The sequence below is a fragment of the Papio anubis genome, chromosome 4 (assembly GCF_008728515.1).
Source record: "Papio anubis isolate 15944 chromosome 4, Panubis1.0, whole genome shotgun sequence".
In the NCBI taxonomy this organism is placed as follows: domain Eukaryota; kingdom Metazoa; phylum Chordata; class Mammalia; order Primates; family Cercopithecidae; genus Papio; species Papio anubis.
The window spans coordinates 144123912-144242317 of record NC_044979.1 but is presented as its reverse complement, the minus strand read 5'-3'; the positions used below and the strand labels follow the sequence as shown (position 1 = coordinate 144242317).

Below are 118406 nucleotides of genomic sequence, written 5' to 3'. Positions count from 1 at the left end.
AGCAGAAGGGAGACCACACCCCAGCAGCAGCGGCGAGCAGGCCTGTGCCTCCACGCCCAGCCCCGGCCAGCGCGACTGCTTTCGTTTGCAACACGGTGAGAACCGGAGGACGGGATGCTCCAGCAGTTGGGTGGCTCCGAGGTCCCTGAGGAAGCCCCTCCTGCACTTCTATTAAGACGGCCAGTGGCGCCTGGATCTTTTGTCATCAAGCGGCATTGAGCCAGAGCTGTGTAACGCCGAGCCCAGCTCGAGGAGGAAAGAGGATTCCTTCCGTGTGTCTTGGAGATGCGAAGTACATCCCTGTAAAGGTCAGCTGTCAGTTTTGCTGGCCGCTCCGGCGCTGGCTGTCCTGTTGGGGAAACAGCAACAGATTCGACACAGAGCTCCGGAAGAGCCTGAGGAGTAGTGGGTCTTGGAAGTCGCCCATCCTCTGTGTCACAGCATCTCACCAGCAAAGCAGCCTCCACCCGGGCCCTGGCGGGAGAGCCACAGAGGGACCCAGGCGCCTGGAAGGCGTCTGAGGGAGGTGGCTGGGCAGGTGTCTCCCTGGAGAAGAAGGGAGAATGCTTTTCAAAGTGATTCCGAGGCAGTGCGGGAGGACATGCGTGCTGTGCGGCGGAGTGGGGTCGCCCGTGGCCCCATCAGAGTCCCCGTCCCCCAGGACAAGTGCAGGACCTCTGTGGGCCCCCTCCTTCCACCTAGATAGAGAAAACCCCCGTTCAGTTTCCTTCTCCCATTCTGTTGTTTTTCTAAGCCCCCCAAAATGAGTCGTTTCTATGGCACTAACCTTTCCATGAGAAATAAGCTCTTTGTGGAAGTCCATACCTGTGGCCCTGGGTGAGGTTTCAGAGGAATGGGGGCGGGATGAACACAGCCGGCCATCCTGGGTACAGTTCCATCCGTGGAGGGTGAGAGATTGCGCCCCGTACCACACTGAAGCCTCCTGCTGTTGTCTGTGGGCCTTTTCTTTCCGTGGTGCCTGGTGTGTGCGTGCAAGGCTGAGAGAACGGGGTGTGGTGGTTGGAGATGGCTCCCTGACACCAGTGCCTGTGTGGCCTGAGCTGGCACCCTCCTGGGAGCGTCCGTCACAGAGGGCCTCTGTGACCACCTGCTGCTACTCTCTCCTCCATGGTGACTGTGTGCCCCCAGGGCTGCACGTGGCCACCCTCATGGGGGAGCTCTGTTTGCTTCTGGGCCACTGCGGTTGGCCTCCTCGTGCAAGCTGATGTCTGCAGGGAGCGCCGCGTGCCGGGATTGCACCACGTGTTGGTCACACAGTGAGGTTGCCTCTTGGCCTGGTCCGCTCAGGCTGGCTCTGACCCACTTGCTTTCCTGGTTTTTGAGATGGAGCACATTCTTCCTGTTAGCGGTAGCGTTCTCTGATTTTACTGCTTCAGTGCCAAGGGCGTGGAAAGGGAGTGGTGGATGGAGCCGGAAGGTGGCGAGCACAGGATCCCTGGGCTGCGTTCTGCCGCTTGGGAGTCCTCACTGTCTGGCTTCTGCAGGGACTGCAAAGAGGGATGAAGGGACGTGGTCCTAGGGGTCGGCTCAGACTCAGAGCAGGGCAGGGAGAGGAGGCCTGGGTCCTGGATCCACTGCTCTGGGCTCATAACCATGAGATTTTGAAAGAGTTTTTGGTCATCTGAGCAGGTACCATGCCTGGCTCATGCTGGAGCTTGTCTTGGAACCAGTAGCCAGAGGCCCAGGAAGGGACAGGGCCCAAAAGGGCTGCACATTCCGGCCACAAAGTCCTCCCGGTGTACCCTGAGCCAGCTCAGTGAGCGCCTCCCAGCCAGGCGCTTTTGCAGAAGCAAGAGCATAGGCCAGGAGGATCTGGAGAGCCTCAGCCCCCAGCCTGGGCGCCTTGGGACCCTGAGCTGTGTCTGGTTGACCCAAGAACCTTCTCTGGGTTCTCCAGGGTGAGCTGACCCTAGCAACGTGCAGAAATGTGGGGAGAAAAGTAGCTTGATTCCAGCCCCGTTGTGGGGTCACTGCAGAGGCAGAGACTGAGGGCCTGCTCTCTGGTCACCAGGGGCTGGGGGCACAGTCCACAGCGGATGAAAACAATAGGTCACAGTGGTGGCTTTGGGAAGGGCCCCTCCTGCTTTGCCCTGTTCGGAAAGGGGCTCCCTGAGAGCCCCTGGGCTCGGTAACCCGCTTCTCTCTTCTGCTTCCTGCTGGATAATTGCCAGGTTTACCAAATACAAGAAAACACCCACTTTGGCTAGGAGGTAAGTCCCAAAAAACAACGTCTTAAGTGGTTGAGCACAGGCATCCACTGAGGCCATCTGGTGGCCCCTGGGAAGTGGGGAAGCAGGGCCTGAGCGTCCCCCAGCTGCTACAGCAGCAGCTGGCTCAGGGCACCCTCTCCCGTGCCAGCTTCTGCCACCAGCCCAGTGTCCACGGAGCTGTAGGGCTGGAGGAGGTCAGGGAGACCTGGCTGTCAAGGGCATGGTGCCCGGTGTCCCGGTGTGTGCCCGTCCTCAGCCACTTGTGTCTTTCTTTCCACGTGGAAGTTCTCCCGGTGACACCTGCCCTCCGTTGAGGGTGGAATCTGTCACTCATGCCTTTGAGGGACCCAGATAGACTGTCCCTCTTCTGCTTTCTTTACATTCCTAAAAACCTCAACGTTAATCCCTCACCAATCGGGCGGAGTATGGCCTCACAGCTCTGCAGCGCCCCAGCCTTCTCCCACTGGCTTCACGCTAGAGGGCGCCACGTGCTCTGGGTGAAATGAGACGCTGGTGTCAGGTCCCCATGCAGAGACCCTCAAGGCAGCCCTAGGAAGACACTGGGGGGGGGGGGGGGGGGGGGACCATGACCAGGCAGGTGGAGCCATGTGTGTCTCACACCTGCCGCCCCTCAGTTTCCTTCCCGAGGTCTGGTGTGTTCTCTTTGGGATTTGCTGTTTATTTGTATTTCCTTTTTCTTTGATTTAAGAACCATGCCAAGTGAAAAAGGTGGGAATGAATTTCTGAGTTGCTGAGGGTTCCCTGATCCTAGGTACTGCGCTCTGTGCTTCTCGAGCAGGGAGGGGATGGATTTGGTGGAGTTGGGCCAGGCCGGGGGCTTCACCCTGCCCCCTCCAGACTGCCGGAGCCCCAAGAAGTTTTGAGTCCAGCTGGGCCTCGCCGCCCGCCCCGCCACCCGCTCCTGGGTCTGTTTACTGGTTTAAGATCAGAGGCATCATTCAGCGAATGCTCTTGTGCTCTCTACATAAAGAGGGCCCTCCCTGGAACACTCCAAGGGAGCTGGGACTCTCCAAAAAGCCCCCACTAAGGGCTCCCTCTGTCTCTCGAGAGAAATTCCTTTGGGCGAATCAGCGAGTTCAGGAGGAGGAGGCAGCTTTTCCTTGGCTTTGAAATCAGTGTTAGAGACAAAGAACAGACCTCAGTGGAAAAATGAAAACGTAACTGAACATGGGGAAGCGTCGGAGAAGAAAGGATTTTCCCCTTCGCTTTCAGAGCCGGCGGGAGTGCAGGTCTGTTTTGCTTCAGAAGCCTCACATTCTGCTTTGCCTTTGAGTGACTTCATGCGGGATGAGGAACTGTAGAGCTCTCTAGAGCGGATGCCCCAAGTCCATCCTGGGCTCCTCCTCACCCCTCTGAGAAAGCCCCCTAAAAAAGGCTTTAGAATCACCAGCGTGCCGCCTCATGTTTCAGGGCGGAATCGCACGCTCCTCACGCTGGAATAAGTTACAAAACATGATTGTAAGGCTGTTTGCAAATGCAGAGCCCCAGAATGCTGGATGGAGACCTCCTTGGCCCTGCGGGCGGCCTGGCTGCAGTAGGTCTGCTGTAAGGGGCGACCACGGGGACTGCGTCACACTCCTGATGACAACGTGTTTACCCACAGCCTCGCCTCGAGCCTCCTTGACTTTACCGCTGCCTCGAAGCAATATTACTTAATAAGGATACTTTACATTGCTCACATGTGCTGCTATGAAGACAGGATTAATCTTTAGACAGGACTCAGCTCCGGAGGTTCCCGGGTAATGTATTTTGGCTCTTGGAAGTGAGGGTAGAATTGAGAATATAACAAATGGTCTCTTGCCCGGTTCTGTCCCTTATTTTTAGATTGTTTTCCTGCATCTTACAATTTTCTTTTCCTTTCTCCAGGCCTGTTTTTCAGTGCTCAGGACACAGTTTTCATCACATACTTACTGTTTTGTTGCTGGGTTTGATGCAAGCCCTTTGCAATTCACATTGTCTTTTAATACGAAAAGCTGCTACATTTGGTGACCAGAGGGAGGGTTTGGAATCTGTGCTTTGCAGGGGATCTCGGTGGGTACCGCGGCCCCTTGCAGGGTGGGGAGCTGGGTCCGTGCCTCGAGAGGGGGGCCCTTTCCCACGCCACGCGGCTTGAATTCTGTCAGAGTTGAATCTGTGGAAAGGATTGTCCCGTTGGAGCTGCTGCATCCTTTCCTCTGTCCTCCCTGTCTCCCAAACCCCGAAGTCACAGCTGCTTGCAAAAATGGGATTTTGGGGATCCAACCACACACATTTCCCTCTGAACTGAAATTTTAAAAATAGACCCATTTCAGTGACTTCTTTAAGGAAAATAGTTTCACTCTTGGGTTGCCTTGTGAGCCCACAGGCGTGGGACCCTGTCTCTGCTGGGCTTTTCCGGCCCCATCCCAGCTCCTCCTTCTCAGGCAGAGGCTGCAGCCCTCAGCTCTGCTGCTGGATGGAGCATTCGAGAACCCCCTCCTGGAAGGCAGACAGGGTGGAGGGCCCAGAGCCAGCCCTGCCATGCGTCATGACCAGTGGTGCTACCTGGGGGTGTGAAGCTGGGCTGGCTTTTCCTGGAGGTGGGTGAGAAGTCTGTCTGGGCAAAACAATCAGAAGGCCATGAGAGAAAGGGGAGTGGGGAGAGTGGTGAGGAGGATTCATCTGTGACTGATGAACCTCGTCGTGCCTGTCTGTCCCATCCAAGTCTGTGCCAGCTGCTGGAGGTCAGACTCCTGCCCTGAGAAACAGCCCAGTCCTTGGAGAATGAAACCCTGAGGGTCAGTGCGCTGAGGCCTTCCCTCGGGGCCAGCCATTCCCGGGAGGCCTGAGTGTGACCCAGAAGCTCTGCGGGTCGCCAAGACTGGCATTTTCCTTGTATTTTTGTGCAGGGCTGAAGTGAGCATTCCTCCTTTGAAAGTGAGCCTTTGGGGTTTTTTTGTTTCTTTTACTCATCCTAATGGCTGGTTATGGCTGCTCAGAGTATCAGAGAATATTACTAAGAGGGCAGTCAGTTTATTTTTAGGCATCTTTCTTTCTGTCCAGGGAGAAACCCCTCGGAAGAATCTTAGTCACTCTTTGCACCTGCCCTGTCATTCTCGCCATGGGGAAAATGCGTTGAAAAGAGAAATACGGGGACCAGGGAGAAGCCGTGAACGTATTTATTGGCTTTGGTGAAGCAGCTGAACACTGGCTGCAGAGGACCCCCAGCCCCAACCCCGCTCCAGGCCCCAGTGACCCAGCTTCGTCTTAGGTTCCATCCTCCAGATTTCAGTCAACCAGAGGCTGCCAGAGGTGACTGAAGAGGTCTCCAAGTCACTCTGTCACCTTCTTTTTTTTTGAGATGGAGTCTCGCTCTATCACCCAGGCTAGAGTGCAGTGGCCCCATCTCGGCTCACTGCAAGCTCCGCCTCCCGGGTTCACGCCATTCTCCCGCCTCAGCCTCCCAAGTAGCTGGGATTACAAGCACCTGCCACCACGCCTGGCTAATTTTTGTATTTCTAATAGAGGTGGGAATTTCACCATGTTGGCCAGGCTGGTCTTGAACTCCTGACCTCAGGTGATCCACCTCAACCTCCCAAAGTGCTGGGATTACAGGCGTCAGCCACCGTGCCTGGCCTCTGTCACTTTTTTTGCTCCTTACCCAGTTTTTGTTTTGTTTTGTTTTGTTTTTTCCGAGAGTGAGACTACAATGGGAAGACTCCTAGTTGGTTATTCTTTATCTCAGATTCTTTTTTCTGGAATCGTTTGCTCATTTGAGTCGGTGGTTTGCCCTGTGTCAGACACAGCGAAAAGAGTGCAGGGAGGCTGGGGCCAGGGGAAGCGAAGCGGCTTCCATCCGGGCTGACAGCCAAGAATCGTTCTCCTCCCTTTGGCGACAGGACCTGCCCCTCCGAGTCTACAGTTAAAAGCAGCTTCTAGAACCGACCCCTAAGTTTCCAGATGTATTGGCCAAGCTGAAATGAGGTCTGTGACTCTGAATTAGATGGTTTTTTTTGTTTTTTTTTGTTTTTTCCTGCATGAAGTTCATAGGCCTGGATGTTAAATTGTGTCTGTGGCCTCTAAATCTCCAGGTTAACTGGTCCAGATTTTTTTTCTTTTAATCAATAACAATGGGGATTTAAAATCAAATATTTGGCCAGGTGCGGTGGCTCAAGCCTGTAATCCCAGCACTTTGGGAGGCCGAGGTGGGCGGATCACCTGAGGAGTTTGAGACCAGCCTGGCCAACATGGTGAAATCCTGTCTCTACTGAAAATACAAAAAAATTAGCCAGACGTGGGGGTGGGTGCCTATAATCCCAGCTACCAGAGAGGCTGAGGCACGAGAATCGCTTGAACCTGGGAGTTGGAGGTTGCAGTGAGCGGAGATCATGCCACTGCACTCCAGCCTGGGCAACACAGGGAGACTCTGTCTCAAAAATAAAAATCAAATCAAATATTTTCAGTTTGGTCCTTCTCTTCTTTCTTTCAAGAAAGGCTTTTTGGATACCTACAATACCTTCATGTATGTGGCTTGATTTCGGTTTCAGGAGAAGTGGGGGCAGGAGGAGAGACTACACCTGTTTTCCAGAGTCTGTCCTGAGATGTCACTGAGTCCAGACACTTGAGCTGCACGTGCCCTGCAGATGACAAAGGCTGGCAGCTCAGCACACGTGCGGGAGGGGTTAAAGCCAATACTGAGTTTTTGTTGTTGTTTTAATCTGAACAATTATTCTCCTGTAAAAATAATTTGGGAGGGGCGGGTGTTGTTCGGGGTGTGTGTGTGTGTATGTGTGTATGTAAGTGTGTTATCTTTTTTTTTTTTTCTTACAGTGGCTGCCTGTCTAAAGTATTTTTCACAACATGTTTGATAATCAGTGCTTTAAAAAGCAGTGGTATCCTATAAAGTGGAAATGTCAGTTCTAGAGCATTGGATGTGAAGTTCCGGTCGTGTCACCTTGCGTGTCCCGCCCTGGAGGAGTGAAGGTGGGCGCCCCGGTGGGGGTGTGGCTGCACCCCAGCACCGGGAGGGGGCACGCATGACACCAGAGGAAGGAACAGCCCCACCCATGTCAACAGCAGGCGGCCTGTGTTTTCATTTCAAATGGGATACAGTATTTTTTTAATAAGGAGCCATACTTTTTTTTAAGAGTTTGAGATCTGAATGTGATTTCTAATTGTATCAGACGTTAATGTTTTAAAGCTATAACAAAGTTTAAAATTTCTACTTTTTGTTTTTCATTTATTTTAACTGTTCTTTTATCTATTAAATTGTTGTATGTGGATGGGGAAGTTTTGTTTCTCCTCTTAGCATTTGTTTCTATAACCAGAAATAAAATTCTATATTAAAGAAATGATCCTGAGGCTCCGGCATGGTCCTTGTACACAGGTGGCTGCTGAAGGCGGTGGACAGACAGACGGCCTGGACACACAGGCTCCTGGCCCCTTGGACACACGGGCTCCGGACGCCCTGGACACATGGGCACCTGGTTCCCTGCTCCGGAGGCTGAAGGGCAGCTGCTGCTAAGGGAAGTTGCCCATAGGTCCTTGGTATCCTGTTCCTGGCTCACACAGGAGATGCTTCTGCAGGTGCCTGTGGCTCCTGGACTCGGTGACCACCCACCGAGAGTGTTCTCAGCGAGGAGGTTTGCAGCTCCAGGAATGTGAAGACGTGTGTCTCCCCTCAGACATGGCAAAGGCAGAAACCAGCTGAGCCAACCCCCGCTCCTGGCACATGCCCAAAGCCTGGCTGGGGGGCACTTGCAGGTACTTGTCACTGCGCCAGTGGCTCCTGGGCAACTGTGGGTCCCTCCTGCTGGCCCTTGGCTAGATGAGAATTTCTACCCGTGTACAAGATGGGTAGAAATGTATATGGGGAGAAGTTCTCCCAGGCCTTGCTTATTGTAGGTGTGGGGCCTGGGGCGTGGGGATGGCATTGACTTTGGAACTACACAGACCTGGGTTCAAGTTCCTACTGTGTCCTCACCAGCTGTGGGACTTCAGCCTGCAATGCGCTGCACGTCTTCATGTGCCGCACAGGCACCCCCACCCCACAGGCCTGGCGCCCTGAAGCTCAGCTGCGATACAATCAGCCTCTGTCTCTTCTGAGAGTTCCCCCAGACTTATGAGACCCTTGGGTGTGCCTGTGTGACGACTTCCGACGGGAGACTTAACAGCGGTGCGTGCTTGTCACACATCTATCTTCTGTCAAGGTTCTGTAGTGTTTGCGTGTGACTCACTCAGCTGAATAACTTGCATTTTTGCGATTGTACAGTTGCCCGCAGTTGCAGCTAAAGTTTGACTGCTTCTCTGTGTTCCTTCCAGTTACTCCATTTCCATTGTAAGAATCTAATATAACTTTAACAGATTAGTTCTAGTTTAGGATGTCAGCCCAGGCTGGGCGCTTTGGCTCACACCTGTAATCCCAGCACTTTGGGAGGCCAAGGCAGGTGGATCATTTGAAGTCAGCAGTTCAAGACCAGCCTGGACAACATGGTAAAACACTGTCTCTACTAAAAAAAAAATACAAAAAATTAACCAGGCATGGTGGCGTGCACCTGTAATCCCAGTTACCCGGGAGGCTGAGGCACGAGAATCGCTTGAACCCAGGAGGTGGAGGTTGCAGTGAGCTGAGATCACGCCACTGCACTCCAGCGTGGGGGACAGAGCTAGACTCAGTCTCAAAAAAAAAAAAAAAAACCTATCAGCCCAACAGCAGGCATGAGTGAGAGGCGTAACCTTCCTCCAGGGAGCTGCGCTGGCTAATTATTAATTGCATCGTTTTTAAGGTGTTGTAGTTGTGTGTTTGTTTGCTTGCTTGTTTAGAGACAGGGTCTTGCTATGTTGCCCAGGCTGGTCTTGAACTGGGCTCAAGCGATCCTTCTGCCTCGACCTCCCAGTGTTTGGATTACGGGCATGAGCCACCATGTCTGGCCTTTTTTGCTTTTGATTAGGACAACCATTTTTCACTAGTGAGACCTTAAAATGACATTGGACACTAATGTAAATATTTTGTAAGAAACAAGTCAAATATTACCCCTGGTAAAATTGCCTAGGTTGTGTCTGTGTGGAGAGAGAGAGAGACAGAGATTGAGATTCCCGGCACATAGTTAGAATCTCAGTTAAACTTAGCTGCCCTATGAACCTGGGTATCTACACAACAAAGAGGGGTGCATCTCTCAGAACCCCAGAAGACATACAATTATGCACTGCAGCTCTATTCATTATTGTCAAAATCTGGAAACCAACCAAATATTAATGGATGAACAAGAAAAGCTAAGTACGGTATGATTCCATTTGCATGAAGTATAAAAAGAGGCAAAACTAATCTGGTGAGAAGAGACTAGCAGTTACTTCTGGGGGAGGGGAGTGTGCGTTGACTGGGAGGGGGCCACAGGGGGACCTCTGGGGAGCTGGAAATGGTCTAGATCTTGAATTCAAGCCATGGCAAGAGTATTTACACCACAGAAATTATCAAACACAAATCACCCCCCGACTCCCCACCGCCCATGGAGCCGAGGCTTAAGACATTTGCCAATTTACCACTGGTTTCTAGAAATGTAAAAAATCGAGTTCATTTAAGGTTTGTGCGCTTTGGTGTGGACGTTTTACCCTAGTAAATGTTAAACACTGGCAGTAGGCTTTCCATAGACTACCTGTCACCAGTTTTCCTTTGCCAGTCTTCAACCTGCAGCTCCAGGGGCACCGGCCGCACTCCACCAACTCCCATCCACTGCTCACCATCCACCAACTTCCATCTCTTCATCCTCTGCACCAGGTGCTCTCAGACATCACTGGGCGCCCTAGGGCATCTCAAAGTCATAGGTGGAGCTCCTGCAGGAAGCCCTCCCTCCCTCCTCCTTCCTTCCATCCAGGTGTCTTCTCGGGGCTTATCCCTTCAAGGTCTAACCTTGACGCACCCTATCTACGGAACACTGATTCCCACCCCCTACCCTATTCCCCAGAACCTTCAGCAGTACCTAGCACAGATAGGACTCAATCATCGCTTGTCCACTGAATGACTGACTTGGCATAAATTTCCTCATCCTTTTCTGCCCCAGACAGACACCCCACAAACATGAAGTTATCCTTGATTTTTTCCATTTTCTTCCTCCTTCCTGCAAATTCCTCAATCACAGGTCTTGCAAATCCTACCTCTAAATGGTTACTGAATCTGCCTACTTTCGGGGCAACCTCCCTTCCCTGGACCACAACTGCACCAGCCTCCTTTCTCCCTCCGGAGCTTCCCAATCCATTCTCTCCCCTGTGGCCAGAGGTCAGTTCCCCCCTGGGGTGCATTTAAGCCACAGGAAGCCCATCACTGTCCTAGGCCCGCCCCTCCCCACCCCTTGGTCTGGACACCCTCTGGGCTCATCTTAGGCCACAGTCCCCGAAGCCTTCCTCCTCCGGTTGGACCCCCGCCCAGGTCAGGCTGTGACAGCGTTTATCATGACGCTGGCGTGTTGCCCTGTGTCCCCCTGCCATCTGCAGGGTGGCAAACATCGCCAGGGCGCAGCACATCCTGGGCATCCAACACGTCTGTTAGAATGAACAGAAACTTCCCCTCTCTGAGCCTGTGGCCTCATCTGTAAAATAAAGTTCGCGAGATCCCATGAATATCGTGGAGATTGAATAAGGGATTTTTGTTTTGTTTTGTTTTAAGCAGCAGGAACAGCGGCGGGATGGGTGCTCAATAAATAGGAGCTCAAAAAATCCCCAAAACTGCCCAGAGCCGCGGCTATTCCTTGCAAACTGCCGTTCGCTGCTGGGCTCAGCCCAGAAGTGGCGGAGTTTGTGTCAGATTTTCAGGTCGTACTTAGCATAGGGACTCCCGCACCACAAAGCTGTTTACGAAACAGAAGCCAGAACTGGGGCAGTGACACTTCGGGGCCAGCGATACCCTCTCCCAAGGCCCCAGGCGCCCAATATCCGCCGGAATGGTTTCCGGGGTCGAAGGGCGCCAGCGCTGCAGAGTACCGAGGTTCCAGGGTCGCGGAACTCCGCAGCTCCCAGGCGCCGACCCGGACCCCCAGCCAGGGCACCTACGCCCCGCCCCAGGGGCTCCACGCCAAAGCTCATTGGTCGGCAACCTGTCCCTCCTGTCCATGTGATGCGGCACGTGACGCAGCCACGTAAGGCCGCTGCGCTCACGTGATGCGGTCCCGGAAGTTGCCTGGGCTGCGGTGCTGCTGCGCTGCAGCTCGTGGAGTTTCCGCGGTTCGTGCGCGCCTGGTGGCGGTCGTGGCGGTGGTGGCGGTGGTGGCGGTGGTGGCGGTGGTGGCGGCGGTGGCGGCGGTGGCGGCGGCGGCAGCGGCGCGATGTTCTCGGCAGGAGCGGAGAGTTTGCTCCACCAGGCCAGGTGCGGGGCAGCTGCGGCCCCGGTCCTCCTTCCCGCACCTCTCCCTAGGGGCACAGGGGGGTGGGTCTCACAGGGCAGGGGGGCCCGGTCGCCCGCCTTGCAGGAACCCGACTGGACCCGCCCTCGAGACTTGGGGATCGGAGGCAACACGGCGGCCAGGCGTGGGGTGAGGAGGTCGGGGAGGGTCATGGTGGGTCTCCGGAGGAGGTAACACCTGAGCAGAGTCTTGGTGAGCGAAACCAAGTGGGGTGGAATCCGGTAGACAGTTTAGTCAAAGGCTTGGCGGTGAGAACTCTGCGTCTGGCAGGAAATCGAGCATCCAGGAGCTTTCGTTGCCTCACAGTCAAGAACACAAAGTCACAGACAGCCCGGAGGGCTGCTTAGGAGTAAGGCTGTGTGCCAGGCTAGCAGCTGGAGGCCATCTGAGGGCTTTGGGGAACCGTGGGAGGGTTTTGTGACCTAGAAAGATCGCTCTTGGCACGGTATATTTGCTAGGCTGAGAAATCACCCACCAGGCTGCTTCCAGGCTGGTTCCAGGCTGTCTCTGGGCTCCCACTAACGAGTGGGTAGCCCCTTCCTCACCAGCTAGCCAGTCATGGGGGAAAACAGTGTAGGCGAGGACTGAAAAGACTCATGGTCCACCAAACAGGCAAAGACTTCATACTGCATGTTTAAAAGAAGAAAATGCTGACCGGGCGCGGTGGCTCACGCATGTAATCCCAGCGTTTTGGGAGGCCGAGGCGGGCGGATCACCTGAGGTGAGGAGTTCGAGACCAGCCTGCCTAGCATGAGGAAATCACGTCTCTAGTAAAAATACAAAATTAGCCGGGCGTGGAGGTGGGCGCCTATAATCCCAGCTACTCGGTAGGCTGAGGCAGGAGAATTGCTTGAACCCGGGAGGCGGAGGTTACAGTGAGCTGAGATCCTTCCACTGCACTCCAGCCTAGGGAACAGAGGGAAACTCTGTCTCAATTAAAAAAAAAAAAAAAAAAAAATACAATCAGAACTACAGCGCCTTGGTAAATGTAAATAAACTTGGTGAGTCTGAGGCAGAAGAATTGCATGAACCCAGGAGGCGGAGGCTGCAGTGAGCCAAGATCGTGCCACTGCACTCCAGCGTGGGTGATAGAGCAAGACTCCATGTCAAAACAAACAAGCAAACCTGGCTTCAGAGCTAGACCAATTGGTGGGAAAGATTCGGGTGGTTGAAAGTGAGTGAGGTCTTGAAGACAGGACAAAAATCTCTGATCCAAATAACCCTTAAAATTCCACTCATTAGGAAGGGGATTGGTGAATATGCAGCACCATCTCCCAGCAGCTCAACATAGGCAACCTTCCCTTCAATCCTGGACAGATACGCCATTCATGTGAATGTAGGGACTGTATGAAAATGAAAAATACTCGCATCTCAGCATGCAACATGTTCATCCCAAGGTCCATGCCAAGAGACAAGGAAAAACACTCACTGAGAACTTCATTCCCAGTCACATTCTGCTCCAGGTCATAAACTTGTGACATGAAAGACAAAATGAATAGCCCTCACTAGATATTTATTTTTATTTATTTATGTTGAGACAGTCTCCCTCTGTGGCATAGGCTGGAGTTCAATGGCGCAATCTCAGCTCACTGCAACCTCCGCCTCCCGGGTTCAAGCAATTCTCCTGCCTCAGCCTCCCAAGTAGCTGGGATTACAGGTACCCGCCACCACTCCTGGCTGATTTTTTGTAACTTCAGTAGAGATGGGGTTTTGCCACGTTGTCCAGGCTGGTCTCAAATTCCTGAACTTGGCCTCTCAAAGTGCTGGGAATACAGGCATGAGCCACCACACCCGGTCGAGCCACCACTGTTTAAATACCTGTTCCTCTGCCTCCCTGGCTCGGTGGGTAGGCGTTTTTGAGGATAGAGTGTGGTTGAATTTTCCTATGTAACATACATGAGTTCTGCAGTTGCCCTCTGTTAGGGTTTCAAGAAGGCTAGTAATCTATCAGGGCTTACCAGTTTTCACAATATACTTAAGCCTGTGATTTCTGGTGATGTTTTAAAATAAATGACTATAGTTTGAGGGTTAAGGTTTGGAGCAGACCAGGCATAGTGACTGGCCCACACCTGTAATCCGAACACTTTGGGAGGCCGAGTTAGGAGGATCGCTTGAGGCCAGGACTTTGAGACCAGCCTGGACAACATAGTGAGACCTGTCTCTACAAAACAGAATTTTTAAAAACTTAGCCAGGTGTGATAGCATGCACCCATAGTCACAGCTACTCAGGAGGCTGAGACAGGAGGATCACTTGAGCCAAGGAGGTTGAGGCTGCAGTGAGCTATGATCGTGCCACTGCACTCCAGCTCGGGTGACAGAGGGAGACCCTGTCTCCAAGGAAAGCCAAAACGATTTGGAGTGAACTTGAGTTTCTCTGTAAGTGTTTCAGAGATATGGAAAGCAAGCGTGGAAAAAGTGATCGAAGATGGCTCTGTAAGGTGAAGGATAAATGGAGAAAGCGGGAAGCGAGTAAAGGATGGGGGCATGGAGGGGTACCCATCAGGTCAGGGGTTTCCAAGAGGAAGAGCCGCAGACTGGAAGCTCAGGAGCTAGTGGGGCGTGTTTCAGGCAGAGGGTCCGTGTGAAGGGGGAGAAGCAAGAAAAACAGGACGTGGAGGCTGGAGAAGGAAGGCGGGGCCGGGGTCTTATAGGCAGCCTTAGGGTCTGTAGGAGTTTGGATTTGAAAGCAGTGGGGAGCGATTGAAGGGTTTGGGTGAGTTGGCTTTTAGAGAGAAGCTTGGGATTTGGAGAATATGCTGAAGGGAATTAAATCGGGGTGAGGGGTTCCACCTTTCTGGGAAAGATTCTCCATTTTGTGTGTGTGTGTGTGTGTGTGTACATATATATATGTATACGTACATATGTATGCATATGTATGTATGTGTACATATATATACATATATATTTATAGAGATAGAGTCTTACTCTGTCACCCAGGCTGGAGTGCAGTGGCGCAATCTCAGCTCACTGCAGCCTAATCTTCTAGCTCAAGCAGTTCTCCCACCTCAGCCTTTCAAGTAGCTGGGACTACACCATGCCCAGTGAATTTTTTTTTATTCCTTTTTTTGTTTGTTTTTGAGACAGAGTTTCGCTCTTGTTGCCCGAGCTGGGGTGCAATGGCGTGATCTCAGCTCACTACAACCTCCCGGGTTCAAGCGATTCTTCTGCCTCCGCCTCCCGAGTAGCTGGGATTACAGGTGCCCGCCACCACACCTGGCTGTTTTTTTGTATTTTTAGTAGAAACAGGGTTTCTCCATGTTGCCCAGACTGGTCTCAAACTCCTGACCTCAGGTGATCCGCCCGCCTCGTCCTCCCAAAGTGCTGGAGTTACAGGTGTGAGCCACCGTGTCTGGCCGAATTTTTTTTATTCTTTTGTAGAGATGGGGTATCACTGTTTTGCCATGGATGGTCTCAGACTTCTGGGCCCAAGTGAGCCTCCCACCTCAGCATCCCAAAGTGCTGGGATTATAGGTGGCCTGGGGAGGGCACAGCCACGTAGGGGGCCCTTCTCAGGGAGTCCCCAGAGTCCCCTGGCACGGCAGCCCCTTTGCACATTATCGGTTCTTTCTTTTAGACTGGGATAGAAACCTAAAAACAGGCTTTCATTTGGGACTGTATTCAGTATCTTACCTGTGGCTTACTAGAGAGATTTTTAAATTAAGCCAATTAGTTATTCGAGTAAAAAATTATAATGGGCTTATCTTACAATATGTCATAACATTTGTTCTTTAATATATAAGATTTTATTCTCAGGCCAAGTGCAGTGGTTCACGCCTGTAATCCCAGCACTTTGGGAGGCCGAGGTGGGCGGATCATGAGGTCAAGAGTTTGAGACCAGCCTGGCCAACATGGTGAAACCCTGTCTCTACTAAAAATGCAAAAATTAGCTGGGCATAGGCTGGGTACGGTGGCTCACGCCTGTAATCCCAGCACTTTGGAAGGCCGAGGCGGGCGGATCACGAGGTCGAGATCCAGACCATTCTGGCTAACATGGTGAAACTCTGTCTTTTCTAAAAATGCAAAAAATTAGCCGGGCGTTGTGGCCAGCACTTGTAGTCCCAGCTACTCTGGAGGCTGAGGCGGGAGAATGGCGTGAACCCAGGAGGCGGAGCTTGCAGTGAGCCGAGATCGCGCCGCTGCACTCCAGCCTGGGCAACAGAGCGAGACTCTATCTGAAAAAAAAAAAAAAATTAGCCAGGCGTGGTGGTGGGCACCTGTAATCCCAGCTACTCGGGAGGCTGAGGCAGGAGAATCGCTTGAACCCCAGAGGCAGAGGTTGCAGTGAGCCGAGATCGTGGCACTATACTCCAGCCTGGGTGACAGAGCCAGACTCCATCTCGGGGAAAGAAAAAAATGTATATATATTCTTGTTCCCATAAGCGGAAGGCTTATTGAAGACTTCTTTTGTAAAGCACCTTATTCTGGAGTAAATTTCCTACTCTTGCATGAGGCCCCTAAAAAGAATCGGTTTTAGTCCTTCCGCCCCTGGAATAGCAAAATCTAAGTGCGTGGGCCTCCGTGAGTGAGATTCGTCATACTGCGCTGCAGCGACGGCTCGCAAAATCCTGGGGTGAGAGGAACCAGCTCGGGGAATCAGCGAATTTATCTGGACAGCCGTGAGCGGTGCAGCCGTGTTCCTCCCACACACTCGGCTTCTCTTTTCTGAAGAGGGATTTTCCCTGCTCCAGGAGTTATCCTTTTTTTGGTTCTGAGCAGTGAGTGCTTCTGGGTCCTAAAGTCCTCTTCTTTGTTTAGGGAGATCCAGGACGAGGAGCTGAAGAAGTTCTGTTCCCGGATCAGTAAACTGCTGCAGGCGGAGGACTTGGGGCCGGACACCCTTGACTCCCTGCAGAGGCTCTTCCTCATCATCTCAGCCACGAAGTACAACCGGAGGTGAGTGCGGCCACGGCTCAGGTCGGCTCCTCACGCAGCGGCCCCAGGAGAACCTGGCCCGCGCCCAGCAGGTCGCTGCAGATGATCCTTGGGGGGTTGAGTCATTTGCCCACTTAAACCAGCGCTGAAGGTCCGTCCTCACGTAAAACGCTCTGTCCACCGGCCCAGGGGTTCCTGGCCAGGTGCTCTGGGGTGCGGGGTGCTCCTGCCACGGGTGTGACGTGTCACTGCCCCCCACGGGCATCTCACCTTCCAGGCTGGAGAAGACATGTGTAGACCTGCTGCAGGCCACTCTCGGCCTGGCCACGTGTCCCGAGCAGCTCCAGGTGCTTTGCGCCGCCATTCTGCGAGAGATGTCCCCCTCCGACAGCCTCAGCCTGGTCTGGGACCACACCCAGAACAGCCGGCAGCTGAACCTGGTGGCCTCCGTGCTCTTGGCCCAGGTAGCGCAGCAGTCACCACCCCAGTTGGCCGTCCTGCCCCAGGGGTCCCGGGGCCTCGGGTGCAGCCAGCAGGCCGGCCTATGTCCCCTCACGGGCACCAACATGCTACGTGGGCCTGCTGGGCTTGCGTACCCATTCCAGTCAACAGGGCATGCTCCAGCCTCAAGTGTGCCAGGCACTCAGCACCGACATGCGTCTAGAAGAAGCAGACACCTGCCGGCTCCGGCGCCCCTGCTTCCTGTCTCCCCTGTTCCGTGGGAAGCAGCCATCCGGTGCTCTCTTGAAGACTCCGTGAGGGTACAGAGCCTGGTCTGCTCTGGTGACATTCCTAGACACGTGTAAGGGTGGCATTGGTGATGCTGATAGAGCAGCAGGCTTCACTCCCCAGGCCCCATTCCAGGAGTTTTCAGACCACAGGATTTGTTGGTGTAAGCGGAGCTCAGTAGAGGTGGTGGAGTTTGGTTTCTCAGACACAGCCTTGAGAGAGTGAGTCAGGGGAGGCTGGGCCTCCAGACCTTCTTTTTGGAGTTTTGCTTTGTTTTTTAGAAACAGGGTCTCCCTCTGCTGCCCATTCTAGAGTGCCATGGCATGGTCAAAGCTCACTGCAGCCTCGACCTCTCTGACTCAAGCAATTCTCCCGCCTCAGCCTCCTGAGTGGCTGGGATTACAGGCATGCATCACCCCACCCACTAATGTTTGTATTTTTTGTAGGGTCCCACGGTCTCACTGTGTTGCCCAGGCTGGTCTCGAACTTCTGGGTAGCAGCCTTCCCTCCTCGGCCGGGAGTTTTTGCCAAGTCCATGTCCTCCCTCCCTCTGTGTGGTGAGCAGGCCTGGATGCTCGGCGTGGGGATCCAGGGGTTCACAGGCTGTCTGTGGGCATGGGTTGCCAGGGGTGCAGAGTCTGCTGGAAGGTTGCGGTGGAGCCGGGGTTTTCCCTCCGTTCCCAGCCTGCAGCGTCATGAGCCGCCTCCTGTGCTGGGGTGCAGCCTGCGGTTGCTTTAGTTCTGTGTGGGCGAGAGCTTGTGGGCCCCAGCGTACCCAGGGCGTCCTGGTTGGTGCCCAGCCCCCTCACCTCACAGAGCCCCTGCAGGCCACCTCCAGGCCTCCGAGATGACCCCGGTAATGCTGTGGTGGCTCCTCGCCTTTGGGACAAGATGACTCCGGCTCTTGTTCATTTCATCAGCCCTTTTCCTCATGCAACTCTCACTTTTTTTTAGTGGAAGGTAATCTTGCAAAACTGCTGCCAGTCACCAGCGGTGCACCCCCCGCCAGGCACATGGCCTCCCAGCCACCAGGCGCCCTCCTCCCTCCCCTGATGGCCCTGCCCCTGCGCTGGCTGTCTCTGGTGCTGCTCAGATGTTTCAGCATCTGGGTGTGTGGAGTGAGGTGGGCGGTTTAAAGACTGGGACTCCACACTGGAGGCCCCGCAGGACGGGGTGTCCTGTGGCTGTGACCAGGCCCATGGTGGCCACCATTGTGTTTTTAGCATTGAATCAGCCATGCCCCTACCCAGGCCCCCTCCAGCCTCAGCGATGCAGCTCCCAGAGAAAGAGGCTGGAGGTGGAGCAGGCACCTTGCGGCCCTGGGTGGGCCTGGGCGTGACATCCTCCCTGCCACCTGCTGGACCGGGGTATCGGGGACCGATGCTTCTCAGGAGTGTCACACAGACTTCCGAAATTGGGGGAGCTGGTCTCCGGCACAGGCCAGTACCCCAGCGCTTGCCCTGTCTGATTTGAAGGGTGATAGAAATGAGGAGGTCAGTGCTGTGGGCCAGGGCGTGCTGCGAGCACTGGAGAGCCGGCAGCCTGAGGGGCCCAGCCTCAGATACCTCCTCCCCATCATGGCCAAGGTCGTGGTCCTCAGCCCGGGCACCCTTCAGGAGGGTACGTGGGGCCCCTCCCAAGAGGCTCTTCGGGGTCTGCCTTCCCGGGTCTTTCCTTGAGGGCCCATGGTGGGTTGGGAGTGGGGAGCGAGTTGGGGGCATGGGGAGGCCCAAGGACCTGGGACGTTGTAGGATTCTGTTTTCTGAGAAAAATCGGCCAGTATTCCAATGGCCCGGGCATCCATAGGATTTAACCTCACCTCCCCATGCCACTCTACCCACTGCAGACCAGGCCACCCTGCTCAGCAAGCGGCTGGTCGACTGGCTGCGCTACGCTAGCCTCCAGCAAGGGCTCCCGCACTCCAGCAGCTTCTTCTCCACACCCAGGGCCCGGCAGGTGAGCGTGTGAGGCCGGGACTGTTCCGGAACCGTGGGGAACAGAGTCACAGACAGCCCCTTCCCGGGAGCTCCTGTGCCCACTGTGGCCAGCCCTGCCTAACAGGTCCCCGTCAGCTCCTGTGCCCACTGTGGCCAGCCCTGCCTAACAGGTCCCCATCGGCGCCTGCTATCATTCCACAGGATCCAGGACAAGCCTGCCTCTGCTGCAGGAGGCGCTTGGGTCAGGCGGTGCCGCTTGGGTCAGGCGGTGCCGCAGCCACTGACCCGCGTGGCTCCGGGGGTCTGCGCGTGGGTTCACTCCCCGGGCCGGCGGAGAGGATGTGTGATGCGCGTCTGCCTGGGGTCAAGTGGGGACGGTGTTTTTACATCACACAGGGCGGGCCGCTGCCCGGGCTCACATGCAGGCAGCTTCTCCTCCACCTCCTGAGGAGCTCGTACTAAAGGCTGGCGTTTTTCCCAGCCTCGGCCCCTCCACCCACCCCTGCCTGTCCTTCCCGCAGCCGGGCCCCATCACCGAGATGGACGGGGCGGTGGCCACAGACTTCTTCACGGTGCTCTCCACCGGCCACCGCTTCACGGAGGACCAGTGGCTGAACGTGCAGGCCTTCTCCATGCTGCGGGCATGGCTGCTGCACAGTGGCCCCGAGGGCCTGGGCACCCTGGACACAGGTGTGCTGGGGGTGGGCCAACGTCAGACAGCGGTGGGAGGCAGGCGCACTGTGGATTGGGTGCGACGGGGACACAGGCGGAGGTGGGAGGGACACAGGTGTGCCCAGGACACAGCAGAGGTCAGGGCTGGGCAGTGCAGCCTGCTGACCTGGAGCTAACCCGAGAACACTCCCTGGCCAGCACCACTGGGGCCCAGGGTCAGCACTGGGGATCCTCTGGACACCTCATGCCCCTCACGCGATGTGCAGAAGTCAGAGCCGCCGTTTAAGGCCGGCTCCCTTAAGGTTGCTGGGGTGACGCCGGTGAGCTCCTCCCAGCTGCTCTGTGGACTTGTTGGAGAAGAAGCCTCAGCTACCCTGAAGGGCGGCTGTGATGGGGAAGCTGCTGGGTGGGTGGACGTCCCAAGACAGTGACGCGTCACGTCCCCTGGGAGGGGCTGTGGCCTGTGCTCTCCTCCTGCTCTTCCAAGCAGGGCAGCGGGCATGTCCCAGCCCGGGAGCCACACATCGGCCTGCTGAGGTTCCCTCCTCCCGCAGATGACAGGTCAGAGCAGGAGGGCTCCACGCTGTCGGTGATCTCCGCCACCTCCTCCTCCGCCGGCCGCCTGCTGCCGCCCCGGGAGCGGCTTCGGGAGGTGGCCTTCGAGTACTGCCAGCGCCTCATTGAGCAGAGTAACCGACGTGAGTCCCCCGCCCAGGGCACTGGCCTCCACCTGCTCTGCAAGGTGACCTGAGGCTGCACATCTTCCCTGAGCTGCTGCTCCACAGAGCGGGATCCTGGGTGGCCGGTTTGGAGCAGGCCTGTTTTTGCTTCTGGGGTCAGCCCTGAGTGTTCTTCGGGCTCCACCCCAGCCCCCAGCCCAGCCCTGTCCTGCCTGGGCCCCTCAGCCTCAGTCCCACTCAAGTCCTCCTAGGGGCCTGTCCCACTGCTCTGCTCCTGGTCCTGCCTGGAGCTTCGAGGACACAAGCTGCCCCTCACTGGGCTGCTCCCAGGCTGAGACAGAGCCGGCTGACTTCTTCCCCTCCTTCCTAGGGGCCCTGAGGAAGGGGGACTCCGACCTGCAGAAAGCTGTAAGTGGCTGGGGATGGGGGGATGGGAGGCGGTGACTCGGCCCTTCTGATGTGGCGTGTGTCCCACAGTGCCTGGTGGAGGCTGTGCTGGTGCTGGATGTGCTGTGCCGGCAGGACCCGTCCTTCCTGTACCGAAGCTTCTCCTGCCTGAAGGCCCTGCACGGGCGGGTGCGTGGGGACCCGGCCTCTGTGCGGGTGCTGCTGCCCCTCGCCCGCTTCTTCCTGAGCCACGGTGAGCCCGGGGCGGGGTGGCGCTGACTCTCGGGGCTCTGTTCCTGCCTTTGGTTTTAGGATGGAATTTCCTCTTCCCTTTTTTTTTTTTTTTTTTTTTTTAATTGTGATTGAATAGAGACAGGGGTCTTGCTATGTTGCCCAGGCTGGTCTGGAACTCCTGGCCTCAAGCGATCCTCCTGCCTTGGCCTCCCAAAGTGCTGGGATTACAGGCATGAGCCACCGTGCCCAGCTCATATTTATTTTTTATGGATCACTGTGCTAGATGTTGGTAATTTTTAAACTTTTAAAATAGGGAAATAAACAGAAACTCTCTTTGCTGAGTCCCTAGCCTGGGAAACCCGAAAGTCTAGGAACCAGCACCTTCCAAAGAATGTGCCATAGTTTGTGTGACTCATGAGCTGACCATGTTCCTGGGTGAGGGAGACTGAGTGCCACTTCCCAAGCGTCCCGGTGTAGGATGCCTCGGAGCCCTTGGTGTCCTGGAGAGCAGGCCCAAGACTCAGGGGCCCTAACCAGCCATAGAGAAGCACGGCCAGAATGAGGTCAAGCGTGCATCCAGCAGACGTGCACCCTGACGGGCCCTGGTCTTGCAGGGGAGGCAGCTGCAGTGGACTCGGAAGCCGTCTACCAGCACCTGTTCACCAGGATCCCGTTGGAGCAGTTCCACAGCCCCATGCTGGCCTTTGAGTTCGTCCAGTTCTGCAGGGACAACCTCCACCTGTTCGGCGGGCACCTCAGCACCCTCAGATTGAGCTTCCCCAACCTCTTCAAGGTACATTTGGGCGTCCCTGGGTGCCAGGGTAGGGGCGCAAGTGCCTGGGACTCCTCCCCTCTTTCCAGCGGGGTTCAGGGTGAGTCCTGGCTGAGCATAGAGCCCTGTGAGTCCCGGGCCTGGAATGCAGGGTGCAGGGTGAGGTGGGGGTCCGGGGTGCCCATGCAGCATCACGTGAACAATGGTGCCGTCCAAGAACTCCCTTGTGGTTGTTTTGGGGAGGGGGGTAGTGCCACAAGATGGTGAGTTTGTTCTCACAGCACTGGGGCAGGGCTGCTGGCTAGTTGGATCCCTCCCCCAGGAGCCCTGCCTGGTGCCTTGGGCCCTTGGGTGCCATTTGCCTTTTTTTTTTTTTTTTTTTTTTTTTGAGATGGGGTCTTGCTCCTGTCACCCAGGCTGGAGTGCAGTGGCTCAATCTCAGCTCACTGCAACCCTAGCCTCCTGGGTTCAAGCAATTCTCCTGCCTCAGTCTCCCGAGTAGTTGAGATTACAGGCATCCACCAACATGTCCAGCTAATTTTTGGTATTTTAGTAGAGATGGGGTTTTGCCATGTTGGCCAGGCTGGTCTCGAACTCCTGACCTCAGATGATCCTCCCGCCTCGGCCTCCCAAAGTGCTAGGATTACAGGCATGAGCCACCGCACCCAGCCTGGTGCCATTTGCTTTTGAAATGTCTTTTGCAGCCTCACCTCGCTGTAAGGTCTTTTCAGCCCAGGTGGGGAATCCTTTTTCTAGAGAAAAACCAGGACAGTGGAAAATGATTGACCTGTTGGTACGAAAGTAGATACAGGCCGGGGGCGGTGGCTCATGCCTGTGATCCCAGCACCTTGGGAGGCCAAGGCAGGAGGATCTTGAGGCCAGGAATTCAAGACCAGCCTGGGCAACACAGGGAGACCTCTTCTCTACAAAAAATAAACAGCCACACATGGTGGTGTGTGCCTGTAGTCCCAGCTGCTCAGGAGGCTGAGGTGGGAGGATCACTTGAGCCTGGAGGTTGAGGCTGCAGTGAGCTATGATTGTACCACTGCACTCCAGCCTGGGCGACAGAGCAAGACCCTGTCTCAAAAAAATCAAAAGCGGGAGGAGGCAAATGTCGAAGCCCTCCTGGGGACTGCAGGTCTGGGACAGCAGTGGGGCCCTGGCCAGCTGCTCCCTCTGCCGCCCGCTCCACAGCTCCGAGCCCTGTCCAAACCCCTGTGCTGTGCCCGCAGTTCCTGGCCTGGAACAGCCCACCCCTCACCTCCGAGTTTGTGGCGCTCCTCCCGGCCCTGGTGGACGCCGGAACGGCCCTGGAGATGCTGCATGCGCTGCTGGACCTGCCCTGCTTGACGGCGGTGCTGGACCTGCAGCTCAGGTGGGCCCCTCACCCTCCGCCAGTGCTGCCTCTGCAGACAGCTGGTTCCACACACGGGGCCCCCTCCTCACTGCTCCTGACCCTACACCGGGGACCCTCCTCCCTCCTCACCAACACCTGACCAGTCCTCCCCTGCAAAGCCACCTCCAGGACAGGGCGTATCTGTCACCCTTGGCAGCCCCTGCGCCCCGGAGTTCCTCACCTGTCTTCACACACAGGCCTGAAGCCTCCTGTGTCCCCAAGCCCTTCCCAGCACCCGAGGCGCTCTGATGTTAGGGACACCTGCCATGTGTCTCCTTGATGGGGGTGCCCTGGAGGGCACGGGCCGCATTCCAGCCTGGCCTTGGGCGTCTGTCCACGCAGGTCATCGCCGGCTCCATCCGAGAGGCCCCTCTGGGACACCTCTCTCAGGGCCCCCAGCTGCCTGGAAGCCTTCCGGGACCCGAAGTTCCAGGGCCTTTTCCAATACCTGCTGCGCCCCAAGGCCAGCGGCACCACCGAGAGGTAGGGGGCCCTTGGGCCAGGGAACCACCAGGGGCTCAGAGAGCCAGGCTACAGCCACTGGGGTGGGGCTCGCTGCTGGGCCCTGGGCTGAGGCCAGGGTGCTTTGTGCCCAGACAAGGCTGCGTCCCTGACCTGGGGAGCAACTGTCATCGCCACTGCAGAGGCCTTGCTTGTGCAACACAGGTCTGCCGGGTGCGGGGCCTGCTCTCAGCTCTCTGCTGCCCACATCAACCCTTACAAGCCTGCGGGTCGGCCCTGTGGGTGCTCCATTTTGCAGATGGAGAAACTGAGCCTGAGCCCAGAAAGCAGGAGGCCTGGGACCAGCCCACAGGCCTCTTGCCCTCGGCGCACATCAGCCTTTGCCCCAGTGGCTCTACTGTCCCGGGTGTGCTGACACCAGGGTTCTCCCCAAACCCAGGGGAGCAGGAGGTCCTGAGAGGCGATGAGCGAGGATGGGAGTGGGCTCAGCTGTGCAAGAGGGAGCAGTGGCAACGTGGCCCCGGCGCCTGGCCCTTGCCTGTGGTCACCAGGTAGGGGAGCGGGCGGCTCTTATGGCTACGCCTGTGTTCTCAGGTTGGTGCCGCTCTACCAGCTGCTGCAGCCCATGGCCGGCTGCGCCCGTGTGGCCCAGTGTGCCGAGGCCGTGCCCACGCTGCTGCAGGCGTTCTTCTCAGCGGTGACCCAGGTGAGCTCGCCATCTGGGGCCCCCCATTCCCATGGGCCTCACACACAACCGAGGGGCAGGCCAGAGCCAGCACCGTGGGGTCCTCCTGAGCTCTGCAGAAGGCTCATCCCACCACACCTGCCATCCACAGCCACTCTGAGGGTCAGGGAGGCACAGGGACATGGCTGCACGGGCCACAGTCCCAGCAGGCCCCGGCCCCTGTCCCATCCCCTTCACCCCCACAGGCCCCGCCCCCTCAGTCCCATCCCTCTCCCATCCCGGGTGGCAGGAGCTTTTGACTTTGAAACGACGCAAAGAGTTTTGCTCTGTTCCCTTTGCCATTTGGTTTTGTTCGTTTCGGTTTGCGGAGCCTTTGTTCTCGAGCCGATTCTTTGATCGGTTTCTGTCTTTGTACTGATCCTTTATCTCTTTGCCTGATCTCGATCTCGATTCTTTATCCTGCCTTTGTCTCTGACGATCTCTTTCGATCTCTGTTCTTGCGACTTTGTTCGATCTCTTTTTGATCTCGTCTTTGTTCTCTTTATCCGGATTATCCTTGCCCTGCCTCTGCCCCGACATCCTTTATCCTGTGCCTTGTCCCTTGTCCGACTTTTCTTATCCTGTGGCCCCTGCCCTATCCATCCTTTTCTATCCTGCCCTGGCTCCCCTCGACCGATCCTTTATCCTGCAGGTTCTGCCTCTATCCTCATCCTTTTCATCCTTTATAGGGTTCTATCCTCATTCCTCGGATCTTTATCCCCATAGGTTTCATCCTGCCTCTATCCTCGACCTTTACCCTGTATTCTGCCTTTATCTTGACTTCATCCTCAGGTTCTTAGTTCTCTGCCTGATCCCCTTCATCCCGGAAGGCCCTGTCCCCTGTCCCAGCAGGCCCTGTCTCCCATCCCCAGGACAGGGCGAGTGAGTGGCCTGGGCGCTGGTGGCACAGCGGGGGCCGGAGCAGTTTGTCCCCCTGCTGCCCCTGATAATTTAACATCTGCATCTGAGTCCAAAATAAAGGCTCCCACAGGCTGGTACCCCGCCCTCCCCAACCGTTGCTGCTTCCCACCTCAGGGAGCTCTACAAGCCGGATGCCAGTGCAGGAGAGCCTGGGAGGTGGGCAGGCCGGCAGGGCGCTGGGCACAGGGCTGGGTGTCGCCTGGGCGCACCCTTGGCCGAGCAAGACGTGTCCCCAGCCTTGCAGAGCAGAGGAGCCGCAGAACAGAAGCAACGCCTCTGCGGGGGGCATGCAGATCTGCCCGGGGATTCCCTCCCTGTGCCCGGATGCTGCCAGCTGAGTCTCTGTGTCCCTGGGTGTTTGGGAAGGCAGTGGACAAGCAGTCTCCAGTCCCTCAACTGCCCCCCAACCCTCACCATGGCTTCTTCCCCCACCCTAGGGCTTGCAGTGGGGGTGGGGCTGAGCCTATCTCCCACTCCTTATCCCCAGGTGGCTGACGGGGCCCTGATCAACCAGCTGGCGCTGCTGCTCCTGGGCAGGAGCGACTCACTCTATCCGGCCCCGGGGTATGCAGCCCGTGTACACAGGTGGGTCCCTCCCGCGCCACCTCCCCATCCCTGGGCAGGTGCCTCCTGGACCCCTTCCCCTCCCCTTCCCCTTCCCTTTCACCTCCCCTTCCCCTTCCCTTTCACCTCCCCTTCCCCTCTCCTTGCCCTTCTCTTTCCCCTCCCCTTCCCTTCCCCTTTCCCTTCCCGTTCCCCTTCCCCTTCAGTGGCTTCAGCTCCATTCCTAGGTGGGCCCTCAGCAGCCTCAGACCCTGCCACCCCCACCCACAGCCCCATGTCCAGCCCCGGTGCTTCCTCTCTGCCTCTCAAGAACCTTCCCCTGTCCCTCCCTCTGCCGAGCCTGTCATCTTCAGGGTTGGCTCAAGTCCCTCTTCCACACCCTGTCCCCTGGGATCCTTCTCTCCAAAGGCCTGATGCACGCAGGCCCATCCTGGTTCTACTCTGAGCCCGGGCCTGAGGCCAGCGCCAGTGCCAGCCTTCTCCCCAGTGAGGAGAACAGTTCCTCTAGGGCTGGCAGTCATCTGCGTCCCCCTATCTGAGGGTGCAGCCTGCACCTGCCACTCACACGCTTCCCGGGTCCCTCCAGGCCCTTGGCCTGAAAGGGGTGGCTGGGGTGGGGATGGGGTCAGAGGTCTGTGTGGAGCAGGCGTGGGGACCGGGTGAGAGGGCTGCACGGAGTCTGCGTGGGGATGGGGTCAGAGTCTGCACAGAGCAGGCATGGAGCAGGCATGGACCCGGCTCTCTTTGCAGTGTGCTGAGCTCCCAGTTCCTGGCCCTGTGTACGTTGAAGCCCTCCCTGGTGGTGGAGCTGGCAAGAGACCTGCTGGAGTTCCTGGGCAGCGTGAACGGCCTCCGCAGCAGGGCGAGCCTCGTCACCAGTGTGGTAAGGCGGGCGCTGGCCTCCCCTGGCCGCTCCTGACCCAGGAGGCCTGGGTGGGGGCTGACCTCTGTCCCCGGGCCTAGGTGTGGGCCGTCGGCGAGTACCTATCCGTGGCCTACGATCGGAGGTGCACTGTGGAGCAGATCAACAAGTTCTTCGAAGCCCTGGAGGCCCTGCTGTTCGAGGTCACCCAGTGCCGCCCCTCTGCTGCCCTGCCCAGGTGTCCCCCCAAGGTGGTCACCGCGCTGATGACCACCCTGACGAAGCTGGCCTCCCGGAGCCAAGACCTGATCCCCAGGTGCCTGGTCGGGGAGGGAGAGAAGTCTTCGGGCTTTCCTGGGGAAGAGATGTGGCTTCTGAGGTCTTCCCGTCCAGGTGTCTTGAAATGGTGGCAGCAGCGCAGGTCCTGAGTGGGCCCTGCTGAGCTAAAGCCATTGTTGGGCGCTTCAGGGCCTGGTCCCTCCACACAGACCCCTGTCCCTGGGAGGGGAACATCTGCAGCTGACAGTAGGGACCCTCTTCCCCAGGGCCTCTCTGTTGCTGTCAAAGATGAGGACCCTGACTCAGAGTCCAGCCACCGGCTCCATGCACGGCGAGGAGGGTGCGGAAGCCATCTGCACCCGGGCCACGGAGCTGCTGACCCTGCTGAAGATGCCCAGTGTGGCCCAGTTTGTGCTCACACCCAGCACAGAGGTGTGCAGCCCCCGATACCACCGCGATGTCAACACGGCTCTGCCCCTGGCCCTGCGCACGGTCAGCCAGCTGGTGGAGAGGGAGGCCGGCCTCCTGCCGGGATGAAGGGACAGCGGCCAGGGACGCCGGTGCAGATGAAGAGGGTGAGGGAGTTCTGGGAGAGGAGGCAAGGCCCAGGGTGCGCTTGGCACCCTCAGACCCGTGGGGCTGGCCCCTGCTCACCCTCTGGGCTTTGTCTCCGAGCCTTTTTCTCCCGGGCAACGCTGAGCTGAGCTGAACTGGAGCCATGGAGCGGCTCTGATTGGCGGCTGAGGCTCTGATTGGCGGCTGAGGCTCTGATTGGCGGCTGAGGCTCTGATTGGCAGCTGAGGCCCTGTGGCCGGGCTGGGTGGAGGCTGCTCGGGCTGTTTCCTAGTCTTTGTTTTTGGACAGTTTAGGGGCAGAAAGAGCTGCAGTAAAAATAAATCTCCTTTAATAAGCGTCTGTGTGAAGAGTGCGCAGTCAGTTCCCTTACCTGCCTTGCACCCTGGGGAGAGGGCCAGGGATTGGAGGCCCTGCAGCTGCTGCCAGTCCTGGGGGCTCAGCCGAGTGCGCCGCTGCTGCTGCAGAAACCAGGTCATTTGTGCACAGCCCAGAAGGCAGTGACGGGAGTTCCCAGGGGTGGTCACTGCGCTGGGTGGTGCGCTTGGTCAGTGCCCTTTTTGATGCCCTTGAATAGCTTGAAGATGAAGGAAAGGGGCCGGGGAGGGGTGCAGGCGCTGTCGCCTGTGCAGGCTGCAGCCTCTGGCCATTCTGAGGGAAAGTCCCAGGGAGCCACCTGAGTGGAGCTCAGAGCACTGGATTCGCGCGAAGGGGAGGTGCCTGGTTGTGCGGCCCCGGCCCCGCCACCTTCCTGGGCCTTGTGCTCCTACCCGCCGGGCCATCGAGGCACAGCTGCGCCCCACGTTCCGCCCGGTGCCTGGGACGGGGTCAGCCGCCAGGGGGCGCCGCCGCCCCGCGAGCCTCGCGCCCCGCCCCCAGACTCACCCCCGGTTCTGGCTCCGCCCTCGGTCCCCGCTTTTGCTCTGGCCCCGCCCGCCTCCCTCCAGCCTCGGCCCCGCCCCGGGTCCCCCATCGCTCCGCGGCTAAGAAACCACGCGCTGAACGCGGTTGCGGGGTCCTGCCCCTCGCCTAGCCTCAGGACTACGGGGGGAGGGGGCGAGTGACGCGCAAGGGGCGGAGCAGTGGACACCGTGCGGGCACAGGAGCTCCGCAGACGCCCGGGCCGAACCCGCGGGGTCCTCACCGCCAGGTTCCAGCCCAGGAGGCGCTCGCCCGCCCCGCAGCCTGGGCCTGGGGTCGCGTTCCGAGCTCCAGGGCGAGTGGGGTCCCCCGCGGCGGAGCAGGCTGGCTCCAGGACAGCCCAGGGTCGCTGAGCTGGGGTCGCAGGAAAGGCTGGCGCTGGCAGGCGCTTCCTTCGGCAACGCTGTGTTTGTGTTTCCACGTGGAAACACAGCAGTGCACGTGTAGAACTGTGCACACCAGGGCGTGCGTGCACACGTGCATGCACGTGCGCGGGTCTCAGGATCGCTTCCCCGCGCGGTGCACGACCCAGTCTGCAGCAGGGTGTCTGGGGGCGCTGCTGGGCCCATCCTGAAACTCAGAGAGCGCGGGGCTGCCCCTAGCCTAGCCTCGGAATGAGTCTCCCACTGAATCCCCAGCTCCGCTCCTGCCCTGGGGCGGGGCTTCCCTGACCGGAAGGCGTCGGGGCTGTCCTGGCTCCCAGCTGCCAGGCATTCATGGGGCCACCGCCCAGGCCAGCTGGTGCTGAGTCCGCAGCCCATGCAACTGCGCCGAGCTTAGGACGGGGAGTGTGGTTTGCGGGGCCGTCCCACTCATCTGAGTGACAAGAAGGAGCTCATGGCCACAGGACTCGGAGGGCACGACCCCAGCCTAGGGAGGAGCGGCCTCCAGGTGGCCTCCAGGAGGCAACTGGGAAAGGGGCAAAGCTTACCAGCTCTCAATTTTTAAAAATAAACTTTGAAATTTTAGAATAGTCTCAGATTTGCAGAAAAGATGATGAAGCTTAGAAACATTATATGCTAAGTGAAAGAATCCAGACCCAAGGCCACATACTGCATGACTCATGTCAGAGGCGTGGGAACCAGAGCAACTCCATCTTGAATAGGGGTTGGGTAAAACCAGGCTGAGACCTGCGGAGCTGCATTCCCAGGATAGGCGTTCTTAGGGGATGAGACAGGAGGTCAGCGCAAGGTACAGGTTCAAGATACAGGTCCCGAAGATGCTCCTGATAAAACAGGATGCTATAGAGAAGCTGCAACCACGGTGCAGCTTCTGCACCAAGACAGCAACCACGGTGATCTCCAGTCATCCTCGCTGCTCATTAGCCGCTAATTATCATGCATTAGCATGCTAAAAGACACTCCCACCAGCGCACTGACAGTTTCTAAATGCCATGGCAACGTCAGGAAGTTATCCTATGTAGTCTAAAAAGGTGAAGGACCCTCAGTTCTGGGAAATCTTCATCCCTTTCCTAGAAAACTCATGAATAATCCACCCCTTGTTTAGCATATAATCAAGAAATAACTATAAGTATACTCAGTCTAGCAGCTTATGCTGCTGCTCTGCCTATGGAGTGGCCATTGTTCTTTTTCTTTTTTGTTTTGAGACGGAATCTTGCTCTGTCGCCCAGACTAGAGTGCAATGGCACGATCTCAGCTCACTGCACCCTCTGCCTCCCGGGTTCAAGTGATTCTCCTGCCTCAGCCTCCCAAGTAGTTGGGATTACAGGCACGTGCCACCATGCCCGGCTAATTTTTGTATTTTTAGTAGAGACGGGGTTTCACCATGTTGGCCAGGCTGGTCTCGAATTCCTGACCTCCCGCCTCGGTCTCCCAAAGTGCTGGGATTATAGGCATGAGCCACTGCACCCGGTTTTTTTGTTTCTTTACTTTCTTAATAAACTTGCTTTCACTTTATGGACTTGCCCTGAATTTTTCCTTGCTCGAGGTTCGAGAACCTTCTCTTGGGGTCTGGATCAGGACCCTTTTCTGATAACACATGAAGTATCCACAAGAGGTGTAGCCACAGAGGCAGAAAGTGGGTTCGTGGTTGCCAGGGCCTAGGGGCAGAAGGGAATGGGGAGGCATGTTTTCCCCTTGGGAAGTGACAACAATGTTTTAAAACTAGACAGTGGTGATGGTTGCATAACACTGTGAACGTGCTACTTGCCACTGAATTATAACTTTAAATAGTTAACTGTATGTGAATTTCATTTTAATTTAAAAAGTGGTGACAACTGAATATGCACCAAGCATAACTGGTATATTAATAGTAACAAGTCAATGTCAGTTTTCAGGTTTTGCTGCCGTGCAGCAGTGGGAGAAGTTGGTGGAGGTACACGGGACTCTGCTATTTTTGCAGCTTCCTTTGGATCTATAATTATGTCAAAATAAAATGCTTTTAAAACACAAAAACAGGCCGGGTGCGGTGGCTGACGCCTGTCATCCCAGCACTTTGGGAGGCCAAGGCGGGCAGATCACCTGAGGTCAGGAGTTTTGAGACTAGCCTGGCCAACCTGGTGAAACCTGGTCTCTACTAAAAATACAAAAATTAGCTGGGCGTGGTGGCGGGTGCCTGTAATCCCAGTCAGGAGGCTGAGGCAGGAGAATCACTTGAACCTGGGAGGCGGAGGTTGCAGTGAGCCGTATTGCACCATTGCACTTCAGCCTGGGTGACAAGAGTGAAGCTCCATTAAAACAAACAAACAAACCCAAAAAACAAAACACCCATAAGAAGTGTTACTTTTCAAAGTGTTGTGGATTATCTGGGGCCCAGCTGAGAAGTCGTTCTGTTCTACATAGGATCCCACTACGTGGGATCACTCGTGGGACTGCATTCGCCTGGATGCTCAGCATACAGTGGCAGCCCTCAAGAGTCCTGCACCTCAGCTGGGCGCTTCAGTGGCCAGGGGCTGGCTGGGCCTCCCGGACTTCACGGGGCCTCCCTTCGTTGGGTTGAAGCCAAGAACTTCCTTCCATGGATGCTGAGTTCCAGGAGCATGAAAACAGAAGCCAAAGGCCGTTGAGTCTGGCTTGGAAGTCCCAGAATATCACTTACGCTGCATCCTATTGTTCGGAGCAAGTCAGAAGCTCGGAGAATATTGCAGAGAAGAAGAGAGAAGCCCCTTCTCTTTGTGGGAGGAACTGTTGGTGGCCACTTTTGGAAATGCCTTGCCACTGTCTTTCCTCTGGCCACTACAGTCCACACCCCTCCCACATAAAAAATATACGCAACCCCCTTCCACTGTAAGGCATCAAATCCGAGTCCTGGGATCTGCACCAGGTCCAGAAATGCAGATGGTCCAGAGCTGTGAGACACTCTCAGCAGTGCTAACACACACGCTGTGGGAATTCTAGGAAAAGAAAGAGAACAAGGCCAGGCACGGTGGCTCATGCCTGTAATCCCAGCACTTTGGGAGGTCAAGGCGGGCAGATCACTTGATGTCAGTTCGAAATCAGCCTGGCCGGCCAACATGGTGAAACCCCGTCTCTACTAAAAATACTAAATTAAAATTAGCCAGGCGTGGTGGCGTGTGCCTGTAGTCCCAGCTACTCAGGAGACTGAGGCAGGAGAATTGCTTGAACCTGGGAAGCGGAGGTTGCAGTGAGCTGAGATCGCACCACTGCACTCCAGCCTGGGTGACAGAGCGAGACTCTGTCTCATAAAAAAATTAAATAAATATTTATATATTTATAAAAGATATGAATATATTACATATAATATATAATATACAAATTATATAAATTATTTTATATATAACATCTTAAATATATATACATACACATTATATATATATATATATATTTATCCAGTATTTTTGGAACCTGGCAGTGGTCGCCTTTTGGAGCCAGGCGCAATGGGGTGCCGCACACAGAACTGGGCCGGACGCGCTGCACCTCGCAGTAGCGCACACCAGGGGGCAGCGTGGGGCTGCACGAGGCCCAGGGCCTGGGACGGACCCAGGACACCAATTTGGGGACCCCGCGCGGACCTCTGTCCCCGTGAGGGGAGCATCTGCAACTGACTGGCCGGGACCCTCTTCCCCAGGGTCTTTCTGTTGCTATCAAAGATGACCCTGGGCCACCAGTTCCACCACAGCGAGGAGGGCGTGGAAGCCGCCCGCACCCAGTCCGCGGAGCTGCTGACCCCGCTGAAGATGCCCAACTACCCGCGCTGTCACCGCGAGGCCGGTCCTGCGCACGGTCAGCTGGCTGGTGGAGAGGGACGCCGGCCTCCTGCCCAGGTTAGGGCCGGAGGGCGAGGATTAAGGGCCTGCGGCCACCAGCCTGGTATTAGGGCCAAGCTGGTGGCTTTCTTAGGGGAGAGGAACTCGGGAGGGAGCAGGAGTCCTGGGAGAGGAGGCAGGGCCCAGGCTGGGCTTGGGAAAGGCCCGTCCACTTTCCAACCCCTGGGTGTCTAGACCTTTCTCTGGGGCCTGTGCTGAGCAGCGGGATCAGAAGCCCAGTGGCCTCTGTGCCAGGTCTGGTCTCTGCTCCAGCTGTGAGGGGCTCCTGGAGCTGCTTCCGGCAGTGCCCTGTGTCTGGGCGGGGCGGGGGCAGGGAGAATCGGTTCAGATGATCCCCTGATAACAGCAGTTGCTGCATTCCCCCGTGCCGGTGGCAGGCAGAGGCCACGGGCAGCCCCTGCAGCCCCTCCGAGCGGCCCACGCCTGCTACCCGAGATGCGACCCCAGCAGGTCACCCTCTAAGAACGGGAAAAATAGTTTATTGAATCCGTACTTCTCCATTAAAGTCTTTAAACATAAAAGCTCTGTAACAAACATCACAACGTCGCATCATCTACCATATAAATAAAACCTACACTGAGATGCATGTTATCAACAGGCGTGTCCCCAAGGTGAGGCTCCCCACCTGGGACCCGACTTGGTCAGTTACAAAACAGGGATGAAGGCGGGAGGAAGCCCCGTGTCACCGGGCAGGACCGGGCGCCGGGCGTGTGGGGGTGTCCTCGCAGTCCCCCTAGGGGGGTGTGCGGAAATGGATCTTCTTGGCTGTTTCCACGTCAGACTTGGCAACCAGGAACCGCATCTTCTTCCCGCCATGACGGATCAGGTCCACGGCTCTGAAATCCACGCCAGAGGTGGGGGTTGGAGAGGAGGGCACCAGGGGAGCCCCACAGGGTGCAGCCGGGCCTCTCCTGCTACCCCAGGTCCCCTACCCTGAGCAGGGCGTCTGGGAGGAAGGGTCGGGCGTGCATGCGATAGGGGTACCTCAGGTAGCCAAGGCCCAGGAGGCTGCTGCCGTTCACCTCCAGGATACGGTCCCCTAGCGACAGGCGCCCATCGGCCGCTGCAGGGCTGCCCGGGAGCAGGGTCTGGATGTAGAGCCCAGGGGCGCCCAGACGTGTGTGCTGGGGACAAGCAGAGGCCTCAGAGCTCTGCAGGCCCCTGACTCTCACTGTCCCCAGCGAGGACCCCCGCAGCCCCTCCCTTGGCACCTACAGGCCCCTGCCTGGCATCCAGCCAGGCCCACTCATGGTTTCACGTGTCCCTCCAGAAAAGCAGTGGACACCACAGTCCCCACAGGCCCAGGACAGACCCCAAAGGCTTGAGGACAGAGGCAAGAGACAGCAGGCCCAGGGGGCATGGCCATTGGATAGGCCAGGTCCTCCGTCCCAGCTGCAGGGACCACCCCACTCTCCTCCCCGAAGGCCTTCCTGTAGCCATGTGGCCACGCAAGCTGCAGCCAGGCTCGCATGAACGGCAGAAGCCAGGCAGCCTGCACGGGGGTGGGGCGGGGGTCCTGGGCCTCTCACCATCCCGTCGATCAGGCCCATCCCCAGCCCAGAGGGGCCTCGTTCCAGCTCCACGGTGAAGACGTAGCAGAAGTCCTCGGTGCTGGAGCTGCGACTGGACGGGGCTGGAGGGGACTCGTCCTCAGGGGCTGCAGAGTCTCCTGGGTGGGGGCCGGGAAAGGTGGGTGGGAGTGAGGCGCCAGGAGTCAAGATGAGGAACAGAATGTCCTGGCCTGGCTGCCTCTGCAGGAGGTTAGGGACAGGACGGCCTCCTGTGGCTCCCAGGAGACACTGTTCAGGCACAATGTGACCGGCGACCCAGACACTAGGGTCAGGGTCTGCCTGTGAACGACACCCCCACGTCCCCTGAAGGAGCACCTCAGTCCCCGCCCCTTGCAGCCCCAGGACACTGGCCCCTCTGGGGGACAGCTGTTTTCCGGCTCTGGGGCCCCAAGTGGTTCTGTGCTGCCTCCTCAGCAATCTCTGCGCTTCGTCCTCCTCCTCCCTCCACACCCAGATGTGACCATGTGCACCCCAAGGGTTCCCACCGCTGACCAGACTGGGACCCCAGGCCCTAGCCCAGCCCAGCCCAAGCACCTGCCCTGAGGGCCACCAGCTTCTGCCCTCTCCATAATGGCGATCCCGCCGCGGGGGCACTTGGGTCAGAGACGAGCTGTGCCCGAGCAGGTGGCCTGCCTGGGACCCCGCTCTGCCAAGTGGCCCCAAGCCACAGGGGACACTCTGAACTCTGCACACGCACCCAGGACACTTCACTCCTGCAGGGCACACCCAACCCCCTCACACGGGGCCAGGGCCACTTGGGCTGCCGCACCCTCAGTGCCCTCCCCAGCCTAGCCCGGCTGTGCACGCACACTCATGCACACATACACTCACAACCATGCACACACGTGCAAGCATGCCCATGCACACGTGCACTTACAGCCATGCACACACACCCATGCGCACAGATGCACACACAGTGCACACCATGCAGACACCCAGGCACACAGAGATGGACACATAAGCACATCCACGCACGCACCCATGCACACACGCACCAGCACACCCATGCACCTGTGAACACACCTATCCACACGCACAAGCACACAGGCACACACAGGCCCTGCCCCAGAGGGCTCCAGCTCCACCTCCTCCCTGAAGACCTCTGGGTTCCCCTTCAGCACATCCTCTCCACTGGCTCAGACATCCCTTCCTCCGCCTGGTGCAGGAGTGACTCTGAGCCGCTTTCTAGACCCTCTCTCTCCGAGATCACAAAGAGTATCTGCCCAAGACATGTCAGCGACTGAGCAACCGTGTGGCCCAGCTCCTGGGGGGCTGAGCTGCCCTGAGTCCTCTCCATCTGGCCCCATCCCAGGTTGCAGGTGTCTGTGGGGCAGGTACTGAAAGCCAGGACCCCAAGGGTGGAATGACCCCAGGGGACCGGCCATCATGGTGCTCTGTGGGTCTGGGGTGGGTTCCCGCTTGAGCACCAGGCAGGCCTCACCTTCCAGAGCTGCGCCCCGGAGGCCGCTGGGTCCGTTCCTCTGCCTTTCTGGGAGCACTTTCCCGCAGGGGCCGCCAGACTCTGCCCAGTCGGGGTCCCCAGGCTCAGGGCCGAGTGGAGTGCTGGGAGGCGTGAGCAAGCAGGACGAGTCCGTGTGCGGGGGGCCAGCCTGGGAGCCCCCACGGCTGGGTTGCCTTCCAGGGGGTGCCTGTGCCCAGGGAGCCCCCCTCAAGGGAAGAGTACGCTCTGGGGCAGCTTCCCGGGCTGCTGGGCCAGGGTCCCTGGAAGCCAGGGGGCAGCTCGGGGCCTCTGGATGCCCATCAGGGATCGCGTGGTGCATACCCTGGGGAGAGGAAGGGTGACAACTCAGGCAGAGGAGAGGTGGCCCGATGGGCACAGCACTTGGGCAACTGGGCAGCCTGCAGGCAGAAGGGCCGCCAGGCTGTGGGGGCAGAAGTCAGAAAAGGACTCCTGGCAGCCTGTGCAGCCTGAGACGTGCAAGAGGCAAAGGGCTTCCCCGCCATCGGTAAGCACGGCCTGCGGTGGACCAGGACTCCCGGGGTTCCCAGAGCTCTGGCCTGCTGTCCCCAGCCCAGCTCCCAGGCCCTCTCCTGTCCTCTTGCACCTAGGGGCACGCTGTCTGGGCCCCTTCCCCGGGTACCTTGGGGCACGCTGGATGGGTCCCCTCCCCGGGTACCTCGGGGCACGCTGGCTGGGCCCCCTCCCTGGATACCTCAGGGCACGCTGGCTGGGGGGCCCCACTGCCAGGGCTGCCGGGGCTGGCTCTGCTCCGCAGGCCCCACAGAAAGTGGCGGATGTACAGCAGGTGCTGGTAGATGCTGTCGTCCAGGCAGTCGGCTTCCAAGTCCACCTGGAAGCCCTCGCTGGGCAGGACGATGGGTGGGGGGTTCTCGTAGGACTCTAGGACATCCTCTGTGGGGCAGAGAGGATGCCCATGATGGCCACAGGAGAAGCTGCCTCCCTCGCCAGGCCACCCTGCCCAACGGTGTGGGAACCCAGGGGCCAGCAGATTGAGCTCTGAGTCCCCTGACCTATGGACACAGGAGGCTGGGATCCTGGCCACAGTAACTGGACCCACCCTAGGACTCATCCCTTCTGAATCCTCGCTGACCACCCGGAGTGACGTCCGAGCTGCTCAGGACTGAGAACAAGGCCTTGTAGCCAGGAACCCTCCAGCCCCACTGAGCGGCTCCGCACTGGGTCTGTCTCTGCCCCACTGGTTTCTGATGGTGTCCCCGGGTAACTGGAGCTCCCCCAGCCCCACTGAGCTGGACGCAAGCTCTCCCAGGTGCTGCCAGGGCCGGAGCCGACTGCCTCCCTGCAGGAATCACGGGACCCAAACGGCCTGTGTGCGGGCTGTTCTCTGTCCCCTGGAACGCGAGCACTTTTCAAGCGACAGAAGAGCGCGTGCGTACTGAGCTCCTAGCCCCCAGCACAGAATTCAGGCCACAGAAATGAATCAATGAGGAGGGAGGACTTAGAAGGTGTCAGGTGGAGCCAGGGGTCCTGTTCAGAGATGTTCTCCAGGCCCAGTGCCAGGTGACCGGGGGCCACGGAACGGCATCCAAGGCCCCATCGCCTCTGTGTCTCCCACCATCCTGTACTCTGTTTTGTTGATGTGTTATACATAATGCAAATGATGGAGATGTGTGTATAATCTCACATTAAAATGCACCCCTGGTGGGCGCGGTGCCTCACACCTGTAATCCCAGCACTTTCGGAGGCCCAGGCAAGCGGATCACCTGAGGTCAGGAGTTCAAGAGCAGCCTGGCCAACATGGTGAAACCTGGTCTCTACCAAAAACACAAAAATTAGCCAGGCGTGGTGGCATGCACCTATAATCCCAGCTACCTGGGAGACTGAGGCAGGAGAATCGCTTGAACCCAGGAGGCAGAGGTTGCAGTGAGCCAAGATCGCCCCACTGCACTCCAGCTTGGGTGACACAGCGAGACTCTGTCTCGATCAATCAATCAATCAATCAATAAAATGCATCGTTGGTCAGGCACGGTGGCTCACGTCTGTAATCCCAGCACTTTGGGAGGCTGAGGTGGGCGAATCACCTAGGTCAGGAGTTCGAGACCAGCCTGGCCAAGATGGTGAAACCCGTCTCTGCTCAAAATACAAAAATTAGCCAGGCGTGGTGGCAAGCACCTGTGATCCCAGCTACTCCGGAGGCAGGAGAGTCGCTTGAACCTGGGAGGCGGAGGTTGCAGTGAGCCAAGACTGCGCCACTGCACTCTAGCCTGGATGACAGAGCGAGACTCCGTCTCAAAAAAAAAATAAATTAAAAAAAGATAAAATAAAATGCACCCCTATGTATGTGTGTACACATATATATGCACACAGACCCCTCCGTATGGACACGTGTGCGTGCATGTGCACATACATGGCTCACGTGCTCAGGGATGCTTCCCCACGGCTGTGTGCTGCCGCTGCTCCCTTCCTGGGCAGCCACACAACACGGGGAGGCCCCATCCTCCGGCTCCGTGAGGGAACGAGGGGGCCTTGGACCTGAGCCTGGAGTCTGGAACTTGGGCATGGACTCTCGGCTCCTTGACTCCCCCACGGAGGAGTTCCCTGGATCCCCAGGTGGGGGAGGGGGCAGGGGGTCCTCCCAGTGGAGGCTTCTCTAGGGAGGTCCCCAGGAGAGAGGGCCCCCACACTCCACTTCAGATGGGATGAGAGCGTGCTGCCTTCAGCCTCAGGGCGAGTCTCTGGAGTCCCCAGCCCTCTCCTGCCCTGGGGCAGAGCTTACCTGACCTGAAGGCCTCAGGGCTGTCCTGGGCCCCCGGCTCCCAGGTGCTCACGGGGCCCATGGCCGAGGCCAGCTGGTAGTGAGTCAGCAGTCGGTGCAGCTGTGCTGGGCTCAGGGCGGGGAACGCGGCCCGCAGGGCTGTCCAGCTCATCTGGGTGACAAGAAGGAGCTCATGGTCACAGGTCTCTGGGTGCAGACCCCAGCCCAAGGAGGGATGGCCTCCATGGGTAGCCAGGGGTAGCCAGCTGAGGGGTCCTGTGGTCTTCACTCCCACCAGGGACCATCTGTGAGAGGGACGGTGTCACTGCAGCAGTTCACCCCTGGCACTTCCTAGGGCAGTTGCTCCAGGGAGAGGCCAGCCAGTGCCATCGGGAACCCCCTGCCCAGGGAACCCACCCCTGCCTCAAGCAAGGGCCCGCCTCACACGGCGGCCGCCAACCAGAGAAATCACTACTGGGAAATGAATAGTGAAATCAGATTCCTGCCTCCAACAGTGTAAAAGAAGTCAATCAAGTCGGCTAAAAACCTGACTGGAAGGCAGGGGCATTCATCATTTAGGTGACAGGAGGCAGGGAAAGCATTTGTTTGTTTGTTTTTTGAGACAGAGTCTCACGCTGTCACCCAGGTTGGGGTGCAGTGGCTCAATCATAGCTCACCGCAGCCTCGACCTCCCAGGATCAAGTAATCCTGCACCTCAGCCTCCTGAATAGCTGGGACCACAGGCTTGCACCATCATGTCCAGCTAGTTGTGTTTTTTTTTGGTAGAGATTTGGGTCTCACTATGTTGGTCTCAAACTTCAGGCTGGTCTCAAATTCCTGGCCTCAAGTGATCCTCCTGCCTCAGCCTCCCAAAGTGTTGGAATTGCAGGTATGAGCCACTGCGCCTGGCCCAGGAAAACATTGTAGGCAAGACAGAAAGCCTACATGTAAGGAAAGGGTGGATTCCTTCAATAAAATTAAACAGCCTCTGCGGCCCCCTGGGACCTCTGTCATCATCCTTCTGGGGTTCCCTTCCCCAGCTCCCAGCCGGTTCTTATTTTCTGGAATCCCATTTCTTCAGCTCTCTGGTTTGTCCTGTTTCTACGGAATAGATCTTCTAGTAGCTTCCCAAAAGGGGCGCATCGCAGGAAAACGGCTACCCTGCCTGCTGGAACTGTCTTCACCTCCACGCTGGACTGGTCATCTGGCTGGCACAGAACTCCAGGTCAGAGGACGTCACCATTCGGAGTCTTCAGGTGCTGCTTTGTCCTGTGACTCCTGTGCTGCTCGTCCAAAAGCATCCTGAGTGCAGATCTTCAGGATCCGCCTTGTACCGATTCTTGTCTGGAAGCCTGTGGGTTCTCTGTGCCCATCGTCCTGAAGTCCTGGGATGCTGAGTTTCCGTGCAAGCCCAGTCTTGGTAGCAGCTCCTGCCCGCTGATGTGCGGCTCTGGAAACTGCCTGCACCTGCCTTCCCCGTGCCCTCCGCACCTCTGCTGGCTCTTTCTGGACTCCCACTGTTTGGATGTTGGCCTCGCCGATGGGTCCCCTCTGTTCTCACCTTTGCTTCCTCTCTCTCTTTCTCTCCCATGTGTTTTTCTGCCCACATCCAGGGGCCTGGGCTGTGGCTACCAGATGTCCACACTGAAGGACAATCAGTGTCTCGGGCATCGTGTGGGAAGGACGAGGGCACAGCACTGGCCGCCCCCCAGCCTTGGCATGTCCTCCTCCAACACCGCCAGCCCCCACCACCACTTCAAGAAAGCCTCTGGTTTGCCCGGGGGTGGTTCTGTTTGATTGTGAGTTCCTAGAACCTTCTCTACTCCCACTTCTGTGCTTGGTCCAGGGTTGGTGTCAGAGGGGGCCAGAGGTTGGGGCCAATATATCAGCTTCAAGGGAACAGAACTCTCTTCCCTCCTCCTCCCTCTCCTCTCTCTCCCTCTGTCTCTTTCTCCCCTCCTCCTCCCTCTCCTTCTCCCCCTGCCTCTGTCTCTCTCTCCCCTCCTCCTTCCTCTCCTCTCTCTCTCTCTTCCCTCCTTCCTCCCTCTCCTTCTCCCCCACTCCATCTCTCTCCTTCCTCCTCCCTCTCCTTCTCTGTCCCCTCCCTTTCCTTTCCCTCCCTGTCTCTCTCTCCCCTCCTTCCTCCCGCTCCTTTCTCTCTCCCTCCCTGCATCTCTCTCCCCTCCCTCCTGCCTCTCCTCCTCCCTGTCCCTCCCTGTCTCTCTCCCCTCCCTCCTCCCTCTCCTCTTATTCCTCCCTGTCTCTCTCCCCTCCTCCTCCCTCTCCCTTTCTTCCTCCCTTCTCCTGCTCTCCTCCCTCTCTTTTTCTCCCTTCTTACTCCCCTGCCTACCCCCGCATCCCTCCGCCCTCTCTCTCTGCCCGCTCCTCACTCTCCACTCTAGTGGTCCGGGGAGTTTTCTTCCCACCCGCTGCACAGCTTTTTATTTCTGCTTCCACAGTTTTATTTTCCAAGACTCCTCTTATTCTCTCATGGATAGAATCTTATTATTATTTTATGGATACTATATATCTTGTCTTATTTTTATGAGGCTATAAGTGACTTTTTCACCAAGCTTCTCCCTGAATTGTCTGTTTCAGGAGTCATCAAACTAGGGCCAGCAAGGTCTATTTTTACAGGGCCCCCAAGCTAGAAATGGTTTTCACGTTTTTAAAGCCTTTGAGAAGAACAAAACAAAGAAGGAGATGAGACCGAGACAAAAGCGGCCGCAGAGCCCGAAGTCCTCGCGGCTTGGCCCTTTACAAGAAGCAGCCCGCGGCCCTGGTCTGCTCCTTCCAACGCCGCTGTCTCTCTGCGTCTCCTTTAGATGCTCTACTTAGGATGCGGGGCGCAGGGCGGGCGCTTCCCGGCCTCAGCGTGGGGAGGCCCGGCTGCTTCTGGAAGACCCTTGGCGCTGTCCCCCGCCTCCCCGGGCTGTCCCTGCAGACTCAGGCCTGACCATCTCCCACAGGGGCGCTCGGGCCGGGCTGCCGAGCTGGGTGAGAGGCTGGGGCCCCCTTTCCAGCACGAGGTTCCTGCCCTCAGCTCGGCCTAGTTTCCCCAGCCAGGAGAACTCCTGTTTTCAACGTTCTAGAAATATCCCCGCCCAGCTGAGCAGGGAGAGGCAGAGATCCTGAGAATCGCTGCTGCCTCCTTTCCGTGCACACAGAAAACCACACATCTGACACACACAGCCCAACCAGCTTCCCCCGAGGAACACGCCTGTGTACCCAGTCCCAAGAACAAGAACCAGAATGTGGGCCGGGGCAGCTCAGGAGCCCCCAGGCCCGTCCGGGGACCACGGCAGGTCCCGCCACACTTCCAGCCCTGCAGACACGCTCCTCGCACCCGACTCCTTCAGCTCCACCTGCCCTTTCAGGAGTATTTTATATCTTATCTTATTTATTTTTCTATTTAGAGACGGGGTCTTGCTCTGTCGCCCAGGCTGGGGTGCAGTGGCGTGATCTTGGCTCACTGCAAGCTCCATCTCCCGTGCTCTAAACGAGTCGTCCTGCCTCAGCCTCCCGAGTAGCTGGGAGCCTACAGGTTTTATATTTTTACACCACGCCTGGCTAATTTTTCTATTTTTAGTAGAGATGGGGTTTCACTGTGGTGGCCAGGCTGGTCTCGAACTCCTGACCTCAGGTGATCCACCCACCTCGGCCTCCCAAACTGCTGGGATTACAGGCGTCAGCCACCACGCCTGGCCTTATTTATTTTATTTTCTTTTATTATTTAAATTTATGGCAGGGTCTTACTCTGTCACCCAGGCTGGAGTGCACTGGCACGATCACAGCTCACTGCAGACCTCCCGTGCCTAAACGAGTCTCCTGCCTCAGCCTCCCGAGTAGCTGGGAGCCACAGGTGCACACCACCAGGCCTGGCTAATTTAAAAAAAGGTATGTTTGGAAAGACGATGTGGGGTGGTCTTGCTATGTCACCCAGGCTGGTCTGGAGCTCCTGAGCTCAAGTGATCCTCCTGCCTTGGCCTCCCTAAGTGCCCAGCCGACCGCTCAGGTGTGTCTGTGGCTCCTCCGAACCAGTTTACTCAGTCACGTTGCTCTGCCGTATTTCACTGTACTGAAGAGACCGCTTTATTCATCCATCATGTTGTTGATAAATAGAAGATGGGTTTTGCCCAGTCTGGGGCGGTTACAAGTGGTGCCACTGGAAGCATCCCTAAGCGGGCCGTGGCGAGGGACCCACAGAAGCATCTCCATCCGGGGAATTGCTCAATCAGAGCACACGCACTCGGTCAGCTTCGGCCGACGCTGCCAGACGGCTTTCCAAAGTGGCAAGCCTCATTTACAACCTCGCCAGGAACACCTGAGGGTTCAAACCACTGCATCTCCTCACCAGTGCCTGGCTTTCTTCCTTTCAACCATTCTGATGTGTTCGGTGTTTAAAATGCTGAGATTAGGCCGGGCGTGGTGGCTCACACCTATAATCCCAGCACTTTGGGAATCCGAGGTGGGCGGATCACCTGAGGTCGGGAGTTCGAGAACAGCCTGGTCAACATGGTGAGACTCTGTCTCTACTAAAAATACAAAAATTAGCTGAGTGTGGTGATGTGTGCCTGTAATCCCAGCTACTCAAGAGACCAAGGCAGGAGAATCGCTTGAACCCAGGAGGTGGAGGTTGCAGTGAGCTGAGATCACACCACTGCACTCCATCCAGCCTGGATGACAGAGCGAGACTCCGTCTCAACAAAAAAAAAAAAAAAAAAAAAGTAAAAAAATCTGCTGAGGTTAGTTTTTGCTTTTGTTTTTTAAGGTTAGTCAAGTGAAGCAATGGGAGTGGAGAAGAAATAAGAAAATCTGTAACTGGTTGTGATGAATTAGTTCTAAACACCAATGCACTCGGACCAGCCTGAAATGTGGAGAGTTTGGGCTGCGTTTCTCTGATGACGAATGAAATTGTCCATCTTTCATGCGTAATTCTTTCTTATAGCCCCTTTTCGGGTTTTGGCTTCAAGGTATTACTGGTGTTTTTTTTTTTTTTTTTTTTTTTTTTGAGACAGAGTCTCGCTCTGTCGCCCAGGCTGGAGTGCAGTGGCGCGATCTCGGCTCACTGTATTACTGGTGTTTTAAAGTGAGATAGGGTTTCCTCTTTTTCTACTTTCTGGTAAGAATTTGGGTACTAATGGTATTATTTCTTCTTTTTTTTTGGAGACTGAGCCTGGCTCTATCGCCCAGGCTGGAGTGCAGTGGGGTGATCTCGGCTCACTGCAAGCTCCGCGTCATTCTCCTGCCCCCTCCCGAGTAGCTGGGACTACAGGCGCCCGCCACCACGCCTGGCTAATTTTTTGGTATTTTAGTAGAGATGAGGTTTCACCATGTTAGCCAGGATGGTCTCGATTTCCTGACCTCGTGATCCGCCTGCCTCGACCTCCCAAAATGCTGGGATTACAGGCGTGAGCCACCGCGCCTGGCCTATTTCTTCTTTAATGTTTAAAATAATTCACCAGTGAAACCATCTGGGCCTTGAATCTTCTTCATGGGAAAGTGTTAATCAATTTAATTTCTTTTTTTTTTGAGACAAGGTGTCATTTCTGACATCCAGGCTGGAGTGCAGTGGCACAACCATCGCTCACTGAAGCCTCAATCTCATGGGCTCAAGGAATCCTCCTGCCTCAGCCTTCTAAGTAGCTGAAACCACAGGTATGCATCATCATGCCTGGCTACTTTTTCTGTGTGTATTTTTTGTAGAGATGGGGGTTCCACCATGTTGCCCAGGCTGGTCTTGAACTCATGGGCTCAAGGGGTCCTCCTGCCTGGGCCTCCCAAAGTGCTGGGATTACAGGTGGGAGCTACCGCACCTGGCCTTTCAGTTTCTCTAATGCATGCAGGACCATTCAGATTTTTCACTTCCTGTTGAATCAGTTTCAATAAGTAGTCTTTTTCTTATTTGTCCATTTTATCTAAGTTGTCAAATTTATCAGCAAAAAGTTGGTTATGATCTCCTCTTACTAATTTTTAATTTTTAATGCAGGAGCTGAGTGATGGCCTCCTTTTTCTGATACTAGCAATTGTGTTTTCTCCCTTATTCAACTTTCTATTTTTATTTTATTTATTTATTTATTTATTTATTTATTTATTTATTTATTTACTGAGACGAAGTCTTGCTCTATCACCTAGGATGGAGTGCAGTGGCATGATGATCCCAGCTCACTGCAGCCTCCACCTCCCAGGTTCAAGGGATTCCCTTGCCTCAGCCTCCCAAGTAGCTGAGATTACAGGCACACACCACCACACCCAGCTAATTTTTGTATTTTTAGTAGAGACGGGGTTTTGCCATGTTGGCCAGTCTGGTCTCAAACTCCTGACCTCAAATGATCCACCCGCCTCAGCTTCCCGAAGTGCTGGGATTACAGGTGTAAGCCGCTGCGCCTGGCCTCTTATTCAACTTTTCAAAGAACCAACTCCTGGCTTTATTGCTTATCTCAACCATGTTTGCTTCCTAGTTCACTGATTTTTAGCTCTCATCCGTCATTTCCTCTGCTTTCTTTGGGTTTGATTTGTCGTTCTCTTTCTTGCCTCATGATTATTCATTCTTGGCCTTCCTTGTAGTCTAATATATACATACAAGGCTATAACTTTTCCTCTTAAGACTGCTTTAACTGCAGCCTACAGGTTTGGATATTTTGTATCTTCATTGTTGCTGATGAACTTAATGCTGAGTTGAGTTTGGCAAGCTTTTGGTGAGGCTCAGACAGCCTCTGCTTGATCCTCACCCCAAGGTTCTTTTCTTCTCTCTCTCTCTCTCTTTCTTTCTTTCTTTTATAGTTGGGGTCTTCCTCTGTTGCCCAGGCTGGAGTGCAGTAGTGTGATCATAGCTCACTGAAGACTTTAATTCCTGGACTCAAATGATTCTCCTGCCTCAACCTCCCAAGTAGCTGGGACTACAGGTGTTTGCCCCATGCCTGCCTCTCACTCCAGTGATTCCACCGGGGGCCTGGTGTTTATTTCCCAGGGGGTCCTGGACTCGTCATCTCTGTCTCCTCTGCACTGTGAAGCCACCACAGATTCCACTCTTTTTTTCAACGCTTTTGGTTCCGTTTTAAAGTCTCTCTCCATCGCACTCCCTGGAGATTCAGAATGTTGGCAAGTGTCTTAGGGAAAAGCCGGCAATGCATTTCAGGCCCCTGATGTCTCTGAGCTTGCCTCTCGCCTGTGAGACGGCCAGTGCTGTGCTATTCCGGTTTCTGTTTCCCCACCAGTGGCCCCTGCCTGGACAAAGCCTAGATTCTCAGCCTCACACTGTCACCTGCTCCCAGGACAGCAAATGTCTCCAGGGAAAAGCAACAGGAACTTCAGGTCAGCTCTTTGTGGAGGCTCACCCTCTCCTCATCCTGCAGGAGCTCGCTCACGCCTTTCAACAGATGACTTTGTGTTTCTTTCCGATTGTGCGAGCTGTCCTCAGTGGAACTGCAGGCTCAGTTGCTCCCTTCTAGCCTCAGTGCTGGCCACAATGTCTATCAACTGTTCTTCTGTTTTAGCACCATCTTGACATCAGTATCCATAGGTACCTGGTGCCACCAATTCCTGAGCCTTTTGGTGGCTTCCTAGAAATTGGGTTACTTCTCAGGAGTCAGATTGCTTTTTTCTTTTTTGTAGAGATGGATCTCACTGTGTTGCCCAGGCTGGTCTGAAACCAATGGCCTCAAGTGATCTTCTCACCTCAGCCTCCCAAAGCCCTGGGAGGACAGGCATGAGCCACCGTGCCTGGCCGAGTCAGCTTTCTTCAATCTGCTAAGGCAGTTGCTCTTCACCCATCTGCTTTCTGCCTTCCAAAAGAGCACCGCTTTTGCCTCCTCTATGACTTTGTCCCCGTGGGTTTGTGGCATTAAAAAGCATTGCTTTACTTCTGTTTAGTGATACCATAGAAGCAAACTAAATTCACGTGTTCAATCTGCCACACGCAGGATCCAGACAGCCTCATTTTCCGAATTTTCTATAATAAATAAAAATGCTTCACTTTTTTTTTTTTTTTTTTTTTTTTTGAGACAGGGCCTCACTTTGTTGCTCAAGCCGGAGTGCAGTGGTATGATCTCGGCTCACTGCAACCTCCGCCTCCCCAGTTCAAGCGATTCGCCCTGTGGCCACTCTCACTATCGCCCTAAAGCATGTTCAGCATTTTCCAGGCAGGAGAGGAAACCATTGGCTATTTCCATTAATTACCTGTGACAACTATGTTGGGAAGGAGGGTGGTGAGAGGCCATCTGTGTTGGGAAGGAGGGTGGTGAGCGGCCGACTGTGTTGGGAAGGGGGTGGTGAGCGGCTGACTGTGTTGGGAAGGGGGGTGCTGAGCGGCCGACTGTGTTGGGAAGGAGGGTGGTGAGCGGCCGACTGTGTTGGGAAGGGGGGTGGTGAGTGGCCGACTGTGTTGGGAAGGGGGGTGGTGAGCGGCCGACTGTGTTGGGAAGGGGGGTGGTGAGCGGCCGACTGTGTTGGGAGGGGGGTGGTGAGCGGTGAGGGAGGTGGGGAGGGGCATGTCGGTTTCCCGTTGCCAAGCCGCGTTGTGACAAATGCCCACACGCCTGGCAGTCACGGCCACACAAGTGCACACTCTCACAGCTCTGTGGCTCCGCAGCTCAGCCGGGTTTCACAGGACTGACAGCAAGATGAAGGTCCTGGGGGAGGATCCGTCTCCCTGCTCTCCTGGTTGCTGCCAGAATTCAGTTCCTGCTGTTGTAGGACTGGGGTCCCGTTTCCAGACTGGCTGTCAGCTGGGGCCACTCCAGCTTCTAGAGGCTACCATACTCCTTGGCTCCTGGCCCCTCCTCCAGCCTCAGAGCCACATCCCCTCTTCTTCCATTTCTCTCCGATCCACCTTTTTGGACTCATCTGAGTGGACTGGGCCACCCAGATACCCAGGTCATCTCCGAATCTCAAGGTCCTTAATCGTAGTCACACGTACAGAGGCTTCTTTGCCATGTGGGGTAACACGGTCACGGGTCTCAGACATCTTTTGGGCCATTATCCTGCCTACCGCAGGTGGAGACAGCCATGGAATGGAAGCAACTTCACTAATTACCTACAGGAGCTTTGAGCTTTCCAGCCCAGAAGCCCAGGCCTGGCCCCCAGGCTTGGTTCGAGAGGCAGGGACCCACCATGTGGCCCCGCCCTCCCCGCCTCCCATGCGCCCCCCTACCTGGATGAGCTGGGCCCTGGGCGTGGCCAGCAGGTTGAGGGTGCAGGAGAGCTTCCGGAAGAAGTGCTCTCCAGCCGCCCCGAAGCCGGCGCTCCGCATCCACTCCAGGAGCTGCTGCAGGCGGGCGCAGGCCTGGACACCTCTGGGCCAGTGGAAGCAGCTCAGGGAGGGGCCTGTGGAGGGAGGGAGGGACGGAGGGAGGGTGATGCCTGGGCTGCCCTCCCCGGGGGACACAGACATGGGTCTGTCCCCAGAGCCTGCCCTTCCCGGCTCTGGGCCACTGAGGACATCGCAGCTTGATGACAGGCAGGAGACCTTCCCTCAGCTTCCAAGGCAACTGACCAGCCTCGAACCCCTCTCTGGAGCGGGGGTGTGGTGGGAGGTGAACGTAGCAGGGCAGGGTGGGCTGTGACAGCCACTGACTCCACAGAGCAGCCCCTGGCTGGGACCTTCTCCCACCCCCACACACATGTGCCGGGGGCCTGCCACCACCTGGGTCTCCCCATGCCCTGCACTGGCCCTGGCTGGGAGTGACCAGTGTTCCTGAGCCCCGCAGGTGAGGCAGGGTCTAAGGCCAGAGTCTGCGGCTGCACAGACCTGGGACAGCCAGTGATGCCCTGAACCCGTTCCCTCCCTGTCACAGGGAAGGGGCCCCATGCAGACCTCTCGGCCGTGGCTTCTCTGAAACCCTGATGGGACCTTGGCTCCTAAGGGATGCGCTATGGCAATCTGTCCCCCCCCCCTCACTCTGGCCTCCCACCCCTCAGGGACACCAGATGCTCAGGGAGCAGGAGCCCGACAAGGGCAGAGCCGCCCCCAGGAGCTGGCGTGGGAGGCGCCAGCAGCCGTCACGTCCAGGAATGTGAGCCCCCGACCCCTCAACCCCGCATGAGGCCCTCACCCCTGTCGAGGAGCTGGTTGAGGAGCAGTGTCCCGGAGAAGAAGAAGAGGTAGGCAAGCATCTGCGAGGCCACCTCGGGGTGCACCTGCAGCTGCCGCAGGAGGTCCAGGGCTGCCTGGTACACGGACACCACGCGGCGCAGCTCCTCGGGCAGTTCGGGGGCCGAACACCAGCTCTCACGGCGCTCCATCTGGAATGGTGGGCACTCCAGGAGTGCTGGGAGGCAGATGTACAGGGACTGGCAGGGGCGAGAGAACAGCAACCAGCATTTCCAGGAGTGCTGGTGGCCGACAGGGGTCCTGACCCAGCGAGCTCCCCACCCATGCACTGCTCGCAGGGACCCAGCCTTGGCGGCTTCCTACTGGACAGGCCACGGCTTTGCAAACGTCCAGTGTGGGGTGTGGGGACACAGGAGCTGCCTCCCGGGGCTGCTGGGAGCAGAGGTGGGGTGCAGGGGTATCTGCTCCTGTCGGAGGCACAGATGAACTCAGAAGGTGCACAGAGGTGGCGCCTGGGGGGATGGGCTCCGACAAAGAGGCTGGAGACACCCATGGGTAAAGACGGGAGAGCCACCACTCCCCCGAAAGTGGCTCACCACACCCCCGATGCACCCCAAGCTGACCAGGGTCACAGGGGGACCGGCGGCAGCACCTCTGGCACCCGTGGGTCCAGGGTGACAACAGGGCCACATCCCTTGCGCCCCATGCTGGAGCTTCCCCCACCTCATCCTTGACCCTTGAAACAATGGCAGGAAGGGGGTGTTCTAAGGTGAGGGGAAGAGGGAGCTGGGATGGTTCTAGGGTTTCTGTGCGACCCGAGGAGGAGGGAGCGTGGGGGTGCAGCTGGGCCTTTGCAGAACCTGCAGCCACTGCTCCCTGCTGAAGTGGAGCTTGTCACGGTCCCCTCCCTCAGCCCCCCAGAAGGCTCCTAGGAGAGCCACAGGCACAAGCTTGAGTCCCACTTCATCCCAGGAGCTGCCTGAGTGCAGAAGCAGTGCCCGTCCGTGCACCTTGGAGACGTAGTAGACGCACTGCTGGAAGGCGTACAGCACCACCTCCTCCAGCACCGCCATGGCCTCCTCGCTGGCCGTCAGCGTGCAGGAGAACAGCGACTCCTTAGAGCCTGCGGGGAGACAGCCACACAGATGGCCACAATGGGCACAGCACTCAGGAACGCAGCAACTCAGCCAGCCGCCAGCTCTGTCCCTGCCGCGGGCACTGCCCAACGCGCCCATCTGGGGTCCGGATGCCATAAACCGGCCAAGGGACTCTGGGCCCTGGCTGGGACGAGCGCAGCAAACCTGCCGCCGCCCTTACCAGGGGAGGGGAATGCTGGGGAGGGGGCAGGAGGGGCCCAGACACCCAACGTCTCAATGCCCAGCCCTGCCTAAGTGCTCATTCACTCCCACGTTCTGATAAGTTTTCTGTTACAACCAACTGCACCCAACATAGCAGGTCCTAACTCCCTCCCCACAGGTCACCTCTCACCCGCGACATGGGTCACAGGACTCTGGCAGCAGCCCCCGAGTGGCTGCCACTCCATGGAATCATAACAGTCTTTCGGGAAGAAAAAGCCCAAATCACCTATTTCGGGAGGAAAAAGCCCAAATCACCTATTTCACCCCCACTCCCGGGTGTCAGCGGGGGCGGCTGGAGCTGAGGCTGGGGGCAGCTGCCCACGGAGTGGTTCCTGCCCTCTGGGTGGGGGCTCTTGTGAAGGTGAGAGGCTCCCGACAGGGTGGAGCCTTCCTGGGGGCTTCCAGAACGTGAGGGGGCATGTGGTGGTCTCAGTGACTGGGGGTCCCATCAGCACCTGGGGAAGGGGCCAGGACCCTGCTGTCCCGCCTTTAGGTGCGTTCATTCTCTCCCGGGACTGTGGGTGGCGACCACAGCGGTGTTCCTAGTGCAGCCAGGTAGGTGGCCACAGCTCCCCTCCTCTCCCTCCTGTGGGGTCTTCTTCCAGGAGGGACAGAGGGGCCGCACCGTGGGAGCTGCCTGTCGGGGCACCTGACAGGGCTGCGTGGGTGGTGCCTGGTAAGCCAGGCCAACACTCACCCCGATGCGGGCCTCCCAGGAGCACAGGCCCCCAGCCGCCCCTCTGCCACGCAGAGTGCACGGGAGGCCGCCCACTCATGGCCAGGACAATGCTGCGCCAAGTCCCTGGACAAGCCCCTGTCACTTTCGCTCCTCTGCTCCTGGTGCTCCTCCTTCAGGGGCCTGGGGCTGCCTGGCCCCCACCCACCAAGCCTGCTCCCCAAGAACCTGTGAGATCCCCCAGTGCCTGCCCCACAGGGTCACATCTGGGACCCAGGCAGGGCAGCTGGAGGGACCCCGGGGTCCAGGGCAGTGAGGGGCTCTCAGGCTCTGCCAACCTCAACACTGTGCCCAGAAGCCTCCAGGCCTGTGGAGACACACAAGGCGGCCCGAGGGCATCCACAGCGAGTACCAGCCAAGGATATTCACAGCCACGGCAGGCGGGTCAGGAGGCTGAGCTCTGACCCGTCCACCTGTCCTGGTGCCCTGACCCCGACTGCCTCAGGCTGCCAGCTCTGAGAACCCAGCCCCACATCACTTCCTGGGCAAGGGCAGGGTGCCGGCAGGAAGAGGGAAACGGGGCGTGGGAGTGACAGGAGGAGGAGAAGGTGGCAGGGGCTGTGCTGAACGAAACCACAGAGCAGCCTCCAGCCACCTCCCAAGGGCCTGAGACTCCATTTCTTCTTTTATTTAATTTTTGGTAGAGATGGGATCTCACTATGTTGCCCAGGCTGGTCTGGAACTCCTGGGCTCAGGCAATCCACCCGCCTTGGCCTCCCAAAGTGCTGGGATTACAAGCGTGTGCCCCTGCACCTGGCCGTGAGACTCCATTTCTTTCTTTTTTCTTTTCTTTTCTTTTTTTTTTTTTTGTTTTGAGACAGAGTCTCACTCTGTCGCCCAGGCTGGAGTGCAAGGGCACAATCCCAGCTCACTGCAGCCTCTGCTTTCCAAGTTCAAGCGATTCTCCCCACTCAGCCTCCCAAGTAGCTGGGACTACAGGAGCATGCCACCATGCCCTGCTAATTTCTGTATTTTTAGTAGAGACAGGGTTTCACCATGTTGACCAGGCTGGTCTCGAACTCCTGACCTCAAGTGATCTGCCCACCTCGGCCTCCCAAAGTGCGGGCATGACAGGTGTGAGCCTGGCCCTTAGACTCCATTTCTAAATCCCCCGAGACGCGTTTCCCCGTGGTACCAGGGCTGGTGGGATTTCTGAGGATTTCCGACGCCCACAAGCCATTAAGAGGACACACCAGCCGGCTGCCCCTGCCCTGCTCCGAAACTCCACCACCCCTGAGGAAGCCGGCCCTGTCCCTAAAGAAGAAGGCGCTGAGCCTCAGCCATGAAGAGAATCCGAGACACACACGATGGTGTGAGGTGGTGCGGGAGGGGCCTGGATCAGAGCTTTGGACACAACAGTGTTTGGGGAATGACAATGGCCATGTGACTCGCTCTCCGGACGGGACAGCCCTGCTCTCCGAATTCTTCCCACAGACATTTCCTGCAGAGAGTCAGGAGGCTGACGGGGCTCTGACCCTCCGGCCCCTACTGGGGGCTATTTCCCACTCCATTCCCTGGCGCCTGCCTGGCCCTCGACACCGGGAGCCTGCGGGCGTCCCTGGGCCCCGACTCCCATCGCCGGGCCAAACACTACCCAGGCCCCTGACCAAAAATAACTTCCTCCCAAGACCAAAGGCAGCAGCTCCATCAGCCTGGAGCAATTTTTCCCATGAAGAGCAGCCAACACGGGGACCACATGGGACCCAGCTGCCTGCAGCCACCAGACCCAGGCAGCCACGAAGCCACGTGGAAAGTCAGCTGGGGACTCGCCGGGAACACGGAGCTCAAAAGTCACAGGTCCGCGAACTGACTCTTTCTGTGAGGGCCGGAACAAAAGGGGCCCCTAAGCTGGCCCCGTCCCCCGTCACACGGAAGGACCAAGTGCACTGCAACGTCAGCGAGGGTCGCCCTTGGCCAGCCGCAACCCCGGAGTTGCCTCCATCCCAGGGCCACCTGCTGGCTGTGACTCCAGCCCTAGAGGATGGCAGAGTCAGGTCTGCAGGGAGAGGCGACAGGCACTGGAGTCCCGGGAGCCCAGGAGCCCCAGGGGAGGACTGCAGCCAGGCAGATGGACGTGGGAAACTTGTGTGGAGACTTAGGGATACACAGTCGTTTACGTCACTTTCCGGGAAAAAGCCAGAGGAAAGGTCTAGCTTAGACCCAGGCCCTGTGGACAGGCAGGGGCTACCGTGTCACGTGGCGGGCAAGGGCACAGGCCAGAGGCCTGGATGCCCACTGAGGCCAGGAGGGGTTGACACTACCCCCCATATTCAAGGCAGCCCCAAATCCCAGACCGGGGAGCCCCTGGCAGGACCCCATGTCCCCTTCCCCGTGAAGGAAGGGAGAAAGAAACAGTGGGAAGGAACCGTGGCCGGCAGGAAGGAACTCAGGCAGATCCCAGCCAGCTCTGCCTCCCCCAGGAACGGGGGCCCCACCCCACAACCTCATGGCCAGGGCCGGCCCGGCCTCCTCCATGCAGCCTCAATCCAGCCTGGTCTCTGCAGCCCGGCCCCCGCCTGGAGGCTGACTGGGCCCTGACGCATTGTGGGAGCCTGTCCCACCACAGGGTCACTGCGCAGATGCCCTGGCGCCTCCCTCTCACCACCGAGAGCCCCTCCTCTCAGGAAAACTGCCCCTAAGGTGTGGGGGGCACAGCAAGGTCCCAGCGCCCCCAACACAGCCCGGCCAGGACCTTGCCTGGCCTTGTGTCCTCCGGGTTGTCTCATATGCAGTCACAGCCACAGACCCCTCCCAGGGATGGGGACACAGCTGAGTACACAGAGACCCCGCAGTGTCTGGTAGACTGAGCCCGTGGGAGCGCCCGTCCCTGCACACCGGGCCTGGGCCTCCCTAGCAGCTTGGAGACACAGCTCAGGGCAGCTCGGAATGTGCCACTCACTGACCTGGGTCCTCCAGAAGCAGGGCCACAACGCCACGGCCACTCAGGACCCTCCGGCCCTGGGCCCTCCTGACAGCCCACCCCACAGATGTGAGGGCAGTAGATGGACAGCAAGGCCATAGGGGGGCAGAACCAAGGCCGCCCACGAGAGGCTCTGGTCCCCAGTCCCCTGGGCCCACTTGTCACTGTCCTGCTGCCCCACCTGGCTCCATTCCAGGCCCCACACAGTTCTCAGCAGACACACCAGCCGAAATCCTACCCCGGCTTCCGGGCCCGGCCCCACACCACCTTCCTCACGAAGCCCCCGAGACTGCCCCGTTGGAAACCCTCTCCCTTAGTATTTTCAGAACACTTCCTACTGCATTTCAGAAATCCTGAAATGTTGGCCAGGCGTGGTGACTCACGCCTATAATCCCAGCACTTTGGGAGACTGAGGTGGGCGGATCACTTGAGGTCAGGAGTTCGAGACCAGCCTGGCCAACATGGTGAAACCCCATCTCTACCAAAAATACAAAAACTAGCCGGGAGAGGTGGCATGCTCCTGTAATCCCAGGTACTCAGGAGGCTGAGGCACGAGAATCACTTGAACCTGGGAGGAGGAGCTTGCAGTGAACCAAGATCCCACCATTGCATTCCAGCCTGGGCGACAGAGCGAGACTCCGTCTCAAAAAAAGAAAAAGAAATCCTGAAATGTGTATTTCCCACATCTTAATCTATGAAACCGGCATGATCTATAATTTCACAACGATGACTGGCAACATCTGTCCTTCTGGAACAATGGTGCATCTCAGAACGGGGGGCGGTCTCATGGCCGACACTCTCTCTACTGCCCCTTACATTTGGTTCATGGTGGATGGTGGCATCTGTCTCCCTTACTGAGTGACCTGTGTAACCCCCCGAGCCCTCCTGCAAGCAGAAGAGTGGGGTTGTGGTCAAGGGGACGCCACTGCACGGAGCACATGGGATGATGGGGACAGACTGAGCGCCAAGGCGCTGTGGGGGGAGGTGCCAGGCTGGCCCATGCCACCAGCACCAGCCTCACAGGCCGTCCCCGAGCAGCTGACACATGGCAGCCCGGGGGCTGAGGAAGCCCCGGCATGAATCCATCCCTGCTATCATGGCCAACTCGGTCCTGAGGACGGCGAGGAGGTGCCACACTCCCCTGCCTGGGGCGCCGGCGGGGGGAACGGAGGGCAGCGCCAGCCGTACCTGTGACGTCCAGCTGCTCCTCCATGCTCTGCATGTAGAGTGGGCATTTCTGCTGGATAAAGTACAGGAGCTCGATGGAATTAGACATCCAGAAAAGAATGGGCTGCAAGTCTGGAACCAGATCAGCCATGGCGCAGCCGGCCAGCGAGATGGGCTCCTGGCTACCAAGACAGAAAGACTAAGAGTTATGCGGGGACCTGACACCCAGGAGGCTGCATCTACCACTCTCTCTAAGTAAGGACGCGCGTTTTCACGGGACGCTGACAACAACTGCAACCGTCAACCTGACACTGCTGGGTGGGGACATTTAACAATACATGTACCCGCCTGGCATCTGCCCACGACACCTGACAGCCAGAGGCCCCTACAAGCCTAGCAGGGAGACAGCCGGGTGCCACAGCCATTGGTAAAAAACCTTGGTAAATAAATGCCTTGCATGTCTTCTCTTTTGGAATGAGATCATAAAGTGGCTACAAATGCTGAGACAGAATGTGTGCCAATATGTGTGCGTGCGCCTGTATGCGTGCATGGGGGTGGGGGCTGGTCCGAAGTTTTTAGAACAACAAATGTCAGTTCCATTATATTATTTAAGTTAACAAGGTAATTATCAAAGGAAATAAACAATAATAGAGCTATTTTGGGAGGTGCACAAGGCAAAATGAAATGCTACTTTATTAAAGCAGGAAGTCAGAAAATCACATGTAAAGTCCATGAATCGCAGGGTAGCAGGCAAAGCATGTGATTTGAAGACTCAGAGGCAATCGTTAGAAACCCAAATTGAGGCCAGGCATGGTGGCTCACGCCTGTAATCCCAGCACTTTGGAAGGCCAAGATGGGTGGATCACCCGAGGTCAGGAGTTCGAGACCAGCCTGGCTAACATGGTGAAACCCCGTCTCTACTAAAAATATAAACATTAGCTGGGCGTGGTGGTGGGCACCTGTAATCCCAGCTACTCGGAATGCTGAGGCAGGAGAATCGCTTGAATCCAGGAGGCCTCCCAGCAGCTGGGACTATAGGCATGCACTGCCATCCCTGGCTAATTATTAAAAAACTTTTTTTTTTTTTTTTTAAGACACAGGGTCTTACTATGTTGCCCAGGCTGCTCTTGAACTTCTAACCTTAAGCAATCCTCTTGCTTTGGATTCCTAAAGTGCTGGGATTATAGGCATGAGCCACCATGCCTGGCCCTGATTCTGTATCCATGGGGTTCGTTGTTACTCTGAGTAACAAAAGCAGAAGTAGCTCAGGCCCCTCCCTGGCCAGCCCGATGCAGGTAGGGGTGGGGTGGTGCCCTTCCCTCCCAGGCCTGCTGCCTCCTGACTCAATGCTCCCTTTTCAGGGGATGATGGCAATATCAGGGCTGCCTCCTCCCTTGGTGGCAGCCTCCGCCGTCAGGCTGGCTTCCAAGCTCAGAGCTCCCAAACCCTTTCTCCTGCATCTCTGGCACCAGCCGCAGGATGTGTCTGTCTGGTGTGACTTGACACTGCCTTCTAGTGTCCTCAGCCGGCCTCTTGGAACGTCTGAGGGGTGGATACGGCGAGGCTGTGCTGAGGTCCCCGGGTAATTCCTCGTTTAAAATGCCAACCACACGTCTTTCTCACAGGTTCCTCATCTGGTCCAGGCACCAGCTTAGCATTAAGCCACTGGACAGGCTGCCTCAGACGCCCTGGGTCCCTAGCAGCTCAGAGGACGCATTCATCCATAAGCCTCCATAATTGCAGCTGGCGGACACAAATAGCCATGTGCCCGAGTGGTGAGCAGGAAGGATCGTTTTGCAAACAGATCAAATCATGCAGATCTGACTTGGGACTGCCTGGGGTGTGAAGGGCGGCCCTGCTGCCTGGCCCGTGGCTGGCCAGGATACTCCTTGTCACCTGTGTCCTTTACTGGGGGGATTCTAAGGGGCGAGCCAGGCGGCTGCCACTCTGCTGGCCACAGGGCATGGTGCAAGCCCAGTGCCTGCCCCCAGGCCCGGGGCAGAGCCAGGCTCAAGGCTGGACAGCTGTCAGAGTGACCACCGCGCGCAGCCCCAGGTGTGTGGACCCAGCCTGGGGTCCTTCTAAAGGTGCCAAGCCCACAGGAAATGCCACCAGGACCTTAAGGCAGTCAGTGTGTGAGGGCATCTGGGAAGGGCTGAGGCCCTGTTTTCCTCCCTATTCTCTCCCCAGCTGGGCAGCCAAGCGGGGCTAGGGGAGGAAGCCCAGGCTGCGTCCCAGATTGGTGCCCCAAGTGTTGCCTGCTCTCTCTGACGTCACTTCACTTTTGTCCACAAACAATGTTGACCTCTCTCGCGTGCGCACAGCTGGGGAGGGAAGAAACTGGCCTGAGACTATCTCTCCTGTTTCTGGCGGCTAAGCAGGTCTGCTACCTGCTCATGGATCTGGCACAGCTAAAAGTCCTGCTCCTTTTTGCCCATTCTGGATACTGGCTTGAAGGACACACATGTCTGCAGATGGGCAGAGGAGCTTTTTATGCAGTTAAAGGATTCACTGGGCTCTTCGGAGACTAATTCCATCTTGTTTTCAACATTTGCTGCCCTTCTCAATTTTACCGGAACCCAGAGGGTAGACAGGCCTCTCCCGGAAAACAAGCGACCAGGCTTTGCAACTGGAGTTTCAGGATCAGACTCGGGCCAGGTCAGCGCTGAACGCTCCCACCTGCCAACCTGGGGCCACGTGAGTGGGGGCCCAGGCAATGATGAAGATCCAGCCCATTCTACCCAGACCTGTGTGGATGGAGGAGCAGGTCTGGTGGAAAAGGAAAACCCATGTTGTCCTAGAAGAGGGCAGAGGGGAAGGGCACTCGGGCAGGGACAACACAGCCCGGCAGGAGGAATGGGCGCAGCTGGCTGGGACAGTTCTAGAAGAGGGCAGGGGGAAGGGCACTCAGCAGGAACAGCACAGCCCAACAGGAGGAATGGGCGCAGTTGGCTGGGGCAGGCCGGTCAGGGCGCGGGTATCTCCTGCGGGTGAAGGGAGGCACTGGAGTCCCACTCCTGGGAACCAAGGTGACGGAAACACTCGCAGGGCCCACAAGGAGCACAGAGGCGAGAGCATAGCCGCCGGCCACGGCCTATGCATGCCTGTCGCGTCCATCAGGAGAGGACCAGGGAACGGCGCACCCCAAAAAGTGGGTCAGCCACATCCACCAACCTGGAGAGGTCGTGAGTGAGAAAGCAAGCCACAGACAGCTCAGCCAGTGCCGTCACACCCGGAAAGAAAGGAAGAAAGAAAGAAAAAAGGAAAGAGAGAGAGAGAAAGAAAAAAGCCAGGAACGGTGGCTCACAGCTGTAATCCCAGCACTTTGGGAGGCCAAGGTGGGCAGATCACAAGGTCAGGACTTCAAGACCAGCCTGGCCAACATGGTGAAACCCTGTCTCTATTAAAAATACAAAAATTGGCCGGGCGCGGTGGCTCAAGCCTGTAATCCCAGCACTTTGGGAGGCCGAGACGGGTGGATCACGAGGTCAGGAGATCGAGACCATCCTGGCTAACACGGTGAAACCCCGTCTCTATTAAGAAATACAAAAAACTAGCCGGGCGAGGTGGCGGGCGCCTGTAGTCCCAGCTACTCGGGAGGCTGAGGCCGGAGAATGGCGTGAACCCGGGAGGCGGAGCTTGCAGTGAGCTGAGATCCGGCCACTGCACTCCAGCCTGGGCGACAGAGCGAGACTCCGTCTCGTTATAAAAAAAAAAAAAAAATACAAAAATTAGCTGGGCATAGTGGTGCATTCCTGTAATCCCAGCTACTCAAGAAGCTGAGGCAGAAGAATTGCTTGAACCAGGACCCAGGAGGTGGAGGTTGCAGTGAGCCAAGATCACGCCACTGCACTCCAGCCTGGGCTACAGAGCAAGACTCTGTCTCAGAAAAAAAAAAAAAAAAAGAAAAGAAAGAAAGACAAGAAGGGAAATGAAGTGGTAAATATATTGCAGGAAACTGTTAGAAGTGCTCTTTGGGGGCCAGGTGCGGTGGCTCACATCTGTAATCCCAGCACTTTGGGAGGCTGAAGCAAGAGGATCACTTCAGTCTTGTCTCTACAAAAAATCCAAAAATTAGCCAGGGCATGGCGGTGCACACCTGTGGTCCCAACTACTCGGGAGGCTGAGGCAGGAGGATCGCTTGAGCCCAGGAGGTTGAGGCTGCAGTGAGCTCTGACTGCACCACTGCACTCCAGCCTGGGCAACAGAGTGAGACCCTGTCTCAAAAAACCGTAATTAATTAAATTAAATGAAGTAAAAACAAAGAATGATTTAAGACACAGTAGTGTTAAAAGCAAGCTGAAGCTGGAATAACGTAAGTAATAAAATGAAAGCCTGGAAGTGAGGATGGGGGTCGAAGCATCCTGAGATCTAGTGTTCCACAAAAAGATGAAGATATTAATATTTTCAGAATTACTTTGAAACTAATAAAGAAGGAAAAGGGGAATTTTAAAAAATCCAATTACGCCGAGGTAGGCAGATCACCTGAGGTCAGGAGTTCGAGACCAGCTGGCCAACATAGTGAAACCCCGTCTTTACTGAAAATACAAGAATTAGCCAGGTATGGTGGCGCGTGCCTGTAATCCCAGCTACTCGGGAGGCTGAGGCATGAGAATCGCTTGAACCCAGGGGGTAGAGGTTGCAGTGAGCTGAGATCGAGCCACTATACTCCAACCTGTGCAACAGAGCGAGACTCTGTCTCAAAAAAAAAAAAAAAAATCCAATCAGATAGGAAAGTATAAAAATTAAAGGCAAAAGGCACAGAAAACAGTGTGAAACCGATGTTAAAAATGTGGCCAAAGACATCAGGAATGGCAATAAACCTAAATAGATTCAACTTGCCCATTAACAAAGATAAGTCAGGTGAATAAACAATCGCTTTCAAAACATAAAACAAAAGGACACAGAAAGGGTGAAGGTAAACTTTCCCTGGTTCCACGTACAGGCTGGAAAAAACTGATCAGGCGAATGGGAAACCAGCGAAAAGGGATGTAGTACTCACCCCAGGGAAATAAAGATTCTAGGGCAATAAGAATCATCAGGAGAGGCTGGGAGTGTGGCTCACGCCTGTCATCCCAGCACTTTAGGAGACCAAGGTGGGCAGATTGCTTGAGGTCAGGAGTTCAAGACAAGCCTGGTCAACATGGCAAAACCCCATCTTTGCTGAAAATACAAAAATTAGCCAGGCATGGTGGCAGGCACCTGTAATCCCAGCTACTCAGGAGGCTGAGGCAGGAGAATTGCTTGAACCTGGGAGGCAGAGGCTGCAGTGACATGTGATTGCACCACTGCACTCCAGCCTGGGCGACAGAGCAAGACTGTCTCAAAAAAAAAAAAAAAAAAAAAAAACAGCGCCAGGAGCAGTGGCTTACACCTGTAGTCCTGTAATCCCAGCACTTTGGGAGGCCGAGGTGGGCGGACCACAAGGTCAGGAGATCAAGATCATCCTGGCTAACACAGTGAAACCCCATCTCTACTAAAAATACAGAAACTTAGCCAGGTGTGGTGGCGGATGCCTGTAGTCCCAGCTACTCGGGAGGCTGAGGCAGGAGAATGGCGTGAACCCAGGAGGTGGAGGTTGCAGTGAGCTGAGATCCCGCCACTGCACTCCAGCCTGGGGGACAGGGCAAGACTCCATCTCAGAAAAAGAAAAGAACAAAAAGAAATAAAAAATGAAATAAACCAATCATCACTAAAGAAAGGGATTCGGCCGACACGGGTCTCCCTCCCCGAGGACTCTGGCCCAGATGTTCTTCCAGCAAAGCTTCAGGGCCAGCCCTCACCTCATACGAACCAATCTGGAGAACTAAGAAATGGAGAAAGCTCCCCAATTCATGTTCTGTGAACCTGGTTACTCAAATCAGACAAGGACAATGCAAAAAATAAAAGAACGTAGACCGATGTTACCAATTAATTCAGATGGGAAAATCCTAATTAAAAGATCAACAGTCGGCCGGGCGCGGTGGCTCACGCCTGTAATCCCAGCACTTTGGGAGGCTGAGGCGGGCGCATCACAAGGTCAGGAGATCGAGACCATCCTGGCTAACACGGTGAAACCCCGTCTCTACTAAAAATACAAAAAATTAGCTGGATGTGGTGGCGGGCGCCTGTAGTCCCAGCTACTCGGGAGGCTGAGGCAGGAGAATGGCGTGGGCCTGGGAGGCGGAGCTTGCAGTGAGCTGTCAACATCATTAATCGTCAGGGAGATGCCAATCAAAACCACAACGAGATGCCACCTCACTCCTGTTAGAATGGCCATTATCAAAACGATGACAGATGACAGGTGTTCAAAAGGACTGCACGCTGTTGGTGGGAATATAAATTAGTACAGCCTTTACAGAAAACAGTATGGAGGCTCCTTGAAATATTAAAAATATAGACTGGGCACGGTGGCTTACGCCTGTAATCCCAACACTTTGGGAGGTTGAGGTGGGAGGCTGCTTGAGCTCAGGAGTTCCAGACCAGCCTGGGTGAACATAGTGAAATTCCATCTCTACAAAAAACACAAAAATTAGCCGGGTGTGGTGGCGCGCACCTGTAGTCCCAGCTGCTTGAAGGCTGAGGAGCAGGAATCGCTTCAGCCCAGGAGGTGGAGGCGGAGGTTGCGGCGAGCTGAGGTCGCGCCAGTGCACTCCAGCCTGGGTGACAGAATGAGACCCTGTCTCAAAAAAAGAGAAAACCTACGAATGTAGGACTCTACATTAACAGACTAAAGGGGGGAAATATGATGATCACAGATGCAGAAAATGATTTAGTCAAATTCAGTAGTCATTCACAATTTGAAACACAGAACACAAAGATTTGAGGCAAACAGGGCAAACAAAATGTTAGTAATATTAAATCCCAAATCATCATCATCATCATCATCACGTCAGTTTCAGGTGTGGGTTCACGGATGAGTGACGGAGTCTGTACTGTTCTGGGTTTCGTAAGTGATTCATTATTTTACAAAGGAAGAAGGAAAAGGCCCCCAGGCGTGCATGAGGGATGGAAACAGGGCTGTTTCTAGGCCCTAACGATGACGGTTCCGGAACGCACAGCATGAGCGCACAGCTGCAGCAGAGAGGGCCCGGCCTTCCTGTCAACGAGGAAGCTGGTTCCACCCAGAGCTGCATTTCAGACTGCAGGCCGCCCAGCAAACAGGCGCTGGGGTGGAAGGTTCCAGTCTTCCCCACACCTCAGCACTTAGGAGGATGAGGGCTGGATACACTCCCATCCCCTCCACACCCTGCCTCAACCTCAGAACTCCAGCTGTCCTGGAGCAGAGCCCCAGAGGGAGGCCACCATGCCTGTCACTGGGCCAGTCCCAACTCCCATGCAAACTTCTCCTCAGCACTGAAAGCCCACAAGATGCCAGGCGCCACTGTAGGGGCCCGGGCTTGGACCACCTCCTCGCCATGGGTCAGGCTGTCAATCACCCTTCGATGCTGTCCGGGGCCTGGCTTCTGTGGAACCCTCTCCTGTCAGGCTGGGAGGCAGAGCCTGGGTCCCTCACACAGTCCCAGATCTCACAGGCCAGGACCCACCCCAGTGCATGGCATCGGGACCTGGCTGGAGGGAGCAGGTGTTTGCCAGTGAAAGTGGAAGGCATTCAGAGCTCAGCTCTCCCTGGGCCGGGCAGTGGGGATGCTGGGGACTCCAGGTCAGTGGTCCCCAAGCTGTCCCATGCCTGTCCCTCCTACCTTTGAAAGAAGGATGGACCTAGGGTAGACATCAGCAGGCACATATGGCAATAATGGGCTTTATGGATGGACCATTTTTGGTAGGTGAGGCACTCACAAGCTTTGACTGTGTCCCCACCCAAATCTCATCTTAAACTGTAGCTCCCACAATTCCCGAGTGTTGTGGGAGGGGGCCCAGTGGGAGGTAACGGAATCATGGGGGCGGGTCTTTCCCATGCTCTTCTGATAGTGAATGAGTCCTCACAAGATCTGATGGTTTTAGAAAGGGCAGTTCCCCTGCATACGCTCTCTCATCTGCCGCCATCTAAGATGTGCCCTTGTTCCTCCTTTGCCTTCTGCCACGATTGTGAGGCCTCCCCAGCCATGTAAGTCCATTGTGAGAACTGTGAGTCCATTAAACCTGTTTCCTTTACAAATTACCCAGTCTCGGATATGTCTTTATTAGCAGTGTGAGAACAGACTAATAAAGGCACGGATGGGAATCACACAAGCCTCTGTGTACCACAGCTTGACTTAAGAGGGTGCTGCCAGCCACTCAGCCTGAGCCCCCCAGACGCATTCCCTCCCTCACTGCCTAGCATGGCCACCACCTTCCACTCTGCCTTCATCAGTGTCATCTCTCGTGTGTCTTAAACAGGATGGTTTGGCTGTGAATATCACACACGTGTGTGTGTGTGTGTGTGTGTATATGCATTTAACCGTACCACAGACACCGTGCTGGGTGCTTTTTCCCAGCATTGTCTTGGATTCAGCTGCACTGAGAGAGCAGTGGCTGAAGGTCATTCCCTGCTACCGCTGAGCCCTCTGCCCGGAGGAGTCATGTGGCGGCTTTAGCTCCTGTGCAGACACACTGCCCTCCACAAGCAGGTGTCTCTCCAGGGCCCACTCGAGAGTGGGGGTGTGGGCCACAGGGGCTGTGCGTCTGTATCAGATCCAACCGAATGGTTTCCCTAGCCCGCCAGCAGTGTCTAGGGTAGAGATAGTGCTTTCTGTGCAAACAGCCGTTGGAGAGTGGCGGTGCACTGCCCTACCTCTAACCCAGGAGCTGCGCCTTTCCCTGAAGGAGCAGGTTACTTCTAACCCAGAATCAGGGGAGAGCAAGGGAGGAGAAGGCTCAAAAGAGGGCCTCGTGCAGCCATAAAGAAAGCATGAGATCGGCCAGGCACAGTGGCTTATGCTCATAATCCCAGCACTTTGGGAGGCCGAGGCAGGGGGGATCACCTGAGGTCAGGAGTTCAAGTTCAAGACCAGCCTGACCAACATGGAGAATCCCCATCTCTACTAAAAATACAAAATTAGCAGCCGGGCGCGGTGGCTCACACTTGTAATCCCAGCACTTTGGGAGGCCAAGGAGGATGGATCACGAGGTCAGGGGATCGAGACCATCCTGGCTAACAAGGTGAAATGCCGTCTCCACTAAAAATACAAAAAAAAAAATTAGCTGGCCATGATGGCAGCCACCTGTAGTCCCAGCTACTTGGGAGGCTGAGGCAGGAGAATGGCATGAACCCAGGAGGCGGAGCTTGCAGTGAGCCGAGATCACGACACTGCACTCCAGTCTGGTCGACAGAGCAAGACTCCGCTTAAAAAAAAAAAAATTAGCTGGGCGTGGTGGTGCATGTCTGTAATCCCAGCTACTCCGGAGGCTGAGGCAGGAGAATCGCTTGAACCCGAGAGGCAGAGGTTGCAGTGAGCCGAGATCGCACTATTGCACTCCAGCCCGGGCAACAAGAGCGAAACTCCATCTCAAAAAAAAAAAAAAAAAAAAAAGCATGAGCTCTTGTCCTTTGCAGGCACATGGATGGAGCTAGAGGCTATTATGCTTAGCAAACTAACGCAGGAACAGAAAACTAAATACCCTCTCACTTACAAGTGGGAGTTAAATGATGAGAACACGTGGACACAGAGAGGGGAGCAACAGACACTGGGGACTTTCAGAGGGTGGAGGCTGGAAGGAGGGAGAGGATCAGGAAATACAACAAATGGGTACAAGGCTTAATACCTGGGTGATGAAATAATCTGTACAACAAGCCTGCATGACACAAGTTTACCTACATAACAAGCTGCACTTGTACCCCTGAACTTAAAATAAAAGTGAAAAATACATACTTAATAAAATTGTGAAGATTCTCCAAAAAAAAAAAAAAAAAAAAGCCAGGCATGGTGGCTCACGCCTGTAATCCCAGTACTTTGGGACGCCACGACAGGTGGATCACTTGAGTTCCGGAGTTCGAGACCAGCCTGGTCAACATGGTGAAACCCTGTCTCTACTGAAAATACAAAAAAAAAATTGCCGGGCATGGAGGTGCGCACCTGCAGTCCCAGCTACTCGGGAGGCTGAGGCAAGAGAATCCCTTGCACCTGGGAGGTGGAGGTTGCAGTGAGCCGAGATTGCACCATTGCACTCCAGCCTGGGGATGGAGCAAGACTCCATCTCAAACAAAACAAAACAAAAACAAACAAAAAAAAGAAGATCTCACCCATCCAGTCTTAAGGGTGCCCTGAAGCAATTTCCCAACTCAGAGCTTCCCAAGGTGATGACTAAAGAAGCAAAACAGGTCGCTGCTTGGATGGAAGGACAAAGCCTGGAGCTGACCCCAAGGCGTGGGGTGACCCCTCAGGACTTGGCTCCCCAGGGAAGTGTGAGCCCCCGGGACCTGCTGCTCAGAGACGGGCACAATAACCAGGTCATACTCACAGTTGCGCCTGCTTCTCTGCTAGTTCTTTGGTTTTCTCCTACAATTACAAAGCAGGAGAAAAAGCAAGTGAGAAAAACAGGCTAACACAGGGACACGTTCAGATACACATTATACCATCGACATGAAAACAAGCCGTGCTGCCCCAGGCATCCTGTGTGACACTATTTATTCAAGCTGTGCTGGAAAGGACATTTTCCATGTGACTTAAACATCTTCCCATTCCATTACCGACTGTGACCTACAAGTTTCCTACAATAGAGTATCTCACAACTCTCTAGCTTACATAACAACCAGCTATTTAAAAAATAGTAGAGGCTGGGCAAGGTGGCTCACGCCTGTAATCCCAGCACTTTGGGAGGCCAAGGTGGGCAGATCACTTGAGGTCAGGAGTTCGAGACTGGCCTGGACAACATGGTGAAACCCTATCTCTATTAAAAATACAAAAATAAACCGGGTATGGTGGTGTATGCTTATAATCCCAGCTATTCGGGAGGCTGAGTCAGGAGAATCGCTTGAACCTGGGAGGCGAAGGTTGTAGTGAGACGAGATCACGCCACCGCACTACAGCCTGAGTGACAGAGCGAGACTCCATCTCAGAAAAAAAAAAAAAATATTCTTGCATTAGTAGCAAGTTATTATCCAGCTAAATGTAACCGTGATGGCTGACTGCGCATAGACTCTAAGCATCTGCCTATATGTTTGGTGAGGAATGAGGACAGGGCAGTGGCAACAGAGTCACACATTTCAGGAAACAAACGCGCAAATAACATTCGCATGGGGTAGTGGGTGCGGGGGCAAGAGGTGAACTCAGGCTCGGTCTGATGTCTATAAGCTCAATTCCTGGGCCAGGCGATTCACATCTGGGAGCCTCTGTTTCAGAGCCTGTAGCCTAGGGGCAGGGTGAGCCCTGGTGTGCTGCGGGGAGTGGGCCAGCCACACAGCCAGCTCCAGGTGGCTAGGACGCAGGCTGGGACCCGGGTCCCTCAGCAAGTGGCTTACAACCCCCTGGCTTGTTTCCCTGGTACTGCAGTGACGTGGGATGCGGTATCTACATCGTGAGGGTGGTTGTGAGAAAGAAATTAAACAGCATTTGTTTTGCAAGTAAGTGCCTGGCGCAGACGAGACTCAGGAAATGACAATGATCGTGCGAAAACCTATGACTTCTGGCCAGCAAGTAACTCTCGGTCACAGCGGCCACGATGTGGACGCACACTACACAGACATCACCTGGCCCTGTGTCTGTGACTGCACGGAAGGGACAGGGGCATGCTGCAGTGGCACTCCCATCAAATCCCATGCCGGGAACCCGAGGGAACGAGGTGCAGACACCCGGATTATAACACCCACGGTGCATAGAGACGGCTCTTACTGACCTCTGGACAGGGCAGCCTGTGCTGGCTTTTACTTTTTAAAAGTCTCAGACATTTAAAATGTGGATTCCTATATGAGAAACTAATGAGGTTTCTACAGGCAAGCGGTTCCCCCTTCCCATGTCTGCCGGGGATACACAAGGCCCAGACTAGCGAGGGTTGGAGGGTCTCTGAACGAACTTGAACAACTATGAGCTGTCCTTTGGGTCCCTGGGAGCCACGTCACTGTGGGGTGGGGCCCAGCGGGGGGGCCATGACTGTGTGATGCCTATTCCAGCACTCATGGGTTCAGGGCAGTCCTGCCCACTGGCAGCCACACTGGATTCCCAGGAACATTGGCAATGCCCGTAGCCATGGATGTGTGTATGTGTGTGTGTGGCGGGGTGTGACCAGCATCAAGGGGTGGAGGCCAGGGATGCTGCTGAATCCTCTGCAATGCACAGGCCAGACCCACAGCAAGGAGCTCTCCTGCCACAGTGTCCACAGGGCTGGGGATGAGAGACGCTGGCCTGGAGGAAAGTTTGTCAACGCACAAAAGTCGAGGGGCCCTGCACCTCCAAACTCGGATCAGGGGTGGCTCCAGTGGATATCTGCTCAACCGGCCCCTGGCAGCAAGCACAAGGCACTAGCACAGACAGGGGCTTCTGGGGCTCTTGGGTAGGGGCCTGTGAGAGCTATCAATGTCACCTCGGCCTCGTGGTGCCCAGGCTCAGGGGCACCTCACTCCTGGCACGTGACAGTGCTGGGCCCAGCTGGACCCCAGAGAGGGTACAAGCCCAGAGCTCAGGAGGTGACCCTGGACCCCATGGAAGCCCCACCCTGAGAGGCAAAGTGCTGCAACTGACGCCTTGGGCTCTGGGGCTGCTTCTGGTGGCCTGTGGGGCTGGGACGCAGCGACAGGCAGGGAAGGGCCACCCTGCGCTCAGCGGCACAGCACCGTAGGGGTCAGATAGAGGCGCTCCCGCCCCCCAGCCAGGGCCAGCTCCGGGCCCCCTCCTCCCCCAGACCAGCACACGACCCAGACCACCCACCCCAGCACACTGACCCAGATAGTCTCGCGGATCAGCCTGGCTATCTTGAGCAGGAGCTGCCCAAACATGCCCGGCTCGAAGTGGGTGGCCGAGTGCTGGATGCAGAGGCACAGCAAGAAGGCGGGGGTCAGCTTGTGGTCGTCGCCGCCTGGCTCGATCAACGTCATGATCCTCTGCAGCAGCGTGTCCTCCAGGTGGGGCTCAAACTCCAGGAGCAGCTGCTGGCGCCGGGGCAGGGCGGCCTGAGTAGGGGAGGCGGCATCCCGGGCCCCAAGCGCGGCTCCGCACAGCCGGCAGCTCTGCGGCACCGCCCGGAGGCGCGCCAAGGCCCGGGCGGGCAGGGGCTGGGCCTGCGCGGGGTCCTTGAACAGCAGCAGGTAGTAGAGCCCCAGGGAGAGCAGGTCCCCGTGGTGCAGCACCACGGTCCTGCGCCCCACCTCGGAGAAGTTGACGGAGATGGGCGCCCCGGGGATGGGTTCCAGGACCAGCCTCCCCCCGGGCTGGCTGCTGTCCGGTAGCGGGTGCCGGCGAATGGTGCAGTGCAGAGGCAGGATGTCGGGGGCCGAGAGGCTGATGCTGGGCTTGCTGGAGGGGGTTCGCTGGCCCACCGTGTGCCGGTCCCGGTTGAGCACATACACCAGGCTGTCCTGAAAGAGACTCCGCTCAGGGCAGGCGCAATGCAAGCAGCACACGGGAAAAGTGGCCGGTCTTTAGTCACTGGTTGCTGAAGCCGCGTGGCTGGGATGCTGTCCCTGCAGGCTCTCCATGTCCCTGGCCATCCCCAAACCAGAGCCCCAGCAGCTCTCAGGAACCCGCCTCTCGATGTCCGGGCCCATCCCAGTGGAGGTTGGTTTCCCAGAGGAGCCCAGGGGGCACACGAGACACCCGGGAGCGACCCAGCTTTGAGACAGGGCGAGGCCAGGTCAGGGCCGGCGGGGAAACAGGCACTGGTTCTACAGACTGGACCAAGGACTTCATAACTTCCCCCAGGTCATCCCCAAAACTGTGTGGGAGCACCGCCGCCTGTGTGGGAGCACCGCCCCGAGAGAAGATGCCACCTGAGACCTGCGCACAGGAGCCCTATGGCTGTAAAGTGCTCATGGAAATGAGCAGCAAAAGAGCTGGTTGCACAGGAGGGCAGGGGGCGGGGCGAGCAGGGGCGGGGCGAGCAGGGGCGGGGCGAGCAGGGGGCAGGGAAAACAGGTGTCTGGCAGGGCAAGTGTCCCACAAGGTGAGGCGAGGCGGCCCTGCGCCTGGCATCTGCTTGGGGCGACAGCCTGCCTGCTCAGATGGAAGTGGTGAGAAACTGCTCTGGGCAGGTGGGGGTGGGGTAGGGCCGTTTCTCGGTGCCCCCTCAGAGAATGTGGCCACCAATTGGTGACTCAGCACCCCCCTCGCCTGGAGCAGGAAGCAGACTGGCCCTGGCCGCCTGCTCTGGCCACCTGCCCATGCCCTTCCCCAGAGCCAGGTGGGAGACCCAGCCTGGGAAGGCCTGAGGAGTTCTCCCTGAAAGCGCCTGGTGCTGAGGACACCCACTCTGGGGCTGGGGAAGTGAGGAGCCCCCACTGCCGCCCGCCGTGGCCTGGACAGGGAAAATGTGGATGACTCTACATCTGCCCTTGCCACCCCACTCCACAGCCTCGGCACAGACAGAGGGGCTGCAGCCACAGAGCTCGTGGCCAACTGGGATAAAGGCGGGAGGAGGCCTTGACTTCTGAGTCCCGCCTGCTGTCCCTGCAGTGGCACCGAGCAGTGAGTGTCAGGAGGGGAGGCTCACGTGCTGCTGGCTGTAGCCCTGCAGAAGGAGCAAGTGCGGGGAATGGTACAGCGAGTACCGCATGGTGTCCGGGCCGGGCTCCTCAGAGCCCTGGGTAGCAGCAGGCAGGGCGTTCACTGGGCTCAGGCTGGTCTCACTGACTGTGCGGCGCAACCGGGGCGGAGGGGAGCTCCGGGCATCCCCCAGGGCCAGGGCTGGGGTTCCCTTTGCACGACTCCGCTGCAGCCTCCGGGCCTGGGCGTTTATCCCTGGAAGAGAAGCAACGCAGGGTGAACAGTTAGAAGTCTAATAGCAACAGGGCTGGGCGCGGTGGCTCACCCCTGTAATCCCAGCACTTTGGGAGGCCGAGGTGGGGGGATCACCTCAGGTCAGGAGTTCGAGACCAGCCTAGCCAACATAGTGAAAACCCCATTTCTACTAAAAATACAAAAATTAGTTGGGCGTGGTGGTGCGCATCTGTAATCCCAGCTACTCAGGAGGCTGAGGCACCAGAATGACTTAAACTCAGGAGGCGGAGGTTGCAGTGAGCTGTGATTGCACCATTGCACTCCAGCCTGGGTGACAAGACCAAAACTCCATCCCCCGCCAAAAAAAAAATAAATAAATAAGTCTAATCTAATAGCGCCCATGTCCCAGATCCTCCTGAGCTCAAATCCCACTAAGCCACATGTCCTAATGCCTGTCACTGTTCTGTCAAAACAGGTCTGGTGGAGACTCAAGGACTCTGCCCTCTAGCCACGCCCCTTGAAAAACCAGACAATGCCTTGGCACCACCATGGCACCCGCAGGACAATCTCAGAGCCAGCAGCCTGCCTGTCAAATCCTCAGGGTGAGGGGACCACGCCTGCCTTTGGCAGCCCTGGGTCGCACGAGGCCTGCCTGACCAGCCAGCACCACGGCCCACAGGGCCTCAAACCACAAACGTTTTCCCACGGCAGCCTGGGCCTCTGCAGGGTCACCACGCCACCTCCACAGCCCTGCCCCATCCATCTGGGCACCAGGCGAAACTCCCCTGGGGGGGGTGCTCTCATGAGATGAGACAGGCTGGTCATCACCCTGCCCCCACTTTACAAGGAGGAGGTGTCACTGAGCCACATCACCCCAGCCCATGGGGCTGCCGATAGCCTCCTCCTGCAACAGCATGGCTGCCTCCTTCCCAAGGCTGCCTCTGACACCCCCAAGCCAAAGCAGCCACACACACAAACACACATGTGCATACACATGCCCACAAATACACATGCACCTACACAAAAACGCATACACACATGCACACACACTCATACACACACATAAACACACATGGGCATACACATACACGCCAACACACACATGCACACACATGCACCCACACAAAACACACATGCACACACAAACACATGTGCACACACATACACTCATGCCAACACACATGCACCCACACACATTAACACATACATGTGCACAGAAACATGCACACACAGTTCAGAGATAACACACACCCTTAGAAGAAGATGTAAAATCTCATAAATACAGACACACACTCTAAATGCATGCTCTGGGAAAGCCAGTCGGCTGCAATAGACGAAAACCGCTCACCAGTCCCCAGCTGACCTGGCGCTGTCTTTTCTGAGCCCTCTGCTGAGTTCCCTGTATGCAGCCTTTCAGGTTAAGATCCGTCCCCATCTGTGGCGGCCTTTCCTCCAGCCATTCCCAATAAAACCAAACAAAAGCCGGATGGAGGGAGGCGGCAGCTGGCCGAGGACGACCCTTACCAGCGCCAGCGGCCCCACTGTCCTTCCCAAGGCAGCCGGCAGCCTGTGCATCTGCAGCCCGCAGGGGGCTGGGGCGTGAGGGAGGCCGCCCAGCCGCAGTGCGAGGCTGCTGGGCTTGGCTGCTCATCGCCTGTGCTCCTGCCGGCTGCAGAACCCGGCCCAGCCTGGCGGGCGGCAGGTGCCCAGCAGGTGGGGCCTGGTTCCCCTACCTCGTCCCACCTGCCACTCCCACAAGCCTTATGAGCCCCACAGCTCAGCCTCATTGCACAACTGTGGGGTCAGATCCGAAAGAAGAACAAAAACAACTCCAGATGATGCTCCGGCCCCCAAGTTTTTCCCAACTCTGGGGCCGGGTTGCAGGAGGTGACCCCAGAGTGACCTTCTAGAAGTCCCAGGGCCATGGGGCAGGAAGGGTTGCTTCTCCTCCTAGAGTCCCAGGGGCTCCCAGGGGGCCTGGCCACAAATGCGGCACAGGATGTCCCAGGCCCGTGTCCCCTGGGGCTGCAGCCCCAGGCAAGTGGCTCGCAGCTGAGTATACCCTGCTCCTCCAGGCAAGGCCCCACAGCCTCCTCAGGCCCAGGGCTGGGATGTCTGCAGGTCAGAACCAATGCTGACATGCAGGGGCCACTCCCAGGGTCTCCTTCCTGGTGCTAGGTGGGCCTGCATGAGTGCAGAAGGGCCAGGCTGCCAGTTTTCAACGAGGGGCTGGAGTTGAGGCCTCTCCTCTGGGTGGCGGCGTTGTCCCTGCACCCAAGGCCACAAGCATGACAGAGCCTCCCTCTGAGTGCAGGTGTAGGGGAGGTGAAGCAGCAGCAGCAGCCAATGCCAACAATGGCACGGCTGCGGGCATGGCCAGTGTGGACAGCAACTGACCACGCCACTCTGCTCCTCAGTCCCCTGCTGTGGGACAGACAGCAGGACCCGTGCACTCGTGCACACATGCATGCACACGTGCACACGTGCATTCAGCACTGCTTGAGTTAGCAAATCCCAGAACCCACCCAATCGCCCCTCACAGGGAGCTGCCATGCATGGGAGGAGAGCTCTGCAGAGAGAAGACCGTAGCCAGCTGTGTACATGACCACAGGGTGAAAGAGCAAAGCTTCAGGTGACACGTGACATGACATAACACATGGTATGACGCGTTGGCTCAGGTTTTTTTAAAGCACCTAAAACACCGCTGTACATCGCTTATGGTTTCTATGTATTTGCATGCAAAGCTATTTTTTACTCCAAAGTCATTCAGGAGTAGGTTGTTTAATTTCCATGTAATTGTATGGTTTTGAGCAATCCTCTTAGTGCTGATTTCTATTTTTGTTGGGCTGGGGTCAGAGAGTGTGGTTGGTATAATTTCAGTGTTTTTTAATTCGCTGAGAATTCAAACAAATGTGTTTCACGGCCAAACGTGTGATCAATGTAGAGCTATTTTACAGAACAGCAAGGCACACAGTGAATTTACCACATGGTGGCTGCCCTCAGCAGGCAGCGGAGTAAGCCTAGGGGTGGTGGAAGAAATGACTTCAGTTTCACAGGATGTAGTATAGCGTCCAGTATGTAACAGAATATATGTTATATATAATTTATAATAAATATATTATCATAACTTTATATCATGGTTGACTTATTTAATTTTTAAAAACTCTAAACAAATATGATAGAAATCTTTACCTGTCCAATCTGGGAGGTGGGAACCCAGGTGTCAGGTAAATGTAACTGATGATACTTTATTTTTAAAAACTCTTTTGTTGGTTTGTTTTGAGACAGAGTCTCACTCTGTCGCCCAGGCTGGAGTAGCAGTAGCAAAATCTCGGCTCACTGGAACCTCTGCCTCCTGGGTTCGAGTGATTTTCCTGCCTCAGCCTCCCAAGTAACTGGGATTACAGGTGTGTGCCACCATGCTGGACTAATTTTTGTATCTTTAGATTAGAGACGGGGTTTCACCATCTTGGGCAGGCTGGTCTCGAACTCCTGACCTCAAGTGATCCGCCCACCTAGGCCTCCCAAAGTGCTGGAATTACAGGTGTGAGCCACCGTGCCCAGCATAAACACTTCTGTTAAAGTAAAAATCACAGAAGTTTGAAAGGCCTCTTGCTCACGTGTGGCTTTGTGACTTGGCCCTGTCCCAAGATGAGGCTGCAGGAGATGGGATCCCAGCACTCGTGTTCCCAGGGGTCTGCTGTCAGGCTTGTTGGGGGCTGATGTGGCCTCCCAAGTTCCCACACAGAGAGCTGCAATCGAGCCCTGTTTGTGCCTGACCTGATACAGCTTCGTCACCTGAGTCATCTGAGTGTGTCAGCGCTGTGCAGTCCCAGGGTGGATCTGCCTGAACTGGGACAGAAATCGCCCCCACTTGGCCTTTGGGTGGAGGGAGACAGATGTATGTGGAGAGCATCTCTCCCAATGCTGACCCCAGCCACCTTCAGAAGCATCGCATGGCGCCATCGCTAGACACACAGCGTGGAGGTTTCAAGGCCCTCAGACCTGGCAGCAAATTGCTTAGGAAGGGGAGGTCAGGGCTTTGCAATTTTAGGGACTGCCTGGTTTGGGGGTCTTATACAGGTATGTTCTTTGCCAAGAACAGGGTCAACCCAGGGGCCCCTATGCAACCGATGGGAGATTCCACCAACATGAAATAAGTTCAGTGAGAAATACATCATCAAGAAACCACTATTTCTGGCTGGGCATGGTGGCTCACACCTGTAATCCCAGCACTTTGGAAGGCCGAGGCGGGTGGATCACAAGGTCAAGAGATCAAGACCATCCTGGCTAACACAGTGAAACTTCGTCTCTACTAAAAATACAAAAATTAGCTGGGCGTGGTGGCGGGCGCCTATAGTCCCAGCTACTCCTGAGGCTGAGGCAGGAGAATCGCTTGAACCCGGGAGGCGGAGGTTGCAGTGAGCCGAGATCACGACATTGCACTCCAGTCTGGCAACAGAGGGAGACTCCGTTTCAAAACAAAACAAAATGACAACAAAAGGAAACCACTATTTCAAAACAAATGAATTCTAATAAAGCAAAATGGCAGGATGGCCGCAGCCTTTCATAACAATAATTTTAGACGGGAAGTTATTCATCTTAAATAAAGCGCCAGTCCCTGCTGTGGGTGAAGGGGACACCTCCAGGCTGCAAGCCAGAATATACCCATTCTTTCGTTGCCTACCCCACGTGAGGGACAAGACGGGCTGGCCTAGTTTTAGCCGAGGTCAGCTGTGGCCCCAACGCCCTCGTCTTCTTCAAGGATCTCTGGGAATGTTCCTGCCCTGGCGTGACTGAGTTCACTGGGAACAGAGGTGCTGTGTAGGTTTGAGGGATGTCCAGGAATCTGTATTGGTAAATGCCATCTGGAAGGTTCTAGAACACAGCAGCCAGGGAGAGGAGCCACTGCCAGAGCACTCCCCCTCCAAAGCCCTGTCCACAGCGGTTCCTTACAGGGAGCAAGGTGACACCCACAAGCACTGGGAGAGCTTGCTGGGGAGCCTCCAGTTTGATTTAGTGTCAATTTCAATCCTTCTCAGGGTAAGTGTCTGTCAGTTCCTGCAGAGAAAGCCGGCGGGGGCGGGTCTCCCCTGCTGCCCCTTGTTGATCTGCTCTGGTGGAGAGGCAGAAAAACAACCTGGCCCAGGAATAAGGCAGGGTCTGGGTAACTAGGACCTTGGTGGGTAGCCCTGTTTCACCCACAGCATCCCTCAGGGACCTGCCTGGCTCCAACCATCTGCTAATACATGGGGTCCCAGCCTCAGAAGCAAAACGTACACTTTCTGACATTTTAAGAAGATAACACAAGGCCAGGCCCAGTGGCTCACGCCTGTAATACCAGCACTTTGGAAGGCCAATGCAGGAGGATGGCTTGAGTTCAAGCCCAGGCTGAGCAACATCGCAAAGACCCTGTCTCTACAAAAAAATACAAAAATTAGCTGGGCGTGGTGGTGTGTGCCTGCAGTCCCAGCTACTTGGGAGGCTGAGGTGGTAGAATCACCAGAGCCCAGAGCCCAGGAGGTCGAGGCTGCAGTGAGCTATGATCACGCCACTGCATTCCAGCCTGGGCAATAGAGCAAGAACCTGTCTCGAAAAAAAAAAAAAAAAAAAAAAAAAAAAGACGTGACAAGGCCAGAGGTTGGAATAGCAATGCAGGCCTCCTAAGGGACCATGGTTCGCAGACAGGCCTGCCTGGCCATGAAATGTTTGCCTTTGACATGGGATGGAAGGAGTAGAAAGTGCAGGGCACCGCGGCAATGGGGAAGATGGGGATGGGACGGTCGTTGTTGACATCCTTCTTCTACTCTCACAGCAGAGGCCGTAACGAAAGGAGCGCTGAGCTCTGTGTCCCTGAAGCCCTGTTAGTGGACTTCCTCCCCAGCCTGGGCCAAGCCGAGCTGCTGAGCACAGCCTCATCTCCCAGGTGAGGCAGTCACTGCTGGAGGAAGAGGCGAGGGGACAGCATGCAGCCACGACACACGACTCTGTCTAGGCCACCCCCTCCCCTCCTCGAGAAGGCAGTGCCTAGTGACCGGCTGCTGGCAGAGAGGGTGGGGCTCTGCGTGCCGGGGGTGCACAGGGAACCTGGACAAGCAGCTGGTGACCGTCACCAGCTCCCACAGACTCTGACCAGCCCTGGAAAGAAAAACACAGGCTTTTCCTGAATGTCGCTCAGTTCCTCTATAAACTCAGCCAGCAGCTTTCACCTCCTGATCCTGTTTTCTCTTCCCTCCCCGGCTCTTGATGGTTTGGAATAATGATATATACAACTTGGAACCGTTTCTGTCACCCATCCTCACTTTCAGGCCTCAGAGATGAGGTGACTAGGACTGGAGACAGAGGGGATAATGAAACTTTCCTGGGCTGCAGAACTTGACCGCTACTGGGGAACGGGAGACGATTTTACTTATTTGCTATGTTGCCCAGGCTGGAGTGCAGTGTGGATTCACAGGCGTGGTCACCATAACGCCCTGCAGCCTCGAACATCTGGCCTCAGGGCCTCAGAATAGCTGGGACTATAGGCGCACACCCCCATGCCTGGCAAAAGACAATTTTTTTTTTTTTTTTTTGAGGAGTCTCGCTCTGTTGCCCAGGCTGGAGTGCAGTGGTGCCATCTCGGCTCACTGAAACCTCTGCCTCACGGTTTCAAGTGATTATTGTGCCTCAGCCTCCCAAGTAGCTAGGATTATAGGCGCCTGCCACACCACCCTGCCCCCGCCAGCTAATTTTTTGTATTTTTAGTACAGACGGGGTTTCGCCATGTTGGCCAGGATGGTCTTGATCTCTTGACCTCGTGATCTGCCTGCCTTGGCCTGCCAAAGTGCTGGGATTACAGGCGTGAGCCACTGCCCTTGGCCAAGAGAGGATTTTAAAGTGGCCCCTAGTAACAGCCGGGGACGCGCTGCTAAATAAACTCTGCAGTTACTGCTGCAAAACACAGAGGTCAGATGGGCCTGAAATGAGTCTTCTTTTAGCTGAAGCACCCTTTTCTAAGCTAGCAAAGGACACAGAGCCGTAAGACCATCAAGCAGTCCTTGAAGGAAAATCATTTCAAATGTACAAAAAAGAACTGCTTAGGCATAATTTGGTAAGCACCTCCCTATGCCATGGCCAGCTTGATTCTGGGCATTTTGCATCTAATTCCATTTTATTCTCATTACAGAAACCCTACAAAGGCTGGGTGCTGTGGCTCATGCCTGTAATCCCAGCCCTTTGGGAGGCCGAGGCAGGTGGATCACCTGAGGTCAGGAGTTCAAGACCAGCCTGGACAACATGGGGAAACCCGTCTCTACTAAAAATACAAAAATTAGCCAGGCATGATGGTGGGTGCCTGTAATCCCAGTTACTCGAGAGGCTGAGACAGGGGAATTGCTTGAACCCATGAGGCGGAGGTTGCAGTGAGCCAAGATCACGTCGCTGCACTCCAGCCTGGGTGACAGAGCGAGACTCCAAAAAAAAAAAAAAAAAAAAAAAGCCCTACAAAGCAACTGTGGCTAGACAGGAGCATATTAGCCTCACTTTTGGGAACCAATTCTCCCATTAGGGAAACAATTCTAGGGAGACTGTATATGTAACTTCCTCTTGCCATCAGGAACAAGACAATGATGCCTGCTGTAACCACTTCTCTTCAACTTTGTACTAGGTCCTAGTCAGTACAACAGGCGGGGAAAAATAGAGGAAAGATACAGGATTGAAAAGAAAGAAGTTGCCAGGCTCAGTGGCTCACGCCTGTAATCCTAGCACTTTGGGAGGCCGAGGCAGACAGATCATGAAGTCAAGAGATCCAGACTATCCTGACGAGCATGGTGAAACCCCATCTGTACTAAAAATACAAAAAGTTAGCTGGGCATGGTGGTAGGCACCTGTAGTCCTAGCTACTTGGGAGGCTGAGGCAGGAGGATTGCTTGAACCTGAGAGGCAGAGGTTGCAGTGAGCTGAGATCACACCACTGCACTCCAGCCTGGCAACAGAGTGAGACTCTGTCTAAAAAAAAAAAGAAAAGAAAAGAAAGAAGGAAGCAAATTCAATTATCAGTATTTTGCAGACAATGTGATTGTGTATGCAGGAAATGCAAAATAATCTATGGAAAAAATTATTACAATTAACAAGTGAAGTTAGCAAGGTGACTAGACATGGTGAATAAGCAAAATTCAGACTGTTTTGTTGTGTTTTTGAGACAGGGTTTTGCTCTGTCACCCAGGCTGGAGTGCAGTGGCACAATCACAGCTCACTGCAGCCTCTACCTACTGGGTTCAAGCAATCCTTCTGCGTCAGTCTCCCAAGTAGCTGGGACTACATGTGGACACCACCACACTCAGCTAATTTTGTATTTTTTGTAGAGACAGGGTCTCGCTATTTTGCCCAGGCTGGTCCCAAACTCCTGTGCTCAGGCATTCCTCCTACCTCAGTCTCCCAAAGTGCTGGGATTACAGGTATGAGCCACTGCACCTGGCCAGTAATATTTTTTTTTTTTTTTTTTTGAGACGGAGTCTCGCTCTGTCGCCCAGGCTGGAGTGCAGTGGCCGGATCTCAGCTCACTGCAAGCTCCGCCTCCTGGGTTCACGCCATTCTCCCGCCTCAGCCTCCCGAGTAGCTGGGACCACAGGCGCCCGCCACCTCGCCCGGCTAATTTTTTTTTGTATTTTTTAGTAGAGACGGGGTTTCACCAGTAATATTTTTAAAGATCAGAAGCAAATCATGTCAGATTCATGACCCAGGAGTCAACCACATGTGGCCCCTGAGTGCTAGGATCGAGGAAAGGGAGCGAATTAAGAAGCAAGGGGTGTCAGAATTTGACCTACATAGGAAAAAAATAAAAAATAAAAAGGAAGAAAGAAGCGAGAGGTGTCCTGTATATGAAAATTATATTTGCAGAATACTTTAGAAACCTAACCTAAAGAAAGCTAATGTAGGCTGCGCATGGTGGTTCATGCCTGTAATCCCAGTACTTTGGGAGGCTGAGGCGGGAGGATCACTTGAAGCCAGGAGTTTGGGAGCAGACTAGGTAACAGAGCCAGACCCCGAATCCACAAAAATAAAAAGATGAGCCAGATGTGGTGGGACACACCTTGTCCCAGCTACTCAGGAGATGGAGGCAGGAGTAACTATTGAACCCACGAGATGGAGGCTGCATGAGCTATGATTGTGCCACTGCACTCCAGCCTGGGTGACAGAGCAAGACCTCATAAATAAAGTCAGAAAATGAAGGCATATTCTGAGAAAACGCCAGAACCCCATCTCTAATCGATCACTAAATGAAGTAAATGAATGCATACACTAAGAAAACACCAGAATGAAAAGCACCAAAACGTTGAAAATGCTTCTCTCCAGGAGGTGAGCCAACAGGTGATTTCTACTCCTTTCTTTATACTTTCACTTATTTTCCAAATTGTCGGCAAATTAAGAGGTTCCATTTTTTTTTAGAGGGAGAAGAAATTATTATTATTTTTTTTTTACATACTCTAGGGAATTATTTCCATGATGAAACTTGGACCGCCTCATACTAATTAGAGTCTTACTCAGGGAACAACAATCGCGCTCTATGAGAAGCAACTGAAAACCTAATTAAGATAATGGGTAACTGAGGAGATAAAATGCTTAAGCCATTTGTTAGGCAGACACAGATGGAGACGGAGCTCTCCACGGCTGTGCCGAGGAGAGAGCGGCGTGGCGGAACCAAGAACTTTATCCAGCCGAAACCAGGGGCCGTAGCTAGTTATCCTGGGAAGCCTGTGAGCCCTTTTCTTCTAGCGGGTCACGGTTACCAGCGAAGCACAGTCCTGCTCACCGCATCCAGCATGGCGCTGGGCAGGCCACCAACACCGACAGCCCTGTGGAGGGCGCTGTTTCATCTCAGCCACCACTGCGTATTTGTCTCTTTTGTCCCAGAGGTACAATCTTCTTTTTTTTTGAGACGGAGTCTCGCTCTGTCGCCCGGGCTGGAGTGCTGCGGCACGATCTCAGCTCACTGCAAGCTCCGCCTCCCGGGTTCACGCCAGTCTCCTGCCTCAGCTTACCGAGTAGCTGGGACTACAGGCGCCCGCCACCACGCCCGGCTAATTTTTTTTTGTATTTTTAGTAGAGACGGGATTTCACCGTGTTAGCCAGGAATGGTCTCGATCTCCTGAGCTAAGATCGCGGTACTGCACTCCAGCCTGGGTGACAGAGTCTGAAAGAAAAAAAAATACTGACTGGACTGTGATGATGATCACACAACTTTGTAAATTTACTAAAAATTCATTCGATTGTATACTAAAAACAGGTAAATTTTAGGGTATAAAAATACCTCTTATAATAAAACTGAAAAAAAAAACTCAGCAAATACATTTCTTTACGTTATAATCCAACAGAGACAAGGAAGACGGCTCCAAGAAGCTGAAATTGATAACATATTGAATATATCTAAACATCTTAAAAGAGGGAAGACAATTAAGACTGTTAAGGGAATGTGGAAATAATAAAAAGTACCAAGGAAAAGAACGGACAAGCAAGAAGGACAATAATTAACTACAAAAAAAAAAAAAAAAGTTGGACAGGAAGGAAAAACAATCTTTGTATAGATCCATCTTTAGTTGTGAAAAGCTACACATGATCATAAAAATGCAAACCCTGATTATTAATCTAAAAAAAAACATAACTATATTGAGAAGATTGGGCAATAGGAATTGGAAATTTGGAGAGGGGGGTGGTGAAAAGACCTAAGTTCTCATTTTCCATTGAAGGAAGTCACTAGAAAATGTCTAAAATTTTTAAAAATCAAGACATAGCAGGATACATTTGTTATTTAAAGACAGGAAATTAGGCTGGGCCTGGTGGCTCACGCCTGTAATCCCAGCAATTTGGGAGGCCGAGGCAGGCAGATCACCTGAGGTCAGAAGTTTGAGACCAGCCTGACCAACGTGGAGAAACCTCATCTCTACCGAAAATACAAAATTAGCCAGGCATGGTGGCACATGCCTGTAATCCCAGCTACTTGGGAGACTGAAGCAGGAGAATCGTTTGAACCTGGGAGGCAGAGGTTGCGTTGAGCCGAGATCATGCCATTGCACTCCAGCCTGGGCAACAAGAGGGAAACTCCGTCTCAAAAAAAAAAAAAAAAAAAAAAAGATAAGGAATTAAAAGCCAAAAAGAAACAGTTCACAGTTGAAAGTGGTTGTGGGGAGTTCAATACTGGGAAGAAGGAATGGCTATGGCAGAGAACTGCTGTTTTGCTTTTAATTAGTAATGAGAAAGTATTGCTTTAACTGTGCATATATATACATAACTTTGGTGAAAATAAGTAAAAATTTTTAAGTGTACATAGTTTTCATTCTACTACAAGAATGAATGAATGAATGAATGAATGAACATTCATAGGATTAATTCCATCAACTCCTAAACACACGTGTTTATCTTCTAACATCTCTGGAACTGGAAGACATCCTGTATTCTGTGGAATGTCAGCCAGGCTGCAGCTGTGAGGTGAGAACTTGGTTGTTGTTGCCTGGGGCGAGATTCTGCAACATTTCAGTTAATTCAGGACCATCCAAAGAATGAACATACCTTCCAGCTGTTATCTGCAACAAACTTGCAGACTGAATATGCAAGTGGCTTGGAAGAACATACTAGAGATGAGACAGCAGGGGATGCCACATCACCAATCCGCTTGAGGACAAATAAAATGATACTGTGTGGGGAGTGTGGACAGGGACGGCTCTGATTTGAAAAGACTTAGACTCTAAATTCATTTCAGTCTTGCATACCTTTCTGTGTATGCACAAAACGAATACAGATCAAAATCTGTGTTGAAATAAATCTTTAGATACCATATAGCTTAAGTAAAAAATAAAAATCCTAGATAATAAGAAAGTATTATGTCCTAGTTTAATTGTCGTATTTTTTATGTTGGTTAACACTGGTGATCTTACTACTGATAACATCTTTTCTTTGGTGAAATATGGTATACGTAGGAAGGTAAGTTGCAAAATTGTTCCTAACAATCCCCAAATACACAGTGTTTCGTCTACACCAAGGAATATTCCATAACCATTAAGATGAATGCATTGGCGGTATAACACACGATGTAATTTCCAGACAGGATCTGGTATGACAAATACAGAAAACTAAGTATATGATTCCCCCATTTTTTTCTTTTCATTTTTTTCTTCATTCCTTTTACCCACACTACACAGATGATTCCATTTAAAACAAAAAACAAAAAAACAAAAATCTTTGACAAAAAGAACCCTGTAGGTATGTACATACATATGTAAGAAGTCCCCTGCAGAATAATATAAGCACAGAAAAAGCATGGAAGGTCACTATGGTAGGCAGAATTCTAAGATGGCTCCATGATCTCTGCCCTCTGGGCTCACTCTGTGATTATGCTGCATGGGAGAAGAGATTCTGCAGATATAATAGTTAAGGTTGTCTATCAGCTGACTTTGAGATATGGAGGTTATTCATTGGGCCAAACCTAATCACGTGTGCTCCTTCAAAGCCCAGAGTTCTCTCCAGCTGGTCACGGAAGAGAAGTCAGAGAGATATGAAGTGTGAGAAGTGTGTGATGCCACGGAAGTTCTCCAGGGCATCACGGGGACAACCTGACAGCAGTCACTGGGAGCTGAGAGTGGTCCCCGGCTATAAGCCAGTGAGAGAGGAGGAGAGAGATGCAGAGGCTTCAGTCCTAAAACCACAAGGAATTGAACTCTGCCAACAACTTGTGAGTCTGAAAGAAATCCCTGAGCTCCAGAGAGGAATGCAGCCCAGCCGATACCTTGAGTGCAGCTGTGTGAGACCTGGACAGAAGGTCTAGCTCCCCCATGCCCAGACTCCTGACTTGTGGAAAATGTAAGTTAAATAGTATAGTTTTAAGCTGTACTTGTAGTTGCAAGCAATAGAAAACAAGTTCAGGGCCGAGTGTGGTGGCTCATGCCTGGAATTCCAGCACTTTGGAAGGCCAAGGCGGGTGGATCATCTGAGGTCAGGAGTTCAAGACCAGTCTTGCCAACATGGCGAAACCCCATCTCTACTAAAAATACAAAAAAAAAAAAAAGTAGCCAGGCATGGTGGCACACACCCGTAATCCCAGCTACTTAGGTGGCTGAGGCAGGAGAATTGCTTGAACCTGGGAGGCGGAGGTTGCAGTGAGCCGAGATCGTGCCATTGCCTGGGTGACAAGAGCAAAACTCCGTCTCAAAAAAAAAAAAAAAAAAGAAAAGTTCAGATTTTAGTGCCAGGAAATGGGGTGCTACTGTAACAAATACCTAAAACGTGAAGGTGCTTTGGTAATCAGGCAATAGGTGGAGGCTGGAAGGACTCTGAGAAGCAGGATGGAAAAAGTCTAGATTACCTTGAACAGGCTACTAGCAAATGTGCACAGTAAAGACATTGCTTCTTTCTCAGAATAAAGTGAGAACCTTCCTAAATCACCTCAGAGAAAGGCAAAATTGCTGCAAACAGCAGAAACCTAGATGCTCACAAACCTGCCAGCAAAGGCTCAGAAGGAAGTGAGAGGCATGTTACTGGAAACTGGAGGAAGGAGGAGTCTTGTGATGTGAGGGCAGGGAGCTCACTGAAATTGTCATCCTGCAGTTGTTGGAAAGCAGAATTTGCAAATGCTGAACCTGAAGAGATGGCCAAGGAGGTTTCCAAGCAGAGTATAGAAGGTGCCCCCTGGTTTCTTCTTGCTGCTTATGGTGAGAGGCAACAGGAGAGAGAGAAATTGAAGAACTGTTCAGCAAAATAAGAACCAGGACTGGACAAGTTTGAAAATGCACAGCCTCTCCAGATGACAAGAGATGCCAAAAGTCAGAAATGGCTTCTGATGGGAGGCAGAGAGGAAAAACCAAGTGTGGGCCTGGACAACCCTTTGCTGAAACCCAGGAAGACCAAAAGGTCAGGGTACCTGGTCACATAAATGACTCAGTAGAGTAAGGGTGTTTCTCATGTATTTTTCTTAGTCAAAACAGAGCACCTCAAGGAAGTTCAAGAGCACTGTCCCTCCACCATCTCACCAGCAGCTAAAAGTAGAGAAGGGATTATCTCAGAGACATTTATGGATGTGGCTTCTGTCTAATGGAGTGAATTCTCGTGAAATCCTCATCCGGCCCACAAGTTCTTCAGAAAATTATGCCAGCAGAAACACTGCTGGCCTAGACTGAAAGGAACAGAGACACTGAAAAATGAAGGGGGTGGCTACAGACAGGAAGTAGCTGATAAACATGCTACCGTCCATGTAGAGGGAAAGATGACTCACAGGATGAAGCCAAGATCCCAGAGGGTGGCACCAACACGACAGAAGGCAGAGCTAAGAGACTATCCCCAGGCTTTGGAATGGAACAAAAGAACTTCCACTGGACTGGAATTTGCCTCACTAGAGTTCAAAAATGCTTTGGGCCAGACCAGTGGCACCTTTTTACCTTCCATTTTCTCCTATTATTTATTTATTTATTTATTTATTGAGACAGGGTCTAGCTCTGTTGCCCAGGCTGGAGTGCAGTGGCGTGTTCATAGCTCACTGCAACCTCAGACTCCTAGGTTCAAGCAATCCTCTCATCTAAGCCTCCTGAGTGCTGGGAACACAGGTGTGTGCCACCATGCCTGACTAATTTTTTATTTTTTGTAGAGATGGGGTCTTGCTATGTTGCCCAGACTGTTCTTGAACTCCTGGCCTCAAGCTATCCTCCCACCATAGCATCCCAAAATGCTTGAATTACAAGAGTGATCATTTCCCCTCTCTTCCTCTTCCTCTTCTTCTTCTTCTTCTTCTTCTCCTCCTCCTCCTCCTTTTTTTAAACACAGAGCCTCACTTTGTAGCCCAGGCTGGGGTACAATGGCATGATCTTGGCTTACTGCAATCTCCGCCTTTCAAGTGGTTCTTGTGCCTTAGCCTCCCAAGTGGCTGGGATTACAGGCATGTGCCACCACACGCTGCTAATTTTTGTATTTTTGGTAGAGATGGGGTTTCACCATGTTGGCCAGGTTGGTCTCGAACTCCTGACCTCATGTGATCCACCTGCCTCGGCCTCCCAAAGTGCTGGGATTACAGGCATGAGCCACCGTGCCCGGTCCATTTCCCTCACTTTTGAACCAGAGTGACTGTTACCCTATGCCTGTCCCACCTTTGTAAGTTGGGAGGGTCGGGGCAGATACTTGTATCTTTAGTGTCACAGGTCCACAGATGGAAAGAAATAGTGCCCCAAGAGTGGTACTTAATGGATTATACCCAGAAGCCCCATTCACACCTGATTTAGATTAAGATGATGAGATTTTAGACTTGAACTGATACTGTAATAGGATGAGACTGGGGGACCTTGAGATGGGGTGAGTGTGTTTTGCATGCGGGTGTAACTATGGGTTACTGCAGGCCAGATGGCAGACTGTGGCAACCAGAATTCTAAGATGACCCCCAGTGACCCTTGCTTTGCATAACCCGCCCTCCAACCTTGAGTATGAGTGGGAACTGTTTGTGTCATTTCATGATTATGTTTTGTTGTATGGCAAAATAGATTTTTGCAGATATGTAAATAAGTTTATTCATCAGTTCACTTTGGGTTCATCAAAAGGGAGATTATACAGGTGGGCCTCACCTAAACACATGAACTGTTTAAAAAGCAGAAAGGAAGTCAAATACTCAAAAGAATGATGGAGATTCGACATGCCACTGCTGACTTGAAGATGCTGGGGGTAGGCCGGGCGTGTTGGCTCATGCCTGTAATCCCAGCACTTTGGGAGGCTGAGGAGGGCGGATCACCTGAGGTCAGGAGTTTGAGATCAGCCTGACCAACATGGAGAAACCTCATCTTTACTAAAAATACAAAATTAGCCAGGCATAGTGGCGGGTGCTGGTAATCCTAGCTACTTGGGAGGCTGAGGCAGGAGAATCGCTTGAACCCAGGAGGCAGAGGTTGCAGTGAGCCAAGATCGTGCCACTGCACTCCAGCCTGGGCGACAGAGCGAGACTCCGTCTCAAAACAAACAAACAAAAACAAAAAGATACCACTTTGGTATTGGTTGTTTAATTATATTTCACACATATGAAAGCATTTGTAACTTAGATTAATAACAAAATGAACACCATTTCATCCACCACCCAACCTAAAAAGAATGAACTAGTTCCAGAATCACATCAACCCTCCCAAGCACATCTTCCTGCCTGTCCCCACCTCTCATCCTACCAAAGGGAATCACTTTCCTGGATTCCGTGTTTAACATGGCCTTTTTTCATTTATAGTTACACCACACATTTTTGGAACCCTAAATTATACTGCTCTACTTTGCTTATTTTGAAACCTTATATAAATGGTATCACGCTCTGTGCATTTTTCTGCAATGTGCTTTTCCCCCCAACATGATGAGACACAGCTAACATTGACGCAGGTAGCTACGGTTTAATTTTACAACTTTATGGTATTTATTGCACAAATATGCCATCATCCAGCCATTCCCTCACTGATGGATATGTGGATTGTTTGAAACTTTAGGCTATGACAAAACATTGATATAAATACTCATTTTCAAGTGCTGACTTTTCTACCACCACGAGAAATACTAGAGAAAATTATGGTATTTAAATGGCACACTGGAGGTAAACTAGAAGGTGTGTAGGGTTCTGGACACGGCTGTGGTCCCACAGACGCTGGTCACCCCAAAGACTAAGGGGATCAGTAAGATGAAGTACATCAGTGTCCCACAGCACAAGGGTGAAGACCTACGAGTAGAATAATTGGAACGCAGAGTGTGGGCCCGTCGTCAACTGTGCCAGATAAGACCAAGCTGCTTCCCAAAGGGGCCAAAACAATTTGCACCATGTTCTCACCGGCACCGTGTTCGAGTTTCCATTGCTCCTCATCCTCACTATACCTAGACACTGTTAGACTTTTATATTTTTGTTAAAAAAAAAAAAGAAAGAAAGAAAAATAAAGAAAATAGAAATACTTCTCTGGTCTTATATTGTATTTTCCTTATTATTACTGAGATTGGGCAAATTTTCACATTTATTGACCGTTCCTAGTTCCTCTTCTGTGAAATGCTTATGCATTTCTTTGGCCCACTTTTTAAAGCTGGGTTGTTGGGGATTTTATTGTTTTCATTTTTCAAGACAGAGTCTTGCTCTGTCGCTCAGGCTGGAGTGCAGTAGCGTGATCTCAGTTCACTGCAACCTCCGTCTCCTGGGTTCAAGCGATTCTCATGCCTCAGCTTCCCAAGCAGCTAGGATTACAGGTGCGCATCACCATGCTCAGCGAATTTCTGTATCTTTTGTAGAGAAAAATACAAAAGGTGGAGTTTCACCGCATTGGTCAGGCTGGAATCAAACTCCTGGCCTCAAGGGTTCTGCTCGCCGTGGCCTCCCAAAACGCTGGGTTTACGAGCATGAACCACTGCATCCAGCTTTTTTTTTTTTTTTTTAAATACAGACTCTCACCATCACCCAGGCTGGAGTGCTGTGGTGCGATCTCAGCTCACTGCAACCTTCATCTCCTGGGTTCAAGCGATTCTCCTGCATGAGCCTCTTGGGACAGACAGGTACATGCTGGGGCTACAGGTATGTGCCACCATGACCAGCTAATTTTTGTATTTTTAGTAGAGATGGTTTTTTGTCATGTTGTCATGTTGCCGAGGCTGGGCTTGAACTCCTGGCCTCAAGCGATCCACCCGCCTTGACCTCCCAGAGTGCTGGGATTACAGGCATGAGCTACTGCACCCGGCCTGTTGATCTTTAAAATAGACTTTTTCCTTTGCCATCCTTAATATATTCTGGATAGTAATGATTTGTCAGTTTTATCACAAAATCTTCTCCCAGCTTAGGGCCTGTTTTTCAGTTTTTCACTTTTCACTGTTCATTATCTGATGAAAAAAAATCTCTTAATTATACCAACCTCTTCTTTTATGACTTGAGCTTTTTTGTGTCTTCTTTATGCTATTTGTTACTTAATTTTTAACTTACTGTTCTGTGGTCAGAGAACATGTCCTATAAATCAGATACTTTGAAGTATGTTAAATATTACTTTTGATATAGCATGAGGTTAATTTTTGTACACACCCAATACTTAAGAATAATATGCATTTTCCAATTGTGGGGTGGAAGGTTCCATAACAAATGTTCACCAGATCATTGATGGCAAACAATGGCTGAGGGGGATGGGTGACAAATCCAGCCCTGGCCATCTGTTTACATATTGTCTATGACTGATTGCCCTCTACAAAGGCAGAGTTAAGTAGCTGCGACAGAGACCTGACGGCTTCACAGAGCTGAAAATATTTACTATCTGGTCCTTAATGCGAAAAGTCCACCAGCCACTACGCTGGACCGTGTTCAAAAACTGTTTCCCTTCTATTTTTATCTGCTTGATATCAGTTAATGAAAGGCTGTTTTGAAATCTTCTATGATAATGACATATTTAGCAATTTCTGTTCATCTTTGTTATTTTATGTTGAGGCTGATTTATTAGGTGTAGACAAGTTTTAAATTATTCAATGCTCCTGATGCGGTAGGTCTTCTATCATTAATGCATGGTCCTTTTGCCCTTAATAATTATTTTTGCTCTGACACCTACTTGAATGATACTGTTATTATACCACCTTCTTTTCATTAGCATGCCTTTTTCCATCCTTTTATTTTGGTTGTGTCTCTCTTAAGTAAAACAGCATACAGTTGGACTTGGTTTTCCCATGGAATCTGACTGTCTCTGCCTTTTTAAAACACGAAGTTTGGTCCATTTATTGTAGTGACAGATATATTTGGTTTCATTTCCATGACCATAGATTGTGTTTTCTTTTTACTCTATTTTTTTGTATGCTTTCCCCCTTTTTTTCCTGCCTTCTTTTGGATTCCGCTTAACTTCATTTTTTATCTTTACCGATTTGAAATTTTAACCTTTTCATGTTTCCCTAAACATTATTACATTCTAGACTGAGTAAAGTTGAAAAGTTCATCAGTGTTTCTACCCTCCTTCAGAACAATGTAAGTACATCTGAATTCATATCTTAGATTTAAATCGTACTACTGTCCAGTATTTTAGTTTCACTTTGCTTATTTGCCATTTATTTTTATTGCATTTTTAATGGAGAAATAAGTCATCTGTTTTCAAAACAGTGCTTGAATATACCAGGAGTATAGATACTATAAAACAAAGCAAACTCCACTCACTAGGTACATCACAGGAAAAATGGTCTGACATTCAACTAATAAAAATTAGAAATAAAAAGTTCCAAGGTTCCAGCTTGGTAAAACAGATACAGTTACAGGTAATGTTTAATAAACTAATTTTTTTCCCCATGTGTAAACAAAATGACCAGACTAAATTATTGCCTGGCCATTTCAACCTAACACCATAGCCATTCAAAATACAGATACTGTGCACACTTCACCCGACTTATTATTGTGGTGAAAGGGCAAAGATGTGAGAAAAAGAAATACTGTACACTAGAGATCAGAAGGTAATGGTGAAAGAAAAGTCTCTACAGCCTAAAAGGACATGACTATATTCCAACTTTAGAAAATTAATCCAGAAAGACAAGAAAGAGTTTAAGTAATTGCAGTTTAACACGAAAAGTGCAGAGTCAGAGAAGGGACAGGAGGGGTTAAAGCAAGGCTAATTGGAAAGCCTGTTAAGTTTGCTGTCTAGATTAAGAAAGATTAAACTTTCATTCATTCACATCTGTTGCCCCTCACATTTCCTAAACATAGATGCTCTACTGCTTAATTATGAGGGATCTTTTTTTTTTCAACTTAAAGTATTGCTAATCTTTTGTGGACTAAAAGAGCAGAAAGCCAATAAGATGTCAAGTGCTTGCTAGAAATTACTTTTTTATGTTTCTACATGTAAAATTTAGAGATGAATTTTGATAAATCATTTAAAAATAAAAATGTGCTTAAAATTCTTGAAGAAAATGCCTTTTTGCTTATGTGTGCAATTGGAAATTAACTTTCCTATAAGGAGGTATTCTGTGGAATGTACAAAACTTCTCATATGAAGCGATCAAATGGTCATCCAAGATCAGAAACATATCTCATAGACATTACATTTAGTAAAGTTTTGCTAAAATGTGGTGTTTCATTGTAACCAATATTTGGTGTTTGTGCCATGTGGCCACAGGATTGTCGGTTTCACATCATGGTTTAGAGAATATTATTCTTTTTTTCTTGTGAAATGACACATAAGCATACTGTGCCCATACAAGCAAAGAGAAGAGGGGGAGGCAAAAAGCTTTTTTGTTTTAGGACTAATGATTGAGGAAAAGAGAACATGGAGCTTTGTTAGCTCAAAGAAAATGTTTGATCGCTGATTACTCTCTAAAACAGTTCTATGGATGAAACCAGTGTGTCCTTTCTCCATAGTGTGCCATCAAAACCAAAGACCTACTAATGATTGTTTTGATGTCAAACACATACCTTAAAGTTGACATTTCATTTTAAAGGGTTACAGCTACCTCATAGGGACTGAGCTAGATGTACTTTTATGCTTTCTGTGAAGTATAGTACACCACTGCACAATGGTATCCAATTTTAAGATTAATAGTGAACAAACCTCTTCAGGGAAAAATAAAATTCACCAATTTGAAAAATCTAAAATTAGTTCTACTTTCTAATAAAAAATATAAAGTGCATCATCAGTATAAGGAATTCTGATACCCGTTTGTATTGCAAATTTTCCCAACAAATCATCAAACATAAATCCAGTCCAGATGTCAGTCACGGGTACAAATATAGCTGAAAGGTTTTTTTCTTTTTAAGGGCAGTAGTCCTTTGAAATAGTTAATGTAACTGTTGCTGACACATTAATAACAGTACCTCTAGCTGTCACATACTAATGTGGCCTTCTGATCAAGACTGGCCCAGTAAAGGAAGTTACCAAATAAGCCTCAATCTATTTCAAGTCATTCTCTGTACCCTTCATTCTCCTTCTTTAGTATTTGAAGATGACAGGTTGAGTTGGCAGATATTGTTCATGGACCCTTGACGTTGTTTTTAACCATTCAACCTTTTTTACTGAATTCTTGATAACAGGAACTGGATTTGCAGGGAGAATGGGGATACTGGAAAGATCTATACTGATGTTACCTGAGAGGCCAACAGAGAAGATGCTGTCTGAATTTTTCTAATGGAGTTATACTTGTCTTTGTATTGAGTTTCTCCTCTTCTGTTTTGTTTTTCTTGGTCCTTTCTTCTTTATGAGGCAAGAATATCCTCTAGGCTCCAACTATAGGATTAGATATGCTTGTTGCTGCGTTTCCTGAAGGTCTGGATGGCTTATGAGACATGTCGAAGAAACAACTCTGGCGACCATGGCCTTTGGTGATGGAGAAATGGCAGGCTGAGAGACAGCGTGAGGAATACTTTCATTTAATGCAACCCCTGAACTTTCACTGGTATTCATCTGTTGCAAGGAAATTTCAGTAGCCTGTACGTTAGCCATCGATGCTGTCATTACAGCCAGGGCAGGACTATTTCTACCCTGAGAACTGCTAATCAATGGGCCTGTCTTCATAGTGCTAGTAGATGAAGGCACAGACATGCTGTTTTCACAGCCTGCAGACAAGTCAAAGCTGCTGTCGTTCAGATCTGTCAATCTTCTACCTTCTGTTGCGTGTGCTTTCTTGTCCTGAAGCACATGATGAGGCAGCAGCTGGTGAAGCTCCTTTCTTCTTAAATGCATTGCAGTAATTTTCATACCCATCTCAAACATCTTACTATTCATTGCTTGCCTATAAACAGTATCTGTGAAAGACTGGATATCATAGGTGAGATCAATACTGAGAATTTCAGAGTTTTCTGGCTTTTTTAGCACTAACCCAATCACCCACATTGTACGAAATTCTTCCATATCAGGATTTTCTTTGGGTGCTGGAAATGACTGTGGATTCACATGTGCCAGTGTAATAAATTCATTCTTCTCCAAGCTCCCAACCAGGATTCGGATCTTTGATTCCACCAAGCCCACCCATTCTAAATGCTGTTTTTCTGTTGGTGCACTTGCCAGAAGTACAATATAATGCTTGTACTTCTGAAAGAAGCTTGGAGCTTCAAAGAGTTTGGACCACTCAGCCTTACTCAGCAAAATCTCGTGTGTGATAGCAAGTCCCTGTTTAAACTCCTCAATCATGACCATCCTGGTTGAAACAGACACGTTGTATGTGGAGTTCTGCTGTGGGTAAGCTGGTGTGATGATGGGCATAAGATGGTACCTATCACTGGGATTTACTCTTGGGTCCCATACAGGCAAATTAAGATTCCGTTCTTCAGGCTCTTTCAGTAACACTGGGTTTGGCCATTCCCATTCCGAAAATACCAAGAAGAATTTCCGCACGAGAGTTGACGCTACTGCATTTGGATAAAGCTGACAAGTTCTTGCTACCAGCATGGCCCAGGAAACACCTCCGAGGAAACCTAATATATTGGAATAGATATTGTGGCACTTGGCCCACAGTTTGATGGCTCTTAGAGTCAACCTGAAGTTGTCAATGTTTGGCACTAGATGTAAAATTTCATCGGTTACCCGGCAACCGTTAAGGCTTCTTATGCATCTAATGTCTAAATTTTTAAGCAGACTGTCATCTCTTAGGTCCAAATCTTCTGGAATAGTCTGTAGTGCTAATCTTGCAAATAAAATATCAATCTCTATCCCATCAAAACACAGTTTGATAACTGGCACAAATGCCTCCTCAACAGCCCTTAAATCTTTTACTTCCTCCTGTAGTTTCAGTTTAACATAGAATGAGGTGAAAAAGTCGCTTCGATCCACATGCCTTGGTGCAACGCACAAGGCGTCAATATCTGCACCTTTCGTATGTACTCCTAATCTGTAAGAGCCAAACGTAAAAATCTTTCCGCCAACGTTTTCAATTACAGACTGGGGAAGGCTCTTGCTTTCACTGATTTCGCGTATCCATTCCTTTACCAGATTATTTAATTTTTCCAAAACTAAAATCCTGCGCTGCAGTTCCTCTTCCTCTTCGAAGACCCCGAAGGGCCTGAGGGTTTCTATTAGCCTCTGGGTGAGAAGGCAGTCCGTCTCCTTGGGGACCGCTAGGCTGATAGGCGAGGAGATGCCATAGCACTTCGGCGGCGGCGCCTGCTGCGGTGGTCCCTGGGTTGTCACCGGAAACGGCATCATCTTTCAGCGCCCGCCCCTCCAGGGCACGTCCCCCACCACCGCGACCTTCGCGGTCGCCGCCCGGGTCATGATCCTCTGAGGCGGGAAGGGCAGGGCTTCTAGCTGCCCTGGTCCGACACCACTCCCGCTCCCGCTGCGCGCCCGCCGCTTCAGGAGCTTCTCCTCCTTCCCCTCAGTCCCAACATGGCGCCAGACCCCTCAGCGGCCGCGTTCCAGAACCTACCGTACACGCGTGGGCGCCTGCGCACCGGCCGCCAGCGCGAGGGTTCACGGGAGCCACGGCTTTCTGGGCCGAGGGCCCCCTCCCGCTGCGCGGGGGGCTCTAGATGGGGGTGGACAGGGCTCACGTTGTCTATAACCGGCCAAACTCAACCCTTCATTACCACTATTTTACATATTTGCGCAACTTTACCCATCTAATTCTTTGCTCCCCAAGTCCCCTGACACCTCAGATGTGCGTCTTTTCTGGGGCACCCTCTGCCCACTTCACCCTAGCGTGCACCCTTTGGAAGTCCAAAGACCCCTTCATAGTGGGAACCCGTTGGTGGAAAGCAGTTTCTGTCTTGTTTCTTGGGCTGTTGCTGGACGTTGGTTTAGCTGGGGTAGCATTTCGAGGTCAACATTTGTATTCTGGCCATGCTTTAAAGGCATGATTCTGCTGTCCTCTGGTTCCCATTGAGGATTCCACAGCTGCATGAACTGCTGCTTGTCTGCCTTTTCTTATGGCAGCTGTAAAAGTCTTTGTCCCTAGTGCCCTGTCTGATCCCACCACTGTGTGTCCAGGCATAGATTTCCCTTTAATAATCTTACCTAGGCCGGGCGGGGTGGCTCACTACTGTAAGCCCAGCACTTTGGGAGGCCAAGGCTGTCGGATCACCTGAGGTCAGGAGTTCGAGACCAGCCTCAACACGGAGAAACCCCGTCTCTACTAAAAATACAAAATTAGCCAGGTGTGGTGGTGCATGCCTGTAATCCCAGCTACTCAGGAGGCTGAGGCAGGAGAATTGCTTGAACTTGGGAGGTGGAGGTTGTGGTGAACTGAGATCGCGCCATTGCACTCCAGCCTGGGCAACAAGAGTGAAACTCCGTCTCAAATAAATAAATAAATAAATAAATAAAATATAATCTTACCCAGGATACACTATGATTCCCGAATCAGAAGTCATGCTTTTCATGATCTCCAAAAGCTTCTCAGGCACTTCCTCAGAATATGCTCTCCCACCTGTCTCCTGCTTCTCTTCATCTAGACACGCTGTCAACCTTCTCACTCTGTCCTCCATGTCTCTTAAGCCATGTGTCTTTCTGGGTGATGCCAGATTACCTCCAAGTCCTCTCTTCAGTTGTATTTAGTCTGCTGTTTAAGCATCATTGAAATATCCACTTAAATACTTATATTTTTATTACTAGAAACACTATTTTGTTCTTTTCCAAGCTTCTCTTCCTTGTAGATGGCATTCTGTTCTTTCATGTTTTTCCCCCACCTTTTATTTCTTTAAACGTGTTAAACATACATATTTAGTACTCTATAACTAATGATTCTAATTCCAAATGCTCTTGAGAAACCATATAGTTTGTTGTTGTCCAAGAACTCAAGAGTGGCACTCTTGTGTCTTGTAATTTTGGATTGTGAGCTCATTTCTGGTGAGGCTTGGGATGCCTGTGTAGAGGATGTGTCCTTCCAAAGAGGATTTGCTTTGTTTCCAGTAGATGTTCTTGTACACTATAGAATTACATACAGTGTAATTTCTTATCCAGGGATTATCCACAACATCTAGGTGGTGCAACTTTGAACCCCAAATACATGTGAGAGGACATGTGGTTTTCAATTCTAAGGAACAGTCTTTAGTTTTTCCCACCCAGGTCAAGAGAGAGAACTTCCTTTGCCATCTCCTTTCACCAGGTAGCAGATTTTTCCTATTCCATTTTTCACTCAATGTGTCACCCTTTGAGGATTCCAATTGTACTTGGAGGGGTCTCAATTCTAACTTCCTACCTTTTAAGGTCCCAAGAGATTTCTGTCTCTTCTTGGACAGCTGCTAAACTTAAGTTTCTCAGTTTCCAAGACTGGCAAATGCCTCTAGGGCGGTTCTAGTTTCAGAATCAGCTAAAATTCTGAGGTTTCAAGGCATCTCTCTTTTTTTCCACCCCTAGAGATTTCCTTTATTTTCCTGGGTAAGATATGCATTAAAAAAATGACTTCTTGTATTTATCCAACATTTCCAGGCACTTTACACAGAAAGATTTTCCAGGATAATTAATCCCATATATTGCCAGAAATATAAATACCTTCTTTTCAATCCATTTCAACATTGGCTTGCATGCTCAAAAACAGCTATCAGAAAGGTCTTTGGTGACCTCCATGTTGCCCAATCCATGACCCCAATGATTTTCATCTTCTTTGACCTATCGTAGCTTCATCTTGGCCTCTGCAACACCATACTCTTTATGTTGTCTTCCACATGTCTGGCCACTCCTCAGTCGAATTTGCTGATTCCTCCTCTTTTACTTGACCTCTAAATGTTGGGAGTTCCTCCAGTTTGTATTCTAAGCCCTCATTTCTCCTCACTGCATGTACATTCACTGCCTGGTTAATCTACTGATTTCCACAGCTTTAAATATCTCCTACTTACAGATTAATTCATATTTTAATCAGATTCTGTCTGAACTCCAGATCCGTATTATCTGACTGCCCATGGTTGCCACCTATATTTGAACTCCAGATCCATATTATCTGACTGCCCATGGTTACCACCTGTATTTGGATGTCTTTAACTTAACATAGTTTAAAGAGAACTGTAACTCTTCCTCCCATAGTTTGCTTCTCTCTCAGTAGTCTCCATTTTAGGAAATGGCATCTCTTTCTATCCAACTCTTGATATGAGAAACCTGGGAGTCATTCTGGACACCTCCCTCTTTTGCATTCTCAACACCCAATTCATTTACAAGTTCTGTTGATTTCACCTCCAGAATATACTTAAAATCCCTCTACTGCTTTCTACCTGTTCCCTTATAACTCTAGTGCAAGCCACCATCAACTCTCATTTCAACTTCTACAACAACCGAATTAATCTCCTATTACTGACCTTTTCAAAGTATTCTCTACCTAGGAGCCAGAGTCATCTTTTAATCCCTCCAATGATCTCCCATTATATGCAGTGTAAAATCCAAAATACATAACAAGCCAGATTGATCTTTCCCCCAACTATCTGTCTAGCCACACCTGCTGCAACTTTCCCCTTTGCACCAGTGCCTGCCTTTGCTTCATTCTCTCTCATCCCTGGATCTCCGCACAATGCTGTTCTCTCTGCCCAGAATGCTCTTCCTGCCCCACCGACTGCCCACTGCTCTCTACCTGGTTGGTGTGTTGTCATCTTTGAGACTGGCTTACATTTCACCTCTTCAGAGTGAATTTTCCTCACCCCCATTCCAAATGAGCACCTGTGCTGCTTTTTCATAGCACATAAAACAACTTGTAGTTGCAGTCACGTACATTATGACATTTTGGACAACAGGCCATATATACAATGATGGCCCTACAAGAATATAATATTGTATTTTTACTGTTTCTTTTCAGTGTGGTTTTTTTGTTGTTGTTGTTGTTCCCAAGTTTTATTCAAGAACGCTTACAAAATATTCCAGATAAATGAAATTTAATCCTTGTCTTCCTCCTCTTCTTCGTCCTGGTTAATCTGGAAGTAATGTAATTCATAACTCTTTGCTGTTAGCAACTAGGCGCAGCCCAATATTCTTCAAATATTTTTTGTTGAGATATTTCAAATACCTTTTGGAGAAAGGGACCTTGGATGTCACAGTGATCTTGCTCTTGCTCCTTTCTATGGTCACCACCCCTCCACCAAAGTTCCCAGCTTTTCCGTTCACTTTGATCCTTTCTCGCAAAAACTGCTCAAAATTGGCAGCATCCATGATTCCATCTTCTACAGGGTGGGTGCAATCAGGAGTGAACTTCAGAACCTGCTTCCTCTTCTTTTTTTTTTTTTTTTTTAAATTTGAGACGGAGTCTTGCTCTGTCGCCCAGGCTGGAGTGCAGTGGCTCGATCCCGACTCACTGCAAGTTCCACCTCCTGGGTTCACACCATTCTCCTGCCTCAGCCTCCTGAGTAGCTGAGACTATAGGCACCCGCCACCACGCCCGGCTAATTTTTTTGTATTTTTAGTAGAGACGGGGTTTCACCATGTTAGCCAGGATGGTCTCAATCTCCTGACCTCATGATCCACTCACCTCGGCCTCCCAAAGTGCTAGGATTACAGGCGCGAGCCACCACGCCCAGCCAGAACCTGCTTTTTTTTTTTTTTTGCCCCCCTTCACCACAAGGTTTTTCACAGGAGCTATGGCTGCAGCAGACGCAGAAAGGGAAGTGAATGAACTCCTTTTCTGTGTTTAGATATGTTTAGACACACAAATACTTATCATTATGTTCTAATTACCTTTAGCATTCAGTATACAGAAATATACTGTACAGGTGTGTAACCTAGGAGCAATAGGCTATGCCATACAACCTAGGTGTGTAGTAAACTATACCATCTAGGCTTGTGGAAGTCACTCTGGGATGTTCCAACAATGACAAATTGCCTAATGATGGATTTCTCAAAACATATCACCATCATTAAGTAGTGCATGACTGTACATGTTTTTTGAGTGATTATATCTGTGTATGTGTGCATGTGCATGTGTGTGTGCGTGTGTGTGTGTTTTAAGGGACAAGGTCTCCTCTGTTGCCCAGGCTGGAGTGCAGTAGTGCAATCATAGCTCACTGTAGCCTCAAACTTCTGGCCTGTCTTGTCCTCCCAAAGTGCTTGGATTACAGGCGTGAACCACTGCACCCAGCCACATCTTTGTTTTGACTGCTCACTAGACTCCTGACTCCATGAAATCATTTATTTATAAATCCATTAAATTGATGTCTTTGTTTTGTCTATTGCAACATATCCAGCCCCTAGTCAAGAGCCTAACACAGAGTAGCCAAATTTTATTTATGAATAAATGAGAACAAAAAATTATTTCTCATCCAGGTCTCTGGCAAATCAATATCTAGAAAACCTGTTTCTTGGGTCTTGACTAGATAGAGGGGCAATTTCAAATCTATACGTTGTGACCTTGGGGAAATCATTTAATTATTCATTGCACAGCTGCTCACAAAAGACAGCTACAGACTTTCTATGGCTGCATTCCTATAATACTCCATTCCACTGCAATACCTTTGGATTTGAAAGTGTCTCCAGGGGGCCGGGCGCGGTGGCTCAAGCCTGTAATCCCAGCACTTTGGGAGGCCGAGACGGGCGGATCACGAGGTCAGGAGATCGAGACCATCCTGGCTAACACGGTGAAACCCCGTCTCTACTAAAAATACAAAAAACTAGCCGGGCGAGGTGGCGGGCGCTTGTAGTCCCAGCTACTCGGGAGGCTGAGGCGGGAGAATGGCACAAACCCGGGAGGCGGAGCTTGCAGTGAGCTGAGATCCGGCCACTGCACTCCAGCCCGGGCTACAGAGCAAAGACTCCGTCTCAAAAAAAAAAGAAAGTGTCTCCAGGGGAGACTTATCCTGGGTCAGTGAGGGGTGAGGACAGCGGCACAGTCAGTGCTATGGTTTGGATGGGATTGTCCCCACTAAAACTCATGTTGAAATTTGATCCCCAAAGGGGCAGTGCTGGAGGTAGGCCTAGTAGGAGGTGTTTGGGTTGTGGGGACAGATCCCTCATGAATGGCTGGTACTGTGCTCACCGTAGTAAATGAGTTCTTGTTCTGGCAAGACCAAATCAGTTCTCACAGGAATGGATGGGTTTCCAAGAATAGTAGGCTGCTATAAAGCCAGGGCACCCCTCAGGTTTCCCTCTTTGCACTTGTCTGCTTCCCCTTTGACCTTTTCTGCCATGTGATGATGTAGCATGGAAGCCCTCACCAGAAGCCGGGGCCATGCCCTGGAACTTCCCAGCCTCTGGAACCGTGAGATAAATAAACCTCTTTTCCTTGTATACTACCAGCCACAGGTATTCTGTTGTGGTAACAAGAAATGGACTAAAGCAGTGCCTAAAGGTGTGAAGGGGCACACAGGCACAGGAGGCTTCTGAGGAAGCTGCTGTCCAGTCGTGCTCACCAGGAAATGACATGCACATATGCTCTCTAATCCAGCAGCTCCATTCCTGGAAGAATGCCTCCGAGAACTCTGCACAGGCCCTCAATAGGTTCATTGTGTCACCATTTTAGTAGGAAGAATCTGTACCCAAATTGAGTGTCTGTGCTTAAGGAAATGAATATATGGTATAGGCATATAATGGAAAACTATGCATCAGTCAAAAGCAATGAGTTGACTAGAGCACCATGGGTAGGTGTCAAAAACATAATGTGAGGCTAGGTGTGGTGGCTCATGGCTGTAATCTCAGCACTTTGGGAGGCTGAGGTGGGAGGATGACTTGAGCCCAGGAGTTTGAGACCAGCCTGGGCAACTTAGTGAGGCACTGTCTCTATTTTTTAAATAAATAAATAAATAAATAAATAAAGTAATGTGAGTTATAGTTCAATCCCACTTAGGTAAATTAAACATATACAAAATATTATTTATGTCTTAAGGATACATATGAATCCAAATATATGAAAGGTATGTTGGAATGGTATTCATTAATACACTAGAGTGGGTTCCCAAGGACGGAATGACGATGAAAAAAGAAAATGATCCTATCCATCCACCAGACCATCTGCCAAAAGATTGGAAACCAACAGCTACACAAACCACAGAGAAGCTTGTGTGGCCCTTCCTCTGCACTTACTTGCTCCCCATATTGGTGAGATGGTTGTCCTGCATTAGGCATTTGGTCATGGCTGCAGGCCAGAGAAACTAACTTTCATAACCTTGACTTTGACATCATTGGTTTCTTATTCTGGGGAAATAAACGGGTCTTTTAAATAACATATATGTATACATGTGGCAGCCTGTGGATTAGCTATCCGCAACCCTCACAACTTCTTTGCCTTGTACTAGAGGATGCAGAGCCAAAATCTTTGTCTAGCTTCCTCTGTAGCCAGAGCCAGCCGTGGGTGGCAATGGCATTAGTGAAAGCTAGCCTCCCCTACTGTGTGTGTTAGCCACACTTGTTTCACCTTCTTCCAGCTGCAAACTTGTACCAGCCTCATGTTTTCTAGTGAATGTTTTGCCATTTTCTTGCTGAACTTTAGACATGCATTACTTTATTCTAGTTATTCATCACATCAGTTTTAGATATTGCAAACATTTTCTTCTAGTATATCACCTTTTATCTAGACACTGTCCTTGGTCAAACAGAAATTTTCAATTTTGATATAGTCAAATCTATCTACTTTTTTTCCTTACATATTGCACTTTAAAAAACAAACAAACAAAAAAAAACAGGCTGGGCACGGTGGCTTATGCCTGTAATTCCAGCATTTTGGAAGGCCGAGGAAGGCAGATCACTTGAGGTCAGGAGTTCAAGACCAGCCTGACTAACATGGTGAAACCCTGCCTTTACTAAAAATACAAAAATTAGCCGGGCCTCATGGTGGCTGTCTGTGATCCCAGCTATTCAGGAGGCTGAGGCAGGAGAATAGGCTGAACCCAGGAAGTGGAGGTTGCAGTGAGCTGAGATCACCCCACTGCACTCCAGCCTGGGTGACAGAGCAAGACTCCATCTCAAAAGACAAACAAACAAACAAACAAACAAAAACAGATGAGGTCTTGCCCTTTTGCCCAGGTTGGAGTGCAGTGGCATGATCACAGCTCACTGCAGCCTTGACCTTCTGGGCTCTAGTGATCCTCCCACCTTAGCCTCCTGAGTAGCTGGGACTACAGGCCTGTGGCACCACACACAGCTAATTTTCATATATATATATTTTTTTTTGTAGAGACAGAGTCTCATTATGTTGCCCTGGCCCAACTCCTGGCCCAACTGATCCTCTCACTTCAGCCCCTCAAAGTGCTAGGATTACAGGCGTGAGCCACCATGCCCAACCAGTTTGCACTTTTTAAGCCTTCTTTATGCAATATTTCATTTGGCTATATAATTTTACCTTTGACATGTAGGTCTCTGATGCATTTGGAGGAAGGATCCAATTTCTGGGTTTTTTTTTTTCCCATATAGCTGAATCCATATATCCCAACATCATTTACAAAATTCTTTCCCCAGGATTTATGATGCATGCTATAGCCCACCCAATTCCTACAGCGTATTTGGTCTGCATCTGCACTATCTCTTCTGTTCCATTGCTTTATTTGTCTCTTCCTGTCCCTAAAACCACATAGTTTCAATCACCATGGCTTTAAGACATATCTCAAGACTAATAAGGTCAATCCCTCCCACCCTTGCTTGTGTTGTTCAAACCCATCATAGGCATTCGAGAATCTGACTCTTTCACAAAGATGGACACTCAGGCCAGGTGCAGTGACTCACACCTGAAATCCTGGCACTTTGGGAGGCTGAGGCAGGAGGACCTCCTGAGGTCTTGAACCTCAGGAGTTCAAGACCATCCTGGGCAACAAAGTGAGGCCTCATCTCTACCAAAAATAAAAATAAAATAAAGAAATAAGTAGAGTGTGCTGGCATGTGCCTGTGTTCCCAGCTTCTCAGAGGGGCTGAGCTGGGAGGATCGCTTGGGCCCAGAAGAGTGAGGCTGCAGTGAGCCACAATTGCACTACTGCACTCCAGCCTGGGCAACAGAGTATGTTCCTGTCTCAAACAACAACAACAACAACAAACAAAGATGGACGACAGCACGGCAGGGAAGGGGGTGCAGGGCGAGCTGACTTTTCTCAGTCTCTATATATCTGAAACCTCTGAAAACACTTCTGCCACTTAAACCTTCAAAACAAAAACGATACATTCTCTATGTTAGTATATTCTCTGAAACCACGAGAGACGCTGCTCAATATGATTTAAACAGATCCCCAAACATCTTTCAACCAACATTATAGGTCACTGTTGGGAACCAACAGATATTAACATTTTTTTTTTTTTTTTTTTTGAGATGAAGTCTTGCTCTGTTGCCCAGGCTGGAGTGCAGTGGCACAATCTCAGCTCACTGCAACCTCCACCCCCCAGGTTCAAGCAATTCTCCTGCCTCAGCCTCCCAAGTAGCTGGGATTACAGGTGCACACCACCATGCCTGGCTAAATTTTTTTGTATTTTTAGTAGAGACGGGGTTTCAACATATTAGCCAGGGTAGTCTCGAACTCCTGACCTAAGGCGCTCCACCCACCTTGGCCTCCCAAAGTACTGGGATTACAGGTGTGAGCCACCATGCCCAGCTATTTTGTCTTTCAAACATTTCACACCAGTGACAACATCCCTCTGTGTTTTTGGTGTTAATGCTAAACTCTGTCAGTGGCCCCTTACAGAATATAGCTGGACGTCACTCGAGTCCCCAGGGCAGGAGGGGGTGCTGCCCCTCCAGGACTCACTCAGCTGAGGGGACAACAGGGCTGTTAACAGTGCTTCTATGACCAAACTGAAGGTTATGGATTTTTTAAAAGTCTAAGCAGTAAACTGAAGGATGAAACTGGCTGTGAGCAGCTAACCATTCGACTTCATTTTCTCTTTGAATTGGAAATGCTCAAACATGTCTTTAAAGTTCAATAAGTTTTCTAGTTTTAGGCTGGTGAAAAAAGGTTTGGAGTTGTTTTGTTTTTAGCCAGACCACATACAGTGAACGTTTCCCATGGTGACTCTGTCATTGGGAATCCACTGGAAGGGAAGTCCCAGTCAAGTGGCAGTGAATTATTCCCACATAAAAAGAGGAAAAGCAATCCTTTCACGAAACTTCACTGTGCTAAGATAAGAGTTATTTTCAAGTCAGAGTCATAGCGGAAGAAAAATATTTCAAATGAAAACAACCACAAAGATGTTTGGGGACACGGGAGGACAGAACTCACAGCACCCAGTCAGCAGAGGAAGGCAGCGGCGGCTTCCCGCGTGCACACAACCGTCCCTGTGGCCCGAACACCCCTGGCTGTCATTGGGGAGGCCGAGTCCTGCTGCCTGTCCTGAGTGACAAGGCAGGACGACAAACGCAAACTGAGAGCTGGCACACAGCAACAACACAGACCTGCCACCCACCTGCCAGCTCCAACACAGCACTGGGGGCAGGAGGGCAGCCCACTGCGCCGCCGGGTGACCAGGGCTGCTCAAGCCACATCCACACGCCTGGACGGCCACACCGTCCCCACACCACCCTCCCACACGCACACACACAAAGAAAACCGACTCCACTCTGGAGTCTTGCAGACGCAGGGGAGCTGAGACCCACAGAGGGGCCTCCTCTCCTCAGGGCACCAACCCTTCCACAGGTATTTAATAAGCACCTACTGTATACCAGACATTGGATGGGCTGTTTTTCAGTCAAAAGCCCAGTGAGTGCTGGGGTGGTGTCCCCAGGCTTTGTTTAGCCTGAACCTTCTTGGGTAAACCTGGGCAGCTTTACAAATGCTCTAGGGTGCCTCTTTACAAAGGGGGTATCCAAAGCCACGGTGATGTCCCTGTTTCCAGGAACGCATGAATGCCAAGACTGCATGTCACCATCCCTGAGACTCTGGGCTTGCCAGACACCCCAGCCCCTCCGAGAGTGGCCCGGGAGAGACGAATGTCGCCAATGTGGATCAGGCCTGAGGGTCTGGGGCGGGCACTCAGCTACATGGTCCCAGTGGACAAGGGCTGGTGTGGCCAAGTCCAGGCAGCCAGGTCCAATACTGCAGCTCTCAATAGAGGGCAGGTCTGCCTCCAGGGAACAGCTGGCCAAGTCTGCAGACATCTTTGGTTGCTACAACTTGGGGGTGGGGGCACAGGAGCCAGGGACACTGCTCAATGCCCTGCAACCATGGACGCCTCGCTCAGCGAGGATGCCCCAACCTGAAATGTAATGGGAGGAAGGGAGAAAGCAAGGAAGGCCAGCCCTCTGGGGGCTGTGCGCCGGTTTAACACTCGCCCCTCCTGCAAAGGCGAACCAACCCTCCGCTCACCCTTCCCCAGCCCCTGACAAAAACCACATGGCCCTGCCATCGCCCCTCCCCAGTGCGCCTAAGTGACTGCTGTCTTATCTCGGTGACAGGACCCAGGCCCTCTCTGTGGGGCACCAGCCCTAAATACCAGCCTTCTGGGAAAGGGGGGTGAGAGCCACTTCCAGCCCGGCCACATCTTCAACACCAGCCTCCTCCTGGAAGAGACCCTCTAGGTTTTGTGACTCTGGAAATCAGGGGGAACCTGGCGGCTATGAGAAGGCAATGTTTATGGAAAACAAAACCCAAAGTGCCTGCGCGCATTTCTACAGGTGGGTAACAGCGAACTAAGTGATGACTGAACTGGCAGGAAGCGCCTGGTTGACACCTTCCCCACCAGACTCCACAGGGGAGTCTAAGCTGAGGGGCCGGGGAGAGGCCTGAGAGGCTCTGGCGAAATGCTTCCTCTGAAATGGTGCAACCCGTTAGCCCAACTCAGAACTAGTGTGACTCTGTTTTTCTTTTGAGTCAGAGTCTTGCTCTGTCGCCCAGGCTGGAGTGCAGTGGTGCGATCTCAGCTCACTGCAACCTGTCTCCCAGGTTCAAGCGATTCTTCGCCTCCCAAGTAGCTGGGATTACAGGCACGCACCATCATGCCTGGCTAATTCTTTTGTATTTTCAGTAGAGACGGGATTTCACCATGTTGGTCTGACTGGTCTCGAACTCCTGACTTCAAATGATCTGCCTGTCTTGGCCTCCCAAAGTGCTGGGATTACACACATGAGCCACCGCGCCTGGCCAAGTGCGACTCTTACCGTAGGAGCAATAACTGGAAATTATTGACAAACAGTGTTACAGTGGTGAGCAACCCGGGGCTGGACTCATTCACACACACATACATGGTCACACATGCACACACATGCACACCACACAGACACACACATGCACACCACATCACCACATGCGCAGGCCAGGGGTCCCTTCCCTTTCTTGCCACTTTTTCCAGGTGATATTGGACTGTTCTCTCACCGGGGAGCAGGGACAACCCCATGCTGGGTCCTCTGGGGAGAGAATGCAGGAGTTGAAGGGGCCCTAGCGTGCTCTGGACCTCACTGGGCCTGCCCTGCAGGGGCAGATGCCATCCCACTATCCAGCTGTCCTTCGGAAACTACACCACCCACTTCAGTAGGATTTGTTTCCCTGCAGCCCCCCACCTTCCGCCACAGTGACATGGTGATGCATGCCCCACACTGAGAGCCGCTCTCAGGACAAACAGGCACCACAGCAGCCCCATCGGTGCCCAGGGACAGGCGAGCTGCTAGAAGGTGCAGAGCTCCCCATCACTGGGGGTATGTAAGGGAGAGGACACAGTGGGTGTTAGGAAAGCCTCCCCACCACGATTCTTCTGCATCACTCCAACCTGAGGCAGGCTGGCACCCAAAGCTGCTGGACAAGCTGCTACAGTGAACAACCCCTCGGCTTCCCACCGCCTCCCCTTCTCTGGCTCTCAGTCGTTCCCCTTGGAAGGGTGAGGGAGGAATCACCTAGTGCCGGCTGCAAACTCACTCAGGGGGACACGGGACACAACAAAGGCTCGGCGCCCTCCCCATTCCGTGCCTCCAAGCCAGCAGGAGAGAACTCTCAGAGGCGGGTTCCAGGGATGTGCAGAGGCCACCTCTAACCCATGGAAAGGCCATGCAGGTGCCTCACGCGGGGAACAGTTCCGAGTGGGAGACTTTGTGTGTGTGCACACCTGTGTGGACATTTCTGTGTCCAGGTACCCAAGTGTCACCACAACAACTGAACACGCTCTTGCACGAAGGTTCTGGGTGCGGGCCCGTTTGAGGCGGGGCTGACCGGCAGCAGTGGCGTCTCTGCCAGGGTCATCCCCAGCAGAGCCTGGCTTATCCACATGGGGATTCCCCCCAGGTCTAGCCTTCCCCTAGCTCTGTGCAGAGGCTGAAAACCGTTCTGTAATGAGCGGAAGCATGTGTGCATGCCTCTACCAGCCGCTCTATCTCAAACCACCCAGCCACCTCGGTGAACCTTCTTGGCATGGCCGGGGGTCACAGGAGTCCCTGGGCCACAGCCAGAGAAAAAGGTCAGCAAGGAAGGATGAGTCCCCGAGGCTCAAGGTGCCGGTTCTGGGTAAGTAACAACCTGCTCCAGCCCAGACAAGTGCATCAGTACAGCTGGGCAGCCTGATGGACTCTCTTTGGCAAGTTTCAAAAACCGCCACCGGCTTAGACAGGCTGTGAGCAGGGGCGCTTTCGCTTGCCCTGAATAATGTAACAGGAATGATTCCAAAGGAAGTGCATGAACACCATCCTGGCTAAGATGGTGAAACCCCGCTTCTACTAAAAATACAAAAAAAATTAGCCGGGCGTGGTGGCAGGCACCTGTAGTCCCAGCTACTTAGGAGGTTGAGGCAGGAGAATGGCGTGCACTCGGGAGGCAGAGGTTGCAGTGAGCCAAGATCGTGCCACTGCACTCCAGCCTGGGCGACAGAGCGAGACTCCATTTTTAAAAAAAAAGAAGTGCGTGAACTTGGCTGGGTGTGGTGGCCTGTAATCCCAGCACTTTAGGAGGTCGAGGTGGGCAGATCACCTGAGGTCAGGAGTTTGAGACCAGCCTGACCAACATGGAGAAACCCTGTCTCCACTAAAAATACAAAAATTAGCCGGGCGTGGTGGTGCACACCTGTAATCCCAGCTACTTAGGCGGCCAAGGCAGGAGAATTGCTTGAACCTGGGAGGCGGAGGTTGCAGTAAGCCAAGATCACACCATTGCACTCCAGCCTGGGTGACAGAAAGAGACACCATCTCAAAAAAAAAAAAAAAAAAAAGAAGCCCGTGAGCCTCAGACAAGCTCCTATCTCCTGCAACATGCAGTCTGCTCCCCCGCCGCACCCCGTCCTACACCTATCCCCTGTGCAAGGAGGTGGGCCTTCCCAGGGCTCCTCCTCGCCCGGTGACACAGAACCCAATGGCCTCAGGACACACCAGGCTGACCCCCAGCCACACAGCAACAACCCTGGCCCACGTTCTGCAGCCCCAAGGTGGCCCTGTCCCACCCGATTTTTGCCCTCTGCTTGGCAGAGGCATCGCATGGTGGAAGAATGACCAAAATTCTGTGTCTGACATTGAAGACCCCCTGTTCCTGTGCAGAATACATCCCACCAAGCGCCTCTTTCCTTTCGGGTTTCCTGGTCTCACGGGAGGTCTTTTTGAATCAGGAGGGGAGGGACCCCTTCTCTGCCACTGGATCACTGTCCTTCCAAGGGACCACTGGATCGTGACACGGCAGGGTCAGGATGAAAACCAGATCCCAGAAGCGGCGACCTTTGGGTGGAGGAAGGGCCCCCAGGTGCAGGCAACTGGGGGTGCTTGTCTGAGCAGACTTTAAGAGCCATAATTAGGCCGCGCGCGGTAGCTCAAGCCTGTAATCCCAGCACTTTGGGAGGCCGAGGCAGGCGGATCACGAGGTCAGGAGATCGAGACCATCCTGGCTAACACGGTGAAACCCCATCTCTACTAAAAATACAAAAAAATTAGATGGGCATGGCGGCGGGTGCCTGTAGTCCCAGTTACTAGGGAGGCTGAGGCAGGAGAATGGCATGAACCTGGCAGGCGGAGCTTGCAGTGAGCTGAGATCGCGCCACTGCACTCCAGCCTGGGCAACAGAGCAAGACTCCGTCTCAAAAAAAAAAAAAAAAAAAAAGAGCCATAATTAAAGCAACCACACGTGACTCTTTTTATTGTTATTTTTTTGAGCCAGGGTCTCCCTCTGTTGCCTGGGCTGAAGTGCAGTGGTGTAATCCCAGCTGCAGCATCTCCCTTCGAGGCTCAAGCCATCTTCCCACGTCAGCCTCCTGAGGAGCTGGGACTACAGTACGCACCTCATTTTTTTATATTTTGTAGAGATGGGGTCTCACTATGTTACCTAGGCTGCTCTCAAACTCCTAGGCTCAAGCGATCCTCCTACCTCGGCCTCTCAAAATGTTGGGAATACAGGTGTGAGTCACTACACCTGACCAAATTTAGTTTATTTACTTATTTATTTATTTTTGAGACCGAGTTTCGTTCTTGTTGCCCAGGCTGGAGTGCAATGGCATGATCTCGGCTCACTGCAACCTTCGCCTCCCAGGTTCAAGTGATTCTCCTGCCTGAGCCTCCCGAGTAGCTGGAATTACAGGTGCCTGCCACCACACCCGGCTAATTTTTGCATTTTTAGTAGAGAGGGGGTTTCACCATGTTGGCCAGGCTGGTCTCAAACTCCTGACCTCAGGTGATCCACCCACGTTGGCCTCCCAAAGTGCTAGGATTACAGGTGTGAGCCACCACACCTGGCCAAAATTATTTTTTATGACACATATCTATTAAGATAATCAACTTCTTTCCACCAATTGAATAAATCACCAGACATGGTGGGCCCCAGGCCCCGGGGCTCTCAAGCCCTGGAGCAGGCACTCAATGCTGCCACCGCTCTTGGCACTCCTCAGACAGACAGTGATCAGCTGCCCATGGCCAGGCCCTCCTCAGGAAGGCCTCCCACCGCCCAGGCACCCACAGACCCGCGGTGCACCGAGTGCATCAGAGTCACCTCTGGAGACCGTGCAACTAGGCAGTGCCACCTAGGTTTTGGCCTGGGACGGATTCCTTGATTGTCTTTTCACTTCATTGCCCCAAAAACTCCCCGACAAGGTCGCAGGTGCTAAGGGACTTGCCGGGACCCTGTATTTAACAAGGCATGCGTGGTTGCTGTGGTCAATGAGATGACTGCTGGAGAGCTGGACAATGATCTGATCAGACAGAAGAACAGATGTGGCCTCAAATATTGCAAGAATATATCAGGAGCCTCTGAGGAACACCAGACAGCCTCCTGCCATGTAGACAAACGACGACTTCCCAGACAGCTGAGGTGAAAATGGTGAGTTCAAGAGGAAACCTTCTTTGGGAGGCCAACGTAGGAGGATCGCTTGAGGGCAGGAGTTCAAGAGCGAGACTCCTGTCTCTAAAAAAAGTAAAAAAGTAGCTGGGTATGGTGGTGCACCTATAGTCCTAGCTACTCAGGAGGCTGAGGTGGGAGGATCACTTGAGCCCAGGAGGTCAAGGCTGCAGTGAGCTCTGGTTGTGCCGCTGCACTCCAGCCTGAATGACAGAGCAAGACCCTGTCTCAGAAAACAAAAGAGGAAGCCTTCAAACACCCAGGGCATGGGCTCCAACTGCCTCCTGCAGAGCAAGCCTGCCCCATGCATCCCCTGCGCCACTCCTTCTCCCCCTCCCCTGGCTGGCCTTCTCAGCACTCAGACCCACAGCTCTTCCTGAACCTGTGGCCCTCCTCACCTGCCGTGATAGTGTCCACCTCCTTGGCTGCCAGCTCCTCCACGTCCGACCTCTTCCTCAGCTCAAACCTCCGGGATAAACCTTCTCGGGGTTTCCATAATTCCTGGATCAAGAGGGGCTTCTCACTGTCTCCAAACACCCGAAAGCACTGGGCCTGCCACCGCTGCCCGGTGTCGCCGGCTTGGCCCACCACGTCACACAGCACGTACTGGCCGGCCTGCCCGGGGTCCAGGGCGTACCGCTCCAGCGCCTCCTTCACCAGCTCACGGGCACTGGAGGTGCCGGTGGCCAGGACACTCTTGTAGTGGGTTCCTGTGCAGACACTGTCACCAAACACCTTCAGGACACCAGGGGCTGAGAGCTGGGTGGAGAGCTCGGCGGGATCGTCACTGGCGCCCAGGCTAGAGAAGGTGGAGTCCAGGTCCCGGTACTTGTAGGTCAGCGTCCGGGACAGCATGCTGGACAACAGCTGGCTCTGCCGCTTCAGTTTGCTCTTGGTGGGCGGGGACATGATGAAGTGCGTCCCATAAAACATGGTGGGCGAGGCTTCATGGATGAGGACCGGGGGCTTCAGCCAAAGGACGTGGGGAGGCCGTGGCCTGGGAGAAAAAGTGAGAGAGGTTAGCGCCAATCATCGTGAGCACCAAGAGCAAATGAGGCCACAGGCGGTGGCTCCTGCCCGTCGTCCCAGCACTTTGGAAGGCCAAGGTGGGAGGATGGCTTGAGCCCAGAAGTTCCAGATCAGTCTGGGAAACATAGTAAGACTCCAACTCTACAAGAAAACTAAAAATTAGCCAGGCATGGTGGCGTGCACTGTACCCACTGCTCTGAAGGCTGAGGCTGGAGGATGGCTTGAGCCCAGAGTTCAAGATTGCAGTGAGCTATGATCGTGCCACAGCCCTCCAGCTGGGGCAACAGAGCAAGACCCCATCTCAAAACCTGATGGACATAACAGGCCATGGGCATCCTGGCCCCACAGACCTGCCACCAGAGCACCTGAGTAGAGGATGTGGCTAGAGCCTGAAGGGCCACCAGAGACAGAGAGGACTAAAGGTCCTCTCCTTTCTTTCCAGGAGGAAAGCCTGTTTTTTGGAAAGCTCTGGAAAGAGTGGTCTGGGTCCCAGTGAACACAGGATAGGTCGCCTGCCACTGTGACCCGGGTCAGTACTAAACTCCGCAGCAGTCGACTGACACTGTCCAGGCTTGACTCACTTGTCAAGAGGAGAGGACTAAAGGGCGCTGGAGCGCCCTTCAAGGAAAGCCATTACTAGGAAGCACAATGAGGTCGCCACGGTAAGACACGCTCCACTGCAGGGCTTGGGTTTCTGGGAAGTGCTGGGCGCAGTGCCCGTGTGCAGTGAGCATCAGGGAGAGCCCCACCCGGAGCCGCCCCCAGCACCGTCACAGCCACAGAAGAGCAGTGGGCAGCCCGAGGGCAAAGCTTTGCCTCTCCGTAAACCCCGTGTCTCCTGCCCCACAGGCTGCGACGTGGGAAATGGGTCACAAACACAGTGGAACCAGGAAAACAGACGAATCGCAGCCAAGTTAACAGAATCGACCATCAGACATTCCAGGCACAAACCCCCAGAATCTACCCCTCCGGGCAAGAGACCCATCCTGGCTTGAAGGAGATGCTCCCTGGGATGGCAGCACTGAGTGGCCTCACAAGCACAGCGAGAACAAAGGGCCCTCTAGAGCTGGTGCAGGCATGGCCGGAATGCGTGCGTCCCGCCCACCACAGGCCACGGGTGCCCGGCGCTCCAGGCCACAGAGATGCAGTCTCCTGGGGAAACTGGAAAACAGCCTGGGACGCGTTGGCGTGTCATACAGTCACACTTCTAATGTCCTTAGTGTGCCCAGGGCCAGGAGTTCCAGATGGTTTCTCAGTCTCCCTCCAGAACCTCTGTGGGGGCAGGAGGGCAGAGAAAAAGGAAGGCAGGTCTCCGATTTGTAAAAGGTGAGGCTGGACCACAAGGCAGGAAAATACTGGAAAACTGCGCACACATCTCTCCATTATTCTACCCCACTTCCATGCTCATGTTCTCACCGAAGACAAAGGCGGCAGATGAGTGAGCCAGGAGGAAAGCCTGTTTTTTGGAAAGCTCTGGAAAGAGTGGTCTGGGTCCCAGTGAACACAGGATAGGTCGCCTGCCACTGTGACCCGGGTCAGTACTAAACTCCGCAGCAGTCGACTGACACTGTCCAGGCTTGACTCACTTGTCGCGCTGCGGGTACTGCAGAAGGCTTCTGGAAAAGACGGTGGCTGCCTAGGGCCAGAGAAAGCAACCAGGGAACCCCTCCAAAGAAAAGGAGCCATGCTATCCCTTAGGGAACTAAACAGTGGAACCGTCCTGGCCTCCAGAGCTGACACTGTGAACTGGCCTCTTTCTAATATCACTGAGGCATCGCTCATCTTCTCTGGAGCCTCTCACTGCCAGCCAGAGCTGTCATGGATGAGTCCTGAAATCAGATCACCATTCACTTCCTCCAGAACTAGCCCAGGTCAGCCAGCAGCTGCGCTTTCTCCGACGACCTTGAACTCTTCAGAAATACTTCCGACAGCTTCGCACACCCAAGACTGGGTTCTGAACGCAGACGTCTGCCCTGTGGGGTGGGTGGCTGGCCATTCTCCTGTTCCTACAGCCCACTGCTGACAATTCACCACGGCAAAGGCTTTCATTGTTCCTGGCTTTCTGAAGATGTGAACTTGCTGTAACAGCTGTCACGGACATCCCAGTACAGGTCATAAGCAAATGGAGCCTTGAGGTTCCATCGAGCCAGGCCATAAAGGAGTAAAGGAGCAAAGCCTTTGTTTCTCTTCCTCTGAGGAAGGTGCAACGAGTCTCCTTGTCAAATCCTAAGAAGCTCAGAGCCAGCCGCAGCTTCCCCCACGGACTCATCAAAGGCCTCGATTTAATGTACAACAAAAGCATTTTCAGACAGTGCTCACATCACAAACGTGCGGCTTGGCCTGTGCACACTATACCAGCGGCTTCAAATCGCCCTCGAATCTGACCTCAGCCTCCTGTGGTCAGTTTTCAAAGTGAGTACTTGGAATCACAGAACAAAACCCCGCAAAGAGCCTCTCCAGCCAGCCCTTATTAACCATCCATGAGAGCTGCACAGCCCCACTCGCAAGCGCCTCTCCAGACGCCCCTGGCTTAGAAGCCTCCAGGCAGCACACGCTGGCAGAGGGTCAGCCACCACTTTTTCATAGTGGTCATTTCCAACGAGTTCCCCAGGGTGCCAAGCCAAACTTCAGGTGGTGGATGGTACAGCCTCTGCCACCAGGCAGCTGTGGCTCAGGAAACCTCTGCCTCTGGAGATGAAGTCTAAATGCCGACACAAATATGATACCAAAAACTGGGGAGGCCCCCTCTAGGCAGGAGAAAGCCCACATCACAGAAAAGTCATGAAGCAGAGACAAGTGTTTAAAAGGCCAAGGCGGGAGAATGGCTTAAGGCCAGGAGTTCAAGACTAGCCTGGGCAACATAACGAGACCCCGATCTCTCTAGAAAATAAAAATAAAAAATTAGCTGGGCATGGTGTGCACCTGTAGTCCCAGCTACTCGGGAGGCTGAAGCAGAGGACCACTGCAGACCAGGAGTTCCAGGCTACAGTGAGCTATGATTGCGCCACTGCACTCCAGCCTGGGAAACGGAGTGAGACTCTCTCTGTTTAAAAAAAAAAAAAAAAAAAAAAAGACAGCCAGGCACAGTGGCTCATGCCTGTAATCCTAGCACTTTGCGAAGCCGAGGTGGGCGGATCATGAGGTCAGCAGATCGAGACCATCCTGGCTAACACGGTGAAACCCCATCTCTACTAAAAATACAAAAAATTAGCCGGGCGTGGTGGCAGACGCCTGTAATCCCAGCTACTCTGGAGGCTGAGGCAGGAGAATGGCGTGAACCTGGGAGGTGGAGCTTGCAGTGAGCTGAGATCACAGCACTGCACTCCAGCCTGGGTGGCAGAGCAAGACTCCGTCTCAAAAAAGACAAAAATTGGCTGGGCATGGTGGCTCATGCCTATAATCTCAGCACTTTCGGAGGCCAAGGCAGCGGATCACTTGAGGTTAGGAGTTCGAGACCAGCCTGGCCAACATGGTGAAACCCTGACTCCACTAAAAATACAAAATTTAGCCAGGCATGGTAGCAGATGCCTGTAACCCTAGCTACTTGGCAGACTAAGGCAGGAGAATTGCTTGAACCCCAGAGGCAGAGGCTGCAGTGAGCCGAGATCATGCCACTGCACTCCAGTCTGGGCAACAGAGTGAGATTCCGTCTCAAAAAAAAAAAAAGACAAAAATTATAAAAAGGCCCCCCAAATACAATGGAAAAGTGAGTTGATATTTGGGGCCCAGGGGTGGATATAGGTTTTGTAAGGTCTGACATTTACATAATTCTTCTTTAATAAAAAACAAATAGAAAATTACAAACACACAACTGCTAGGTCCCCTCCCAGGGCCTTGGAAGCTTGACCTTCAGAAGTGTTGTTCTCCCCATTACCCTGATCCCTACTTTTCCCACAGTTTCTGGAGCCGGATTCGAAGGCAGAGGCAGAGTTAGCAGTATCATGAAACAGGAGAAAATGTAAGCAGAGAGAATGTGATTCACTCCTTTCCAATAATTCCTTCTTAAGCCCCCAGAAGTCCCTGTTCACACAAACCTTATCTGTTTGGGGATTTTCAGAAAGCATTTCTCTCCGTTCGGTCATCCTCCCTCGGCCAGACCAGAGGGTGCCCACTTGTTCAAGTGCTGCCCGCTTCCGAATCCCAGAAGGCGGAGCCTGGCCTGTTTGTGAGAATGGGATGGATTTGTTTTTTAAAAGGCCAAGGGGAGTGCAGGAAAATCCGACCGGGCGGAGCACGCCCTGGGTAACCAGATCTGTTTTTCTGGAAGCGCGACCGGCCTCTTCTGCCCCATTCGCTCCTCTGTGACACAAATACTTGGGGAAAGCGTAGGGCTCGGACGGCGAGGGTGTGGGGCGCTGGCTGGTGCTGCTCTTAGAGAATGTTTTCTCTTGTTCTCAAGGAAGGGTCCAGTTTCTGATGAAAAACAAGCTCAAGTCCCAGCGGCGAGTACAGGGAGTGAGGTCAGTGCTGCGCTGACGACATGGGTGGAGCAACCTCTCTGCTCCAACAGGACAATGTGGAACCCATTATCATTTCCAGCAGGAGGGAAAACCGAACGCAGACTTCACACACCCAGCTCCCTCCTTCCGTGAATCCCATCTTTACAGCCCCCGCCTGAGCCACGCTTTCAAATGCAAACACAATTCAATCAGATTTAATTCTGACCTGCTAGGTGCTGCAGAGGGGACTGACTTGCCACCCAGCAAAAGGGACTTTCAACACTGGTTCCTGTCTGGAATGCACAAGAGGTGGCCCATGTTAACCGGGGGACACGAGCAATCAAATTCTTCTGTGCAATTCAGATTAGTCAAACACTTCACAGGCGACAGGACAGGGCAGGGCAGGCTGGTCCGCAGCCCCGCCAGGGCCCTGCCAACCCCACCAACAGGATCCTCCTGCGGGGCCCCGGAGCTCGGCTCAGCATCTGTTATCTTGGATGCAGTATTTGTCAAGGGGCTGGAAATGGTACATAAATAGCCGAGAAACAATGCTTTGAGCTGGCGCACGAGTGGGGATCCGGCTGCAACCGGGACGGGGTGTGTGCGGAGGACGTCTGGCCCGCCCAGGTGGGAGAGAGCGCGGAACCCTGCGCCCAGCTCCCCTGCAGCGCTCCCCGGACGAACGTCCCACTCCAGGGCACAGCCGGGGAAACTGAGGGACGAGAGTCTCCTGGAGTTGAGGGTCCGGGACCCACGCGGACAGCCAGGCTCAGGGGCTCGCGGGGGGCGGCAGCGCGGACACCGGATCCCCGCAGGCTGGGCCGCCCTTGCCCGCGCTCGCCGGCCTCCGAGTACCGCCCCCCGGACCAGGCCGGGGCCCGAGAGCCGGTCGGTTTCCATGGCAACTGGGCAAGCCTGCCCTCCGCGCCCCGACCCGCGGCCTGGAGGGTTCCGGAGCGCGCCCCGCGACCTCCGCGCCCCGGGCCCCCGGCAGCGGCCGAGCAGCGCCCCTTACGAGCCACCCCCGCCTCCGCAGTCACTCCTCGCGCACCCCACACTCACCTCCGCCACAACCCGCCGCGCCGCCACGTTCCCGCGCTGCTCCCACCCGCCGTTGGCCCGGGCTGGCGCCCAGACCCGCGCGTGCCGCGGCGCCTCCTGCCGGCCGCGCAACGGGCGGGGCGGGGCCTCGAGGGGGCGGGGCCACGAAGGGAGGGGTGGGGGAGAAGAGGCGAGCTGGAGCTGGGCCTCGGGGTCCAAGAGTCAGAAAGACCCGAGGAGGCGGGGTCTCTATGAGAGGGGCGGGGCCAACCTGCTAGAAAACGCGGGCTGTGCTCTGGCGCCTCCTGCCGGCCGCCCAATGGACGGGGATGCAGCCTCGAGGGGGCGGGGCCTCATAGGAGAGGCGGGGTTTTGAGGAAAGGGGTGGGGCTAGGTGTGGAGAGGCGGGGCTTGCAGCCCATCCCACAGCCTGCCGCTTAAGGAGGAGGTCCCCGGAGGAAAGGTGGGACCAGTTCTAAGTCCCTGAGCTGCTTGTGGGCTCTAAGCTCTTATGGTTGGGTGGGCTATTTCGAGACCGCACCTTCTAGTAGCCTAGCGAGTGGGTGTGGGGGAGGATAGAGCTGTGCCCCCAATTAATGAACATCTTCTAAGACATCGAAAAGGAACAAGGGAGGAATTCCCTCTCCCCTACCATCTGTCTCCCACCCAGAGTTTTAAAAGACAAATCAGGTCATGGCCCTCCTGCTTACCATGATGTAAAAAAAAAAGGCCAGGTCAGCTCTGGGGCTCTGGCCGCAACTGCCCTCCCTGGGGATTTGTTTAAAAAACAGATCGTGTCCTCAGCACTTTGGCTGGGGTTTCCCCTTTGAGGAATGTGGGCTGGACCTGGGAGATTCAGGTGGCTCGCAATATCAATATGCAGAATCTGGGCCCCGGAAGTGAACCTTTTTGTAGACAACTATCGCGGTATGATTTCCGTAGTCATGACCCCATATTCCCGATGGAGGTCGGAGCAGACAATGATGAGTGTGGGAACAGACATTTATTGACCACCTGTGTGACAGGCCCTAGGCAACTTTACCTAGGCCGCCTCACTTAATACATCAACTCTTGTGGGACAGAGATGTCTGAGACATTCCAGGCCTCCCCTTTCCTCCACCTATCGCCTGCTAATCCTAAAATCCACCTCCTAAACCTTTTCTAATAAAAAATACTGCCTTAAAGCCAACACAGAGAGACAGATTTGAGCCAGGCTTTGGTCTCCTTATTGATCAACTCACAATATGGACAAAAAAAGCTTTTGTCTCAAAAACTTAATACAGTAAGATTGGCTTTTTTTTTTTTTTTTTTTTTTTGAGACAGAGTCTCACTCTATTGTCCTAGCTGGAGTGCAGCGGTGTGATCTCGGCTCACTGCAACCTCCACCTCCCAGGTTCAAGCGATTCTCCTGCGTCAGTCTCCCGAGTAGCTGAGGTTACAGACGCCTGCCACCACGCCCACCTAATTTTTGTATTTTTAGTAGAGACGGGGTTTTGCCATGTTGACCCCGCTGGTTTTGAACTCCTGACATCAGGTGATCCACCTCGGTCTCCAAAAGTGCTGGAATTACAGGCATGAGCCACCGCACCTGACCAAGATTGGCTTCTAGCACAGCAAGCACGGAACCCTTTTGTTCAGTAATACTCCCATTTTTCAGATGAGAAAATAGAGGCATAGAGATTTCAGGTTGCTGGAGGTAGAGACAAGAACTGAGCCAGGAATACAGGACCCTCTGTATACACACCAACCTCCTCACCTACCCCGGGACGGGATGCTTGAAAGGAATGACGTGCTTAAATATTTCAATTCAGGTGCACATGAAGAGACAATGGTCAGAGCTGGTTCAGGCCTGGGTTTTCCTCCTGCAATATTCCTCACCCTGCCCCTGGCCCATCTCCCACACTCCCCACACCCTTCTTCCACAGGGGTCAGATAACTACAACCCATGGGCCAGATCTGGGCTGCCTTCTGTTTTTGTAAATAAAGTTTTATTCAAACACAGCTACCCTCATTTGTTTAGATATTTTCTATGACTGCTTTCCTGCAAACAAGATTTTACAGCCCCAAATATCTACAATATTATCTGGCCTTTTATAGAGAAATTTTGCAGATTGCTTCTTGATCTAGAATTGCTGATTTTTTGGTATGAATACGCTGCTTCACGCCTCTAGATCTTCGCTCTGGCCGGTCCCTCAGCCTTGAAACACCTTTCTGAACTGTATTAGATTGCCTGACCTGCTATAACAAAATGCCAGATCGGGTGGCTCGGAAAACAGAAACGTATTGTCTGGCAGCTCTGGAGACTGGAAGTCCAAGGTGAAGTTGTCAGCAGGTTTGGCTCTTTGGGGGCCTCTCTCCTTCGTTTGCAGACGGCTACCTTCTGGCTGTGTGCCCACATGGCCTTTTTTCTGGGTGTGCACCTCCCGGCTGTCTCTTTGTGAGTTCAATCTCCTCTTCTTACAAGGACACTAGTCAGATTAGACTAGGGCCCATCCTAACAGCCTCATTTTACATTTTATCTTAATCACCTCTTTAAATCTCCAAATATGGTCTCTTTCTGAGGTGTGAGGGGTCGGGGCTTCAACAAACATGTCAATTTTAGGGGGACAAAATTCAGACCATAACAGCAAACTTCATTACCTAGCTAATTTGTTTTTTTTTGTTGTTGTTGTTGTTGTTGGAGATGGAATCTTGCTCTTTTGCCCAGGCTGGAGTGTGGTGGGGCAATCTCACTGCAACCTCCACCTCCCTGGTTCAAGCAATTCTCCTGCTTCAGCCTCCTGAGTAGCTGGGATTTTAGGCACCCGCCACCACACCTGGCTAATTTTTGTATTTTTAGTGTATTTTTAGTAGAGATGGGGTTTCACCATGTTGGCCAAGCTGGTCTCGAACTCCTGACCTTGTGATCCGCCCGCCTTGGCCTCCCAAAGTGCTGGGATTACAGGGATAAGTCACCGCACCCAGCCACTAATTTCTACTCATCCTTTGATACTCAGACAAGGCGTTTCTTTGGTGGTAGCCAACTTCCAAGATGGCCCCAGTGATTCCCACGTCTTGGTTTTCATGCTCCTGTATAGGCCCATGTTGAATAGGGCTGACCTGTGTAACCAGTAAGATATTGCCAAAATGACATTGTGACTTCTGGAACACAATAATAAAAGACGTGGCTTCTGCCCTTGCTCTCTCTTACATCGCTAGCGCTGAGGTCAGCCAGCTGCCATGTTGGGAGGACACTGAAGCAGATCTACAGGGGTCCATATGGTGAGAAACTAAGGCGT

At 53.3% G+C, this 118406-nt stretch overlaps 3 protein-coding genes across 7 annotated transcripts; 1 reads left to right on the top strand and 2 right to left on the bottom strand.

The window, feature by feature from the left end:
- The first annotated feature begins 11365 nt into the window (after nt 1-11365).
- On the top strand, nt 11366-28008 carry AP5Z1 (adaptor related protein complex 5 subunit zeta 1). Of its 4 annotated transcripts, XM_003895677.4 has the most exons (17): nt 11448-11565; nt 16358-16495; nt 16752-16938; nt 18679-18823; nt 19050-19159; nt 19662-19830; nt 20367-20510; nt 20863-20900; nt 20970-21132; nt 21728-21906; nt 23118-23260; nt 23624-23764; nt 24338-24449; nt 25876-25973; nt 26703-26835; nt 26916-27130; nt 27360-28008. In XM_003895677.4, the coding sequence occupies exons 1-17, from the start codon at nt 11525-11527 to the stop codon at nt 27628-27630; spliced, it is 2427 nt and encodes an 808-aa protein (XP_003895726.2). In that variant the 5' UTR covers nt 11448-11524; the 3' UTR covers nt 27631-28008. The 4 variants fall into 4 exon arrangements, with proteins under 4 accessions (XP_021791310.2, XP_003895726.2, XP_009200801.2 ...); XM_021935618.2 differs by lacking the exons at nt 11448-11565; nt 18679-18823 and adding an exon at nt 11366-11423; XM_009202537.4 differs by lacking the exons at nt 11448-11565; nt 16358-16495; nt 16752-16938 and adding an exon at nt 17597-17760.
- Nucleotides 28009-33292: 5284 nt separating this feature from the next.
- RADIL (Rap associating with DIL domain) lies at nt 33293-115264 on the bottom strand. Of its 2 annotated transcripts, none has more exons than XM_003895678.2 (15): nt 115150-115264; nt 109018-109616; nt 69392-69639; nt 67629-68261; nt 65213-65250; nt 54854-55014; nt 49662-49774; nt 48653-48890; nt 47752-47924; nt 38622-38772; nt 36579-36778; nt 35846-36188; nt 34363-34502; nt 33818-33957; nt 33293-33669 (listed from the first exon to the last, which is right to left on the bottom strand). In XM_003895678.2, exons 2-15 carry the CDS (start codon nt 109550-109552, stop codon nt 33567-33569), a joined length of 3216 nt encoding a protein of 1071 aa, XP_003895727.1. In that variant the 5' UTR covers nt 109553-109616; nt 115150-115264; the 3' UTR covers nt 33293-33566. The 2 variants fall into 2 exon arrangements, with proteins under 2 accessions (XP_003895727.1, XP_009200803.1); XM_009202539.4 differs by lacking the exon at nt 115150-115264 and adding an exon at nt 113683-114835.
- PAPOLB (poly(A) polymerase beta) lies at nt 88623-92958 on the bottom strand. Its single transcript, XM_003895680.3, has one exon. It carries the CDS (start codon nt 92715-92717, stop codon nt 90804-90806), a length of 1914 nt encoding a protein of 637 aa, XP_003895729.1. The 5' UTR covers nt 92718-92958; the 3' UTR covers nt 88623-90803.
- Nucleotides 115265-118406: the final 3142 nt, after the last annotated feature.

Coding starts and splice junctions, on each gene's coding strand:
- AP5Z1 (XM_003895677.4), top strand. CDS start 11,525: ATGTTCTCGGCAGGAGCGGAGAGTTTGCTCCACCAGGCCAG. Junction 21,133..21,727: donor CCGCTTCTTCCTGAGCCACG/GTGAGCCCGGGG, acceptor CTGGTCTTGCAG/GGGAGGCAGCTGCAGTGGAC. Junction 24,450..25,875: donor TCTTCTCAGCGGTGACCCAG/GTGAGCTCGCCA, acceptor CCTTATCCCCAG/GTGGCTGACGGGGCCCTGAT.
- PAPOLB (XM_003895680.3), bottom strand. CDS start 92,717: ATGATGCCGTTTCCGGTGACAACCCAGGGACCACCGCAGCAGGCGCCG.
- RADIL (XM_003895678.2), bottom strand. CDS start 109,552: ATGTTTTATGGGACGCACTTCATCATGTCCCCGCCCACCAAGAGCAAA. Junction 38,773..47,751: donor CCAGGGCCCAGCTCATCCAG/GTAGGGGGGCGC, acceptor CTTGTCACCCAG/ATGAGCTGGACAGCCCTGCG. Junction 33,670..33,817: donor CTGGGCCTTGGCTACCTGAG/GTACCCCTATCG, acceptor CGTGGATTTCAG/AGCCGTGGACCTGATCCGTC.